Source organism: Ursus americanus, chromosome 12 (assembly GCF_024610735.1).
Source record: "Ursus americanus isolate L20-20 chromosome 12, mUrsAme1.1.p, whole genome shotgun sequence".
In the NCBI taxonomy this organism is placed as follows: domain Eukaryota; kingdom Metazoa; phylum Chordata; class Mammalia; order Carnivora; family Ursidae; genus Ursus; species Ursus americanus.
In genome coordinates this window covers 45,391,328-45,535,506 of record NC_142138.1, presented here as the reverse complement: position 1 = coordinate 45,535,506, position 144,179 = coordinate 45,391,328, and the positions used below count along the sequence as shown (strand labels likewise).

General features: G+C 39.0%; 1 protein-coding gene and 1 pseudogene across 3 annotated transcripts; one reads left to right on the top strand and one right to left on the bottom strand.

The window, feature by feature from the left end:
* The first annotated feature begins 67,196 nt into the window (after positions 1 to 67,196).
* On the top strand, positions 67,197 to 129,034 carry ARHGAP29 (Rho GTPase activating protein 29). 3 transcript variants are annotated; one of them, XM_045801747.2, is made up of 23 exons: positions 67,197 to 67,338; positions 72,889 to 73,125; positions 85,062 to 85,196; positions 94,467 to 94,563; positions 94,945 to 95,017; positions 97,368 to 97,416; positions 97,924 to 98,061; positions 98,941 to 99,005; positions 99,431 to 99,541; positions 99,648 to 99,728; positions 99,939 to 100,127; positions 100,885 to 101,022; positions 112,605 to 112,762; positions 113,306 to 113,445; positions 113,722 to 113,826; positions 116,082 to 116,180; positions 117,933 to 118,072; positions 118,342 to 118,530; positions 118,804 to 118,941; positions 123,147 to 123,379; positions 124,972 to 125,302; positions 125,442 to 125,550; positions 127,912 to 129,034. In XM_045801747.2, exons 2-23 carry the CDS (start codon positions 72,921 to 72,923, stop codon positions 128,784 to 128,786), a joined length of 3,798 nt encoding a protein of 1,265 aa, XP_045657703.2. In that variant the 5' UTR covers positions 67,197 to 67,338; positions 72,889 to 72,920; the 3' UTR covers positions 128,787 to 129,034. The 3 variants fall into 3 exon arrangements, with proteins under 3 accessions (XP_045657703.2, XP_045657702.2, XP_045657704.2); XM_045801746.2 differs by having other exon boundaries at positions 67,207 to 67,338; positions 72,897 to 73,125; XM_045801748.2 differs by lacking the exons at positions 67,197 to 67,338; positions 72,889 to 73,125 and adding an exon at positions 86,792 to 86,916 and having other exon boundaries at positions 85,065 to 85,196.
* Positions 129,035 to 141,294: 12,260 nt separating this feature from the next.
* Positions 141,295 to 141,572, bottom strand: LOC148109187 (UPF0729 protein C18orf32 homolog pseudogene; annotated as a pseudogene).
* Positions 141,573 to 144,179: the final 2,607 nt, after the last annotated feature.

The window sequence follows — 144,179 nt, the reverse complement described above, 5'->3', positions numbered from 1 at the left end:
CAGAGTGGATACAGTTGGATGTTGTATACAAAGTCTCAGAAAACATTTTTTTTGAGTGGAATTTGACCATACTTTGTGTGGAGGTTATGTGAACAAAGCCATGAGATGACAATGTGGATGACCAGCTTAGAGTCTTCCCATATAAAGAGTGTGTATAGGTGATTATTGGGAAGTAAGTTTTTAGAGTAAAACTGGAGGAGATTATGGAGAACCTTGAATGTCCAAGTAAGGAGATAGACTTTAGAGAAATGGGCAGCATTTTAATGGGTAGTTTTATTTGTTATCTGTTTGAAAGATTTTATTTTTATTTATATGCCAGAGAGAGAGAGAGAGAGCACAAGCACATGCAGGGGGAGGGGCAGAGAGAGAAGCAGGCTCCCCACTGGGCAAGGAGCCCAATATGGGACTCAATCCCAGGATCCTGGGATCATGCCTTGAGCCAAAGGCAGACACGTAACTGACTGAGCCACCCAGGTGCCCCTAATGGGTAGTTTTAAAGCAGAAAAGTAACATGAAGGAGTATTACTTTTAAAAGATTAAAGAAAGTCATTAAACCACAAAGAAAGAGAACAAGAGAAGAAAAAAGGAACAGAGAGGAACTACAAAAACAGCCAGTAAGTAATTAACAAAATGGCAATAAGTACATAACCTCTCAATAGTTATTTTAAATGTAAATGGACTAAATTCTCCAACTGAAAGACATAGAGTAGCTGAAGGGATTTAAAAAAAAAAAAAAGAAGACCCATCTATATGCTGTCCCATCTATATGCTGACTCATTTTAGATGTAAGGACATAGACTGAAAGTGAAGGGATAGAAAAAGATATTCCACACAAACGGAAACCAAAAGAAAGCTGGGGTAGTTGTATTCATATCAGGCAAATTAGATTTTAAAATAAAAACTGTAGTAAGTGACAAAGATAAGCATTATATAATGATAAAGTGGTCAATCCTGTAAAAGGATGTAACACTTGTAAATACTTCTGCAGCCAATAAAAGAGCACCAAAATATATAAAGCAAATATTAACAGACATAAGAAGAGAAATAGCAATACAGTAATAGAAGATTTTAATGCCCAACTTACATCAATGGATAGATTATCCAGATAGAAAATCAATAAGGCAACATCAGCCTTAAACAATACATTAGACAAGATGGACTTAACAGATATATACAGAATATTCTATCCAAAAACAACAGAACACACATTCTTTTCAAGTGTGGAATATTTTTCCAAAATAGATCATATATTAGGTCACAAAGCAAGTCTTACTAAATTTAGTAACATTGAGATCATATCAATAATCTTTTCTGACCACAATAGTATTTCTTTAAAAGATTTATTTATTTATATAAGAGTGAGAGAGAGAGAGAGCACCAGCAGGGGGAAGGACAGAGAGAAAGAATCTCAAGCAGACTCCCCACTGAGTGGGGAGCCCAACGCGGGGCTCAATCCCATGATCATGAGATCATGACCTGAGTGAAATCAAGAGTCAGACGTTTAACTGACTGAGCCACCCAAGTGCCCCAAGACCACAATGGTATTAAACTAGAAATTAATTACATGAAGAAAACTGGAAAATTCACAAATATGTGAATAACATGTTTTATTATATAATATGTGAATAAATAACATGTTACTGAACGACCAATGTGTCAAAGAATAAATTACAAGGGAAGTAAGAAATTACCTCGAGACAAATGAAAATGGGAATGTATCATACCAAAATTTATGGGATGCAGCAAAAGCTCTAAGAGAGAAGCTTATAGCCATAAATGCCTCTGTCATGAAATAAGAAAAAATCTTAAGTAAACAACCTAACTTTATCTCTCAGGGAATTAGCAAAAGAAGAACAAATGAGACCCAAAGTTAGTAGAAGGAAAGAAATAACGATTAGAGCAGAAATAAATGAAAGAAAGACTGAAAAGACAATAGAAAAAATCAATAAGACCAAGAGTTTGTTCTTTGAAAAGATAAACAAAATTGACAAAACTTTAGCTAGACTCACCAAGAAAAAAAAGAGGACTCAAATACATAAAATCAGAAATGAAAGAGGAGATGTTACTGCTGATACCACAGAAATGCAAAGAATCAGAAGAAACTACTATGAACGATTGCATGGCAACAAATTGGACAACTTTGAAGAAATGGATAAATTCCTAGAAACATACCACCTACCAAGATTGAATCATGATGAACCAGAAAATCTCAACGAACTGATTATTAGTAAGGAGATTGAATCAGTAATCAAAAACCACCCAACAAACAGAAGTCCAGGACCAGATAGTTTCAATGGCAAATTCTACTGAACATTCAAAAAAGAATTAATTCCAATTCTTCTCAAACGTTTCCAAAAAATAGAAGAGAAGGGAAATCTTCTAAACTCATTTTATGAGGCCAGCATTATCCTGATACCAAAACCAGACAAGGATGCCATAAGAAAAGAAAATTACAGACCAATATCCCTAATGAACATAGATGTAAAAATCCTCAACAATGTATTAGGAAATAGAATTAAAAAATACATAATAGTGGCCCCTGGGTATCTCAGTCAAATGTCTGACTCTTGCTTTCAGCTCAGGTCGTGATCTCAGGGTCCTGGGATCGAACCGGCATCGAGCCCTGTGTTGGGGTCTGTTCTCTATCTCTGAAATAAATAAATAAAACCTTAAAAAAAAAAACCTGTTAGAACTAATAAATAAATTTAGTAAAGTTACAGGATACAAAATCAATACACAAAAATCTGTTACATTTCTATACAGTAATAATTAACTATCAGAAAGATAAAGAGAACAATCCCATTTATGATTGCATCAAAAAGAATAAAATACCTAGGTATAAATTTAACCGAGAAGGTGAAAGATGTATATATTAAAAACTATAAAACATAAATGAAAGAAATCTAAGAAGACACAAATAAGTGGAAAGATAATCTGTGATCATGGACTGGAAGAATCAACATTGTTAAAATTTCCATACTACCCAAAGCAATCTACAGAGTCAATGCAAATCCCTATTGAAATTCCAATGACATTTTTCCAAAAAAAATCGAACAAGTAATTGTAAGATTTGTATGGAACCCTAAAAACATCCAAATAGCAGAGCAATCTTAATAAAAAAAGAACAAAGCTGGAGGCATCACGCTCCCTGATGTCAAACTATATCGCAAAGCTGTACTAATTAAAACAGTATGGTGTTGTCATAAAAACAGACACAAACCAATAGAACAGAATAGAGGGCCCAGAAAATCAATCCATGTGTATATGGTTAATTAATTTATGACAGAGGAGCCAAGAATAGACAACGAGGAAAGGACAGTAAGATATGGGGAAGAAGAATTTAAGTTTGATTACCGACTTCTGGTTTTTTTATTGCTTTATTCAATTCACATGTGAACAAAGGAAAGTGATAATTCAAGTACATTATAGCAGTGATCATGGAGATGCAAATGTTCTAAAGCACCACAAAAATCATGGGCACTTGTACACTCGTGTTTTGCTTTGTTTTGTTTTAATTTATTTGAGAGAGAGAGAGCATGAGCAGCAGGAGAGGGAGAAGCAGACTCCCCGCTGAGCAGGGAGCCCAATGCGGGGCTTGATCCCAGGACGTGGGATCACGGCCTGAGCCAAAGGCAGACACCCAACCGACTGAGCCACCCAGGCGCCCCATCATGTTTACAGCAGCATTATTCGTGATAGCGAAAACATGGAAGCAAGCCAAATGTCCACTGATGGATGAATGCATAAGCCAAGTGTGGTATATATGTACAATGGAATATTATTCAGCCTTAAACTACAACGTGGATGAACCTTGAGGACATAATGGTAAGTGAAAATAGCCAGACACAAATGGAGAAATACTGTATAATTCTACTTATATGAGGTAATCTGTAAGTGGATACGTACAGATCTAAGATACAGTCTTAGAGTATTTGACCACTCAGAAGTCAAAATCATAAAGATAGAACACAGAATGGCAGTTGCCAGGGGCTCTGGGGAGGCGGAGATGGAGAGTTAGAGTTTAATGGGTACGGAGTTTCAGTTTCACAAGTTAAAAATAGTTCTGGGAACGGATGGTGGTGATGGTTGCACAGCAATATGGATGTATTTCATGCCACTGAACAGTATGCTTTAAACCGCTTCACATAGGGGCTCCTGGATGGTTCAGTCAGTTAGGCGTACCGCTCTCGATCTCGGGTAGTGAGATTGAGACCCGCATCAGGCTCCGCACTGGGTGGGGAGCCTGCTTGAGATTCTCCCTCTTTCTCCCTCTGCCCCTCCACAGCCCCTCCTTAAAAAATGCTTAAGATAGTAAATTTTATATTATATTATTTTATCACAAATTTTTAAAATAGGAAAAATAAAAATAATGACCGCAAACAGCTCATCTGGTCCATTGGTAGAGTGTTTCCATTAAAGGGTCTGCGAAGTGCTTTGCAGTCATTTATTAGCTTTGGGATGTTTTGTCAAATCCAACTACATTCTTTAGATAAGGAGTTTGGTTTGCTTTGATATTTAATGACCTTCCCTTCACCTAAGGCCTAGAATTTCCAGATGTGCAACACCCGCCCCAACACCTAGCAGGAGCTCACAGCCTGGCACACAGTGAGTACTCCATAAACAGTTTTCAAATAAATAAATACATACATAACAGCAAAGGCTAACATCTATTTTTAACATTTATCCAGAAGCAGGTTTGCCTTGAAGCTGAGGAAGCTTCAGCTTTAAGATCTCACTTTAAGAAGCCCTTCCCAGACCCTGGGAGAGGTCTCAGCAACACGTTCACATAATCATATATTCATAAAAAAAACTTGTGAAAGTAAGATTTGTATTCCTTTTATTAAAGAGGGCCCCCAAAGTCGTATAATCTTCAGGTCCCTCGAAACCTGGATGGGCTGCTGTACTTACTGCCTTTGTAACAACGTGCTAATTCCTTTCTATGGTTACCTGGTAGCCCTCATGACAGCCTGTGTTCTCTCCATTTCTCAGGTGAGGAAGCTGGAGAACTTGGCCGCAGTTACTCCACAAGGCAGTGATCCGCAAGGATTTGTGCCTTGGCATTTGGAGTTAACGCTACAACTCCATGGATCACCCCGGGAGGCCAAACCTGACTCCAGTCTATGTTAAATTAGGTGTGTACTTGATAAATACTATAATTTCACTTGGTGTAACTATAATGAAGACGATGATGGCTAGTCTTTTAAAATAACCTGTGATTTGGGGAGAACATTTATCACACAGGCTTTTCTTGCCCCCCACCTCCATTTAATAATCTTGTTTAGTAGATGGAGGGAAATTTAGGGAAGAGGGGGAATGAAAAGAGCGAGGCCGAAGAGGGGAACGAAAAGGAACAGAGATGTAATCGTGCATTAACAAAAATTCTCCACACTGGCTCCCCAGGTCTATCCCTTTTCTTGTGGGGGATGTGCAAGGGTGTTTTGTCTCTTAGGATGTTCCATTTCGGTTTTATCTAGCATTTGTATCTACTCTGTCCCTCTGACTTCTACTCTGGAGGCCCTATTTCTAGTCTGAAATCTCCATAAGTCAGAGGGCAGAAAGGAATCCTTCCTGTAAACATCCTCGGGGCCACTCCCGGAAAGGGTAACCAGCAACCACTGCTTCCTGTCTTTATTCTGATTCTTGGAGCAAATAATACAATTTTTTATTTCTCTAAGATTTCTTGAGACCAATGGGAAAACAGAACTGAAATATCACAGGATTAAAAATATCCTCCTATTGAGGATACCACTCTGTTCAGATTCAGAGTCTCTGGCTTAGAAACTTCATGGGTACTCCCGGCTTCCATTAAGATGCTGGGCCTAACACTGCGCCTGGCACTTGGGAAGTGTGCCGACTGACTCCCACCCCTCAGAGAGGTGTAGCCATCAACCCAAATGCAGCACCCACACACCAGATTTCCATCGTCAAACTTAAATTCTTCTTCATGGTTCACCCCATATCTTACTGCCAAGGACAAGGACAGTGTGTCAGTGGAGATCTGGGTCCTAGTGTCAGCAGTGCAGTGAGTGTTAGCCACTTACGTGATATTGGGCAAATCCTTTCATCTTGCTGGGCCTCAGTGTCCTCACCTGTCTCCTGAGAGATTTGGACTAGGGTTTCCTTTCTAGGGTGATCCAGTCGCCTGCGTCTCAGGATATCCCCCCACCCTGAGGCAAACTGGGACAGGACAGCTGGTCACCCTGCCATCAGCAAGTACGTAAATCTGACACCAGATTTTTTAAAAAATATGTTAGATTAAATGGAATAAGGCTGTTTACTTCTACCCCACTCCCCAGGAAATATCAAAAGGGAATTTAGCAGCTGACTCAGGCTGGGACAAAATTCCAAATGTGTAATTTTTAACAGGCCTTTTGGGAAAAGGTTGATTTCAGATCCTGTTAAGAAGTCATCCCTTACAAATGTTCTGGTTAGGGAGGTTGGTATGTTAACGATTAGACAAGAACTGTTAAAATCTCAGCTGAACAGCCTAAACTATTTCCTACTTTTAATAAATAGCTTGGCTTCTCATGGAACCACCATAAAACAGTAGGATTTTCCTCCCTAAAGTGCGCACTTCTAGGTTATGGGGGGAAAGCAAAACAAAAACCAGAAACAACAAACAAAAATAAGCTAAGGTCGTCTCCTTGTCTGATCTGCAGCTAAAAGGAAAGCTCCGTCTGGAATATGTTTACCCCTCCCCTCTCTTATGTAGGAATGTGCTGATGTGCCTGCCTGAAACCCCAAATGAGCCCCCTTTACTGGGGAGGATGATTCAGCCAGATTCCAGCTATCATCAGCAAACAGGCAGGGCTGGTGTGAGTGAAGCCAATGGAAATTCTAGGATTGTTAACTTCTAGGAGTGAAATGGAGTCCTGGTTGATTTGGGCAAAAGAGGCATTTCAGCTCAATCTGTCAGTTGCCTATTTTTAGATTGAGGATTCCATTCTGCATCCATGGGCGGTTACGGTACATTATTGATTTGACCGGGTCTTGACAAAGAACCTAAAAGGCAATCTTGGGCCTACACATACAACCTTCTCCCCGTGAGTACACAGAAATGAAAAGAGGGGTGCATGACTGCCTCAGCAGGTAGAGCACTCAACTTTTGATCTTGGGGTTGTAAGTACGAGCCTCATGTTGAGTATAGAGATTACTTAAAAAACAAAATCTTAAAAAAAAAAAAAAGAAAAAGAAAAAGAAGTGCAAAGACAGTTCCCTGTATCAATTATTCTTCCCTATAGACAATGGTTTAGTGATCTCTTTTTATGTCATGTCTGTCTGATAGAATCTGTCATGATAGAATCTATGTCCATAGATCAAGTTATATTTTACAAAACCTATCCACGTATATCTCATTCAAACTTCATACATTAAGGGAATGTATATAAGGTAAGGCATTATTATCCACATTTTATAAATGCAGAAGTGGAAGCTCAGAGAAGTTAGGAGTCTTGCCCGCAGACACAAAACTGGTAAGTGGCAGAGTTGGGCTCAGTCCTAGGTCTTCCTTATCAAAATCAGGACTCTCATTAAAGTACAAATCAAAGTGCATTTTGCTTCTTAAAATATTCCTTCCAGCATTTTTGCTAATCTTTCTCATACTATTGATATCATCTAAAGATAATGATTAACAGGAGTTTAGAGAGAGTGTTAAAAGAAAAGAAGGTCAGAAACAGGGGTTACCGCCCACATTTAAAGGAGCTGCAGGAAGAAGAGAAGACAGCAAAGGGGACAGAGAAGGGGTGGAGGACCCAACCAGCTCAAGACTGCCTCCTAAGCCGGGGAGGAAAAAGGAAACTTCATCTGTAAGGATGATAATTGACCACAACTCCTGCTCGGTCTGGTGTTCAGGGAGCAAGGGCTTTGCAGGGAGCAAGGGGAAGAGATCCAGGGCCCAGGTAAGGGCTGGCCTTGGAGAGGCACATGACACTTGCAAGGAGTCTTGCAACAGGAGAGTAGCAGACATTTGACAGACTTAGCAATACCTCTGCAGAAGCTCTCTTATCATGCTTTTATTTTCTCAGCAGGTGAGTAGCTTTGAGGACAGAGGAGAATCCGTGAAATCCTCTCTTTGGGTGAAGGGGAGAGTAAGTCGCCTGAGAAAACCGGCTAGGATCTCCAGGTAGTACTGTGCGTTTGGAGGTCACTTAAGATTTGATGTCATTGTTGGGTCATAGAGATTAAACCACCAAACCCCAGGCCTCCCATTGTCCCCGCCCCTCAAGCATGCTCTGCTTTAAAACATATAGCATCTATTATTTTATTTAATCTACAAACATTTGTGTCACAATTATCTGAGTCCAAGGTGCTTAAGTGCAGTGAGGACATGTTCTCTCCAGCGTCAGGCTTGGAGGTGGGTAGGGAGGAGAGAGAGTGGGGAGGAAAGGTTGACGCCACTGGGGCCTTCAGCACCCATCCCCCATGAACAGAGGGAAATCAATGTTCTTTGCAGGCAGCAAGCTCCCTTCAGGGTGGAGGGAAGAAGCAACTGGAGAACATGGCTTTGATTTGAGAACTAAATGAACTTTGATACACTGAACCTCAGAATCAGACACAACAACTTGGCCTACTCACTCAGGCCCAAGCTTCAGTGGACCATCCCAGACATCCCCAGAGAGCTGCAGCAGAAACTTACACATGGAGGAGAAAGGGCAGAAAACAAGGGACCTGCTGTAGGCATCTCCCGGCCAAGAAGAGAAAGGCAAGGAAGGTGTTCCCATCTGGTGCAGGTCCAGTTTGTCCTTCCAAAGTCACCAGTCAGGTATATCATTTTATCTGGAGGAGGTGGAGAGGGCAAGTGGGAGAGAGAGCCCGGGAGCATGGCAATCACTTATGTCCCCCCCCATGGAAGGAAACAATAGGTATGGGGAAGGAAGTTCTCCTCCTGATAGTCATGAATTGAAAGGAGGGTCTCAGACCATGAGAGCCTCCCCAGTCCCTTGAACTCCGCTTCAGCTCTGAAGCAAACACAAGATAGGTAAAAGGGAGTGAGGAATTTGAGGGTATAAACAGGAAACTGATTTACCATGTTGGCCTACGTAATCTGAGCTAGCCAACAAGGAAGTGAGGTCGTGAGAAGGAGGTAGACCAATCAACTGGAGGCCTAAGTGAGGTAGAAGAATGGTTGGCTCTGAAGTTTCAGAGGGAATATGCTGGAAAGGTGACACGGCCTTTCACATATTTGAAAATCACCACTTGGTCCTCTTGAGTCTTTTTGCTGGAATTCAACATACCCAGTTTCTTCATGGGACCTCATATGAGAATGTTGCAAGTATATTTTTATATAAGTATATACTTATATACTGAGTGGCTCAGTCAGTTAAGCGTCTGCCTTTGGCTCAGGTCATGATCTCAGGGTCCTCGGATGGAGCCCCATGTCAGGCTCACTGCTCAGCAGGGAGTCTACTTCTTCCTCTCCCACTGCCCCTGCCCCCATTCATGCGTTCGCTCTCTATCAGATAAATAAATAAAATCTTTTTAAAAATTAAAAATTAAAAAAAATTAAAAAGCCTGGCCGCTTTCTACTGAGCATGTTCCACATTGTTCCTTTGAAAGGGTGGCACCTGGAAACGACAGCAGAGACTGTCCCACAGAGGTAGGCAGGGATCTCTTCGCCCTTGTCATAGACGCCCTCCCTCAACTGGTCCTGGGAGCCATGATCTCATTACTCTCTCAGAGGTTCCCTCCCACAGCTAATTCACCTCAAGCTCTCTGGCTACCACGACCCCTGTGTCTTTTTTGTTCAAGTACTGCTGCCAGACAAGGGCTCTGCCACCCCGTACCCGAGCAGTTGGGTTTGTTGGACCTTGTGAGTATATTTGCCCATATTAAATAGCAAAGTTTAGATGAATGATTTCTTTGTGGGTCAACTCTTAAACTAAAATTCTTAATGACATTTTTATCCATTTCTTGATCATTTAGTATGAGTCCCAGAAGTTTTTGGTGGTGAGGGGAAGGGTATAATTTATTTATACCTATTTATTCAGCAATCATATACATTTATGGAGAACTTTCTATAAGGTCGGTATTAGAATACAGCAGGGGTAGAGAAACAAGAGATGGCCCTGCTTTCAGAGAGTATGCAGTGTAGAATCTGAGAAAGGATTTTTTGGTTTGTATTTTTGCATAAGGAAGAACTAACTAGAAATCTGAACTTACTTACTGGAGTTTCTTCTTCACTCCTCTAGTTGTAACAGAAGGCTTGACTCTTACCCTCTGAAAGCCAGTCTCAGTACTTCTCCTTTGGTACTTGTCTCCTCTCACCTACTTTCTCTCTCTCCTGCACTGCGTCTTTCTTTCCTAGATGATTCCCTTAAGCTCATGCACCTGCTTACCTTGCCCTTTCCTTTGATCCTCACTCCCCTCTCCAGCTACTGCCCTGTTCCTTTGTGTTCCTTCACAACAAAACTTCTTGGAGAAAAGAAAAAATCCTCCATGTGCAGTGTATCTGAGGCTGGAAAAAGCATGGATGTGTTTGGAACAGCTGTGAGTGTTGTGGCAGAGAGCTGATAGGCTAGGAAGAGCACTTTCCAGAAGGGTAGGCACAGAGATCAAAGCCCTCTGCAAATATTCTGTTAGAAGGCAGCTGTGTCATAGCGAAGCCAGCACTGATTTCCCCTCTGAGAACGTTTGCTGAGTCCTGATTCTACCATTCTTTAGCTAACGTGACCCTGGTCGAGTTACTCCACTTCTTTGAGCCTCAGTGTTCCTCATCTATCAAGTGGAAGTAGAGAGATCTCCCCCATAAGTTTTTTGTGGCAATGAGATAGAATTCCTGTAAGTGTGAAACAAATATTAGTTAATATTACCGTGCAGAAATATTCTTTCACTCCGTTTAAAAGGAAGGGGTTCACCCCCAGGCCGAGTCTGAGCTCCTCTGAAATCAGTCTGAGCCAAAGCCTTGAATGCATGAGCCCCATGTTGTGCACCTGGCAATGTGATTCTGGGGAGCAGGACTGGAAAGTAGGAAGGAGGGAGGGAAGGGTGTTCAAGGGGGTAATACTAAGTTGGTCAAGGTTATAGGGGCAGCAGGTGACTGGGGCTCAATCCCACGTGACCTTCTGAGGAGCCTTAGGACAAGCATTTCAGAATTGCCCTCTCAGGGAACTTAAAGGGGGAGAATTTTAGATTCCCATCTCTGTTCATCAAGGGTGGCCTGCTGGGCATTTACGGGGGTATTCACACATGAGCGCCAAGTGGGAGGCCATGTCACCTACCTTTGAAATTTACTCAGATTGGGTTCCTGGAAAAGTGGCTGGAGTAAGAGGTAGGGTAGGAGGACCTGAAATGGTGCACAAGCTATGGCCCCATCTGACAGAAATGGGAACGAAGAAGATGGTGACATGCCTTGGCTGTGATATTTATAGCACGTATCATAAACCACCTCTGTAGAAAAAGAGGGTAGATCTTAGACATTAGTTATCTATTCTGGGTTTTTTTCCAGACACTATGTGTTTCTGTAGAAATAAGAAATACAATGCCCAAATGCCCCACCCGGCTTTTTGTGCCAAACTATAGTTAGAGAAATCAGGACCTAACTGAAAGAGACACAGACCAAGACCTTGGGTGGACTGCTTAATTTCTCTGGTGAAGCAGGGGCAGGGCTATGGGGCAAATTGCAGCTACAACACACTATCTTTCCTCCCTGTATCCTAGAGGTTTTTTGCGAGTGGCAGGGGGAAGGGAAATTCATGTAAAAAAATTTTGTAAACTAGTTAAAATTATTATCATTTGGGTATTATTAATGACTAAATTCTATTTTGATGACTAAAGTCTATTTTTCTAAGATACTCTGTCACAATCAAAACAATTCAAGTTCAATCAAATCAAAGCAATAGACCTACCTACCTATCTACTTTGTGCCAGGCCCTGTGTAAATCCAATAAGGGTGCAAAGATACATAAAGAGGAATGACATTGAGAGTTATGTTCACTCTTGAGTACTACTATTTGGGGAGAAAAAGTAGCAGCATTGATGCTTCACCAGGGGAGCCATTCAGAAACACACGTCTTATAGGTGTTGAAATTGTGTACACGCTGTCTAGCCGTCAAAACCCTTGAAATAATTAGCTTATTGTGCCTTTCTCCAATTTCCCAAATCTGGCATCTGTTTAATAGGGGGTAAAGGCTGGCATTGTCCTTGCCTAGGGCAGGTCTTTACAATTACACTCCTAGGGGCGCCTGGGTGGCTCACTCAGTTAAGCGGCCGACCCTGATTTCCACTCAGGTCATGATCTCAAGGGTCCTGGGATCGAGCCCTAAGTCGGGCCCCGCTCAGTGGGGAGTCTGCTTCTCCCTCTCCTCTTCTCCTTGCCCCCCCCACCTAATGTGTCCCCCCAAAAATAAAAAAATAAATCTTTAAAAAAATTAAGAAATAAAGAATAAAATTGCACTCCTAAATTCAGGAGTACTTTTCAAAGTGATTTGAAGATGATTAAATACACATGTACGAGATTCCGCGGCAGCAAGAATGAATGGATCTGATCATCTTGGTCACTTATTATGCACTCAGCAGTTACTTACTAAGCACCAGCTATATGCCAGGCCCGGTGTTAAGTGCTGCGTGGGTATAGAGTAGGGAACAACACAGATGGCTACTGTCCTCATGAGAATGGTTCAGATCGTCTAAAGAGGGAGCGGGGAAGGAGGAGAGACCAGCCTCAAAGGATGCTAACATTTAGGAGTCGGGCAGCCCACCAACGAGGATCCACCAAGGGAGACTGAAAAGAAATAAGCAGAGAGGCCGAAGGAAACCCAGGAGAGAGTGTATCCTCATAGAAGGCAAGAGAAGAGAGTGTAGGAGGAAGGAAGGAGTAGCCCCCCCTAGTGTAGAATATTGCTGAGACATCAAATGGGGCGTGGGGTTGTGAACTGTGCGACCCCTCCCCACAGAGGTTATTGTTGACCATAACAAGAGCTGGAGTTAAAGGCTGGGGCAGAAACAGAGAGAGTGTGGTAAGTGGTTGGGACGTGTGTAAGGGGGCTCTCTCATTGTAGACCACTCTTTCACAAACCTGAGTAAAGGAGCCAGCAGTGGATGGATGTGTGAAGCTCAGGGAGAATGCCTGAGATAGAAGATACTAGAGAATGTTTGGAAGCTGATGAAAAGACTTCATGAGAGCAAAATTACTTCAGTCGTTTTTTAAAAAATGCAACTCCCAGAAAGAAAAATATTTTACGCTGTGATTCAGCATGGGCTCTACAAACGTAACATCGAGAAGAAAGTTTCAGAAAGCAATAGTTTAATGCAACGTCTGCCTTCGCTATGTGCAATGGTTCTGATAATTTCTATTTTCTTCTTTCCAATGTTTTTTAAAGATTTATTTACTTATTTGAGAGAGAGAGAGCACGAGCAGGGGAGGCACAGAGGGAGACGGAGAGAGAATCCTCAAGCAGACTCCCTGCTGAGCACGGAACCTGATTCCAGGACCCTAAGATCACGACCTGAGCTGAAATCAAGAGCCAGACTTTTAACCGACTGAGCCACCCAGACACCCTTTTAATTTTTAATTCAATTATGGAAGTATACTAGAACATATGTTTAGGGGTGCCTGGGTGGCTCGGTTGCTTAAGCGTCTGCCTTTGGCTCAGGTCATGACCTTGGGGTCCTGGGATCGAGCCCCATGCCGGCTCCCCGCTCAGTGGGGAGCCTGATTCTACCTCTGCCTGCCACTCTCCCTGCTTGTGTTCTCTCTTTCTATCAAATAAATAAAGTCTTAAAAAGACAGAATATATGTCAATGTAATAAATTCAAACAAGGCAGAGGTCGTTCTAGTAAAAACTAAAATATCTGCCATCTTTCCAAATTGAATCTCCCAACTTACAGGAGTACTGGGAATTAACAATTTGATGTGTATCCTTTGAAAATGTTTTCTATGCATTTACATATGTATGTACACACACACACACACAATGGTTTGTTTTCGATATTTTTGTAAATGTGAGCATACCTACTCTATTGCCCTAAAATTTGATTTTTTTCCTCTCTCTCTCTGTTGGAAGGTATTTTTATGTCAACACATTATAAGCCACCTCAGTTTTTTTAAAGGTTTGTAGCTTTCATATTGCATGAATGTACTGTGGTTTATTTAAAGTATTTCTCTACTGTAGGACAGTGAGATCATCTCTAGTTTTTTATTGTTTCAAAGAATGCTACAATGAACATCTTTGTCCATATGCGAATATTTTTAAGGAAGAGAATCTTGAAATGGATAGGAACATTTTGGTAGGTATTACCAGACTGACTTCCTTAAAGCTAGGTCAGTGGGTACACTGGATGACAGTTTGTCAAAATTTTTTGTTGTTTGTTTCTTGGTTTTAAGTCTTGCTTTGTGAGGCCTTTCGCAATAGGAAAATTATCAATACTCTCCCATATGTCTGCTTAGTACTTTAATAATTTTGCTTTGTATTTAACATAGAGCTTTTAAAATCTATCCATTTTTTTTGAATTGGTGATAAGTGGAGATAAAACTTTTATCATTCCCAAATGGAGAGCCAATTTTTCCAACCACATTTGTTAACTATTCCATCCTTTCCCTGTGTTTTGAAATGCTGCCTTTATCTTATATTCTGATATGTGGTCTCTGGCCTGTGCCATTGGTGCCTCATCAATTCCAGCGAGCCCACGTTATTCAATTATGGAAGATTTATCGTTTGTTTGGTAACTGGGAGGTCCATATTGCCCCTGTCAATTTTGTTTTTCTCATTTTCTTGCTTATCCTTCTGTATTTACTTTTTGGACAACCTTTATAACCACCTCATGTTCCATGACAAAAGCCTTTCGTGGCTTTGGTTATGATTTGCTTGTGTTTTCTGTAATGAAATCTTATCCAAGGCCATCCATTTATACTAAAGCAAGGAGGAGTAGGTCAGATGTTTGAGGAGAGTGAAGTGTGAAATAATTGTTATGGATGGCAGAAGAGCTAGCTTTCTGGATTGTCATGCAGGTGAAGAAGCAGCCAAGAACTTATAACAGCACCTGTGTGCAGTATGGCTGATGCTTCCCATCAGGGCTCGGAAGCTTGGGAGTAGGCCGGAGGATGATGTAGCTGGGCTCCTGCTGGGAATGGGTGTGGCTAAAATCAGCCTAATGGAGGGAGTGACAAAAGAAATTAAGATTGATTGATTGATTGATTGAAAAGATTTATTTATTTACTTGAGAGAGAGAACACAAGCAGGGAAGAGGGGCAGAGGGAGAGGGAGAAGCAGACCTCCCCCCACCTCCCACTGAGCAGGGAGCCTGATGATGGTCTCCATCCCAGCACCCTGGGATCATGACCTGAGCTGAAGGCAGAGGCTTAACCAACTGAGCCACCCAGGTGCCCCGAAATTAAGATATTTTTATTTCTTTGTCTTGCTTTAAGTAAAGATAGAATAGAAATATGTGTTTTCCATTCACCAAATAGAGATGCAACTTTCTTGTTTTGTTGTTGTCTTAAACATCTTTTTAAAAAAAATTCCCAGTACAGTTAACATACAGTTAACATACAGTTATATTAGTTTCAGGTGCACAATGTAGTGATTCAACACGTCCATACAACACCGGGTGCTCATCACACCAAGTGCCCTCCTTGATCCCCCTCACCCATTTTACCCATCCCCCCACCAATCTCCTTTCTGATACCAACAGACTGTTCTCCATAGTTAAACCAAGAGCCTATTTCTTGGTTTGTCTCTCTTGCTCTCCTTTTTTCCCCTTTGGTCATTTGTTTTGTTTCTTTAAACATCTTAATAAAATAAAAATGTTAACTTGTGGGCAAGAAGTTTAAATTATACTGCTCTCTGTATTGTATAAATAATTTATCTTATATATTTTATCATGTTATACTTGAGATACTTTTCTTGTGTTGACAGGAGAGCACTTTTGGTGTAAACCCCTATTTTTTGAGTGTGTATATATTTCCCTAACATTTTTTTCAGTACTAAGCATTCTCAAATGTGCTCCCAGGGGGATCTAGAAATGTTGGTGCTTATCCATTTGGCTGTTTAGGGATTTGTTAGAGTGTGGGAAAATTCTGAGGCATTTTCAGGTTATGACATCTGAATATTTCTTTGCAGGTTCAAAGAACAGTTTATTTTTAAAACTGTAAAGATATTATAGTCTTGGTCCTCATTGAGGGGAGAAATGACTGCGATTTTGAAGAAATATCATTCAAAAGAAAATCCTGAGTTATTAAATTGAAGATCCAAGATCTAGATGGTATGTGAAAGTCCCCTAATGTTTCAGATTGTGGTTTATTACATTTTCCTTTACTTAGACAAGCAAAATTAAAGAACTAAAGAAGGCAGTCATGGTGGATATCATGATGGTTATGACTGACGATGGATATTCATAAAATCAATCTTTTCCCATTTTCCCTCCCTGCAAACCTAGGTGATTCTCAGCTCCACGTTGGGGCTACAACTCAGAGTCTCTCCTCTGGGGCTTCCTAGACCTGCGGGATGCCCCCCATTCCCATCCCAATTGCATCGCATGTGGGGAAAGACCTAAAGTAGCTGTAACAATCCCAGCGACACCCAGGGTTCAAATACTGTGAACTGGAAATGATACCCTGTGGGATGGTTTGGAGATGGCCTCACCCAAAGGCATCCTGCTGCTGTTTTCATAGTTGCCATCAGACTTCAGAACCTTCTCCGTATCTGCACTCACGCAATTTGAAAGTAGTCGTTATTCCTGTGTAGACTCACTGCACCAAAATGTGGTCAAATCAGCTGACCCCCATTTTCAAGAGTTGCCAGCAGCCTCAAGTTCAACTGCTCTGCTTGTGTATTTTGTATGATCACCCACAACTGACTCCCTGAACTTTGAGGTGAGAGAGGGAAAATAAACACGAAACATCAGTGTATTCTCGGCACATACCACCAATTAGAAAATTCACATTCCAGATTCTGACTCCTCTTGACACTTTTTCTCCCACTACTTCCAACCAATCATAAATCCAGTCAATTTTTCTTAAAAATATGTCTTTTACAACGGTCTCCTCTTATTCCTTGGCACTGCCAAGTTCTTTTTTTTTTTTTTTCTGGAATTGCCAAGTTCTTGGTTCAAGTCTTTATCATCTCTCACTCAGTATGTTATAAAAGCCTGTTAACTGGTATCGCTCATCTTTTGAAAATATATTCAATAGTAATAGTACACTGGTTATCTGCCCAAATGGTTGATTTGAATTCCTTCAAGTTCTGGTTCTTACCTATGCTGCCTGCCTCATCTGTCAGCCTCCCAGTGGTGCTCTGTGCTCCTACCACAGAATTATCTGTACTTCCCATGCTGGTCCCTTTGCCCAGGGACGATGTTCAAAATAGTTGAAGAATGGGAAGCGGTCAATCAGAGCAAAGCTCATAACCACTCAAAACTGCTGCACTAGGGCTTTCTGCTGAATATCAGCTCTGGTGCTGTTTCTAGCACCTTGACCTTGATTCTCTTCCCGGGGAGCTTCTGCAGATCGTTTCCATAGTTCACAGAGGACTAGCATTTGAGCAGGGGTTGGAGGTCGGGACAGTGTCATTCAGAAAGGTTTCTGGGCTTGAAGATACTACGGTAACACACCCAGTACCTATAGAGAGACTGCAGTATTTGCACAGTACACACTATCTGCAGAACCTGAAATGACCTTTTATATTTTTTAAGATGTGCTCACAACAAAACAACACCGCTTTGTCTCTGGTTGCTTTATAAATGGTTTTGCTTACTTCTGTTTCTCAGAATATAATCAGCAAGAGACATCTACCTCTCACACAGGCCTACCGGCAGATCAGCTTTTTGACCAGGCTCAATATTTTTATTTCCAAGCTGAGTAGGAACCATTATGTCCTGAATTGGCCTGAAAGTACAGGAAAAAGTTCCAGTACGTTCTCGACCAAGAAAGGGGATAATACATGCTTTTCCGGGGCGCCTGGGTGGCACAGCGGTTAAGCGTCTGCCTTCGGCTCAGGGCGTGATCCTGGCGTTATGGGATTGAGCCCCACATCAGGCTCCTCCGCTATGAGCCTGCTTCTTCCTCTCCCACCCCCCCTGCTTGTGTTCCCTCTCTCGCTGGCTGTCTCTCTCTCTGTCAAATAAATAAATAAAATCTTTAAAAAAAATAGAGATAATAATACCTCATTCTAAGGGTTATTATGAGAATTAATATTTCACATTTATGCTTGTTGTCTCATTTAGTCCTTACATCACTATTTTATTCTGGTAAAATATACATAACAGAAAATTGACCATTTTAGCTCTTTTTAAGATTCAGTGGTGTTAAGAACATTCACACTGTTGGGCAATCACCACCACCATCCATCCCCAGAACTGTTTTCATTTTCCCAAGGTGAAAGTCCATACCCATTCAAAAGTAACTCCCTGTTCCCAGCCCTCAGCCCTTTGCTTTCCCCTTTCTGTCTCTGTGTGTTCAACTACTCTACGTACTTCATATAAGTGGACTCACATAGCATTTGTCCTTTTGTGCAGACTTATTTCTCTCAGCATAACGTCTTCAAAGTTCATCCATGTTGTAGCATGCGTCAGAATTCCCTTCACTTTCAAGGCCGGATAATATTCTATTGAATGTCTATGTCACTGTTTCATCATGAGAAAATTGGACTTAAGAGAGGTGACTCTGCCCTAAATGACATAGCTAATAAGAGGAAGGGGTAGGACTGAAGCCATCTGGCTCCATAGTGCATCCCCATCTCCTCTGTACGTTCTGCTTTGTGCAGGTTACGGACCTCCCCCGCTCCTGGCACAGGGCGGCTATTGCAGGAAGACGTTCTATTGTTCTTGATTAGTTAGCACCCGTTCCTCAACTCATCCTGGTAACAAAAGCTGTCTTTTCCTTGAGGAACTCTTTCTGTGATTCTACCACTGACCCCTGCCCCCCATACAAGAGCCATAAGAGGAAGCATGCTACCCAAGCCAGGACAATCAGAGTCTTGCCCCTTCCACCTGAAGGGACGGATTCAGGAGTGGTCTCATGGGTGCAGTAAGCTCCTCTCTGGTACTATGAGGAGGTCGTGAGCCAGGGGTCATAGCTGCCCACTTTAAGCTAAGCAGGGAGTTGGCGAGAAAGGTGGAGTTCTGAGCAGTCATCTGACCCCTAGATTTAGACACATTTCAAGTCAACTGCCCCCATCAACTTCCTGGTGCATGTTCCAATACATTCCTGATTTTAAACTAATTAGAGTTGAATTTCTATAACTTGCGGAAGAAAGAAACCTGACTAGTTCACTGGATCAAGTGGCCCTCAGTGGAATGGGAAGGATTGAACTAACAAGAAGTATTATGAAGCTGCATGATAGGAGGAAAAGTGAAAAGTCTAGAGTCCTTCTGAAGTTTGGATATCTGGTGACCAAAAAACCCCTCTGTTACTGAAAAGGCAGAAGAAGCTGCAATGTTGGGGGGCGCCTGGGAGGCTCAGTCATTAAGCGTCTGCCTTCGGCTCAGGGCGTGATCCCGGCATTCTGGGATCGAGCCCCGCATCAGGCTCCTCTGCTGGGAGCCTGCTTCTTCCTCTCCCACTCCCCCTGCTTGTGTTCCCTCTTTCACTGGCTGTCTCTATCTCTGTCAAATAAATGAATAAAATCTTTAAAAAAAAAAGAAGAAGAAGAAGTTGCAGTGTTGGCTATGAAAGAGAAAGTTACCAGTACTCCCTGGAACCCCAAGTGCTAGTAGCTTCCAAAGGTAAATACACAACATTACTCATATCTGTTAACTGCTTTGTCCTCTTCCAGAATCTCAAACTCATAAAGCGTCCAAGGCCTGACTGGGATAGAGCTTTTAGACTCTGACCTTTATCCTCCATCTCCACGCAGGAATCTAGTATGAATTCTCCTTCCAAATACAATCCATTCCCTAATTGGATCCTTCATTCGCGTAGCACATCCTTGCTGAGCTCTATGTCAGTTGCTGTGCTAGGTGCTGAGGACAGAGCGATGGGGAAAGACACCTGGTTCCGTCTTTAAGGAGTGTGTAATCGAGTGGGGCAAACGGACACAGTATGGACTATCACACAAATAAACATAATTAGAAATTGTCTTATGCGTTATGAAGAAAACAGAATTTCATAAGAAGTTTATCAGGGGCCCCTGATTTAGATAGAGAAGGGTGAGGGCATTAAGGGATGGCTTCTCTGGGGGGTAACACTGAAGCTAAAGCCAGGCCAGGGTGAGAGGTCAACACTGAAAAGGAAAGGTGGAAACCAGAGGACTTAGTCTCAGCCTCCCCCAAGAAACGAGTGATTCAGGCATTAGGAATGTGAGGCAGGGAGGTTTGGAAATGGTTGCTTTGAAGTGGGGCTCCTACCCAGGGCCCTTGGAGCAGAGACCGGAGAATACATTAGGTATCGTACGACCCACTGCTCGTTGCCCAGTCACCACTGCTCAATGGCTGCTCATTCATTCATTCCTTTATTTACTCATTTATGAGATATTTATGGAGCACCTGCAGGTGGGGAGCATTGTGCTAAACGCTGAGGATTCAGGAGAAGGAAGATCTCTAGCCTCGTGCCCAGCAGGAGGGCAGAAGCACGGGTGGGCCCTGCCTCAGAGGGCTCTAAGAGACACTCAGATTGTTCCCTTAGGAACCCATTAGACACAGGCATATGTGTATGTTTGCTAAGCCTTCTTTCTCCAGGCGCTCAGCCTTCCCAGACTCGTACACTTTTGTTTTCTCAGAAATTTAAATCTAGTCCTTCCAGCAGAAGCAAAGCTTTACCCACATGAAGCTAAGAAACAGATCACATGGGCCAACATGGCAGACTGACACGGAGCCCAGCGTAGCTGCCCAGTCCCGCCAGATAAACATAAGGAAAGGTCATCCAAACACAGGAAGACAGCCGTCCCCTTGCCTTTTCCTTTACCCCCTCCCCTTCCTCCCTCTGGCTCCCTTATCCCCAGAGGGTGGACCCAGCCTTTCCCAAAGTTTATTCTGAGAGCTCCAGGCTCCCACAGTGGAACGTGCTGCGGACATGGGAATACAACAGCTTGGCCAACAGGGAAAACCAAAAATATAAACGGAGAGATTTAAGAGATTCCTCTCCCCTCCCAACGTTGTAGCCGAAATATCTGCTTTTACTGTTATTACTAATATTACTGCTCTTACCGTCTTTGAATCAAGTCAGCCCATCCTGGAAGGAGACCTTCTGAAGTTTATTGCATTTGTCAGTAAACACTTTGCACAGAAAAAAAGGAAGCTTTCTTAGGACCTCCGTGCCACTGACTTGATCCACTAAACAGATGCAGTAAAATGTTGGGAAATGAAGTCCAGAAAGTCTTACATCTCCAACACTGGCAGTGAGTTTAACAAAAATACAAGTAACACTAAAATTCCAGGGTAAAAAACAAAAAAACAAAAAAAAAACACCATCATTTCTTTAAATCCACTATTGGAATTTTGTAAATAGCTAAAAGCCCTGAGCCCATAAATAGGAAGTCATTTTATCTTTTACTGACGTATTCCGATCAAAACAGTGGTGAGAGCATAGGCTTTGGTTTTAATTCTCCACTTAGGAGAAAACAAGCTAATATTACGGGATTGTGTACTTCAATGATTATAAATCAGCATTTGTGATGAAATGTTCAGTACTCATTTCAAAACAGACACAGTGTTTGAAAGCAAAGCATAATGGTGACCTTTCTCATTAGCTGTTGCTCAAACAAAGATATGTTCCAGCAATATCCGATGCTTCCTTCCGCCAGGGCCTCCACCCAGTGCAATTTAAAACACTTGTGTTACATCCAAACCAGAACCGAGGATGTGGTGGAGTGGAGTTTCGGCAGCGCTGTGTTTATTATTACTTTCTAAGGTTTTTTAATGTTTTGTTTTCACAAACGTATTGTCACGAGTTGGGTTTGCAAGATTAAATATGTGAAATCCCACAAATGAATTCATCATATGCATATTTACTCTTCTAGGCCTCCATCTATTTTTGTGGCAAATAGTGTCCTAGGTTCTTGACCCCGAGGACACTTACTTCGTTGCTCTTTAGTAAATGTTTTTATTAATACATTGTAAGCCAAAAAACAAAAACGATCTTCAAGAGCTATGCTGAACTTGTTTTATGTACACAACCGAATGAATGCAAATAAACACAAAGCTGAGGAGAGAAGGTGAGAAAGAAACAGAGAGAGAATGAGAGACTGCTTTAGTACGCGGCTTCCTCATTTTCATCATAACTGGTTTTCCTAAATCAGGTAATATAAGTGGAAAATGACGAAAGGTGATTTTTCTATGGAACGATGAATAAGGAAGTCTTTTTTTCTTTTTTTCCTGGTCAAAGATCCAGTGCTCAATCTTTGTAGAAATGACCATAAGCTCTTAGTCCAACTATAAATGACTTACCATTTATATTTTCTACAATGGACATAATTTTATAATAGAAAGAAAATACATGTTATTTTAAAAGTAATTCTACTTCTTTATGCTTAGGCAGTATAAAGCTTTCTAAAGTATATGTATAGGAGTTAAAAAGAGCTACTAATAAATCCTACTAACGAACACCAATAAATCCTCATGAAAGGCCAGGTGGGTGTGTGACTCTGACTCAGTTTAACCAGCTAGGGACTATCGGTGGACTGAGAGTGGAATCTGTCATTCTTTAACAATTTTGCAAAGAATGGGGGAGTTCCTATATCCCCAAAGAAAATCTGGGCTCTACTAGGAGAAGGCAAAGGGGAATGGACAATGAAGAAGTAACCAGTGACTATCCAGTTCAGTAGTCCATGGACGTTTCCATGAAGATTAAATAGCATTGTGGGTGTAAGTTTGTATAGTGCCCAGTGCACATAAGTGCTCAAGGGATGGGCTGAGACCCAAGCAAGGTAAATCTCAGTCCTTCCAGAAAATCTGGTGTATAAACACCGGAAGAGTAGCTCTTCCTAAAGGATCATGAAATGCCAGGAAGTGAGCTTGCAGCTGCCAGGAGCCACCTTTCCATATGTAGCCTATGGAGAAAGTCTGCCTATTGCAAGAGAGAATAAGGAATAACAACCTTTAAGAAACCTTAGAAATGAAAAAAGAGAGCCCTAATAGTGTCCTCCAATCCCATGAATCAGGTATGTTTGGAACCCCCTCTGCCCTTGTACCTCTCGGTTATATGAGCCAATAAATCTCTTTTCATTTTTTTATAATAATATTTTTTTTATTATATTATGTTAGTCACCATACAGTACATCCCTGGTTTTTGATGTAAAGTTCCATGATTCAATAATTGCATATAACACCCAGTGCACCATGTAATACGTGCCCTCCTTACTACCCATCACCAGCCTATCCCATTCCCCCACCCCCCACCCTCTGAAGCCCTCGGTTTAAGCTACTTTGAGTTTAGTTTCTGCTACTTATAACCAAAGAGGTGCAGACCAATGCAAACTTCAAAATCATGAGTTCAAGCATCACACTCTTTTCTATAACTTGTCATCTTTCCTGAGAGTTTGTTCAACGATGCCTTCTCAGGGCACCCAGTTTTCTACCAACTCCTCCGTTCTTTCCATGTGCATTAGTCCCCTCCTGCCTTCATTTTCCTCCCTTTGTAACTTTGATTTATGGTTCATCATTTTGAAAACTCCCTGGCCTCCATTTGGCAAAAATTCAGTCCATGGAGCCTCTCTCTTTTCTCCATGCCTGAACATGAGCAATTAAATAGCAGTAGAGAAAAAAATTACACAAAGGAAAGGTTGGTTTCACCCCAAGCTCATGACTAGACCTCATATGGATTCTCAGGATGGTCAGCGATCCTCGGCAATTCTCTGGTTGGCTTTCTCTTATGTTCCCTAATGGTAACATCATCTCTTCCCCACTCCATCTCAAGTGGCGACCTTTGCTTCACAGACAAAATGGAACCCATCCTCTATTAATTCTCTTCACATAATAAAAGAGTTATTGTTCCTATTTTAAGCCCTATTCATCTACCTGAGACTCGGATATCATCCCCTCCTATCTTGTAAAAAATCCACACTATGAATTTGCCTTTCCCTAGCCTGTATCTCTAACCTCACCGGGCTAGATAGCTCTGTTTGCCTCTCCAGAGCCACTCTTCATCCTTTGCTACCCTGCCTTTGCTGGGGGAGGTGATGTCTGTATGAACTATATCAGCAGGTGATTTTGCCTTTTGTTCTCTTGGGGGGTGGGGGGTGGCCAGTGGGAAGCCCCAGCAGGAGAGCTGAGAGAGGGAGGAGCCTGAGATAGGAGCACCTATTTCTCTGACATCTTCACCTCAAAGTCATTTTGGGTTGGCTGTTTCTTTTGAGCAAAGTTATTGTCCTCTCAAGGCAGCCTTCTCCTTCTGGGTTCTGGTAATTTCTCCCTTCCCTCACCCCTTTAAATCTTAGGTCATTGTTCCGCTGTTTCTTGCCCCAGGGTACTTTACTTTCCCTTGTAAGTTCCCTATATCGTAACTACACCATTATAAATAGTCCCTTCCTCAAATGATCCCAAAGTAATTTGTCTGTTTCCTACTGACACACTCTCCTTCTCTAATGCATTCTCATCAACAAATAAACATGCTCAAGCAGCCTAGCCTCACAGATCTTTAATCTTTGCCTGCTATCTACTTTTTCTATCCTACACTCTTGATCACATCCCAGATCTTGTCATCAACGGGGATTGTCCCATCTCTGAAATCTTAAACTCTAGTATCTGAGCATAATCTTCTAACCTTATCAATATATTTCATAATTGCATCAAAAGCACTAAAGCCCTTGACTCCTACACCCCACCACCAATTTCTCAGTCTCCTCTTGTCCTCATTCCCTTCTCCAGGCAGTTTAAAAATGATACATTTTTCTTTCAATCTCTTTCTTGCCTAATACTCTCAATTGCATGTCTCCTCTTTCTTCTACATACCAACCTGGAGAAATCCCAGTCCTGGGTCAGTCCAACTATCCATCTGTCTACTTCTCCCTAGCACCGATGGAAAGGAACATGCATTTGTGCGTATGGGTGTCACTATTCTTTTACAATCTCCAACCTCACTTCCGACCTTTCTAGGTATCCCTAGTCAACATCTTCTCTCTTTCTCCTCAACAATATAATTTTAAAACTGCTTAAATTGAAAGGAGGGTCAACACTGCCATTTTACCTTTCTCACTTTTTAAAAAAAGATTTATTTATTTATTTATTTGAGAGCATGCGTGCACAAGGGCAGGCAGGGGGAGAAAATCTCAAGCAGACTGCCTGCTGGGCAGGAAGTCCAACACGGAGCTCAAACCCATGACCCATGAGATGACGACCAGAGCTAAAACCAGGAGTCAGAGGCTCAACTGATCAAGCCACCCAGCCGCCCCTTCTTTCTCACTTTAACTCACTCCAATCTCTTTCAGTCTCACACTGTCCACTGCAGTTGCTTTTCCATGGTCAGAACTACATTCCTAATTTCTCAGGATGATTGAATTTTCAGGCTTTGCCTTATTTGGCCTCTTGAAGACATTGACAATGTTGTCAAATTTCCTTCTTGAAACCCTCTATTGCCTTGCCTTTCAGTTCATTATTATCTCCTGTCGCCAGAGGTTCCACCCTTTGCCCTCTTCTCATTCTCTTCTTATTGAATGCTCTTCACATCTCACCAGATGTTCTTATTCACTGCCAATTGTCACCAGCATAAACAACCTATAAGCACAGGGTCCCTAAGTCTAGAGGTCAAATACTGCTAAGTTCCAAATCAGTATATCTAATTGCTGAGACTTTTAACTGTATGTTTGACCATTACCCTGAATTCAGTATGTTACAAATGAAAATTCACATGACAGTCTGCCTGAGTCTTCCACCTTTACTGAATGGCACTGTTTTCCATTTCTGCAGTCACTGGGACCCAACTTTCTGTCAGCATCTTTGACTCATAACGCACCAATTCTTATTCATTTATTGGGTCACCAAGCTCTTTTTGGTTCTAATTCTTTCTCAATAGTTCTGAAATCCATGCCCGCTCTGTATTCCTTCTGACCTCATTATTTCTTGCTTAGAATGTTATAATAACCCTCTAAACAATCTATAATTCTAATCTACCCATCTTTCATACCACAAAAAGCGTGATCATTCCAAAACGAAGGTCTTACCATGTTACTTTCCTTCTCAGAATCTGTCAGTGACTCTCCATTGTCTTGAGGGTAAAATCCAGACATACTAGCATGATATGATAATCTCGAATAGTGTAAATGCCATTGGCTGCAAGAAACAAAAACCAGCTTCTGGCTAACTCAATTTTAAAAAAAAAGTGTAGCTTATTGGAAAAATATTGGAGAAGTTTATGGAATTGGAGGAATTGAACAACCAAATGCCAGAAGAACCTGAATGAGGACAGCTCTGAGGATGTCAGTAGCAGAAGCTAAAAAACCTTAAATGGCGGGGGGGGGGGGGACCCTGGTTGGCTCAGTCGGTAAAGCACACAACTCTTGATCTCAGGGTTGAGAGTTCAAGCCCCACATTGGGTGTAGAGTTTACTTAAAAAAAGAAACAAACCTTAACCAGGGCCACCACTTACAGTTGTGCTGACTGTACACTATTCATGGTGGCCCTTCTTTCTATAGGGTTATCATTAATGAGACTCAATTTAAAGATTCTCAGGCTCTGTGTCCCTTGCTTCTAGGTTCAAAATCCCTAGGAATAATATTCTGAGTGGCCACCTAGCATGCATAAATCATTTGATTTCTAGACTCATGGCCGGAGCACATGGCACTGGTGTGACTATCAGGGATTCCCTCCTATGTATAGGAGGTTCTCTAAGAACTGGGAATCACTGTGAGTATACTGGTCCCTAGTTGATTTTATCCAGAACCCCTTTCCCTTGAGTGCTTATAACAGTACCTGCAAGAGGAACTCATTGAAAAGGAGAAGCCTAGGGATGGACACCTGAGAGGCTCAGTCGGTTAAGTGTCTACCTTTTGCTCAGGTCATGATCCCGGGGTCCTGGGATCAAGCCCTGCCTCAGGCTCATTGCTCAGCAGGGAATCTGCTTCTCCCTCTTCCTCTGCCCCTCCCCCTGCTTGTTCTCTCTCTCTCAAATAAATAAAAATATTATTTAAAAAAAAAGGAGAAGCCTAGGGGTGCCTGGTGGCTCAGTTGATTAAGTGTCTGACTTCGGCTTAGGTCAGGATCTCGAGGTCCTGGGATGGAGCCCTGGGTCAAGCCCTATGCTCAGCAGGGAGTCTGCTTCTCCCTCTCCCTCTACCCCTCCCTCTCCTCATGCTCTCTCTCTGTAATAAATAAAACCTTTTTAAAAATCAAATAAAAATAAAAGGAGCTTACGTGCACAGAATCCAAATTCTACTGTTCCCAGTGATCGTGTGATTGTAATTCCCTACATGCTTTCAGCCTATTTCCTGCCACCAGAGTGACGAATGCTTTGATACGTTCCTGAAGTTCTGTGATGCGCTGCCATGAAGTCCTGTAACTCGTCTCACTGATGGTGTTGAACTCAGAGTTAGCTTTAAGTGCTGGGCTGTTTTCAGAAAGGGCAGCCTCTAGCGCCCCTCCCACCTGGGGCTTGCCCCCGCAAGATAGGACAGCACAAGGCATCCAATTCCTTCCCTATCATGCTGTCCTGCTCGGCAAACCTAAGGATTTAGTGTAATTTTAGAAAATTGTAGACACTTGTTTTAGAAAGTGAGTTTAAATGTATGTGTGTGTGTCTCTTTGTGAATATTTTGTAAGCCCAGAGATGTGGTTAATTGTATGCGTACGTGTGATCTTAGGGACATGTGTATACCAATATACTATATGACACAAATTTGCTAGTGTTTCTTACATCTCAAAGAGCAATATTATGCCATTTTGGTATCTAATAATCGTAACAGAGCACAGTTGTTACCTGTAGAGATATAATTTTTTTAAGTAAACTCTATGTCCAATGTGGGGCTTGAAACTCACGACCCAGAGATCAAGAGTCACATTCTCTACCCCTGAGCCAGCCAGGCGCCCCATGTGGAGCCCATAATTAATCTTTGAATTGGTTATCCTTCTATGTCACTGGAAGTCATTATACAAAGTTGGGAAGTGACACCTAGAAAGTCAGGACTGGTGGAGGATGTGGCACTGGAGAAGGGGGTGCAAACACCAGTCTTCTCTGCTTCTCCCCCCACCATTCCTTCTGTAAAATGATTTGACAAATCCATCCCCTCCTCCCAGTTATGGAAGAGGAATGCAATAGTTAGGGGATCCGACTGCAGTGTGCAGAAAGGAATCAGGATAAGCTATAGACATTCTTTCTTTCATTCCTGAAACAACTTCCCTTCCTAATGGTGCCCCTAAGTTGTTTCTGTTTTTTTAATTTTCCTAAGTCAGGGCAAAAACTACTTTTTCTTTTCTCTTTTTTTTTTAAATTGGGTAACACATAAATAACATAATATTTGTCATTTTAACCATTTGTAAATATACAATCCAGTAGCATGAGATTTCTCTACTTAATGGTGAATTCCATGAGTTCACCATGCTGATTATAGTTAGCTTATGTGGCTTCTGGGGGGAGATTAGCAAGAGCGTACATGTAAAAACCCTAGAAGCCTCCAACCTTTCCATCTTCCTCTACAGCTTTCTTAATAGTTTGCTCACTTTTCAATTCAAGGGACTTTTATTGCGGGAGGCTTACCTGTAAAAGGCTATGTTGGGTTGCATGGGCGATACAGCGCTGCAGACCATCTCCTGTCCCCCGAGGGCTCCTCACCTGCTGGAGAAGAAAGCCAGACCAAAAAACTAATCATCAAACCAAGTACAACGTAAACACAAAACAAAACAAAACAGCAAAGCGCTAAAAGGTAGAAGGAGAACGAAGAATCAAGACTGACTGGGGGAGATTAGGAGACAAAATTTCCTTTGGAGGAGAAGGGTGGTTCTGGCAGAACACAAGAAAGAACAGTGCTTGACATATAGTAAGTGCTCGATAATTATTGAATAGATGAATGGAAATGCAAATGTGAATGAATAAATGAATGAGAGCCAAGTCTGAGCAAAGGCTGGGAGCTGTGAGAGTGTGAGGAACCTGTGACGAGTGGTGTGTAAGAGCCGCATGTGGTCAGGGTGCACAGTGAGGAGTAGTATCAAGAGGAGAGGAGACGGATGCCTGGCTGGCTCCGTGGGGAGAGCAACTCTTGATCTCAGGGTTGTAAGTGTGAGCCCCATGTTGGGTATAAAGATTATTTTAAAAATAAAATCTTAAAAGAAAAAGATGATAGGAGACAAAGCTAGGATATTAGAGAAACCTTGGCCCAAAAGAGCAATTTTCACCAAATACCTGTCAGAATAAATGGAAAGACCCTAAGGAAAAGACTATAGCTACAGTGAAAGTCCAAGTCAACCCCACTCTTAAGGGAAGGCCGTCAGGACACTGGGGTGGGAAGGGGGGTGGAGGTGGGGTCTAAGAGTTAAGACAAAATTCAGACCAGAGAGGAGATTCTATGAAGATACTTATTCAGTGAGTCAGAAAACAATGAAGCAACAGCACGTGTTTGACAAACATGAATGAAAGGCCTACTCCAGCCGTCCCTGCAGCCACTGGCTACGACGGTCACTGCCATCGTGGCCTCTGTCCTACTCTGAAAGATGGAAAGGTAACTTCGTGATCTTGATCGGCTCTGAAAGTGTTGTAACAGCGGTTATGCGCTAAGTGAAATGGCACAGAGGAAAAGGAGAGGTTGGGGCCATGCCTCTGGGGTCAGGGAGAAACCTCGCAGACAGGTGACGTTGGCACCTAGTCTTTGAAGCATAATGTAGAAACGCATCAGTGGAGCAGAGGCCGGGCAATCCAGGCCGAGAGGCTAGCAGACACAGAGGGGCATGAAATCGCAGCGGGTGAAGTATTGCTCCATGCCGTAAGCAGCTGCTCACTAGTCTACGCAGAGGTACCCAGCCTGCTAGAGATTAACCATCTGGAGGACCCTCACAGCTGCTCTTTGAGAACCGCGGTGTTAATGGACCAAAGGAAACCATGAGAAACAGCGAACATGGCCAAATGGCCAAAGACACTGGAAAGTAGGACACAGCCGTCCAGCACTCCTAGGAAAGCTAGCCGGATTAGTCACCAGTGCGGAGTCAGCCTGCTGCATTACAAATGCACGAGTAATTAAACTACGTTGCTTCCTGACAAATGCGAATTGATCAATATTATCACCGTCTTATCTCCTGCACATCAGAAGTTAGTATTTTTCCTTATGTTCCCATTTGTGCCTTTAGCCCATAAGCCTGAATCCAGTCCTCATCGCTCCACTTCCTCTAGGGCCTATGACAAGGGAGGGCGGCGGTTCACCTAGGCGAGCAGCCTAATGCTGTGAAGGCTTGAAGCATTTGTTCCCATTTATTGACTGTCGGGCTGGTCCAAAACCCATCTTTCCAGGCTGGCATGCCTACTTAGTAATTAAAGTGAGGTTTTTATATGGCTTAAAATATTTTAATGTGACTGTTCCCTGAGGGTCCACAGCAAAGTTTGGTTTAATAAATTTAATAACTAATTAAGACACCCTCAATACCAACCTCCATTAGGTTAATTTTTTAATGAGTTTCAGAATGTCTCTCAAGACATTTCTTCCCTAGATGTGGTGAGAAACACACATGCACGCATGCACCCTAAGGATGGATTTTAGGCTTTCATATGCCAGGTAAAAGCTGTGTTAACTTTGGGAAAAATCACTGAACCTCTTTGGGCTGCCCTTTCCTTATCTATAAAGAAAAAGGTTTGGACAAGATTTTCAAATTCCCTTCCAGTTCTTACCTTTTATTAAGTCCACAGTGGAATGGCTGTTCTCAGTACTTCCCCTTTAAGGGAAGCAGAGAATCCTAAACTGTACAAAATACATCGTGCGCGCGCGCGCGTGCGTGTGTGTGTGTGTGTGTATGAATCTCAAACAACCTCATGGCTTTGTGCAAGTAGCAGAATTAGGAATGGAGAAATTCCTTAAGAGATTTTATTAACTGGCCAGTGAACATAAAATTTGGAGACAATTTAGAGTTACCAGCATGTGTTTATTTTCCCCAAATGACTTAAACCCTCTGCTCCCAAGCGCTTGAGTTGTTTTCCCTTCCGGTGCTACATCTTGAGATGGAGAACAATAGCTCTAACCAACCCTCCAATAGGGATTTTAGGGAAAAGCAAATCACCAGCCTGCTCTTTTGTCTTCCTTCTCCTCTCTGGCAGATCACACTGTGGGATATTTACCTTGATGGGGAAGGAGGAGAGAATTCCAAAGAAAGGGAAAGAGGAAAATTAAGATATTACCTATTTCATTGCTGCAGTGGGATGGTCCTTCCCAGGTAGACTCGGGGAGTACAGTCTTACACATACGTACACACGCACGTGCACAGAATAAAATGTGGAGTCTGATCTAGCAGCACCTACAAAAATAAATGGCACTTTAAAAAAATAACTTTTTTATAATTTGTTTAAAATCCTAGTCAAAATGAGCATTTGCTTTCACCTTGAGCAGTAATTTAGGGGAACATGATCGGATGAAAAACAAGGTCTGAACTGTCTCATTCAGCATAGCCAAATGTTGATTACCCAAATCCATGACAAATCTGCCTTTCAGTTTCTTTGTGACATGACTCCCTCCCCCTGCATATTTAACTCATCTTTAAGAACGAGAAGTTGGCTTGCTCTCCGATTTCTTCAGAGCTGGATCTTTCCCGAATAGCAACATTATTTTATTTAAAGTCCATTGAATTCCCAGAATTCTAGAAACATCCATATTCAAATGTTAGAATAAAAACACATTCCAAAGTAAGATGAAAAAGTGCACTCCGCTCTAACGCATGGAAAATTAAGAGTTGGCTGTTTGGGAAAGTTCGTGCTGCGTCAAAACCAGTTGAAAGCGTTGCCTGTCTTCATTTTTAGTATTCATAAAGGCCTCAGTAACAATTTTGGGGTCATAGCTATGGGAGTTAAACCCACTGGCTGGTTGGTGCCAAGACTCATAACATTCACTGAAGTTAGCTGGCCATTTATAATGCTCAGGAAAGGGGTGACGAATACTACAAAAAAGAAAATGAGAAACGTGCAGAATATTTTTTCCAATATATCAATAATAGGAACTACAGCAACAATAGAAAATTGGGACTCAGGAATTTCTAATACCTATATTATACCTTTAAAAAATCTCTAAAAATCAATTCTATGTATGAACAGTTGTAGCTTCATGTGATCATTTGATGCCTTTATCAGATTGTCCCTATGAGATCATCTTACTCATATTTCTATAGCCTAATAAGACACTCCTTGCCCCATACTCTCTGAAGAGACAAATGAAATAATACCCAGAATGGCATCCAGAACTTTTTTTAGGTTGAAAATCCTCCTGCTGGGCTCATGGCTCTGCTTCTACCCAAATGCCCTAATGTGGAATAAAAGATGAAAATCCGGGTCTTTGGAGTACCCGAGAACTGAAAGCCCAATAGTTAGACTAAATTTTTTTTTTTTAAGTTCAAACCAGGGCTTGAACTCATGATCCTGAGCTGAGATCAAGAGTCGGACGCTTAACCAACCGACTGAGTGCTCAGGGGCCCCTGGACTAATTTTTAAAGCAGAATCAGGAAATTGGAAACCTTCTGCCACTCCAGCATTTCTTTTCTTTCTCATTGCCTTCTAAAACTCTCTCTCTCTCTCGTACGTTCCTATTCCTTCACTCTTTTGCTTTTCCAGCTTATAAGTTTTGCCAGCTGGCACTCAGTGACCCTGCTGGACATTAGTTTAAACCAACTCGGGGGCTAAGAAGACTGCTAACCCGTCTGTCCAGAACCCGGGGCAGGAAGAGTCTTGCTTGTGCTTTGCCAGGCTTGATTTATACACAGGTGTTGCTCTTTGGCTATGTAAAGCATCCCTGAAGTAAGCATGCTGGCATGATCCATCCAAGATTCTCATTTTTATCGCGTTGCCTAACAAGGAGGAACTCCTGACCGTTCTTCAGCATATTAGGGCAACAAAGTTGACTCCCACACAGCAGCCTATCAAACAAATCATTGGCCCTACATGGGAGTGATGGGAAGGTAGTAACCGTGGTAAACATCCCTCAAACCAGTTAGATTTTTCCTTCCCTCTTGGTAGGATGTTTGTAAATGTAGTCATGGCAATAAACACAGAATAGCTGCCTGGAAAGGTTAAAAGCAACTTCAGAAATCCTCCTGACCAGCAGTTTCTAAACATAGTTCATGCACGTCAAAATCACTTGTGGCGCTTGTTAAAAAGTTGGATTCTCAGACACTTAACCAAGACCCTCTAATCACTATCTTAAGGATCAGGGCCCTAGAAAGCGATTTCGAGAGAGTATCTCCCGGGCAGCCAGGTTTCAGAACTACTGCTCAGCCGATCCCCAGCTCCCCACTTGTTCTACTTGCTGTGCTCGGCGGGGCGGACACGCACAGAGTGAGCACAGCGCTTCTTAGGGTAAGGAGGCAAAGCACAGCGCTTCTTAGGGTAAGGAGGCAAAGCAAAGTCGGAGAAACTAAGATCCCTAAAAATGAACTGGTAATTTTTTTTTTTTGAACAGACTGCCAGGTGACATTGTCAAGCCCGGGCCAGAGCAATTTACACTGTAAAGAGCCTGAGTTTCACACTAATGGAGAAGGCACAGCAAGCTCAAGCCCTGCTCCAGTTGTTGTTATTCAAATACCCTTTGTGGGGGCGCCTGGCTGGCTCAGTCGGCAGGGCATGGGACTCTTGATCTCGGGGTGTTGAGTTTGAGCCCTACCTCGGGTGCAGAGACGACCTGGAAATAAAATCTTTAAAAAAACAAAAACACAAATAACCTTTGCTTGTGCTTTGCTCCTAGAGAGTGAGCTAAGTGGTAGGGGCACAGTGTTAACACTGGGTCATTGGCCCATTCTGCCAGAAGCCCCCGATTCCTCAGGTCGGATAGTTGCCCTTCCTCTGTGTCCCCTTGCTACCCAAACACTGCCCTTATCATATAGCACTTATACAGTATGTTCACACGATAACCATCTACATGACTGTAACTCCACTGTAAACTCCATCTAAGGTATCCGTTATCACTCTATTGTCGGTACCCCAGCATTAAGTACTCACCCAGTGTTTGCTGAATGAATGAGTTCGTATTTTAGATGGTTCCAACTTGGAGAGAATTTTCTCTGCGGGATTTCAAATGCATTTATGTTGAAAAGCAACCCACGTGCTTCACAATTTAAAACACTGTCCCACCTGAGAACAGCAAACAAACAACATTCACAGAGGTTAGGCCCACCTGCCAAGTCCAGGTGGCCTGATTTTGTAAATAAAAGTCTTGTTGGAACACAGTTACGCCCGTTCATTTACCTTATCATTTATAGCTGCTTTCAGGCTGTAACCACAGGATTGAGTAGTTGCCGCAGAGAGACGGAGACTGTACGGTCCACAAAACCCCCAAATATTTATGATCTGGCCTCTTGCAGAAGGGTTTGCCAACTCCTGCCCTAGGGTTGTGAGGACCTGTGTTACATTGGACACATTGCTCAGCTTTTCTGAATTTCGGTTTTCTCATCTGGATAATGGGGATAGTAATGGTGTTCTATCTTATAGGGTTTTGCTTGGAATAAATGGGATAATCCTTGTAAAGCTGAATATACTAGGTGTTCAGCAAATATTAGCTGTTATTTTTATTACTTTAAAAACTCACCTATGTTCCCTCTTGTCTTTTTTCAGCTATTCCTCATCTGCTGTAACATTTTTTAATAAAAGCAAAACCAGAGCGTTCTTTAGCTTCAGAAGCATTGTCATTTGAAAGAACTTTGGGTACAACCACTCTTTGATGATAAACTGCCCAGCTCCTTAGAACAAAGACTCTAAATCTTTATTTCTATTTAAAAAACATCCAAGACAAGATCTTTGGGTATTTAATAAACATGCTTTGCTATGAGATGCTTGCTTTTGCACAGGCTTCACTGTAAGAGACAGAAGAGGAGCTTGACGTCACACACATCTATCCCCCAGCTTGGTATCTGTCTTGCATATTATTCCATTGCCTCTATTATCAGACACCCATAGCACTTCTTTTAAATGTCTTGAAAAAATGCAGAGGTGGGGGTGGAGCACGAAGTACATCCAGTGGTTTTTGTAGTGAAAAGGTCTGAGTGATAAATAGGAAACCAAGCCAAGAATCTCTAAAGGCATCTTCTACTTAACTTGGAGCCCTCATTTCTGGAAAGCCGGCTGACCACTCCTGCTAGAGTCCTTTCATCAGACAGATGTCCTGCTGAGTGGATTGCCGCTCATGCAAAGGAGGACAGCTCTCTGACTCATCTAACATCTTATTTATTAATTTCATTTTCTGATTGTGGAGCTCAAGTGGAATTTCAGTTTTTCCTTTAGCATTCAAGATTTCCGAAGTCTTGGCATGGACCAAGACTCTGCCCTAGAGGAATTTGCAGCAGCAGGCAACTCCTACTTTGACTTCTTTCGGTGCTCTTCTACCCATCTGTGGGGTTACCTGCTCGGGCCCTGTGGCTAACTGCCCAGAGCAACAGGAATTTACAGTTTTTGTTAATGTACAAATCTATCCTCTGTAAGTGGGACTGTAGCATGGATTTGTATAGCTGGGAGACTCACGCGTTGGGTTAGAATTGATTTAAATTTAAGAAATTTCTTTTGGAACTTTACCCTGAACTCCAACGGCTCTTGTGTCCGTCCAGGTCCTCCAAGAAGTAGTCACCAAGAAGGAATTCGGCATGTCCGAGGTTTACTGGGGGCAGAGCCCACTTAGGATATAGGGGGCTAGAGAGTGGGAGCAGGCAGAAGAGCCTTCCAATTGTGATGTAGGTGTAATGCATGTGAAGAGAGAAGGGGAAGGAGAAGTGCACGGTAGCGCTACTGTGAGCTGAGACAGTCTCCCAGAGAAGTCTCATGTTTGGCAGAAATGTCCTAGCTCTAGAGCCCGCCATCTCAGGCATCGGCTGGGACCAGTCTGGCATGACTGTGGCCTCAGGGTGAACGTTGGGATGTATCCAAAGGTACAACATCTGGTTCTCTTAAAGGAAGAACTGAACAACGCATGTCTGTGGTCACCAATGTCCACCCCTAGTGCCTCCCAAGGCATCCACTTCAGACAAGTTCGAAGAGCTGCTCATGCATGGTTCCCATAGTCCCCTCTTCCTGAGGAGAAACTTAGAAAAAGGAGGTTAGTGGGACAAGCTATTGTCCCACCTCCGCACTTAGGTTTTGAGTCAAAACTGGTACTCGCCCTCTCCCTCCTCTACTATTCATTCTAAATCTCCCTCGTCCTCTACCTTCACTTCCACAGGTGTTGGTGGCTCTCCTGGGTGGTTGAACCCAAACCCTCATTCCTGAGGGGTCTTCATATCCCTCCTCACTGGGGTTGCTGTGTGTGTCCTCTCACAGTTACAGTTGGGTACCAGATGACCAGGAGGTACCCAAGTTCTTGAGTTCATTCCCGCCCCCGTTGTGTAAAAGCGGCCTCATCGCTCTTACGCATCAGGTTAATTGTTCCTGATTTTACCCTTTGTCAGCTGGTCTTTGGACACAAAGGTTTTGAAGTATCCAGGTGGCAGTTGTGCCTTGTAATTTAATGGGACTCATTGCTCTGTTTCAGGCATGTGGGCATTTCCTTTGAGGACCAGGACTTCTAACTGTGCACTTCTCGGAATTACCAGGATAAGTCATTGGAAATAATGGCAAGACTACTTCTGCTTCCATTCTTAATATTATTCTTGGAGGGGATACAGTCTCATAAAGGGATCTGTAAAAGATACTGTGTCCTGAGCTCTGCAACCTGTAGGTATTGCCACCAAATTGGCACCTCAGCTGTACCTTCACTAGGCCATTCCAATGCTTTAATAGCCATTGCCTGGGAATCAGTATTGTGAAAGGCACTTTTTATGATGGCTCCCAATGATCCCCACCTCGCGGTGGCCATGCCCTTATGTAATTCCCTCCCCCTGGAGTGCGGCTGGACCTAGTGACTTCCTTGCCACAAATTGAACACAGCAAAAGCAATGGGATATCACTTTAGAGATTTGTTACAAAAAGACTAGCTTCCGTCATGCCCACCCTCTCTTAGTCTCTTACTTGCTCGCTCTCATGAAAGCCGGCTGCCATGTTGTACGTTATCCTATCGAGGCCGATGTGGCAAGGAACAGGAACTCAAATATAAAATAAAATAGGCAGCAAGGAGCCGAGGCCCTCAGTGTAGCATCCCGCCAGAAACCGAATCCTGAGAACAACTGCGTGCGTGAGCTTGATTGCCGCTCCTCCCTCCGTGGAGCCTGCAGATGCCTCCACTTTGGCTGACGTCCTAGTTGCAGCCTTGGGAGAAACCCTGAGCCAGAGGGTCCAGCCAAACCACACCCAGATTTCTAACCCACAGACGCTGAGAGATATGTGTTGTTCTAAGCTGCTAAGGTAATTTGTAATGTAGTGATAGATAAGAAATACACTTTCCTATCTTGAGACATTTCTCCTTCTTCACAAAGAAGAAGGCATGCTGCTTGCAGCTCTGTCCATCAGAAAGATTTTCTTCCTTCCCTTTCTTTCACGTCCACCCTGAGAGTGGCTATCATGCAGCTGCTGTCCATTTGGGGCTTGCTCCCATCTATGCAAAGTCAACCCATCCAGAACTCAGACTCAGGCTTTGTCCTTCTGCTTAAGCCGGTCGTAGGGAACTCCATATAGCATAGGTGGGTACAAATTGAGGGAGAAATGCTTTTGATCCTGTTGTGGGTGACATGGGGGCCTGGACTACCTGCTCATGAAGCTGACTTGTGCCTCCTGGTGTTGCTTGGGCTCAGTCCTGGATGGACGAGTTCCATCTTTTAATGGACCACTGCCGGAACTGTTTGACTTTATTCACTTGATGGCACCAAAATAACCCAATCTATCACAGGCAGGTCTAGGTACTTGGTATTTCCTGGTCAATAATTCAGGTCTATAGGGCTCAGTAACATATCAAGATCTTTGTGTAGCTACAGATGACACAACCATGCTCCAAAACTCTGGAAGCCTACCTTGTGATTCTCCCACAGAGACTGACCATAAACTCCACTTCTCCACCAACTGACCACTTGACCTTCATAGATCTGCTGGAGCTTATGGCCCAAGCAGCTCAGGTGCTTATATTGGACCGGGTATAAAGCCCTTTTCTCTTCTGGGCCCCACTCAAAGCTGGAGTCTTCCAGATCACCAGTATATGGACTAGCACAATATTTAGGTGTAGAATGTGTTGCTTCCAGAACCCCAAAGTGTTATTGATCACAGTGCTTCCTTCCTTGTAGCAGAGGATGGACGATGCAGTAATACGTGTCTTACTTTGGAGGCCTATCCCAGCACCCCACCCCCTCTGTAACCCCTGGACCCTGGAAACCGTATCGAAGTGGCAGATCTCTGAATCTTCATACAGCTTCTTTCCTAACTGCGGGAGCATGCACACGTCCTACCCAGGTCTCCAGTATGTTAACTACCCCTGTTTCTTTTGCCTGATCAGCATGATGTTATCAATGTAATAATGTTCTGAGAGAAGTCCAGCTCTCTTTTTCAGACTATATTGTGATAAGTGGGATAATTAGCATAACCCTGGAGCAAAACTGTAATATTGTTTTTTATCCCCTTGGCTTTCTCCATCTCCAACTTTCAAGTCTGTTAATCTCAATTATACACTTAAGAACAAGGGAAATGACCCCCATTTGGATCCATGGGCCCAGTGGACCCACTGCAACTGGGCTTTACCCAGGACTCTAATTATAAGCTCCCACACCTACCTATTATCTACTCATTTTTTTTATGTCTCCTCAACCAGAATATAAGCTCTTTGAGAGCCACAAGTCTGTGGGTTTTAGTCTCTGCTGTGCGTCCTGCTCCTCCATCGTGCTGGCACACGGTACGCGCTCAGTATTTCACAAGCTGATTGTACTATTATTTTAATTTGCATTGTTTTCATTATGAATAAGGTTGTTTTCCTTGTTCTGTAAACCCTTTCCCTCACTGTCATCATTACCATTAAATATATGATAATAATAGTAATAATAATAATAATACTAATAATAATGAATTTTGTTCCCTCTGTTCCTGGCCACGAGCAATTGCCACTTCAGAGCAGTCAAGAGGGCTGATCCAATCTCAAAAATCTGGTTATCAAGGGTGAACCTGGCTTTGCTTTGCATTACTTAGAGACCAGGCTATATCCTAACCCCTGTGTTCCTTTAACATCCTATTGGTCAGAGGCGAAGAGGCACTTAACTTCGCACTATAATTTTCTTTTCACTTGTCTAGTACTGTCCTAGATTGGATTCCTTACAGGGAGGAACTTTGTCCTTCCATCGTATAGAACCAGGACCTAGCCCAATACCTGACAAAGAATGGGAAATAAGCAAGGTGACCGAGTGAATGTTCATGAACATGAATCAAGTCAGCCTGTCAGGGCTAAACAGCAAATAACAACTTTATTTTAGATAAAAACAGATTCTTTCTGAGCTTCCCTCTAAAATTATGCTCCATATTCACGATCAACGTGGAGAATGATCCAGTTGTCTGACTGGATCAGGGCCAAACCTGGACTCAACTCTGGGAGTTTTGAAAAAGAACCTTTTCTGGACTTTCACTCCAGGGCATTCACCCCAGGGATATGTGATGAAACATCTATGTCTTTAAAAATAAACATTCGTTGCCTCAAAATAGAAAAAAAGAAAGAAGGATTACACTCTGTTGACAGGCTTAAAAGTTATTCACTATGCAAATATCTAATCTTCTTACATATGTGGATGTATGTGCATTCATACACACATTATATATGCGCAAGTGTGTACACATATATACACATGCGGGTCTATATAAATAGTTATTACTGAAGTCTAGCTTAGCAGGAAAACAGGAGAAGACAAACAACGGCTCAGAGATTTGTCTATGTTTTTACTACGGAAGATAATCATTTGGTAGTTCTAAATTGACCTGCTTAAGGACACATATGCCAGTGTATTCATTTAACAAACATTAATATTTACCATATTCACTGAATATCTATGTCCTAGGTGCTATTGTAGGCACTTGAGAAATATTACTGAGAAAGAGAGAGAGGAAGGGAGGGGGAGAGAGAGGGAAAGAGGAAGAGAGGGAGAGGGAAGAGAGAGTAACTTCTGCCCATGTGGAAACACATTAAACATAATAAAATTACATAGTATGTTAGATGGTGATAAGTGCTATGGAAAAAAAAATTGAGCAACATAAAATGATTCAGGAGTGCCAGTCGAGGGGATGGAGGTGGTGGCAGGAGCATGGGAAGGTGGAAGCTTGCAAAATTAAATGGGATGACCAGAGTAAACCCCATTAATGAGATGAGATTTGAACAAAAACTTAAAGGAGAGGGAATTAGTAAAGTGGGTATCTTTGAAATTAACATATCAAATATTGTCGCTAGGTCTTGCCATAAAATACAGATATTTTAATTAAACTAAGAGTTTCAATGGTTATAATTCAAATGAAATCTGAATTAAGACAGATATAATTCATTAAAAATCAAAGTACGAGGGGCGCCTGGGTAGTGCAGTCGTTAAAGCGTCTGCCTTCGGCTCAGGGCGTGATCCTGGCGATCCGGGATCGAGTCCCACATCGGGCTCCTCCGCTGGGAGCCTGCTTCTTCCTCTCTCACTCGCCTGCTGTGTTCCCTCTCTCGCTGGCTGTCTCTCTGTCACATAAATAAATAAAATCTTTAAAAAAAAAAATCAAAGTACGAAACAGAATTATAATTAATGAAATTTGCTCATCATTCTTTTCTGTTTGTCAAAAGAAGCCTATGTTTACCTAAAGCTTGTACAAGGTAAGAATAACTAAGAGAGCTAGAGAAAGAGGGAAAAGTCAACAGAACAAATATTAACGCTGCCAGGATGCCAAAGAAACATAGTTATATCATCTAGTAGCTTGAGTATCAAGGTTTCATGTTATATAGTGAAGACAGAGATAGTTTAAAGGACTACAATAATCATAATAAGGTCAGGATATGATCTCAGATTGTTTGATGTCACAATCCACCATCTCACTCTTGATGGTGGCCTCCACTACATTTCACTATTACATTTGTGTCTGTCATGGGAGGTAAAAGTGAATTAAATCTTCACAAGAACAGAAGAGAAATGTAAACAGGATTTGACGATCACATTGCACTGTTACCTGGTCCCAGAACTTAAGAAATGGTGACTTAAGGACATTATGGTCATAACCACGTTCAAATCTTGTGACACTATTGCCTTTGGAAACCAAGGCTATAGAAATGCATCTTAAGTGAGAAGATACCAACAAGCACTTTCCAGGATTTGGGATTATTCGCACACCTGTTGAGGATCTAAGATAATCCCATGATGCCCCATTCCATACTTTAGCAGGCCATATTATTTTGAGGCTCCATTGTAGAAAGCCAGAAAGCCAAAAAGCCGAAAAGAAAATGCCAAACAGGCAACTGGTCTATTTCTGAGCTACAGAAGTAATTTCAACTCAAGAGACAGTGTTGCATAAGCCAAAGTGAACCAGATGCTGAGGATGGCATGATAGGATAATGGAAAGATTCCTGGACTGAAGACAGAAGATCTGAGTTCCTGTCCTGCCTCTACCATTAACTCATGTGACCTTGGGCAAGTCATTTCACCTCTATGAGCCTTGGTTTCCTCATGCATATGAGGCCCCATGCTGTAAAGATTAAAGAATGCTAATGGGTATATTTCCTTTAGGAGCTAATGATAGGTTGTCACAAATAATTTATTTGTATATCTGTCTTTGGAACCAGAAAGTTTGATTCAGAAAGCTGAGAATGGGAAACTCCAATGCTGGAGAGGTAATGAATACTGAGAGGTAAGCTATCATAAATTTAGTAAGGATTGGCTAACAGGAACTCCACGGACCCCGAAGAGTCTTCTTTAGAACCAGAGATAAGGGAATAAGTTGGTTGTACCACACCACAGTGCGGATGAAGAGGAGCAGAGGCCGTAGTGCTAAGGGACCAGGTCCTGAAGCGGGGAGGAGAGAGTAGAAGGGCAAAGATATGATTAGCTCTCCAATCTACACAGTAAGCACAACATTCAGGAGAACTTAGCGCCTGTCTAAGGGAGAGAGACTCGGAATCCCATTCAAAGCTCTTGTAATTCCTCAGCATAGTTTGGAGGTGAGAGAATACTGACTGTTGAGAGCTGTTTCTGGAGTGGCACGGGCTTCGAGAGTACCTAGTCTTTGTTTAAGCAGGAGGAAGCCCGGGAATAAGCATTACAGAAGGAGAGCAATGACAGCGACCAGTGTCCATTTAGTGCCTGGTGTTTGAGCTTTGGCTGACCCACCGCTCTGGCCATGTCAGGTAGCCTGCCGTCCCCTGCTTCCCTGCTAGCCTTACCGTAGAGGGGCCAGCCCTTCCTCCCATCCCATTTGCCTGAACTCGGAGTAGGTTTCAGTTTCTTTTAATCAAAAGCAGCTTGACCAGAGGGAATACCCCCACGTGCCTTGCCTGCTGGCTCATAAAATAGACCCGGAATAAGAAGAGTGCTTCTTCCCGACCTCCCTCCATCTGCATTCCTGGTGCTGTGCCAAGTCCGTAGCAGCTGCCAGGGTGAAAAGGCACCAGACACTTCTCCTGGATTTTTGGACTTTGGCTTCACAAACCAAGAGACATCTCTTCACTTTTGGTGAAATAGCCCCGGTGCTGTAGCACTCACTAGGGCAACCAGCCGCCCCCACCTTGAAGCAGGTGGATTTAGAGAGTCAGCAGCAGGTCTAAGGAAAAAGTTACCAGGGCTTCCAGGAGCAGGCAGCAACAGCAAGGAGAGGAGATCCCACTTGTGTGAGTAAAGCCCGGTGGTAGCTCCCAATGAATTGACGATCTGGAATTGGCTAAGAACATCCCATAGAGAGATGGTCAGGGCATTCTAGACAACAACTGATGGTTTCTTTCTTAGAGTTTCTTCAGATCCAAGTGACTGTCCCTATTCTCCACATTCCTTCTTCCCAAAGTATGTCCCTGGGAAGGATTTGCTGGAAAGGGATGGTCTGAGCCTGAGCTGCCCGCACTCAAGTATTATGCCTTATCTTCTCAAAAGAAAACCGAGATTGGAGGGGTTAAAATATCCTGTTTTTATAGCTTCTGGAGCAGGGTCAAGCCCAGGAGGAGGCAGGGCCCTCAGGAATGTCAGGACATCCCTGCTAGGACAGCTTACGGACACAGCTCAGAGGAAAGCCAGGCCAGGCCAGTAATGCCAAAGTAGAAGGAAAGAGCCAAGTAGGGAATAGGGATATCACACGGTGGGCCAGAGGCCGGAGGGAAAGTAAACCAAGGTGCCGATGCCAGAGATGGAGCTACATACATGGGAGGTAGGAGGGATCAAATGGATATTGAGCAGGGAGGGGATAAGACTGGGGAGTGGAACAGAATTTATTAAGATGAAACTGGCAAACTGCCACAGCCCTTCAGTGCTCATTTAGTACACTCCCTTAATATCCTGAAGCAAGGCCTTGAGCTGTCAGCTTCTCACTGGACTCGTAGCACACGGGCCAGGGTGTGCTGGGAACAGAGAAGAAACTCTGAGCCAAAGCAAGAGAGACTTGCCAGAGTCAAGGGCAAAGCAAGGGCAGAGGTGGCTTCCCAGAGGAGAGGATTAGGCAATAAGGGACCAAGATCAAGCAAAGGTATAGGAAATACTGGCCCATTTCGTGGATGTCAAGGTCAAAGGGATAACTAACACAGGGGAATGGCTAAAGGGAATGGTCTCAGTGACCTCTGGCAGAGACCAGGAATGGGGTGGGATGGAAGATTGTTGCAATGTGGGATTGTGAAATATAAAGCTAAATCTTTCAAGGAAATCTATCCAACAGGAGGTAGGGAAGAGCAAGAGATAGCTCAGCCCCAGGAAATGGGGCAAGCAAAGTGATGCAGGGAAAGCAGGTACCAGCTTGATTGTGGGGTACGAGGTGGGCCTCCCCTGAGTGAACTCAAATGCCCAAAAAAGGGGAGCCTGGGTGGCTCAGTTGGTTAATCATCTGCCTTGGGCTCAGGTCATGATCCCAGGGTCCTGGGATCAAGCCCCAAGTCAGGCTCCCTGCTCAGCAGGGAGTCCGTTTTCTCCCTCTCCTTCTGCCCCTCCCCCAGCTTGTGTGAGCTCTCTCTCTCTCTCTTTTTCTCTCAAATAAATAATAAAATCTTAAAAAAAGAAAAAGCACAAAAGAAGCAAGTGGAAGAGAGCTATGGAGGGGCACCCAGGGGCATCCAGGGAGAATCATTGCCCAAAGATATCGAAGCACCTAGGTCTTATTTCAGCCTGAGAACCAAAGACCATTTCCAGACTCGCACTGACTAGCAGGGCAAGCGCTATTGATGTTCTTGCTAACCAAAGCCTTCCCAGTCCTGGGATGGAAAAAGCAGGCTAACATCTGGGTGCTAATTATGAACAGTAGAGATGAGATGAGGACCAGTATGGAACCCAATGAAGAAGGACTCAGGGAGGAGCCCTCAAGAACTCCAAGGCTCCATGGGACTTATGCTACCTCATGGGGGCAAGAAACCAAAAGCTGCTGAGATGCCCTTCTGATATGCCACTGCCAAGACTGTGAAGAGGTATATTCTTTCCAGGGACCAGTTTGGCCGTATGTGAAAAGATCCATAAAAATATGCCCAGCCTTTGACCAAAACTTCCACTTCTAGGGATCTAATCTAAGAAAATAAGGATTGACACAAACTCAGCTCTATGTACAAGGAAGCTCTCCGTCTTGTTATTCATTCCTAAAGAAAACTAGGAGCAGTACAAACATTCAGTGGCAGGTTAATGTAAAGGACTTCTGGAAAATGAACTATTATGTGACCGCACTAGATCATGCCTTTGAAGAATCCTAAATGGCGTGCGGAAATGCTTATGTTGTAAAATGCTAAGTGGTAAAGCAAAAGCAAAGCAAAACAAAACAAATAAGCAGAAGTAGAAAGTGGTGTATAGAGGAAAATTTCAATATTGCGAAAAAATTTAAATATATCTACAAATGCACAAAGACTAAAATGAGGAATACTAAGGCATTAGTAATCATTATCTTGGGTAGGGATATTATAGATTGTGTTAAAACTCTCACCAGTTTTCTAAAATGAACCTGTGTTATTATAAACAGAAAACAGAACGTACCATGTAACACCTAAGGGAAATTAGGGCATGGAGTGAAATTCATTATGTTAAGGAGTTCTGCCTCCTTGGGGTTTCTTTTTTTTTTAAAGATTTTATTTATTTAGGGGCGCCTGGGTGTCTCAGTCGTCGAGCATCTGCCTTCGGCTCAGGGCATGATCCCAGGGTCCTGGGATCAAGCTCTGTATCGGGCTCCCGCTCCGCTGGAAGCCTGCTTCTTCCTCTCCCACTCCCCCTGCTTGTGTTCCCTCTCTCACTGGCTGTCTCTCTCTCTGTCAAATAAATAAATAAAATCTTAAAAAAAAAAAACCCAGATTTTATTTATTTATTTATTTGAGAGAGTGAGAAAGAGAGAGAGTACATGAGCAGGGGCAGAGGGAGAGTAAGAGAGAAGCAGACTCCCCACTGAGCAGGGAACCCAATGCAGGACTCGAACCCAGGACCCCGGGATCATGACCTGAGCCGAAGGCAAACACTTAACTGACTGAGTCACCCAGGCGCCCCTCGGCCTCCTTGTTTGACACTTCATAATCATACCTCAAAATCATGCACAAACACATGGTCTGCAAGACTTCAAACGTCGTTAGAGCACTGCTGTTTCTGATTGTAGTTAAGCTGGACACACAAGACCCCGAATATTTTACTTCTAAGTTACTGAAATCTTTAATTCTGTTGAGATGTACCTACACTTGACCCATTTGCATAACACAGTAAAGACGAGGGAGACCCAACCTTGTTGAAACAAATGCAAATGTTTATTAGTTCATTGCTGAACGGAACCAGTATTATAACCCATGTGTCTTGATTTATAAGGCATGTCAGAACTTCTACAGCAAGTGAATTGGGAACGGGAAAACAGCAGAATTGGGGTAAGAAGGACTAGCCAAGCTATGGTAATGAGCAGGCCAAGGGTCAGTGTCCAGCGGGGGACTGGACTCTCAGGATCACTGTGAGGGAATCCAAGAATTCTAATCTGATGGAACTGGGCAGCGGCACATGGTAGTTTCATAGCCTGGTTTTTTAATGCTTCAAGAATAGAAATGTATTTACCTTAGTTAATGGCAGGAGTCGGAGGGATAAGATGTTATAGGGATGAAAGGTGTAAGGAAGTCAGGAGCCCTCTTAATGGCTGTACAGCTATGCCTCACAGAGTGCAGAACAGCATTTAAAAACTAGAAGCTGCTTTAGAATACAATGCAACTTGGGCTGTCTGATGAGACCATGGGCATCCATCCACCTGACAGTAATGCTCTGTCCTTTTCACACTTAGCCTGTGTTTTCACTGTTCCTGCCTTTTACTGCCAACTTCATGTGTTCTTCTTTTTGTTTCGTGGCTTCTGCTCACTAATGGCATCTGTCACCTTCATGGTTTCTACTCTCTGTGTTTTATCTGTGTCTTCCCAACTTCTGTCCCTGCTACCAACAGCGCGAGATCTCCAGACACTTAAACTCTTCAACATAGAGGGTCTTCTTTGTGCTCTTGCTTACCTTTTTCCTTATTGGGTAGAGCTCTCCTGCCCGATTACTTCAATTTTGACATGAGTTCAGATCCTGATTTTGCCACCTGCTAGCTGGATGACCTTGTTCAAACTAGTTAGTCTTTTAAGTCTTAGTTTACTCATCAGGACAATGGATATGGTAATATCTTCCCTGCAGAACTATTGTGAAGAGTAAATGAAATCATCTGTGAAATGCATTTAGTACATGAGAAGTGCTAGCTATAATTATTACTAAAGACTACAACAACTGGCCCAAGTTGCTCATATCAGGCCTTTTAGCTCATGAAGCCCACACTGATTTCTACTGGAACTTCCTAGAGCAAGAAAGCCCTCCCATGTAAGGAAGCACCCAAAGACCTTTTCTCATCAGCCACATAAGAGACACATTCTCCAAAGGGCAAACCAAAGAGCACTCTCATATCATTCAGATGTTTTAACTGAGAAGTCACAGACTGGCAGATCCCATGCCAGATTCTGCCCATCATGAGTTTTCCTTGACGCTGAAAACATTTTAAAAGTTTGGAATTTGTTGCCCACATTAAAAATCCAAAGATGTTCTTTAAAAGCCCAAATTTCTGAGTTGAAAAATCAGAAGACCAGGCAATATTACACCTAAATTTTCCTATGACTTGAGTGTCCTTATACCACATTTTACAAACTGGAGCACTTTTGAGAGTGAGAGGTGGTTATGTTAATAATTATGCCTGAACAACAGTCATTAAGTGAAACTGCTTGAGGCAAATAGGGATATGTGGTTGGTCACCCTACCCATTACCCCAGTGTTCTGGAGCTAAGTAAGAATGAATGCCTGTCTTCTGGCTTTCTCAGTTAGCCCCTACCTCTAGGGTTTTGAATTTTCAACCTCTATTTTAATACCTTTGTATATCATGCCTAGTAATTGGCCCTTTGTCACCACAGTCAAACATCTCTGACTGGGCTTCTATCATCTTCCTTCCTAAGAAGGAAGGAAAATGGGGGTGAATCATCAATCAGTGCATATGCTGGACTTCATTCATGAGATATTAGGGATTCTTACAGAATTTCCAACAGCATAGTAACAGCTATGTAATGTCATTAATAATTTGTCATCATCCAGTATCTTATTAATTAGTCCTTCTCTGTGTCTATAGGGCATATATCATTGGGTTATGTCTTGTATGTCACGATAATCTATAGACATTGTAAGATTCTTGAAGCATGAAAGGATTGGTTTAAGAGGAACATAAATTAATTCTTTGAAAATTCTGAACTTTAAAGGAGTCCCCATCCAATGAATGGATTATGTTCCAAAAGTTGCTTGTAAGTTTAGCATAAAGAATCAAAAGACATATTCCTATAAAACAACGCTGTCATGTCTCCACCCCATACACATGTATACCCCAAATAAAATGAATTATATATATTATAAAATAAATATACCATAGTATATCTAAAGATTAGTACTGGGTACTAATCTATCCCTGGGTGTTAGTAGTTTGAATTTTGTATGTGAGAGGAAGTATCTTCTAAGTATTCTTCTTTTTGGGGGGGGGTAAGTACTCACTCTAGAAATTCTGAACCAAGGCCAATGGTGGGAGATGTAATTTACTGAGGTGGTTTCTCTTCTTGTGCTCATTTGTATATGCAAAATGCTTATTCATGTAGTATTTGTAAAATAAGCACAATACATATAATAAATGTCAAAGTTATCTATTACCTAGAATATTTGATATACAGAAATATACATAATACAGAAATATAGAGAAAACGTCATTCCTTGATCAAAGCAGATTATTTGAAACTTACAGTGTGGGTTAGGACTATTTAGAGCTGGTGGGTGAGTTGGAAAGAGTCCTGCTTGGGGAGACAGGTGACCTTGCTTTGAGTTCAATCTCTGCTATTAACTGATTGTGCAACTTTGGGTAAAATAGCTTACCCTCATTGAGATACAGCTTTCTTATCAGAAATCTGATTAAGAGTGATAACAATAATTCATATTTCACAGACTTGTTTTGAAGATAAATTGAGATAACATATGTGATAGAGCTTTGTACACTGTGAAATGCTGTGAAAGAATAATAGAAAAGTAAATGAACACTTATTAAGCTCTTATTATGAACCAAGAACTGGGATGGAATTGCTACTGTTAACTAACTACCAATACTAATTGCAGTGGCAGCAGTGGTATCGTTACAATTGCCACTCTAAATCTTCCTCTGTTAGAAACAAATGAAGAGACCAGAGCATCCCTTCCACTCTGAGCAGAAACCAATCAGTCTCCTCCTACTGAAAATACTCACAGAACAGCAGGCTTGTAAACATCCTGCCTTCTGATTTTAATGACAATATTACAATGGAGATGATGCCACATCCTGGCCTACACCCCAGAGTAGGAGTGATATTGACTCATTGCGACTTGTGAATATTATGAAGCAGAAATACCTTCTTCAAGAGTTAGATAATGGCAACATTCAGCCAGATTCGGACTTCATATTTCTATGGGGCAGAAGGAAATGGTCTTGGGTCGAACTAGAACCCATGAATGGTATTCCTATTTGATTCCTAGAACTTCAATGGTGTTATCTTGTGTGTTGGTTTGCTGCAGATGCCATAACAAAGTGCCACAGACTGGGTGACTTAACAGAAATTTATTTTTTCACAATTCTGGAAGCTAAAATTCCAAGATCGAGGTCTTGGTATGGCTGGTTTCTTCTGAGGCTTTTTTTTTTTTTTTTTGAAGATTTTATTTATTTATTTGACAGAGAGAGAGACAGCCAGCGAGAGAGGGAACACAAGCAGGGGGAGTGGGAGAGGAAGAGACAGGCTTCCTGCTCTGCTGGGAGGGCCCAGAACCCTGGGATCACACCCCGAGCCAAAGGGAGATGCTTAAAGACTGAGCCACCCAGGCGCCCCTCTTCTGAGGCTTCTTTCAGCTTATAGATAGTGGTCTTCTCACTGTGTCTTCACGTGGTCTTCCTGGGTGTCTTTACATGGTCTGTGTTTTTCTATGTCCTAATCTTCTCTTTTTTTTTTTTTTTTAAGACTTATTTATTTGAGAGAGAGAGGGAGTGAGCATGTGAGCGCGGGGTGAGGGGCAGAGTGAGAGGGAGAGAGAGAATCCTGAGGCAAACTCCTCTCTGAGTGTGGAGCCTCATGCAGGGCTTGATCCCAGGACCCTGAGATCATGACCTGAGCCGAAATCAAGAGTTGGCCACTTAACCAACTGAGCCACCCAGGCACCCTCTAATCTTCTCTTCTTATAGAAACATCAGTCATATTGTATTAGGGCCTACGCTAATGGCCTCATTTTACCTTAGTACCTTTTTAAAGACCCTGTCTCCGAATACAGTCACATTCTGGGGTATGAGGGGTTAGAACTTCAACATATGAATTTCAAGGGAACACAATTCAGCCCATAACACCTTGTAAGATAAATCGATGATCTACTTTGTTCTCAAGAAATTTTCCCTGTGCGTTGTCCTTGATCTTTTCCTTCTCCCCACAGTCTTGTCCCACCCCCACTACCAGAACCACCTAGCCCCTTCAGTTTCATAGCACTTCAAACACTAATTCATGAATATAACATTGCTATTGACATTGGCAGCTCCATTTCACTAACCTGGTGTTCAAGAAAAGCTTGTGTAGATTAAAATACCAGTTCTCCATGAAACATCTTCAAAGAGTCCTTCTAGAAGCCACTGTTCCTTGACCCACATTCTATGCTTCTACTTATTTTAGTATCTAGTAACTCCAAGGTCTATATCAAGACCTCTGTCTACCAGTCTACTCATTTCCTTAGATTCTGGTTTCTTGGTAAGCTTGTTTTATCTTTTAGTCATTTTTCCAGAATGGAACTCTTCCCCCCTCCCCACCCCCACCCCCACTCCCCTTGATTCTTAGTCATTACCCAGAGGGAAGTCATTAGAAGTTGGCTTGATCTTGGTCATTCCAACGAAGCATGTTTGTCTTCATCTATTCACACAAGAGATGCATGTTTCACCTTGCAGCACGACTCAGGCTCACTTCTAAGCAAGGCAACTTACAGTCTTGATGCCTTGTTTGCCACTCCATTTGTTCTCCACCCTGAATATACTAAGCTGATGGTTTCAGTGATGTTACATAACAAGGATTTCATCAGCTTTCTGGCTAGTAACATAGATGGTTATGTGTGTGACCTCATACACTCGAGGACCGTGTAGCTCCCAGACAAAATGTAATCACATTGAGGAACATCCTAAACTGAATATGTCATCAAACATAATAACAATGTCAAATCTATCATCGGCAAAGGAAATCAGTCCATCAGTGATAATCAATTAATATTTTCCAAGGTTTTTGAAGCAGAAGCATTTATAGACATTTCCAGACACCAATAAGAGTTAATAGGATTATTAATTCATAGCACTAGTTTTTTCCCTATATTTTCTTCCTTCGAATTTAAGCCCCAGCTATTGAGATAGTTTCAGAATAAAATAGTTTAATTTTTAAAGAAGATTTTATTTATATATTTGTCAGAGAGAGAGCACAAGCAGGGGGAGTGGCAGGCAGAGGGAGAAGCAGGCTCCCCGCTGAGCAAGGAGACCAAGGCAGGACTCAATCCCAGGACCCCTGGATCATGACCTGAGCCAACAGACACTTAGCTGACCAAGCCACCCAGGCACCCAGAATAAAATAGTTTAAATCCAGGTACCTAAATGATGGGATAATAGCCGTTCTCCCGATGCTGTAGAATGCAACCTCCTCTCGAATAAACTTAAAAGGAGACTTTGCTGAAACAGGTTTCTAAAACTAAATATTTTTCAACTTTTACAAGCAGCCACTTCCCAATCCTCTGGCAAGCGTGCCACAGGCAGCCACCCCTATATAAATATGCAGTTAGAAAGATAAACACTCATTAAAGTCCCTAGTGGTAGCATTGTTTCTCAGGGTTCAGCAATATTTGTTCAGTAAGTAGATAAAGAAGGAGATTAGCAATGTTTCCATTGGGCTTTACTCCTTCCTAAAGCCAGCCAGCCTTCTCCCCAGGAGAAAGGCAGTAATCTATGAGTGTATGTTCCAGAATGTCTCAAGACAACTTTCGACTTCAAGAGCAAATCAAACTCCTCTTTGGGTACATGCTAAGCCATTTTTTTTTTTTTAGGGGCCATTAATTTTAGTAACTTATTAGGTCAGACCTCCAAAATAATAGGAGTAAATCTATAGAACAAATTTCCTATTTAAGCATGCTAATATAGCTTAAATATTTACACACGAAACTAAAAATGTTTTGGGTAGATGCTCTAACCTCATTTCATGGACTTACAGACTAAGAGCTTTATCTATCAGCGTAGAAAGAGCTCTGGTCTTGGTTCCAGCCGAATTAGGCCGACTAACCGTATGATCTTTGGGAAAGCTAGGCTGGGCTTTCCTTATAAAATAAAGGAGAATGGAGTAGATGTGCTCTAATATCCCTCTGACTCCGAAAATTTATGATATGCTCTTGGGAAAAACAGAATCCATCTTCCTATCTCATAATGTTTTGGTGAGATCAAATGACAGGATGTACTCCCAAGCATCATGTTGACCATGGAATAGAACTCACAGGTGAGGGGTAGCTGTATTTGCTTTCTTAAGTCAGCATTTGGCAGAATAAATGAAAGAAAAACAATAGCAGAAAATGTTTGCCCCTCCACTTTAAAGAAGGAAGGAAATAATTTTAGATTCCAGAGTTATTTATGGCTCTTTCAGATAGAGATTGGGTAAAGTAATTAAATTTGTCATGTGTTAATATGTTGGTTCTAAGCAGCTAATATAAAATCTTCGTCAAAGCAATATGGTTCTCTTATCTGATTAAAATTTTAAAAATGTTAACAAACTAATCTTTTCAAAAGAGAAATCTCGTATCTAGGCATATGTTATTTTCTTTAAACTTTTTCATTTGTTGATTAATTTCAAGTACTTTTCCAGGGTCTGGGTATACAATGGTGAACAAAACAGGCAGAGTCCTTTCCACCAGGGAGCTTAAGTTCCAATACTAGTGAAAATAAAAATACATACAAATAAGCTAACAACTCTACCAAATCAGTAGAGGGATAAGTGCCATGGTAACATTTAAAACAGAGTAAGAAAGATGGGGGAGTATCAAAGGGGAAATGCTGTTTTCTGTCGACTGGCCAGGGAATACGTCAATGATACGGAACAACAGGAGACTGGGAGGGAACAAAGAGGAAGTCATGTAGATACAGTCCAGGTAGAGGGAATAGCAAAAGCAGAAGCTCTATGCAAGAGGGACTTTGGGGTCTCTGGGAAACAGCAAGAAGGCCAGAGTGGTAGAGTAAGAATGAGAGGAACGATTCCCCATTATTTTTCCCAAGGAAAGAGCGATCAAACTTACCTTCATCTTAACATCAAGTTTAGGTCCTGCAGAAACTCTTTTTTTTTTTAAAGCCTTTATTTATTTTTTTATTTATTTGAGAAAAAGAGAGAGTGCACGCACAAGCAGGGGGCATGCAGAGGGAGAGAATCTCCAGCAGACTTTCCGTTGAGCACATAGCCTAACATGGGGCTTGAGGTGGGGCTCGATCCCAGGACCCCAAGATCATGACCTGTGCTGAAATCAAGAGTTGGACACTTAACCGACTGAGCCACCCAGGCACCCCATTCTAGCAGAAACTCTTTATTGAACTTCTTTTGTTTTGTGCCTCAGTTTTTCATTTGTAAACTGGGGATGATAATAGTACCTCATAGGCTTGTGAGAACTAAATGACTTACTAAATAAAAGGATAATTAAGATAGTATCAACCACAGAGTAGACCATGGGGAGTTAGTTTTTATTACTATTATCATCATCTCTTTATTCACAACATCAGTACAAAATTTTAAGCCAATAGTTTTATTTTGTGTCAACCATTAATTATTGGGCGAGTTTCCTTACACATGTTCTTAGGACATTAGGTAAGGTCATGGTATGTGATGACTCAAGCACAGAGGTTCATGTCATCAAATGTCTTACAGAGAGCTTAAAAATGGAAAAGAACTGAGGTTTGAAGCTTAATATGTTCATTTAGACATAACATGAATATGATATATGCATATACTCACTTGAGTTTTTCTTTATTTTTTTCAGTCAATCTTAGTTTCCTCTCCTGATGGCAACACAGAATTCTTGGATGTTTGCAATCTCTTTCACATTCATTTCCAGCATGTGGTCTGAATTGATTCCTTGTTTCTCAATTACAACCATCATGGAATCAAGATTAATAACCTGCTTGGTGAGTTTTGTACACTTTGGAATCTGGAGCCTTTGTACTCGTTGTGGGCTGTCGGGCTCTCTGTGGTTCTTTCTAAATGCTCCTGAAGTGAAGGTCAAGAACAATAGCAAAGACAGGGAACCTGCCTGCCTTTGGGCCATCCCTACCTGTTTCCATTATTTCTTCTCTTCTCCCAGGATTTAATCATATTTAGGGAGGGTCTGGAAGTGGATTTAAAGTTCACTATGCTTAGAACAATGCCTGGCTTATTAAGGGTACTCAGTAAGTATTTGTGGAATAATTAAACATATGGTAGGTCTGGTGGACCATGTTGCACTCTCCTAAACAGACTGTCACCGAAGCATGACTGAGAGGTAGAGCACCCGTCTACTGTACCATCCTGTGGGGCTGGACTCCCATCTCCACCTGCCACATGGACCATCTGCTTACATTATCAGGCCCTTCAACTCAAGGCACAGGGTACCCGGGCAGGCTTTACTTTTAGTGGCCATTGTACTTGGTTTCACTAGTTTCAAGAGGTTGAGCAGGACTTATGGGAAAGAAAGAAAGAAAGAAAGAAAGAAAGAAAGAAAGAAAGAAAGAAAGAAAGAGGAAAAGGAAAGGAAAGGAAAGGAAAGGAAAGAAAAGAAAAGAAAAGAAAAGAAAAGAAAAGAAAAGAAAAGAAGGAGAGAGAAAGGCATCCTGGAAAGATTTTTATTCCTGGGCTCACTGGTCATTCCCTCAGCATTCCCCCAGAAAATACTTAGTAAGGACCCCTTCTGTACTGAACACAGGCCAAAGTAACACAATACTGTAGACCCGTTATACTCTAATTAGTATAAATAAATACAACCAAATAAAATACTCCATAAGAATCACAAGTGGTTCAAAAGTAGGATTCTATATACCACATAATGTCAAATGGGATGATTGATTTTCAGCGAGGAGAACAGGAAAGCTTCAGAGAAGAGGTGGTATTCTCTTTATCATGGAAAAAATGAAGAACATTTCAATAGGCAGAGTGGTTATGTGTTATTAATAAAAACTATAATTATAAAATAGCAATATTACACCATCTGTCAGAAAGTTTCATTATTAATCTAGCATCCAAATATGTCTCTGAATTTTTATTTGTCTGTGATTCCTTGAGCTCCAAAACTGTGATTCTGAGCCACTTTAACCAAGAAACACATATAGGTAAGAGCAAGTCAGTTTATAAGGCCATGTGCTGGGACACTATTATAGGATTTGGTGGAGGTATTGCCCTTTCTTCCTTCTTTTCTTTACTACACACATGAGAGATCTGTCCCAGATGACAGATGTTTGATGTTCATTCTTTCTCAGTTAATAATTGCATTTATTTTATTGCAAAAATGAATTACCATCTTTCTCTCAGAATGCTTCCAAGTATCATATTTCTCTTGACTAATGATGAGAAGTGGAGACTGTGACAAGTGTTTAATATATTTGAGAAAGATTTAAGGGGAGGATGAGATCGAAGGATTTTTTTTTCAAATTCCCTTCCTATAATTTTGCCCATTTATTCAGCAAGTATTCATGAAGTGCCTGGTTTGTCTCAGACTAGACGATAGAAAGAGTATTCCTGGTAGAGTTGTTAAGAGTTACTAATTTATAAACTCTTCCACAGAAACGCCCTATTTTTCCCCATATATGATGTGTGATCCAACATCTAGATAAAGGCTTTAATTTTTGTTGTTCGTTTCCCCAACAGCGTTGATGAGTCCCATTACTCAAGGAGCATTTAATGGTAAGAAGCAAGAAACGTAGTCAGGAGGACATGCATTCAAGTAGTATTTACTGAGCCAGGTACTATATATAAAATTTAATGTTATGAGTAGTTTAGTTTTCTGAAAATGACAATCAGTCGAAGATAGAAGAAAGTGGGTCAATTTTAAAGTTGAGCACAACACGTATTTCTGTTCTGAAAGGGAGAAGGAACGTGTGGGAAGAAGGAAGACAAAGCAAGTTGAAGATCAGATTGTCCACTGGGAGAAATTCAGTGCCCACCAAAGAAATGTCCACTTAAACAAGGACTGAGGATCTTCTACCTGCTGGACGATAGAATAGGTGACTTGTACCTAAGGTTCGCTCCGCCTGTTGTTCCGCAAGCCACACAGGGTGGCTAACACGTCCTGCAATGTTGGGGACAGACTGCCCGCTGGGGTGCCGCTGACAATCCGCGCTCGGCGTGCTTGAGCGGCGGCCGCCCCCACCTGAGGCTGGGCGCCGGAGCCCCGCCCCCCTCGGGCGCGCGGGCCAATGGGCTGGGCCCCAGGGGGCGGGCCGCGGCCGGGCGGGAGGCGCGAGGCCCGGGGGCGGAGCGAGCGGGACGGCGCGGTGGTGGCCTTAGCTGCTGGGGCGGCGGCGGCGGCGGCTTGGCCCGGCGTCCGCGGGCCGTGGGGGATGGGGGCGGCGAGCTCCAGCCCTCGGCTGAGGCGGAGGCGGCCGTGAGTGTTGGGCGGGCGTCCGCGTCCCGGACGCGGGATGGAGCGCCGCGGTGAGTGTGGGGCGGTGTTGCCCGCTCCGGCCGCGGCGGCTGGGGCTCGGGGCTGGGGTTGTCCGCGGTGCTGGGGGCCAGGTGCGGTCCAGGGTGTGGGTTGCCCATGCGGCGGCCCCGAGCCGAGGCGGCTGCGGGTTGCGCGGGGGTCGGGCTCGTGTCCTCTGTGCTCCTGGTCCTGCGGGAGGGGTTCGACGGGGCGAACGGCGCCCCGGGCCCGGCAGGAGCGGAGGAACCGGGAAGGGCGCGAGCAATCGCTGCGCGGACACTTCGGACCCCGGATGGGTGTCCTGTATTAGGCGACGCCGCGCGGCCGCGGGGGAGAGGCTCTTGGGGCCGTCTTTCATCCCATTCCAGGTCCTACCCCCGAGCGTCCTGCAACCCCTCTCCCTTTTCTGGCCACACGCCCTCATCGCCTTCGTGCGCAATTCAGGGGTTCCTTTTTACCCCCTACCCTGTTGGTTTCCTTCACTGGGACTTCGCATTCGTCTTCCTCGCTTGGGATCTTTTTGAAAGTTTGGTGGCGTTTTCGGAAACTTCAGTCTGACAAATGGAAAGGATGAGATAAAATAACAGACATCTCGTGTTCCATATCTACCTTTTCTTATCACACTTCACGTCACCTAGGCCCAGGCTGTTTATTATTTGGAGAGGTGGGGGAAGAACTGAAGGTAGAAAAACACTCTCCCTTTCTATCTGAGTGCCCCCACTCCTGCGTCTCTGTCACTCTGTCCACGCCACTCCCCTCTCCCTACTCGTCTCCCCCCCACCCCAACTGTCCCTTCACCACCACCCCCTCTGTCCACCTTTTCCCAAGCCTTGGCTCTAGGACAAGACCTGTGCTTTGCAAAATGGAATTGACAGGCGGGGGTTTGCAGCTACTAGGAGAAGAATGTAGCCCTGTGAGTTTGTTTCCCTGGATGTCCCAGGACCCTATGATGGAAACTTGGCCCTGGGGGCGGCCTCCCTTTGGCCAGGAGAGTAGCCAGGGGCTCTGCTTGTTTTTGAGCCCATCTGAAATGTCCAGGGTCTATCTCGCCTTTTCACCACCACCACTCTTTACAGACAAGGGTGAGGTGTTTTTTGTTTATTTGTTTTTGGTTTTGGTTTTACCACTACCCCTCTGTACATTGGGGTTTTTGAATTTTTTGACGTCCTCAGTCTTCTAATGTTGGATATTTGGGGAGCGTTAAGTGTTTGGTGAAAGTTCCAACACCGTGATGGAGCCAAAGTTGCCAATGAGCTTTTTGTTCCTTCTCTTTTTCTTTCCTCTATTCTTGGGAATTAGCTTTGCATCTTCATTCCATTTGGGAAAGGGGTTTTCTCTTCAGGAGAAAGAATTCATGAGTAAAGAAGTCAGAACTAATTATGAGAATCTTGGAAATTTAGATTCCTTTCTTCAGAGATTTCTTTAGGCACTTTGCTAGAAATGCATAATTAAAAATGCTTCCTGATTGAAGAAACAGTGCAAGTGAGAGCCCTGACGCTTAAAATTCATTAACTTTATGGTACAGATAGCTCTGGTCTCCTGATTCTGAGAAGGGTTTGAGAGTAAACCTGAAGGAAAGTAAGGTAGGCCTGGGTAGAAAATGTTTCAGTCCCCAAATTGGTAGGAAATAGAACTTCGGCTGAGATGAAGAAAGCACTGTTCAGCAAATCTGTGGTGGCTGGTCCTTCCCACTCTGGCCACCTGCCTAAAATAGAACATCCACCTAAATTATCGGTGCCTTCACCTCCCAGCTGTAGAAGCCCTTGACCTAGGAATGTGGGCTTCCACAACCAGTGCTGTTGGTCCCAGGAGTCAGCACTATGTTGAACAAAGCTCACACCCAGAAGGCCCCCTGGAAGGATTTGCATTCCTGTGCCATTGGTGATTCATTCAGCAGTCACACAGATACTTTAGTTTCATCCCACTGTATGTTAGACAGGATCCTGTGGAATCTTTCATAGGTAATTCCAAATTGATAGGGCCCAAGGCATAATATATTGGGTTACACAAGAAAGTATATTGAATGTCCTATAGGGAAGTAGAGGGGTGATTTATTTTCAGCGAAGGAATGAAAAGGCTTCTTGGAAGAAATGATGCTTTGTATGAGATTGAAATTAAGAGAATAATTTCAGTAAGCACGGAAGGCAGAAAGGCCCTTCTGGACAGAATTGCTGGTTATCTGTAATACATACCAGGATGTTACTGATAAGCTTCCGTGATTCTGCTTTGAAGGCTCTTTTGTTTGTTTTTAGTTTCCTACCTCAGCTCCAGATGATGATGAGCCACAATACGTAAGGACACACTGATGCGTAAAGAAACAAGGGGTTTAAAAGGAAAGTCAGGAATACGTTTTGGTACATGGGGATTTTTGTGAAGTGTTTACCCTTCCTTCTTTATCTTTATTATTACTCTGATAAGCAAAAGAGCCATTTGCTTATACTGCCTCTTTAAATAAGAATTTTTCTTTTTCTTAGAAAATGTTTCAATATTTGTCATTGAGATAGTTTTCAAATACCATAGTCTTCCTTTCCAAGGAAGAAAATGGAAAGTAGTTTGAAAAGTATTAAGGAAGGGAGTCAGTTGAGTTTGAAGGACTATTCAAATGTAACATTGTGTGATTTTATAATTTATTTATCTAATATTCTTTGAGCACTAGCATGCTATCAGATTTTTATTCAGTTTGAGTGAGTTTTGACAAACTTGTACACCCATGTAATCACCTCTGTAATCAAGATCTTAAGACATTGCCTTTACTCCAAAAAGTTCCCTCATGCTCATTTGGAACTTCCCCACCATCACACCACAACCAGTCCCCAGGCAACCAGTCATGCTTTTTGTTACTAAAAATTAGGTTCATCATCTTTTAGAATTCATGTAAATGGAATTATACAGTATATATTTTTTTGTGACTGGCTTCTTTCATTTAACATAATGCTTTTGAGATTCATCCATGGTTCTTGCTATATCATGGATACCTATTGTTAAATAGTATTCCATTGTAAGGCTATATCGAAATTTGTTTATGCATTCATCTGTTGATGGACATTTGTTTTTTTTCCAGTTTTTGACTATCATGGAAAAAAGTTGCTGTGTACATTTATGTACAAGTTTTTGGATGAACGTATGCATTTCTGCTGGGTTATATAGTATATGTGTTTAATTGCATAAGAAACTGCTAGCCTGTTTTCCAAAGTGGTACCTCATGTAGCAGCAATGTCTGCGAGTTTTAGTTGCTCTACATCCTACCGAAAATATGGTATTTAAGTCTAGCTAAAATTAAGAATTCTAGTAGAGATTTAGTGGTATCTCATTGTGGTTTAAATTTGCATTTCTCTGAGACTAATGATGCTGAACACTATTTCATGGGCTTATTGCACATTTGTGTATCTTCTTTTGCAAAGTTTCTGTTCAAATATTTTACTCATTAATTTATTGGGTTGTTTGTTTCTTATTGAGTTGTAACTGTTCTTGATATAATTTGGATACAATTCCTTTGTCAGATATTTTCTCCCAATTTGTGTCTTATCTTTCACTTCTTAAGTTGTTTTTCAAAGAGCAGAAGTTCTAAATATTGATGATGTCCAGTTTTCCAATGTTTTCTTTTGTGGTTCTTGCTTTTTGTGTCTGTTTGGGAAGCTGTTCCCTAGATTTTTCTCCCATGTTTTCTTTAAAAGAGGGATTCTTGAACGTTTTCTTGAAGGACTAGATTATAAATATTTTAGGCTTATAGACTATACACCTCAACTATTCAACTCTACTGTTGCAGCTAAAAGCAATTATTGACAATACATAAACAATCAGTAATGACTGTGTTCCCCCAAAACTTTTATTTATAAAAACAGGCAGCTGCCCCTTCTGAATCCTGGATTTAAAAGGCTGATAGAGGGGCGCCTGGGTGGCTCAGTTGTTAAGCATCTGCCTTCGGCCCAGGGCCTGATCCCAGGGTCCTGGGATTGAGCCCCACATCAGGCTCCCTGCTCTGCTGGGAACCTGCTTCTTCCTCACCCACTCCCCCTGCTTGTGTTCCCCCTCTCATTGGCTGTCTCTCTCTCTGTCAAATAAATAAATAAAATCTTTAAAAAAAATAAAAAATAATAAAAGGCTGATAGATTTAGGTTATATGTTTAGGTCTATGATACATGTTGAGTTTAATTTAAGGCATGCTGTGAAGTAAGGGTCCAGGATCATTTGTTTCTCATATGGATATCAAGTTATTTCAGCATCATTTATTGAAGACTATCTTTTCTCCCATTGAATTACTTTAACACCTCTTGAAAATCAATTGGCTGTATATATATGGTTCTGTTTCTGGACTCTATTTTATTATGTTGATGTGTGTCTCTATATCAATGTCATGCTATTTTGACTACTGTAGCTCTGTAGTTAAGTCTTGAAATCAGGCAGTGTAAGTCCTCAAACTTTGTTCTTTTTCAGTATTGTTTTGGCTGTTCCAGTTCTTTTCCATAATCATGTACATTTTAGACCCAGCCTGTCAATTTCTACAAAAAAGCCAGAAGGAATGTTGTTTAGGATTGCTTCAAACTATAGATCAATTTGAGAGAAATAGAAGTTTTAACAGTATTGGGTCTTCTAATCCATGAACATGGTATACTTGTTGATTTATTAACTTCTTTAATTTCTTGCATTAGTGTTTTGTAGTTTTAAATTTAGAATCTTGGGTGTGTTTTATTAAATTTATTCCAAAAAAATCTTGGTTTTTTTTGATACTACTGTAAATGGTATTAGTTTCTAAAATTTTATTGTCCAATTGTTTGTTGTTAGTATATAGAAATAAAATTGAAGTATATTGACTTTATATTCTGTGAACTTATAATATTCATTTATTAGTTGTAGTAGCTTATTATAGGTTCCTTAGGATTTTCTAGGTACACAAACATGTCAACTTGGAATAACGTGTTTTACTTTTTCCTTTTCAATCTGAATGTGTTTTATTTCTTTGTCTTGTTCTATTGTACTGGCAGAGACCTTCAGTAGCAATATGAATCCTTATCTTAAGAGGAAAACGTGGACCTTCATCATGATGTTAGCTGTAGATTTTTTGTAGATGTCTTTTGTTGAAAATTATTTTCTGGGATGACTGCTTTAATCATGAATAGATGTGGAGTTTTGTCAGATGGTTTTTCTCTATTGAATATTAAAATAAGCTTGCCTTCCTGGGAGAAACCCTTCTTGGTCATAATGTATTATCCTTTTTTATATATTTGATTTGACTTACTAATACTGTGTTAAGAAATTTGGCCTGAAGTTTTCTTGTAATGTCTTTGTCTGATTTTGTTATCAGGGTATGTTGATCTCATAGAATGAGTTGGGAAGTGTTCCTGCCTCCTCTATTTTCTGAGAGTTTTTGTAGGATTATTTTATCTGTTTTAATAGATTTCATCATTAAGTCCATCTGGGTCTGCAGTTTTCTTTGTAGACATTTTAAATTACAAATTCAGTTTCTTTAATAAATGTAAGGCTGTTCAGATTTTCTATTTCTTGTGTTAGGTTTGGTCATTTGTGTCTTTCTAGGAATTTTCCCATTTCATCTGAGTTGTTGAATTGGCAAAATTTTTGTAACATTCACATTACCCTTTTAATATCTGTAAGGTCTGTACTGATATTTCTTCTTTCATTCATGATTTTCATAATTTTCATTTTCTTCCTTTACTTTTTAATGAGTCTAGCCAGATATTTATCTATTTACTTGCTCTTTTCAAAAAAACAGCTTTCAGTTACATTGATTTTTCTCTGTTGTATGTTTTCTCTATTGATATCTACTCTTACCATTATTTCCTTTCTCTTACTATGTGTTTAAATTTGCTTTTCATTTTCTAGCTTCTTAAAGTGGAACCTTAGATTGTTGATTTTAGAACTTTATTTTTAAAAGCATCTAAAACTGCATATTTATTTAACCACTGCTTTTACTATGTAACTTACACAATTTGAAATGCCGTTTTCCTTTTCATTCCGTTCAAAATATTATTTAAAAGTATATTTTATAATTATTTGGGGATTTTCCAATTATTTTACTTTTATTAATCCAAATTTAATTTTGTTTGGGTCAGAGAACATACCCTGTATGATTTCAGTCCCCTTAAATTTATTGGAACTTCTTGTATGGTTCCCATAAATGGTCTGACTTAGTGAATATTTTATGTGCATTTGAATAGAATGTGTACCCTGCTGCTGTTGGGTGGACAGCATCAGGTCAAGTTGGTTGACAGTATTGTTCAACTTTTCAATATCCTTACAGATTTTCAATCAGTTAATGAAAGAGGATTGTTGAAATCTTAACTATCATTGGGATTTGTCTATTTTCCCACCCACTTCTGTCAGTTTTTGCCACATATATTCTGGAGCTCTTTTTAGGTGCAAACATTTGTAGGATTATGTCTTTATGACTAATTGATTCATTTATCATTATGTATCCCTGGTAAAACTCTTTGTCTGATATAATAGAGTTAGTTCTGCTTTCTTTTGATTTGCATTAAGTATCTTTTTCTGTATGCTTTCCATCTATCTCCGTCTTAATATTTCAAGTCTGTTTCTTATAGGCAGTATGTGGTTGAGTTTTATTTTTCTATTCAATTTGATAATTTCTGCCTTTTTATAGGGTTATTTATATTTAGTGTAATTATTGCTACGATTGGACTTAGGTCTCTCATCTTACTGTTTGTTTTTAATTTGTCTCATCTGTTTGGTTTCTTTCCTCTGTGTTTTTATTCTTGTCCTGCCTTCTTTTGGATTAATTCCTTAAACTTCCCTTTATGTTCTCTATTGACTGCGTAAATGTATCTATAAGGATTTTAATATACATTTTTAGCTTCCTCTTATCATTTTTCTCCTTCTTCTTCTTCTTCTTCTGATATACTTTCAAATAATATTATGCTACTTTATGTATAATGTAAGAACCTTATTGTATAGTTTCATTTCTCTCCTTACTTTATGCTATTGTCATACATTTTACTTCTGTATATGTTGTGAATGTCACAACACATCATTATTACTTTTGTTTTAAATATGAATTTTTTTAACTTACAGAATTTAAAGCTTCTTTTAAAGCTTCTTTGGGGTGAATCTAGAATACCATATTTGTTAGGTCTGAGTTAGATATACTATTAACACATGCCCTTTTGGGACCTTTTCTTCAGTGTTCATCAGGTCTCTCAACTCTGGCTGATGAAAACTCAGAGGTCTTCCGGCCCTGTGGGATCCCTGGGAATTGTTCAGTTACAGCTCCCCAGAAATTCTTAGCCTATCCTTGATGGGGTTTCACCCACACATGTGTGGCTTTGTATTCAGCAAGAGAATTAAGGAATTGCCTGTGCAAATTTCTGGAGCTCATCCTTTGCCTACCTCCTTCCTTTTTGGTACTCTGTCCTACAGATTCCAGCTGCCCCAATCTGCTCTACTTGTCTTTCTACTTCCTGTGCCATGGTCTAGAATGTGCCTCCAGGCAGAAAGTTGGGGCAGTCAAAGGCCTGTCTCATTTGTTTGTGATCCCATACCTCAAGGATCATAGTTCTATGCTGTCTGTAGTCCAGTTCTGAAAAAAATATAGTGGAAGGGTAAATCTGGTTTCATTTATTCCTGCACTTGATGTATCTAAAAATTCAAGCCTTTTTTAATCTAGAGATTTCTTTCCATCTTTTTCCTTGCCATTTATTTAAGAAATTGTGTTATTTGCTCTAGAAAATGACCCACAGTCTAGATTTTGCTGGGTGCATCCTGTGATATAATTTAGCATATTCCTCTATTTTATATATTGCTTATAAAGTAGTATTTAGTCCTCGAGCAGAGTTTCTCAACCTTGACATTATTTTTTAAACTTGACACTATTTGGGCCTGATAACTCTGTTAGGAGTGGGATATAAAGGTTTGGGTGGGGGGTGCTCTCCTGTGCAAGTAGGATGTTTTAGCAGCATCCCTATCCTCTACCCACTAGATGTCAGTACAACCCCCTCCCCAGTTGCGACAACCAAAAATATCTCCAGACATTGTAAAATGTTTTTAGACCCATGTTCTGTTATGAAAAGTAGGCTACCTAAACTACAGAAACAACTTCAGGAATATGAAGACACCTACCTAGAAAAAATAACAATACTGGCTAGTTAACACTGCAGAGAACACATGAAAAAGATTTTAACAATAAGCAATTGGAGGTTTTATAGAATAGCTGACTCAAGAGCAACATTATAGAGGATGTGAGTTTCTGTTTCAGAAGGAAAAAATAATAGAGAATAACATAAATTGGTAAAAACACAAGTTTATTTTCAATTATATGTTGCTTTCATAAATTTTTTTTGCAACTCATTGAACATTTTAAGACGTTGGACTTCTACAATAGATATACAGATGGGTTTACTTTTTTTTTTTGGTAGTACTTTACAATTTAATTATAAACCAAGAATTTTGAACTTCCAGAAAGATATTATTTGTGTGATATAAAATTACTTAAAACAAAATGCAAGTTGGGAGAATTAATAAAATAACCCTTTTAATTTTAAGGTCAACTACAATTTTTGCAAATCTTTCCAAATGTTATTATCCTCCCTACTAAGGAACAAGGGTGGAGAAGATGACAGGTAATTAATGTATTTTTTAAAAGATGTAAAAGGATTAGGATTGAGAGACTTCTCAAAATTTCCCTCCGATAACCTTACTTATAATTTAACTGTCTAACATTCATTGAAGACCCACTCTCTGTCAGGTTCTATGCACAATAGTTATGTTTTGAGATGGTGTAGAGGTAGATCTGGTGGGAAAGGTCTTGAGATTAACCCAGAGCAGATCTGAGGGGCAGACTTTCCTCCCGTCAGCTGCCTGAGGGTTGCCCTGCCCCTACCCTTATTGGCCTTCAGAATTTTTTCCTCTTTCCCCATTGGCGTCCTTCAGTTTAGTCATCAGTGGTTTCCATGGTGAGTGTCCATGGTGTATCATTCTCCTCGTGGAGTTTGAAGATGTTAGGTATCTTCATCATTTCTAGTGCTTTTGAACTTGGTATGGTTATGTTTAAGGTTTAATGGATATGTTTTTTAAAATTAAGTCTGCAAAAATAATAGTAGAGCGCAGTAATCAGGGAGCCTGGGGTTCCTATATTTATCTTTTTCACGTAACAACATACGGGCCTGATTGGCTTCACTTCCTTAGAACTGTGAGAGGTGTCCCTCTTCCCTTTCTCTGTCGGTGGGTAGTCTCTCAATCTCTTTCTCTCAATCACCTCTTTTTATCTCTCTTCTCTTCTTTATTGTCTCATCTTATTTTCTTTCTTTGCCTGCACTTGTCTCCGCATCTTTCTGTCGTCTTTTCCTCTCTGCCTTTCTCTCCTTTCCACAATTGCTTCTCACCTCACATCTTTGTCTCTCTTTCTCCACTTTTTCTCTCGCTCCCTGCTGTGTGCTTCTTACTGTTTTTGTCACACCACCACCTCCTCCCCACATACCCTTTCTTCCCAACAGGACCTTTTACAAGATATTGTCAGTGACATTGCTAGCTCCACTTCAACAAGGAACACAATCGTCCTGTTCTTATTAAGGGTAATGGTAAGTAAGATAGCACAAAGTAATTAATATCATTTAAAATAGATGTAAGGGCATGTTTGAGGTTGCATGAGTACCTCACATTTCTTCCCCAAAGTCTTATGATTTAGTCAGGGTTACACTGTTCCAGTCCCCTTTTGGCCTGGGGACCCCTGACCTCTCCTCTTACTAGTTTGTTTCCATGCAAGGCACCATCAATTTCAGTGATGAGAGTCCATGGTGATTTTTCTTTTTAAGTATGCTTAGGACGACAGTTTGGTTTTGACATTTTTGAGTATCTGTGACATGTCCTTAGTACTGTTGTGTTTGGGGTTGAGCTTGAAAAATCTAGTGTGCAGCTAAAGTAATCAAGGAGCTGAGCCTTTTCTTATTTATCTTTTCCAAGTAGCATCTGAAGGACCACATTTCCTTTATTTCACTAACATTGTTTTTCCTGTAAGGGTTCAAAGATGTTCCTTTCCTCTTTGTCAATGAGTATTTTCTCCTTTTCTCACTACTTGTTTGCTCTAGCAGGCTCATTATTTTTTTCTGTCCGTAAGTAGGTAATCTCTCCCTTCTCTCTTTTATTTCTGAATCCTATTTTCTCTGTCATCACCGTCTTCTTTGATTTTGTCTCCTCCTATCTCTGCACCCCATTTTCTTTCTACTTTTCCTCTTCACACTCTTCTGTGTCTTTTTCTGCTTTCTCCCATGGTGATGATTTTTCTTCACCGCTACCCACAGACTCCTGCCCCATGTGCCCTCTGTTTCTCCATCAGCTTTTTCTAAATGTTCCAACACTGACACAAAGGACATTGCTTGTCTCAGTGTGTAGTATGATATGGAAGCTTAGGTGCTTTGGGCCCTTGATGCTTTCCTTAATTATTCCATCCTTCTCAGACATTTTTCTCATTCTGAGTGAATTTTGAGAGAGCAGTTTAAGAAAGTAATATAGGTCTAAGTGGGAAATATTACCCTCTACAGAGGGGAGTTGAGCCAGGCTTGTGTTACACTTTACCCCTGTGAGGTCCTGTTTTTGTTTTCTTAAAGGCGTTGATGAAGGAGGAACAGGTGATCAAAAGAAGTACCTTATGAGAATTGTAGATTGCTCATCTGAGAAGCCCCTGTTAGCCAGATCTAGTCATCAGGTGACTTGTGCCTAAGGTTCGCTCCGCCTGTCGTGCCGCAAGCCGCACAGGGTGGCTAACACGTCCTGCAGTGTTGGGGACAGACTGCCCACTGGGGTGCCGCTGACAATCCGCGCTCCGCGTGCTTGAGCCGGCGGCCGCCCCCACCTGCGGCTGGGCGCCGGAGCCCCGCCCCCCTCGGGCGCGCGGGCCAATGGGCTGGGCCCCAGGGGGCGGGCCGCGGCCGGGCGGGAGGCGCGAGGCTCGGGGGTGGAGCGAGCGGGGCGGCGCGGTGGTGGCCGTAGCTGCTGGGGCGGCGGCGGCGGCGGCGGCGGCGGCTTGGCCCGGCGTCCGCGGGCCGTGGGGGATGGGGGCGGCGAGCTCCAGCCCTCGGCTGAGGCGGAGGCGGCCGTGAGTGTTGGGCGGGCGTCCGCGTCCCGGACGCGGGATGGAGCGCCGCGGTGAGTGTGGGGCGGTGTTGCCCGCTCCGGCCGCGGCGGCTGGGGCTCGGGGCCGGGGTCGTCCGCGGTGCTGGGGGCCAGTTGCGGTCCAGGGTGTGGGTGGCCTATGCGGCGGCTCCGAGCCCAGGGCGCTGCGGGTTGCGCTGGGGGTCGGGCTCGTGTCTTCTGTGCTCCTGGTCCTGCGGGAGGGGTTCGACGGGGAGAACGGCGCCCCGGGCGGCCGCGAGCGGTGGCCCAGAGCAGATGACGATTAAAATTAAAGCAAACGGGTACTCGTCCCACAGTCCACGTACTGTTCTAAGACTGCTCCACATTTTAACTTCTTTAATCCTCGCGACAGGTCCGTGATTATTTAACTTATTTTTTACACGGGGAAAATGAAGTAACACAGGTTAGTAATTGTCAGTGAGGGTTTCAACCCAGGCAGTTTTGCTCCAAAATGTATGCTCCTGACCGCTACGGAGTCTGGTCTTAGCTCTGACCCGCGCCCCACTCCCACCTGTCCTGACAGCAGTCCTCACTTCAACCGGGTTCCATTCCCGAGACGTTTTAGAATTTCCGTGGTGCATTGTTCTCTTCGTCTCTGTCTTTTGGGCTGAGGAGGGGCTCTTTCGTTCCGAGGCCTCAGTGTCAATGGTTTTTCCCAAATCCGTTGTGGATGTGTTTGGGGCTTGACTGTTGTTTTACTTCTTCTTAACGGGTGAGCTCAAGAGCCCTAGTACTGAGCCTCGTGTCTCCATGTTAATCTTTTTCTACTCTTATTCTCAAGAAGGAATTGGCCTCACACCCTTTGGGGCGACAGGACTGTTAGCTGCTAAAGGCGGGAGCTGAGCGCCCCTTCCCCTTTCTCCAGCTTGTCTCCGTAACGGTTTCTCTCCTCTGTCGCTATCCATGTCCTCTGCCCTTTTTGGTTGCTCCGTTTCCCCACTCGGTATTTAAATACGGGGATGGGGAGCGTGCTCTTTGGCATTGGGTAGTTTTGGCTGGTCAAGAGAGAGCCCTGCCTGCCAGGAATGCTAGACATTCTGGAGGCGTGGGAGGTTGGGCAGCTTCCTCTTTTTTAAACGTGCTAGGTTCTAACTGCACAGGAATGAAGTGTATGTGCACTGCATGCCTTCCTTTAGAAATTACAGTTATTTGCATATTATTGATAAAACGTTTTGACTTGTCCCTATCTGTTTTTGTGGGGAGAGCTTTACAAAAATACAATAAAAGATCTCCAGGATGAATTTTTCTGATTTTTTTAAAAAAGCATCTGTAAGTAGATTCTTACCAAATTAGAAATTGTGCTGAAATAGCAGATTTCTGAAATATCTGGCAATTTTTCCTGAGGTAGGAATCGTAAGATGGGAACTATTAAGTAGATATTTGGGGCAGTTTTACACTTCAATTAGTCTACTGCCTAAAATGAAAGTTCTTATATAATGATGTGTTTTTGGGAGGATGTACATGGAGCATGGGACATTTGATTAACACAGGCTACTCAAGTCTTGGGAAGGTCACATTACAAAGTACTGGGGAGTTAGCGTTCACATTTCTAATGCACGTATTACTTAGAATTTACAACATATAGAGAAAGTAGGTTTGTGTAGTAATATTGTTTGCTGCAAAGTTCTTTGCTAAGTGCATAAAACGTGTTTTTAATGTTGATGGTTTGTAGTTGGAAAAGAAGCATGAGATTTAGGAGAGTTTCACAAATATTTTGCTCAATAGTCTGTTTGCACGGTTCAAACTTCACTTGGAAACCATTTAGTAGGTTTCCACGAAGTCAGTTAGGTTTCTGGAATTGTTTCCAGTGCTATATTTCTTGCTCACAATCTACAGATGAATTGTGGTGAAGCCATATCTTGTTCATTACTTAAGTATATTTTTTAAAAAATCTCCCACAGTAAAGCATTGCTAGTAATAATGACTAACAGTTATTGAGTCTTCATGATGAACCAGGAACAGTGTTAAGTGCTTTCCATATTATTACCTCATTTAATTAAATTGCCGGTTGCACTGTGTTAGTAACTACATTTTGTTACCACCAAACTAGAGGATATTCATTTTGGGATATGTGAAGGTAGTGTGGATGATCTTGCAAAGTGTATGTCCTCCAAATTTTCCACTATCATAGTTCAGTTTTATGAAAACTTGGATTAACTGTTATTTAATATTTTTTTTCATCTGTCATATTTCCTTTTTTCAGTTTCCAATATGAAAAACAGTAAAATATATATAACAATGTTAGTACATTACTCATCATAATGCTGACTAGAGGTGGAGTATAACCCTTTTTAGTTCCTCCCTCCCCCTCCCCATTTTGTTTGCTTATAGATTTTCTTAGTCTTGAGTAAAAATAGTTTAAGCATTTTTGAAATAACTTCTTACAACTTTGGGTTATTAATTTGACACCATGAAGATGGTGAAACAGGTGAATTGCTTAGATAGGTGAATTGTTTTATTCGAAACTTATGTCTTTGATAACCATCTTTTTGCCAATGACAATGACCAGTTATCTAATTTACTAAACTAAAAGCTGTCAAAATTAATCAGAATGACTTTAATAAGTAAGCTGCAAAAATGTTAAGTTAGTAATAGCCTTTTCAATGAGTGATTTGTAAAAGCACTGCCCAAACAAAGTACTAGGGTGTTCTGTTTCTATTGTTGGTGGGGAGACTCAGGTATAATAATTGTACTAAAAAATGGGCTCATTTTAGAAATTATCTACACATTTAAGGATTAATGTTAAATAGGTTTGGAACTAGCTTAAATGTAGAAATTACATTCTCAAATAATTTGAGATTAACAAGAACATTAAATAAAGCAGCATTGAAAGCTATTAGAGAAGTAGAGAAATCTTATTTAATAGTCAGAAGTAGAGAAACAAGAATGGAAATCCAACTTTTATTCCAGTTTTATGTAGTCTTTCCTTTATCAGCTTTATATTCTTGTTTTTTTCTTTTTTGAAAGATTCTGTTTTTTAGACAGATTTTTTGAAAAACCATATATGTTTTCCATTTAAAACACAGCAACAATCCAAAGTTAACCTTTTTTGTTTCTGTAAAAGTTAGTTGCAACTTTACAACTTTATAAGCCCAGTGTTCATGCTGCAAATTTATTTATTCTGCAAATAGTTTTGAGTAGTTCTTCCCTCCTGTGCCAAGCACTGTGCTTTGAGCAAGGAACACGTGGTTAGCAAAGTGACATGGTCTTGATTTCCTTGGGATTATAATCTAGATAGGAAAACATGAATCATCTATTTGAACTTTAAAAAGTGCAGTGATGAAAAGTGTAAGATGCTATAATGCATCTAACAGGAGATTCTGCTCTAGTTTGGTGGTGGTTGTTACAGCGGTAGGGGTGGTCCAGGAAGACTTCTTTGAGGAAGTGATCCTTGAATTGAGGTCAGAATGAGTGAACAAAGGGGAAGAAGTAGTCCAGGCAAGTGGAACTGTATACAGACATGACCCTGAGTCAAGTAGTCAGTGTTTTTCTAGTTGTAGGGCCATGACCCATTATGAGTATGAAACCAATTTGATGGGCTGCAACCAGCATTTTAAAAAATGAAATGGAATAGGATAGAAGACATCTGAGTACATCACCTGGTTCCTTAGCCAGAATCTGTTTTATGTTTTATGCATTCCAACACACACACCACACACAAACATAACATACTTAATGTGTGTACTGGCTCATAATGTGAAATCATTTCCTACTGTGGGTCATGGTAAACAAATACTGTTGGAAAATGAGAAGAGTGTGTGTGTGGCAGGAGTGTTGAGAGTAGGAATTATGACTCCAGATGACATTGCAGAGGTAGGTAGTAGCCACATCTCATGTTGTGCCTTGTAGTTCTCAATAGATTCTTACTTGTCCTTTGGAAGAGTTTTGAGCAGAGATGACATGTTGGGATTCATGTTTTGAAAAGTGTGCTTACTACATTTGGAACAGGATAAGAATGGATGTGGAGAGATCATTAGGAAATTAGTAACAATAGCTCAGACAAGAAATGATGGTAATTCACCTAGTATGATAGTACAGATACAAGTAGATAGATTAAAGATACTGTAGATTAGGAAGGAAAAAATCTATAGAGTTGGGTGAGGTATAGGAAAGAGTAAATGATATAATAATATATCTTACACATGACCTGGAAGTGAATACTACATAAAACTTCCTACTGTAAATTTCACAGAAGTTCTTAGTAATTCTGCCATTTTGAAAGTATTGAAATACTGAAGAGAAAGTATTTGAGAAGTGTTTTAATGATTATGCTTCAGCTAACTTAATTCCTCCACTAATTTCCTTTTTGATTCAAGAAATACAAACAAAATATAGGACTTCCAATTCTGGAAACGTAAAATGTGAGGATGAAGCAGAAAAAAACTGAGATTTTCTGAGTTTCAACTATGTGCCAGGATTAAGTGTTTTACATATGAGGTCTTTTAATTTTCTGTCCCCTTTTAATTCTCACACAGCCTATCAGCAAAATTATATAGGTCACACATTTAGAAAGTGTTGAGACAGAAGTCAAGTCTAAATCCTTCTCATTTCAAAAGACTGTGTTTTTACTATACCATGTTGAAATTACCAAAAATATTGATATTCATACACTTATTTGTTCAGTTAATCAGGATGTATCAGATTACTGGACACCCTTAGAGCTTGTGTTCAACCGAAAATTATTCTTGCTAAAACTTGATAACCTAGAATGTGTATGCGTGTGTGTGTGTGTGTATGCATTATTATTGAGAACTAACTGTAACTGAACTACTTTTATGTGTCAGACACTTTTTTTTTTTTTAAGATTTTATTTATTCATTCGACAGAGATAGAGACAGCCAGCGAGAGAGGGAACACAAGCATGGGGAGTGGGAGAGGAAGAAGCAGGCTCATAGCAGAGGAGCCCGATGTGGGGCTCGATCCCATAACGCCGGGATCACGCCCTGAGCCGAAGGCAGACGCTTAACCGCTGTGCCACCCAGGTGCCCCTGAGTCAGACACTTCTATACTATTGTCTCTTTTAATGCTTACAATAATCTCATGAGGTATAGGAATAGTCAGAATGTTATTCCTATTTTATAAATGAGCATACCAAAATGAGGAGATGATTAACAGCTTGTCAGGACAGACATAGTAAACGATAGAGTGGATTTTGGAAACAGGTCTTCCCTTTTGTTAGAGCTCATATTGCATCTTTATTTTTGAAGCTGACGTCATGGAGGTAGAGTATGTTCTACCAAGTGACTTTTCAGAACAACTTTTACAAGGCAGATCTGGGTTTTAAGTACCAGTTCATCATTTTTTAGCTGAGTGCTTAGACAAATGATTTAACCTCCAAAGCTCAGGTTGCTTATTTGTGAAATGAAGAGATAGTAGTTTGCATAACATAGAGTTGTCAAGATGACTGGCACGTAATAAATAAATTAGTAGTACAGTGTTTTTCATTGTCGTTAATTGAGTACTGAGGTGGGCTATGGGCTGTTAATGTAAACCTAGTCTGTTTCCCCTGGTTGATGTGGTATTTGTGTTTCTCTCTTTTGTTTTTTCTCCCTTCCGCTTAAGGATTTCAGTTTTTCTGATTGTTCTATGGAAGGATGATTGCTCACAAACAGAAAAAGACAAAGAAAAAACGTGTTTTGTCATCAGGCCAACTCTCTACCGATGTTACAACTCCTGAAATGGGGCTCAAGTCAATAAGTTCCAATTCCATTTTTGATCCGGATTACATCAAGGAGTTGGTGAATGATATCAGGAAGTTCTCGCATATGTTACTATATTTGAAAGAAGCTATTCTTTCAGGTTTGTCAACTGTTTTCTCTTAGCATTCTTACTGGATAGTTTGTAAAATTTTAAATGCCAGCCTAGCTACAGATAAAAGTGTACACAGTGATAAGAACAGGGTATTCTTCTTTAGTTATTTTATGAATTTTTCCCCCAAATGTTTGATGTTTGATGTTATGGTGTAAGCTATTTTATTATCAGATACAGTACAATACATAATAGAAACCTTGGTAAGTTGGAGGGAATAAGAATACAAAAAAAACTCAGTCTTTGGTTCTTAGCAGTTAGGCCCATTTGACATGGGAAAATTTTAGGTAGTTGGAATTTTAACCTTCTTGTTAATGGTAGCACAGTGCCTTGATTAGTCTTTAATAAGCAGACTAATGTTTATCATTTACATTTTCGATACTTCTGCCTTGATTCAGTTTCTATATTGTTCCTAAAACTTAATCTAGAATCACTGCATTTGAGCGAATTTCTTTTTTCTCAAAAATCGCACTTAATTCTGTTTTGCTGTTCTATAACCTATTCTTCATTTAAGGGATAATCACAGAATTTATTCTCTGTCTAGTTAGAAATGGATAATGAGCACAAGACTTGATTCTCCTAAAGTAAAGATCTACGTACATCTGCATTTCCCAATTGGATCTTAGTCCCTGCGTCTTTTAACTTTAATGCCTGTTTTATATTCAGATTTGATGGCAGTGATAATAAAGATACAACCCCTATTCTTTTGTGATAAATGGTAGTTCATTTCCATATTCATAATGGTAGGTCTCGATGTAGAAAATGAATATTCCTAGTTTTATTTGTATGAGACCTCCTTGGGCTTCGTAGATAGAAGAGTTCACTAAGTATTTTCTGTGTATATAAGATAAATATTCATTTTCTGATATATATTCTAGAAAAGAGACTAAAATCACATCTTCTGCTAAATGCTGCATTTAAGAGTTTATTTCTAACCTAATTTTCAATTTGAAATGCCCAAAATACCTGGGCTTGAATTATAGCCTCAAAATTTTAGTATTTGAATTTCCTTACATAAATCATGTTTTTGAGACTATTTGTAGTATTATTAAAAAAAGAAGTTGCCTATACACCTGTTCATTTTACTAGCTTGATTTTGGGATCTAATTATGGTTGATTAAATGGTAATAAAGTTTTCTTTTTATTGTGGAAACGTACTCTAAATACATTAAACGTTATAGTGGGAGTAAATTTCTTACCAAAATGACACCATCTGCCATTTATTTAAAGAAGCATAGTTTTAAATAAAGCTTTGTTCTTAACTGGGTTAGTTGTTTTAAATTTGTTTTTAAATTTACATATAGTGAAAGTCATTCTTTTTGGTGTAAGTTCATTAACTATGCTAATTTTGAAAGTAAGATTTAAAATGATGCCTTGGTTGACAAATCATTTACCTCAATTTAGGGTTAAATCCGATTTTCTTTAATGTATCAATTTAAGTGTTCGTTAATATAAATACGATTTTTAATTAGGATTTTTATTTGTTTTTATTTGTTTTCCTCTGGAGATTTATGTCATTCACAAATCCTGATCTTGCATGTTTATCCCTTATCTCACAGATTTAAAATGATGGTAATTTAAAACAGTGTGACAACTTTTATCTTCAGTTTTTTTATGTGAATTTCAATTTGTGAGTAGATAATTCAGAGACTAGAAGAGGATTGAAAGCTGATCCTAAGTGAGAAAAGAGAATTTCTAAGATGGCAAAAGAAGACTGCCCCTTGAGATAAAAGTACGCATATGGAAATACAATTTTCATGAACATTTAATATTAAAAATTTTTAAAGATATTATCCCTTTTTAAAAAAAGATTTAAGAGAGCATGAGCGAGGGTGCACGCACACCCAGGGTGAGGAGAAACAGAGGAAGAGGGAGACAGAGTTTCAAGCAGACCCCCGCTGAGCCCAGAGCACCATTCAGGGCTCAGTCTCAAGACCCTGAGATCATGACCTGAGCCAAAATTAAGAGTCAGACACTTAACCAACTGAGCCAACCAGGCACCTCAAAATATTGTCCTTTTAATAAGAAAATTTATTTGAAATTTAAATACTTGATTTTATTGCTAATAATAAAAAAGTTTGCCATTTATGGCTGGTAAATTAATTTTAAAAATGCAAAAACCATCCTTTGGATAACCAAAGCTCATTAGTAAGCCATGGCCAGAGAATTTTCATTATTTACCTTTGGATTGATTTTAATGTTTGGTTCTTCAGTCAGAGTTAAAAGGATATATGTATGCTATCTCAAAATAAATCTTGAATTTAACAAGAATTTATTTTCTGTCTTTGGATCATTGTTATTAAAATCTGGAAATATACTAATTTTGAGTTGATGGAACCTTATTTGTTTTTCTTAAACAAGGGAGTATATATAAACCTATAAATTAACTTCATTATAAATAATAATGCTATATAATAATATGCTTGTGCTTAATTTTGATCATGATTTTCAGCTTGTTAGAGTATCAGACTATTCCTTACTTAATGAAATTATTAGAAGAATCACACAAGATATAATATTCAGAAAAGCAGGCAAGAAGTTTAAAATTCTGTAATTACTTGAGATGGTATTGTTATATATGCTCCTATAGACCAGGCATAGGCCACGCTTTTGTCTTCTGAGTATTGAGAACTTTCCCTGCACTTCTGCTGTTCTTTACTACTACCCTACTCATAAATTGGCCAGACAGAAAAAAGCTGTTTCACTGTTTTTCTTTTGGAGTGTGGGAGCTTTGTCAGTACCTTGCCAATATTTTGTCTTTTGCTTCCTTAAGAAGAAGGATACCAGAATTTTGTCATTATTAATTACCCTTTAATTCATGTCAGTTGGCTGTTAAAAAGCTAAAAATTTAGCTTTTAAAAATATAGAATGTAGATACAGTTAAATCACCTTTTGGTATAATCTGAAGACCATTTTCTTTATATGCATTACCTTTCATGAGGCAATGATGTGCAAAATCACTTGACTATTGCTTCAGGTGTTCAGTCATATTTTTGAGGCGAGGCTTAGATTAATAGCTTTGTGATTGGTTTATAGCCACATTTTCCTTTCCTTCAACTTGTGAGAGAAATGATACATAATTTTATAGGTGCTTTGTAGTTTATAGAGTACTTTTACATACAAACAGCATTTGATTAGAGTTCCCCACAAAGACAGGTACTTTTAGCCTCATTTCACAGATGAGTTGTATCTATAACTTAGATTGTGTGATTTCATCAACCTCTTATTGCTGATATATAATAGTGGTTTCATTTGGAAAACAGAGGTCATAAATGCAGAATGGTGTGTTCTTTCCATGCTATCTCAACTGCTTCACATGGCAGGGACTTTAAAAAAACACTACTCAGTTCATTATTTCATCAGCCAATTCTGTTTTCGATGGGGAATATCTAGACCAGCACTATCCAGTATGGTAACCTCTAGACATGTGGCTATTTAAATTTAATTAAAATAAAAAATTCAGCTCTTCAGTTGTACCACATTTCAAGTGCTTATTAGCCACATGTGGCTGGTGGCTACCATTTTGGACAGTGAAGATATAAATATATACATCATTGCAGAAATTTCTTTTGGACAGTGCTGGCATAGACATTTGGCCTTTATCAATCGGAAGACTACTGAGATGAATTCTTGAGCTATAAATATTTTTTTTATTTCTATAGCATTAAAAGAAACCTAGAAAAAGTTGTTACTGGAGCAAATTTAAGAAAATGTTATTTAGAAATAGGAACTCTTGGGGTCTATTTGGAATCCCTTTGAGTTGCCTTTGGAGTGCATAGCTTTAATGCTATTCTTTGAGATGAACCAGAAGATCAGTTTAGAGCCAGGCTATACAAATTGATAAAATTGGTTGTAATGGATAGCAGAAAACAGCTCTGAAAAGAGAATCACATTATCTAGGTTCTAAACTTTGTTCTGCTACTGTCTAATTTTGGAATGTGGCTTAAGTTATTTAATGATTTAAGAATGAGGTGCTATAGCAGATGCTACCAGTTTCATAATTCTGTGATTCAGAATTTGATCGGAGTTAGAGATTGTGCATTCTTCTGAATATCAAGAGTTCAGAGCTGGAGAAGACAGCTAAGTATTTGTTTTTCAACTATATAATGCATTTTATTTTTTCAAATATTTATTTATTTATTTGAGAGGGAGAGGGAGCATGCATCTGTGAGCAGGTGGGGAGGGGCAGACTGGAGGGGGGGAGAGAGAGAGAAAGAGAATCTCAAGCAGACTCCCTGTGGAGTGTGGAGCCCCATCTGGGGCTCAACCTCATGACCCTGAGATTATGACCTGAGCAGAAATCAAGAATTGGACATTCAACCAACTGAGCCACCCAGGGGCCCCCTATATAACGCATTTTAGAGGACATCTGCCTCCCACCAGCTTATAGGATTTTTTTTAATGTGAGTTTTATGATAAATTTCTTAAATATGGTATTTGTGAAAATTTCCCAACTGAGAATGTGAAACTCATATTGCCATAGTTGTTGAGGAACTGATTAGAAAAAATAAGTGTCTACCAAAGAGCTCTGTAGTAACAGGTAAGGTAGGTATGCAGTTTGTTTTTGCTTTTTTTATTTACAAATAAAAATGGAGGGTTTAATGTGGGACATCAGAGGACTGTGAAAACTCATGCTTTGATAGCATAACTGATAAAGTTTGTTGATTCTCTGTCCACTGTTTATTTCCAGGAAAAGGTTACCCTGTAGTCTTGTATAAGTAGCACATGTGGAATTTGAAGTTTTAGATTTCTATCCAGTGTCATTAAGACACATTATGAATAATTACAGGGCCAGATTTTATATTTTATTTTAAAATGCTGAAGGCACTCTATTATATATATACTCTCTGCGTTTAAATACAACACTAACAGTTAACATATGTGCTCTGTAAATACCACTTCAGGTTTATGGTTGTCCCCGTGAAGAATAATGTGTTCTTAATTCCAAAGAACAGATTCATAAGTATTCTTCTAGTTTATACAATAATCTTAAACTCTGCAACATACCTCCTTATTTCAGGTAGAACACCATTCAAGGAGGCTCAACATTTGAGAATTTGAAAGGTACAAGGCTTTTTAATTGGGCCAGGAAGAATAGTGCAAATTGTTTAATTTTTCTGCTCCTCAGTGCTTGGAAGTATCCATTGCTGTTGTAAAATGCATTTGGAAGGAAATTGTTAGTTTGTCTAATACATTTTGAAACTGGAATTTAATAAAAGTTTACTGTTGTTGACAGTGGTGACTTGTTTTTGTTTTGTTCTTTAAATAGGCTAGAAAGGAAGATAAAACTTTATCATCAGTTGCAGATAAAGTTCTCTAATTTAAAAAAAAGCTTTCTGATTTAAGAGTGTATCACTTTATTTTGTAAAAACATAACTGAATCTTATATGTGATAACTTCTGATGAATTCTGTCGAGGTCCTAAATTTGCAGAACTATAGTCAGAAGAGGTATGTTAACTTTGTAAAGCAATTTTTTTTTAATAGAAGAAGTTAAATAAAAAGTTTAATGCCATTAAATAATATGTTCTATTGTGAGAGAGAAGTTCTGCATAAATTTTCAGTCTTAATTGAAATCCTGTCTTGTTGCTTAACTCAGTTTTCCCCAGGTGAGTACATAGGAGGATATGCAAATTTATTTCAGACAAATTCAATAGAATTAATTTTACCACTGATGAATATTAATTAACTTTCATGCTCTATATTGTACCAGAAATTTTGTGAAATATTATAAAGTTTAGGTTGCTAGTCTCAGATACATCTTCCTGCCATGTTCTTTTAGAAGTAAACCTCTCCAGAAGTGATTTTAAATGGATATCACTTAGGAGAAGTTTGGGTAAATATTGATAGGTTATGACTTTGAAATGAATCTTTGAGGAATGAAGTATGAAATACAGGTAGCCCCTTTATGACATATGTGCCAGCTCTTAGGAGACTGCTTTTTTTTTTTTTTTACACTTGCCTGGAATGGTTTACATAATTTATAATGGTGGCATATTTGATTAGAAGTTAAAGCTTGTTAAATCACAGACTGCAGAGTACCTGTCATTAAGCTGTACTTCTTTAATCATATTAACATATCATAGTGATTAAGAGCACAAATTCTAGAGCTAGAACAACTGAGGTGGAATCCTCATTCTGACACTTGCTGGTTGTATGTAACCTTGAGCAAGTTATTTATCCTCTTAGTCCCTTAGTTTCTGTATCTGTTGGAAGGAGAGAATAGTACCTACATCATTGGGATGTTGTGAAGATTAGAGTTCATGTATGTAAAGCTCTTAGAATAAGTGTTTTAAAATGTCAGCTATTATTATTTTTACAGTCCCCAAGTGGTTGGATAAAGAAAGCTGCTGTTCAGACTTTGCTTTTATCCTGTAAATTCAGAAGGCATTATGGCAAAAAAGGGAGTTTCCTAGTGATAAGTTCTGAAACTTATTTTATTTTCCTCCCTGTTTTCATTGCTTTCCCAGAGAGGTTAAGCTGAATTAACAAGACTAGTTTTAAAAATTATTGTCAGTTTTTTAAAATCAAGGAAAACACCATAGTTTTTTCATTTATTTACTTAAGCATTTCCATGAAGTGTTTGCAATATAAACACTGTGGTATTGTGTTAATGCATGAGAACCAAAAAGTGGAGCTGGCTAATCTGTTTTCACTTGATAAGCTGAATGAAGCAGAAAATAAATGGCACAAATGAGTGAAACAATAAATTAAAATTCAGATTACCATATTACATGGTAGCTAAACAAGCAAACATTGGGATACAAGAGTTTTACTCTTCCAGATAACTAGTATTAAGATTTTGGCTGAACATTATAGTAATTGCAGAAATTGTTTTTATATTAAATATGTCCTTAATTATAACTTTATTTCCAATTTACTAATATAGATTTTATATATAAGATGAAACTGAAACTTAACTTTAATGTCTCTTTTTCACTAGCCAAAATATTGTGAGACTTTGCTATAAGAGTACTTGTTGTTGAGTATAATTCTGTTTGAGACAAATCTATTGTCAAAGGTGTTTAATTTGGCTTACAGATTTACTAGAAATAGTACCTGTTTATATATATTAAGTCTATAAGACAGTTTTGTTTTTGTTCATTATTTGATATTAACAAATAAAGTAGCTAGAACAGGTGTTCTTACTAATTCTGTTCTACAAATGATGAATCTGAGATCAGAGAAACCAAGAGTTGTATATTTCAAGGTCATTTGAAGGAAGTGGAAGATCAAGCATTGGAACACAGGTTTCTTGATCTAAATCTGTTCTTTCTTTTCGTTTAGGCTCCATGCCCAGCATGGGGCCTGAACTCAGAACCCTGAGATTAAGAGTTGCATGCTCTACCTACTGAGCCAGCCAGGCGCCCCTAAATCTATTTTCTATCCCACCAGTCAGCCACTTACAGCTTTCTTCTGTATTGGGGAAGAACAGTTACTAACTCATTTGCTTTGCTCATTGCTGCAAACTGTTCGGTGGGATAGAGTGGGAAAAGTATTTAGTGTTGGCAAAAGAGCTGCTTAAACTCAAACCTTTTTAAAAAAGTTATATTTTCAGTATAAGAGTCTTTTGGCTTCATAAAATTAATTTGAGATAGATTTAGCCTATTATAATGGAAAAGGACATTTGGTAAAAATAGAACATTTTTTTTACCACTTATAAAATAGTTAAGGGCTTGCTAATTTATAAAGTTCCATTTAAAGTAGTATCAGAATATACTGATGTTCTAGTAGTTGACTCATCTACTCAGGAAAGTTTATGAATCTTTGTAATTAACATTTTTGAAATGTAGTTGTCATGTTCATTTCTGTTGATTTATAGGCTTCAGAAATGTGTTCAATCACAGGAAATTGGAATTATTTATAGGGTAATTTGATGTACTTCTGAAATTTACTACTAAATAATTCAGTTACTGTTTTTTAGTATTTTGACTTGAAACAACTTCAGTATCTGTTTATAAAGTCTTCCTTGTAGGAAAAAAAGAATTGCAAGTTGGTAAGACATTTATGTTAACAGTTAGTAGAATGTTTTGCAGTGATTTTTAAGAATCCCATAGCAGGGTTTCTCAAGACCTCTTACACTGTTAAAAATTATTGAGGATCCTGAAGGTTTTTGTTTATGTGGGCTGTATCTGTAACTATTTATTGTTTTAGAAATTAAAACTAAGAAAATTGAAAAGCATATAACAATTTTGAAATATATTTAATTCCACATATTTAATTTCCTTGACTCTGAAAAGACCAGAATTTATTATCTTGGTTTATTTAGGCACTTAAGCCAGTAGTATTTTGTAGTTCTTGCTTAATACCCAACACTAATTTTGAGTATTGACGGTTGTTGGCACTTAAAATCAAGTTCTTTTGACCTGAGACCTTAAAATAAGGCAAAGTACTCTTATAGTATTCCCCAAGTGTATTAATATCCGTAGATTTTATTGTGAAAATCAGTATAGGATAGAGATAACTGGCTTTCCTTTCTCTTTTTTAAGACTAAGTTAGGTTTTAAAAAGAGTACAGCACAACTTTTTATGATATTAGATATTCAACCTTGGTTTTGATAAGTTGTCAGAAGTATTATCATTAAGTAGCATTATATGTATATATATGTGTGTATATATATATACACACACGTATGTATATATAAAACAATAGGCTTTGCAGTGCAAAACTGGGAAAAATATAATTGTTATATTTACAACTATTCAAACTGTATTATTTTCCAGAAGTTTCTTTTATTTCAAAGCTACTAGGTTCCATTTCAGACCCAACCTTTGTTATTAACCTATTTTTTACTATTGCATTAACTGCTAAAAAGAGCTATAAACATTTGTGGTGGGCTTAGTATGTTTTGACCACTGTTCAAGTGCATTCTGTGTTTTAACTCATTTAATACAACAATCCTATGAACTGGCTACCATTATCTTCCTTTTACAGGTGACAAAATTGAGCCACACAAAGATTAAGTATCTTGGCCAAGGTTTATAAACCATGGAGCTGAAATTCAAATTCAGGCAATCTGGTTCTGGAGATAATGTTTTTAACCAACCACTGAGCTGTATTGTCTCAACCAAGTAAACCTACTGAGCGAAGTAACATCCACAATTATAAAACAGATGATATAGATAGTGACAATTTAAGATAATTCTTTAAACTGCATAGCACATATTCCCTAGGATTTGAAAAATTATAAGTGAATTTGTTAATTATAAAAGTAATATATATTTACAGGGAAAACTCCAAAACTACATAAAATTCCTAATATCTCTTGCCCATCTGTATTTTATTTTTCAAATAGACTTTATTCTTAGAACAGTTTTTGATTTACAGAAAAATTGAGAAGATAGTACAGAGAGTTTCCATATATTCTTATACCTGGTTTTTCTTATTTATTAACATCCTAATATTGGTATGGTGCATCTGTGATACATTATTATTGATTAAAGCCCATAGTTTTACTCATATTTCCATAAATTGTTCCTAATGTCCCTCTTCTCTTCTAGGACTCTATTGTATTACATTTAATTCTCATGTCTCCTCAGGCCCTCCTTGGTTATGATAGTTTCTCAGACTTAACCTCATTTTTGATGACCCTGACAGTTTTAAGGAATATTGGTTAGGTATTTTGTAGGATGCATCTTGATTAGAATTTATCTGGTGTTTTTCTCATGATTAGATTGGGATGTTGGGAGGAAGATAACAGATGTAAAGTGCCATTTTCATCACATGTCATAGCAAGAATAATTACTGGAAACATGTTAACGTCGACCACTGTTAACGTCGACCTTGATCACCTGTCTTAATAATAAAGTTTCTCTACTTTAAAGTTACTCGTCTTGTCCCCCTTTCTCTACTATACTCTGGAAGGAAGTCACTATATGCATGTTCCACCTCCTTGAGGACAAAATATCTGTATAAATTATTTGACATTCTTCTATCCAAGAGATTTGTCTCTTTTCCTCCACTTATTAATTTATTCAATCATTTATTTGTGTCAGTATGTACTCATGGATATTTACTTTATACGTGAGTTATAATCTGGTACTACTTTATTTGTTGCTTAGATTGTTCTAGCCTTGGCCATTAGGAGCTCTTTCAGTTGGCGCCTGTGTACCCTTGACATACCTTAGTCAGTGTGAGGGTTAGTTTTTTCTAAGCTCTTACTTTCTGACTCTACTAGATGTGCCTAATTATCTGCCTTAGTCCTAGAATCATCCATTTCTCTAAGGAGCCCTGATATCTTTTATTAGTGAATGGTAGTAGAAACCAAGCTCAGGGTGGTAAGTGTGTTTGTTCCTACTGGGTGTCATTTCCTTTAGGCACTTTCAGGGGACAGAGCAAAGAAATATATGTGTGTGTACGAACCTGTGTAAATACACACATCTATAAATATTTCTATATATAACTACCTGTGGCTGTGTTAAGCTAGACATGAATTCTTACTGAAGTGGCCAACTCTAAGCTACCACAATATGGATCATTACATTTATTTGTTAATTTCTACTGCAACAGTGAGATACCTGGCTCCCAACGTCCACCATCCATTTACACAGTTTTTCAATTCCAGTATATATGTATAGCAACATTAGAATTGTTTACCTGATGCAAATGCTTTATCAACTAGAGTATAGTACTTATGTGAGTACTATAGTACTTATTTCCTTTGCTTTTAGTCTTTATAGACTCACTCATTTCCAAGGCTACTTCAGCCAGCACCCATTCTATATTTCTGTTGTTAAAATTCATTGGATGAATGAGTCACATTTTCCCCTGAAAGCACTTATGTTCTCTCTGCTTCCACCACTCCTTGAATTATTCTTCTTTGCCTCTCTGGAATACCCTGATGTACCCAGCTCCCCACCTTGCCTACACCTTTTTTTCTCTTGATAATACGATTAAAGAATGGCATATTTGATGGATGATGGTAGAACTTTTCATTTTTGTGTTTTATTCTAAAGACAGTTTTTATTTCTAATGGTTATCTTTTCAACATTTGTGAAAAAGTCAATTGTAAAATTATAAGATGACACTCTATTTAAAAAATGGTTTTTGTTTTTTAAGCTATTTCAAGGGGAGGCAGTTTAACATTAAAAGCATGGCTTCTAGAATTATACTCCCTGAGTTCAAATTCTGGCCCCACAGTTTAGTAACTTGGTGAACTTAGGTGTGCCTCAATTTTCTCATCTGTACAATGGATATTTTAAAATTACCTAATAAGATTGATGTGAAAGTTAATGAGATAATATCTTTTAAGTGCTTTTAACAGTATCTACCACATAGGACGCATATAAAAATGTTAACTATTGTTAAACACTAGTGCTGTATGTAAGGTTACAGAAAGGAAAATTACATCAGAGTATTGCATTTAAAGTAATGGTCTTTTCAGACTTTCAAAGATTACTTCAGGGGTTTTAAAGTTAGGATGATTATACTTTCTTGTTTAGCTAGGATAGTGATCCAGGAATATGCTTCTTGGTGCTGGCAGGAGGAGAAGCACTCCCCTTTTCACTTGCTTAGAGTTTTTTAGTTTGGATAATAAATTATATGGCCACCTTATTCGCAGGATTTGTAAAACCGTGTCTGCCTGCATCTGACCAGAGTTGGTGTAAATGAGCGGAGCGGGCTGGGGATAGACAGGTAGGGCCTGGGAAGGAAGGCACAATCTGGAGAGCATATTTAGACTGGAAGACTGAAAAGGAAGGGCTAAATTGACCATAACTGTGAAATCCTTACTGACTTAAAATGATCATAGATTTATTGAAGGCTGTATAAATTGAATATACTAATTGCAATGGTGAAAATACAAGTGAGCATACAGTAGGCAAACATCGTGGGGCCGCAGCTTCTATTTGAAGTGTGCTTCAAAATGGTCTTTCATAGTTTGCATTCCTGAAACTTGGTCTGGGAAACAAATAATTTTTTTTTCTTTAAGACTGTTTTAAAGAAGTCATTCATATACGTCTGGACGAACTTCTCCGTGTTTTAAAATCTGTAATGAATAAACATCAGAACCTCAATTCTGTTGATCTTCAGAATGCTGCAGAAATGCTTACTGCAAAAGTAAAAGGTAAGAAAGATGTATTAAAAGTTGGTTGGTGTGGGCAAAAAGCATCTAAGTAATACATTTTGGTCCATAGTGACTATGGTGCCACCTCCCCACATATATATCAATAGGAATTAACGTATACTTCAATATGTAGACATTCTCACTAAGTCACACCTAAAACTCTCTTCCTTTCAAAAATTAAAACTTCATTTGGCAGGAAGCAGTTTAAAAATAATAACTGAAACTGACATTTAAAATTTTTGAGTGCATGCTCTTTTGAAGTAAGTTATTAGTGTACAAAATTCTTTGTTTTGTAAGGACAATTGTTGCTGGAAAATGGTCATTTGTAGTGACTCCGCTTAAAGGAGGGAGCCAAACAGAGAAAAAGACTTAATTGGGATCTTTTTTTTAATGTGAAAAAATGAAACTAAAATTAGATATGGATGTACACACACATATTCATGTATGTATATTACATGTGCTAAAGAATCAAGAATAGTGATTTATCCTCTAATGAAATGACTTGCCACCAAAAATATTTTATTAGAGTCTGTTATTCTGGACTGCTGTGTATAAGAAGGATTAAGGGTGAAGGGTATATTTGAGAAGAATGAGGCAGGGGTTTCCAGGAGATCATTAGAAATAAGGGCCTGGGTGTGGGTTGCCAGTCTGATCTTAGAAGCTGGAGTGTGCTAGAGGAGGAGTGTGGTTGTTACAGAAGAGGGGATGGATGTTGGTTTGATGAAACAGGACAGGTGGAATGTTGAGGATTAACGTGAAGTTGGGAGTTGAAGACAGGGACTAGAGAGCTGTTGGTGTGTAGGTGGTAATGGAAGAAGGCGGCAGAAACTCAGTATGCAGAGTAAGTGCAGGCTGAGTCTGAGACCCCAGGGACAGAAAACAGGAGTCTGAGAAACACCCAAGAAATAGATGGTCTAGAGAGAGTTGTCATGGAATTTAAAAGGTGTGAGATTCTAGGAAGGGATTGTCAGTGTTAAATGTCACTGAAGTAATCTGAATTCAAGCAAAGTAACTATAGAAAGTGACTCACCGTGGGTTGAATGAGGAAAGGAAAGGATTCTTTGGGGAGGGAAACGACCTGTTCTGAGTCTCAAAGGTCGGGTGGGCATTTCCTGGGTTAGGGTGGGTGGAGGTTGGGGACTGTGATACAGAGCACTTTTGTAAGAAATCTGGATGTGAAGAACTTGATGTATGTGGTAAACACACACTCCTGCCTAGAGAAGGCAAAGGGCAAGTGTCAAGGGATGAGGCAGGAGGAGAAAATAAAAACCTTGTCAATTAAATATGGTCCATATACCTGTGAACCATTTCCTCTGCTTTTTGATGTAGATTTATTGTGCTTGAGTGGTTCTTTTTCTTTCTTTCTTTCTTTTTCTGTATTTCAAGCATTGAAAAACATGTAGATGCCTTTAAATGGGAAAAATGAATAGTTTGTTGTGACTTTTAAAAATGTGCTTAGTAACCAAATTTGTTTTTAAATAGACTGTTTATACATGCCATTTAACTTAACTTAGATAGGGAAATTTGCGTCTATAGATAGTAAAATTTCCATGCTTGGAAATAGCGACCACAGTTCATTCAATTGTTGTCAGTAGCTATTGTGCGCAGTCAGGATGTCCTGGGGAAGGAGTGTGCCTGTGTGTAGTTGGTGTCCACATTCCAGAAACAGACTTGAAGAAAGTGGCCTCTCAGCTGCCTTGGAGAGCTTTTTTCCTTTGAGGTAAAGCTATCTTTTGAATATTATCTCCCACTGTGACTGTCTTTACCTTTGGGATTATTGTTATCATTTTACTTTTGTGTTGGGTGAAATTTAAAAGATTACTTTGTTGTTCCTAAACTTCCTCTGTTTTAGTAAGACTCCATGAAACTAGAAAATTTTAAAAGTTGTCTTTTCCTTGGTGTAAGTTTATGTTTTAAAATAAAACCTTTCCTCCTCACTCTTATTGAGGCCATCTAAGTGAAGGGAGTTTAAAAATGAAAAATATTCAGTGACCTGAAAAATCGAGGTCACATTAGAGCTTATTTAATTTTTTCTTTTAATGATAATTTTTTTGAAACCTGGAAAGGCGAGGGGAAGGTAGAAACCATTTTTGAATCTCTATTCTATGGCAGTCTAGATGTTTTGTATATGCTGTCTATTTTAATATTTTCAAAAAAACCTATTCAAGTGCGTTTTTATTTCTATTTCAAATGGGGGAAACTCAAAGAAAAAAAGCTATTGTACATTAGGATCAGAAAGCTGTCCGGAATGTGGAGATCATCTTGTCTTAAACCCCTGATTACATTTAAGAAACAAAGATGACATGACTTGGACATCTTAACTGTCGATGCATTTGGCAAATATACCAAGACATTAAAAAAAAAAAACCATATACAGAATGACTTTAGAATCAGGGAGGTGTAATCTTGTTTGTGCTACTGCAGGTGTGGATGTATAATAAATGCATTGGAATAAAATTGGAATCTTTGACTCCTCTTATTTTTTAAGTATGGAATTTACCTTTTGATAACTTTAAAAGAAAATTTCAAAGCTTTAAATTAAATTAAAAACTTTAAAAGACAAAGCTTTTCCTCATTCATTCTAGTAGTGATTTGTATTTCCTGTGTCTCCTCCTGTTTCCAAGCAGGAAGTTAAGTCTGACAAAATATTTGCAATATGGTAAGAGAGATACAGCTTATTTTTGAAGTAGATAAAAGACATCTTCAGCACTCAGTAATTTATTATGTATTTGAGTGTTTGTGTTTTCACTGTTTACATTTATTTTGGTCAATCTTATTTGTAATTTAAATTAATAGGACCATTTATTTAGGTTTTTCGTGATCTGTATTTTGCCCTATGTTTAAAAATTGACAAAGAAGAAAAACAAACTTTAATTATACATCTGAAATTGTGGAAGCTTTGTGTCTTCTTTCTGTTTTGAATACTTCATTTTTTAATAGGCAATACATTGAAACGGTGTACAATGCAAATGGCATAAAAGAGTATCCAGCAGTGAAGTGTCTTTCCTCCCTCAGACGCTTAGCTACCCTTTTCTTGACCTAGACAAGCAGCAACTATTTCTGGATTTTTGTGTATCTTTCTAGAATCATATTATGCATATATAAGCAATACAATATGTTCTTTTTTTTTTACTCTCCTTTTTACACAAATGGTAGCATTCTGCTCCTTGCTCGTTGTTCTGAGTTATGTTCTATACATAAAGGGTTCCCGAATTCTTTTGTTGTGATTTGTTCGGTTTTTTTCTAAAGCTGCATGGTAATCTGTTATGCTCATGTGCTATAATTTATTTTAACCAATTCACTAATGGATACTTGGATTGTTTCCATTTTTTTTTCTGTTACAAATAATGCTTCAATGAATAGCCATGTTCATTTGTATTTATTTTTTTAATATTGCTAAAGAACCTCTGTGGTGGTTCTGCCTTGCTGATAGCAGTGCTGAAAAGGCTGATTTACTGTGCCCTTGCCGACAGAGCTGGTTACCCAGCTTGTTACCCAGTCTGATAATAAAAATTGGCATCTCGGTGTAGATTGATTTGCATTTCCCTCATTTTGAGTGCCGTTGAGTATCTTTTCATCTTTTAGAGCCATTTGTACATCCTTTTATGTGAGTTGACCCTTTACCCCTTTTTTTTTTTGATGGTTGGTCTTTTTTTCTAGTACTGATTTGTAGAAACTCTGCGTAAGTGAAATTAGCCCTTAATCTTTGATCTATGTTGCACATTTTCTTGATCTTTTGATTTGCTTATGGTATTTTATTTTTGCATTTAAATTTATCAGTCTTCTTTATGGTTCTTGGGTTTCAGGTATTAGGAAGGACCTCCCCCCTCTGAGATTATAGTAGCATTCTCCAGTGTGTTTTCATTTAATGTTTTCATGGTGTCATTTATTAAATTTAAGTCCTTGATACATTCTCTAGAGTGTCTACATGTCTATCTTATTTATCAAATAATTCATCTTTTCCCCACTGATCTGGGATGCCATTTTTATCATAAGTACACTAAACTGTCATGTATATTTATATCTATTTTTGGACCTCATTTTATGTCCCATTGATTTGTTTAGTCATGAGCCAGTACCACACTATCTTTACTGTAGTTGTATATGTTTTAGTAGCTGGTGGGGATAACTCCTCTTTCTGGTACTGTTTTTGTTCTGGATTTTATTTTTCCATCAGGACTTTTGAATTGGCTTATCTGATTCCAAAAAATATCAATTGGTGTTTTGAGGATGATGAGTAAAATTTATAAATTTTATAAACTTATAAGTTAAGGAGAAGTTACATATTTAGCATTTCTGAGACTATAGTATGCATTTCATTTCTTCAAGTTGTCTTTTGTGTTTCTCAGAAGCAACTTAAAGTTTTCATTTTGTAAGCCTTACTGCTTTTTGATTTTTCTCCCTAAACATTTTTTTCCTCATGCAAATGATGAAAATTTGCCTACTTTTAATTGAGTGGTTTGCAAGTTGTGAGCCCTTATTTATGACATCAAGTTAGTAGATTGTGACCAGGATTTTTAAAATACAAAAGAGAATAGAAAAGAAAAATCAGAATGTAACACTCATTGTATAAGACTTAAGGATGTTTTGAAACTTCATAGGTGTTATGTAACTAATAACTATTATATGTGTATGGTATACTTGGTCTTGATAGAATGTGTATTTCTTACTGAAGGTTGTGGTCAAAAAAGTTTGAAAGTACTAATAGATGGTATGTATGAAAGCTATTCATGTGATTTCTTAAAGAGATACTAAATGTATCGTAGTGCTTATTGTTGTGACTTAATAGGGAGCCCACGGGAGACAGTTGTTTAAACCTTGAGCAAAATTTTGATGCCATTTTGAAGAATGGCTAATAGGGAGAAGAGAGTGGAGACACCGACACCAATTAGCAGGTTGTTAAATAATCCAGACTACAGGTAAAATGTGGCCTTTTGAACTAAATGGCAGTGGGAATGGAAAGGAAGAAGAAATGTTTTAGAGGTATTTTGAAGCAAAGATAATGAGCTAAGGAATGTATAGAAAAGAGTCGGCTTGCAGGGCAGAACAGAAGGGAGGATAGGGTTCAGGTAGGACATGTTGAGGTTGTAATGCTGGTGGGTAAGCCTGGGAAGTAGGAGAAAGAATATATCAAACAGACCATTGGAAGTGTGGATCTGGAGCTCAGAGGTGAGAACTAGACAGGTAGTTTAAGGATTCGTTTCCTTCAAAGGGAAGAAAATGGATATAGTTCTGTGGAGATAATGTATAGAGAAGAAAGCCAAAGAGGACTGCAGGTTGGGTGGGACGACTATATAAAGTAAAATTGTCAATAGATAGATACACAGAACATGAGAGCACTCATGTTACTAACTACCAAGCCCTGCACTCTACCTCTCCTCTGTGCTTTACAGTTGTTTCTCCGTCATGTCTTTCAATGCTGCACCATTTTACAGAGGGAGAAATTGTAGTGAGGTGATGTAGTCAGAATAACACAAGAAGTGGTGGAGCTTAGATTCCATCTCAGGTCCGAAATTCTGAAGCCCCACTTTTAGTTACTGTAACACATTTCTTCTAAGAGTGCAGAATACTTCAAGATGGAAGAAAGTGTTTAATATTTGTAGTAATAATTCTAGACATTATTGAGGATACTTACCGTATGCCAGACACTGTTAAACTCTGTCTGGATTATTCCATTAATCCCCACAGCAAATTTTTCAGGTCAATACTGTTATTCTGTCAACACCCATTTTGCAGATAAGGAAGCTGGGACATAGAGAGGTTTGTCCAAGGTTGCGTATGTATTAAGTGGTAGAGCTGTTGAGAGTTGTAGAGTGGACAAGTAGGATGAAAACTTAGAAGAAAAAAGGCATCCAAGTTTGACTAATCGGTTTTTGTTGGCAGTGTTGTTAGTGGTTTTGAGTGCAAATAATAACTAACATTTATTGAGCATTTTCTTTGTAACAGGCTCTGTTCTAAGTTCATTCAATTTTTATAACAGTTCTCAAAGTACATATTGTTGTCCCCACTTTATAAATGAGTAGACTGAGGCACAGAGCAGTTGTGTTAAATCCCTAGTAGGAGACAGAGTTTAAGATTTAACCCAGGCAAACTGGCTTCAGAACCCATCCTCTTAACCAGGCTGAGCAAACTGTTTCTGGTGGGGCAAATCCGGCCTGCTGCCTATTTTTGTAAATACATTTCTATTGGAGCACAGCCACTCTTACTCATTTATGTATCACCATATCTCATTCATTTATGTATGGCTCCTTTAGGAATAGTTGCAACATACCACATGTCCTGGAAAGTCTAAAATATTTGCTATCTAGCCCTTTACACAAAGTTTTTCAACCTCTTACAACCATTAGACTGGATGAAAAGCCAAATCCTGGTGAATTTAGTCATGACCTATTTATAGAGGTTTGGCAGTTAAAAAAAATAAAAAGTTAAATTGGATGGTAGCTTTAAGAGGAAATATGGTAAAATGAAAGTTTTTTCACAGAGGAAGGATTGAGTATGTTAGTAGCCTAAGAAAAAATGTCAGTTGAGTGGGAGATAAAGCTGTGGAGGGAGGCGGCATAGGGGTTTGGAGACTGCAAGAGAGGGGGGAAAGATTTATTGCTGGAAAGGGGCCAAAGACTTTTCTTTGACACACGGAGCAGAAGCAAAAAAGAGAAAAGGTATTAAAAATAGAGGGCTGTTTTGAATTGGAGGCAGGGGCAATAATAGTAATTTTCATTCAATGGCTGTAACCTCATTCAAGTAAGGATGAAGATAAAGGAAGATGGTTCCGATAATTGTCCTTTTGCGCACAATTCCTGCTTTTTAAATCTCCCAGTCATGCTTAGTGCTCCGAAAGAAATAGGTAAGAAAGAGAAATTGTTATAGAATTTGCAGTAGTGTTATAAGGTGTTTTTTTCTTGAAAGTCTAACAGGTTAAAGTTAGGAAATGTAAGTAGGCTTTACATTTTTGCTGGTTATATAAGTTATTGTAAATAGACATTATAAATTACTATTTAAAGTTTACTTTCCAATGAGATGTTTAAAAGTGTTGTTGAGGTATAATTGATATTCAATAAAATACATATATTTAAAGGATACAGTTTAATCAATTTTGACATAAAAACCCTTGTGAAACTGTCCCAATCCAGATAATGGGTGCCCCTTGGTACTCCTTCCTTTCTGCACCTTCCTGTAGTCCCCTTTCATCAATTTTGATATGTGGTGTTTTCATTTTCATTGTGTTCAAAACACTTTCTAATTTCCCTTTTTCTTCTTTGACCCATGGGTTATTTAGAAGTGTTACTTAGTTTCCTGGTATCTGGGGATTTTCCAGAGATCTTTCTGTTATTTCTAATTTAATTCCATCTAGTCACAGAACATACTTTGCCTGCTTTGAATCCTTTTAAACCCATTTTGACTTGTTTTATAGTATGGTCTATCTTGGCAAATATTCAGTGTGTACTTGAAAAGACATGCATTCTGCTGTTACTGGATGGAGTGTTCTACACCTGTCCGTCTGGTAGAGGAAGCTGATAGTATTGTTGAAGTCTTCCATATCCTTACTGATTTTCCATATACGTGTTCTGTCAATTATTGAGAGAGGGCTATTGAAGTCTCTGGCTATAATTATAAATTTGTCTATTTCTCATTGTGGTTCAATTAGGTTTTGCTTCGTGCATTTTGAAGTTGTTTATTAGGTGCATAAATGTATAGGATTGTTATGTCCTCTTGGTAAATTGACTCCTTCCTTATTACAAAATGACTCTTCTCCATCATAATTTCTTTTACTGGGAAATCTACTCTGTGTGATGTTAGGCACTAAGCTGGGGCTATTGTAGAGCCTACCATGTTCATTTCTTGTCTGTCAAGATTCTTGTCTTTTGTTGCCTTTTAGCCAATGTCTTGAAAATTTTTGTTTCATGTATTTTGTATGAGTTTCTTTTGGTTATTTCAGGCAGAAGTGTAAACGTTTTTCCATCTTGGCCAGAGCACAAGTCCAAAAATAGCTTTAAAATTATTTATGGTGGTCCTTAAAGTTTTTCTTTTGTTTGTATCAGCAATATTTAGAAGAATCTGATGAAAGGTGTGGTCCTTAGCCCCTCATATCTACAAAGGCTTATCCTTGTAAAATCTTGATTGTAATTTCATGAGGTTTAGAGGCTTGAGGCTTCCTTCATCCTGGCTTAGGAGTTCTTGCTTTCCAGCAAGCATTTTCAACCCTAGTTGTACACTGGAATCACATGGGAGAGCTTTTGAACAAATACTTATGCTCCACCAGGCTTGTGAAATCTGAATTTTTGGTGGTAGGACCCAGATTTTTGTTTTTGAAACTCCCTAGGTAATTCTGCTGTGCAGCTAATCTTCAAAACAGCTTGTTTTAAAGCAAAGGATGGCTTCCTCTTCACTTTGTCTCTCTACCTTCCCTTTATTGGCAAGGATCCTAGGGATGTTGGGATACAAGGAACCAATTGCTCCTTAAACTCACCCTGAGTCTTCAGAAGGGGTTACTTTTAAAAAAATTTCCAATTCCACCTTCAGATTTTGTCTTAGTAAATTGTATATGGGCTTTTCGCAAAGGTGCATAGAGAAGAAGTTAAAATAAGAAAAATTTTTCAGTTATATTTCACAATTTGCTTTAGCAAAATGCAAAATGTTAAAATATGCCTACGGCAAGCAAGAGACAGCAATATGTATCAACTAACATGGACCTCAGAGCCCAAGAGCCTGTAAGAAATAAGGCTATAAATAAGTAGGAATTTAAATTTTCTGAAGCATTGGGTGTTTATGTGATATGCTTTGTATATAGGACTTACGCTATGTCAAATGTATATATGACTTCAATTATTGGTAATTCATAGTGAAAAATATACTTCATTTGACTAAAGCGGGCCACGGTGCATTTAGCTATTTTTACAAATGCCATAAAGCAATAAGCAAGAGAGAATAGCACAGAGTGCTCTTAATGAGAGGTCTGATGTCACATGGACTCTGTGACTCTGAGACGGATTGATTTCACATTGCGTCACTTTTTAGATGTGTCAAATTATGTAATGCGTGGAGTAGTAAGTTTGGAATGCCAGCCACTTGTGTGCAAGCTGATTCTTTTTTATGATTTCTTTAATGAAGAACTTGAACATCATACTCATTTTGTGTCTTAGGCTTTTCAGTTTCCTAATCTTCTGATGCTTCTAGAAGTAATGGTAAATTTTTAAGAGATTAAATATCTTTGTATAAATCTAGTTTAAAATATTTTCTTCCTCATTTATTGTAACCAACCTTTCCCTGTAGCTGTGAACTTCACAGAAGTTAATGAAGAAAACAAAAACGATCTCTTCAGAGAAGTGTTTTCTTCCATTGAGACCTTGGCCTTTACCTTTGGGAATATGTAAGTAGAGGACTGTCATATAAAGAAATTTGGGCCTGGGTGTCTGAGAATATGTCACATAGTTCAGTAGATACATAGAAAGTAAAGTATTAACCAATACAAAATATCATCACAACACTCAAAAAATATGTTCATTATTTCATTATTGTTTTGTTACTGTTTTTGGCAGTGTCTATACAGCTGTTCAGAAGCAACATCCATTTGCAAGTGACTATGTTTATGTGAATAGATTCCTAGGAGTTTATTTCTAAGGTTCTTACTTAAAAAGAAATTATTCTAGATGACATGTTGCATGTGAAGCCTGTGACAGAGCAATGTAATGACTTGTCTTTTTATTTCTATTTCTTTCTTTTTTTTTTTTTTTTTAACTTCCCTGGATAGCCTGACAAACTTCCTTATGGGAGATGTAGGCAATGATTCATTATTGCGACTGCCTGTTTCTCGGGAAAGTAAGGTAGGCCAAGTTTGTGTGAAAGCAGAGACTTAAATATTAATATTTTTAACTTAATATTTCAATAATTTCTTGATCTTAATCTCAGCATTAGTCTTTGATAGTTTTTGAGTTGAGCAAGAAAAACAGATCAGTTCATTTTAAATATGATAACTTATAGTCAGTTTCTGGAACAAAAATTTAATTATACTTCCAAGTGGAGCTATCATTTTGAAAGAATGTATTTGATAGTTTAATGGTGTCCTATGTAATGGATCTGTATGTCATATGGTCCAAAATCTTAGTAAGTAATTTTTAACCATCTTTCTCTCCTGACATTGTCACAGTTCTTAAAGACTGGTGGAAACTTAGAAAAATAACACAAGAAGTAAAGAGGGTGTTAATCTTTTCATACATCCTATAGTTTGTTACCATGAAACACTTATTAATAGGCTATAGGTCTTAATTCTCCCTAAGAGCAGTATGTCAGAGGATTGCAGTTCCGATTTTTTTTTTTTTTAAGATTTTATTTAATTATTTGAGAGAGAGCAAGCGAACACAAGTGGGGGGGGGGGCGGGGGAGAGGCAGAGGGAGAAGCAGAAGCAGACTCCCCGCTGAGTAGGGAGCCTGACAAAGGGCTCAATCCCAGGACCCTGGGATCATGACCTGAGCCAAAGGCACTCGCTTAACCGACTGAGCCACCCAGGCACCCCCCAATTCCCAATTTAAAGAAAAATTACTCTGAAATAATAGAACATGAAGAATGTTTGTAGAATATTGCTTTAAAGATTTATAGTAATGATATTTTTATTTGACTAAAGTTTTTTCACTAAATGCAGGCTATTTTTAAAAACTGGAATAGGGACATACGTTAATAATTTCTTTTTAAGGATGTTCAAATCCAGAAGGAGTTCAACAAATATTTGGAAATGTGCCAAGTATTTGTGTTATATCAAAATAATATAAAAATTGCAGGTCTTTCTTAAAATGTTACAAAATACGAATGACTAATCGAAGCATTTGTTATATGTACTATAATATTGAGAAAACAGTTGACTATTTCTGGTCATCTATTGATGAATCAAGGATAGTGTATAAACCATATCAGAGTAATGAAGAATTTTAAGATCCTTAAATATTTTGCTATTGTTTATAATTTTTCTTCAATTTTATCTTTTCAAATATACTAATTCAGTAGATAAAATAACATTATATGTGTGTGACAAGGCTCCGAAGAATTAGAATTTTAGGTGTGAATCATATTTCCTGTCCCTGTTGGCTCTATTGTGTGCACATACTACACTAATTCTTAATAGGAAAATACTTTTTCCTTTTTTTCTTTTGCACCTTATTTTCCTTTTTGCAGTATTTAATTAACCCTAGAGATTGAGCTTTAAAAGTCCATGATGATATAATGCTACTAATAAAATTACTTTGGTGAAGAGTTTTGAAAAATACTTTAAATAATAATTGCCATTTATTTAATAGTGTTTATTATGTACCATGCCCTGTGCTAAACCTAGATCATCTTAAGCCTTAAAGTAGCCCTATGAAACTAGTGTTCTTATCCCAGTTAAGCCTACATATATGGTAGTCCAGGGTCATACAGCTACTAAGTGGTAGAGCTGGACTTCATACCCAGGTGTCTTTGATCCCTTTTGCATTGAATCCCTGCCTAGTCTGTATTGCCCAACCAAATAGATCACATTTGTTTAAGATCTCACAATTGTGGTAGATACGTTCTCCTGCACTGTCCAGTAAGGTAGCCACGTGCCACATGTAGCTCTTTAAATTTAAATTACTTAAAATAAATAAAATTGAAAATATACTTCTTATTTACATTAGCCACTTTTCATATGCTCAGATAGCCACATGTAACTAACATCTACCTTACTAGACAGTGCAGATACAGAACATTTCCATCATCATAGAAAGTTCTGCACTAAGTTGTCCACTAGACTTTCAGAGAAATGCTTGTCATATGATAAAATGGTAAAAGATGGCTGGAAGAAACAGGTTTTTGTCTTCAGTTTAAGTGGTAATCTATTTAGATTGTTTCTGTAACTTCCTGACTAATATTTTTGAAATCTGCAGAATTTAAAGTTTTGAATGGATTTATTAATGTTAACTAATGCTGTTAGTAAACAATGAGGTTATTTATTCTTGGATCTTGAGAACTGCAATTATAAAAAGGTATGTAATTCTTAGAAGATGTAACATTCAAACGGATTTCTTAGGCCCTTTGAGTTCTAAATACTTGAAATTCCTTAACAGGAATTATGTCACAGTAACAAATTAGAGTGAAAAATTTCTGAAGCAAAGATCTGTTATCTTCTGCTCTAATCTTAAATTTGTTTTCTTCCGTGTTGTAAGTCTTTTGAAAATGTTTCCGTGGAATCAGTGGACTCACCCAACGAAAAAGGTAATGCTTGAGGTACTTAGAATCTTAGTCAAATGTTTTGCAGCTCCTTCCTTCCTTTCTTTCTTTTCTTTCTTCTCTCTCTCTCTCTCTCTCTCTTTTTTTTTTTTTTTACCACTCCCCAACCCGCTACAGTTACTTTCAATACATGTTTTGGATTACTTAATCTCTTCTTGCTCAGTAACCTCAAGTACTCATTTTTAACACAAAATGATGTGTAAAATTTTGCACAAAAATTTAAGAAAAAAACCCTGCTAGAATAGATAGATAATGTAGAGACCGATCAAGATTATATAGGGTTTATAACTTGATGAACAATAGAAATATATATTAAGATAAAAAACATAATTTGAAACCATTTTAAGTTTAAACTGCAACCTTTAATTCTAAATTTGTCACTTGTAGTTTTTTTAAACAGTTTTCATTGAAGAACATCTTAGGATTTGAATGCTTCTTTGTTTAGAGTTTATGTGCTGATATTTAATATATACTTGATATTTTTATTTTCAGGAAATTTTTCTCCTGTAGAACTAGACAGCGTGCTATTGAAGAACACTGATTCTGTAGAATTGGCTTTGTCTTATGCTAAAACATGGTCAAAATATACCAAGAACATAGTTTCATGGGTTGAAAAGAAGCTTAACTTGGGTGAGTTGCCCTTTGGGGCATCTGATTAACTCTGGAGTGTAAGAACTAAATTGTTTGCAATTCATTTTCTACAGACGATGACTAATATGATTCCAAATTAGTAGCTTCTTCATTGTAGTGAATAAAATCATTGTCCATTTTCTCTTGAAATAGGAAAGACTCTTCTTACAATAAATGTACTTATTAAACATTACTGTGGGCCAACCACTCGATCTGGGGACACAAAGACAAATAGTATACTGTCTTTGCCTTTAAGGAAGCCATACCCCAATGGGCAAAAAGAGATGCAATCATCAGATAATATGGTTAAAAGAAATCAAAGCAACAATAGGTATATGAGCACTGGCCATGAAAACATCTTAATAGCTAGTATTTTCCCAGTGCTTTACAGATGACAAAATACTTTCACATCTTGTACCTCACTTAATCCTTACCAAAACCCTGGGAAGAAGTCAAGAAAAGAATTGTTCCCATTTTACAGCTCAGGCGAACAAGACAGGTGATTTGCCTAAGGTCAGATAGCAGATTTGCGTAGGATTATATAGCACTAACTGGAAGAATATAGGATTTACCCAAATCCTGTGCTCTTTCTACCAAATTGTTTGCTTTAAATAGGGAACGCCCATCAGAATCACCTGAATAGCCTTATAAAGGGGCAATACACAGGCCTAGGTCCCATCTCCCAGAGAAGTGAGGCCAAGCATGTGTATTTTGAAAGTTTCCTAGTCGGTTTTGATGTGCACTCTGGATAAGAATCACAGTATCCTATGACGCAGACTAGTATGGGTGCTCACTCTTTAATGTGGGAATCACGAATAATTTTAGAGTATGGGGGGCAGTAGTTAATTTACCTTCTGATGTTTTCTTTGACCTTTTCAGAATTGGAGTCCACTAGGAACATTGTCAAGTTGGCAGAGGCAACTAGAAGTAACATTGGAATGCAGGTAAGTGTTCAGTGACCTCCTAGGGTATGGGACCAAGAGGTTACCTGGTTGAGCTCATGATAGTGCCTTGCGAAGTCAGAAACTTGTATACTAAATAAAGGAAAGAAGTGAAATAATAAACTTTTGACTGGGCAAAATAAAAGCCTTTTAAATTTATGTGGAGACCCATTATGAAAAAAAAAAAACTAGGAAAATCACAATTTTATACAAATGTTGATTGTTTTGTTAGCCAGTAGTCTTGCTACCTAGTTTTATAATTAGCATTCTTCAGTGTCTTTCTCATATAGTCATCTTTATGACTAGTCATTTGTCTGCAGAAAAATGTCCAAACTTAAAATTTCTCCCTCTGAAGAAGAATTGGTTGGGGGTCTAGAACTCTAGTGCTATTTCTGTTGGAAAATTTACTTTTCAATTGTAAATTCTAGGAGTTTATGCCACTGCAGTCTCTATTTACCAATGCTCTTCTTAATGATATAAAGAATAGTCACCTTTTACAACAAACAATTGCAGCTCTCCAAGCCAACAAATTTGTGCAGGTAAAAATTTATACATATGATACACTTTTTTTTTTTTTTAACAACAGCATACCTTTAGAAAACAGCTTTTTTTTTTTTCTTTCTTGTTTTAAAATACCCTTGACAGCCTCTACTTGGGAGGAAAAATGAAATGGAAAAACAAAGGAAAGAAATAAAAGAACTTTGGAAACAGGAACAAAATAAAATGGTGAGTATCCTGGTGGAGTTTCATCTACCTGCTTGTGAGCATCTGACATCATGGGCACTACGTACGCATCTGCCCCGGGAGATGCTTGCCTTACTCTGTAGTTTTTCTAAGGTGCTGTTTGAACTATCTTGTTGAATATGCTAATGAAACTTATACATTAGGCTTTGTTTCTCACTCTGTATTTAATGGTCTTTTGGTTTCCCTGTATAGCTGGAAACAGAGACTGCTCTTAAAAAGGCAAAGTTGTTGTGCATGCAGCGTCAAGATGAGTATGAAAAGGCAAAATCCTCCATGTTCCGCGCAGAAGAGGAGCACCTGTGCTCAAGTGGCGGATTAGTAAAAAACCTCAACAAGCAGCTAGAGAAAAAGCGAAGGTTGGAAGAGGAGGCTCTTCAGAAAGTAATCATCTTTGTTATTTGCAAGCTGAATTAGCAATAATCTGCTAAGGCATCAGTTCTCAAATGTTAGCATGCATCAGGATTGCCTGGAGGGCTTGTTAAAACAGGCCGCTGGGCCGGACTTCCAGAGTGTCTGGTTCAGTAGCTCTAGGGTTGGCCCCAGACAGCTTGCACTTCTAGGCTCCCAGGCGGCTACTGCTGCTGTCGGTGATGGGGAGCCACACTCTGAGAACCAGTATGCTAAGAGATGTTTGCTTATCTTTTAAATCTTTGGGTTTGTTTCTGAGAAGGTATCTTAGAGAAGGCAGTAGTTTAATATTTTTTACTTTATTGTTCAGGAAGTTCACCTTTTAGGCCGCTGTGTGTGTATGTGTGCTAATTCTAGTACCTGATAGCAAAGCTAGGCTGGAGCTTTATATTACTTACGAAATATAATTTGATGAATTCTGTAAGATTACATAGAAAATGGTAAATATAAATAGAAAAGACTGTTAAATAGAAGTAGACATTTATTTTGTAGATGGTATAATAATTGTAAGTCCTACTTGACTCTCCATTAAAGTCTAGTGCCCTTGAGTCACTGACCAGAACAGATTGTCTGTTATCTTTAGAAATATTCTATTTAAAACAGACATTCCATAATTTTTATGCAAAAAGTCTTTTCAATTCTTTCCATTGAGTTTTATTATAATAAGTATTTGTTTTAAAATATAAATTCTAGTGATCAGTGTTATTTTTTTTCTGTGATATTCTTAAAGGTAGAAGAAGCAAATGAACTTTACAAAGTTTGTGTGACAAATGTTGAAGAGAGACGAAATGATCTAGAAAATACCAAAAGAGAAATTTTAACACAACTCCAGAAACTTGTTTTTCAGTGTGATCTCACCCTTAAAGCTGTAAGTATTTTGTTCAGTATTTTGAAGGCCAGGGGCAAAAAAGGGTCTAAATATCAGAAGAAGGAAGAGGGATGCTTGATGAGTCATGATTCTTAAGGAATTTAATTTCTAAGATTAATGAAACATTTAGAGTTTAGAAATGGACTTTTAGCTTTTAATAGTGGTAAATGGTTTCAGTTACATTTTTTTTCTGGTCCCCATCCCATGGATCAGTGTTTTGTCCAATTAAAAGTCCAAGAGTTTGAAATTGCCTCTAAGCCACTGTCTTTCTTGGCTTGGTTGACAAAATGGATTTGACTATTGAAACTTCTGTTAGCACTATGAGGTATTTCTTCAAAATTTGAGTAAACTAAATATTAAAATTGAACACAATGATTTATGTGGGGAAAAAAAAGCATCCTGTCCTCAAGTGTTTTCACTTGCCTCTTTAAAATGATTTTTATAAAAAGTTTATATATAAAATACCTTTTTTTTTATGTACATTTCACAAGTTTTAACACACGTATAAATTTGTGTAATCGCCACTATCGCAATCAGGATTCAGAAGAATTCCATCACTCCAAAAAATTTTACTCATGCTGCCCCTTTGTGGTCAAACTCTCTACCCACCCCTAACCCTTGGCAAGTATTGATATATTCTCCATCTTTATAGCTTGATCTTTTCCAGAGTGTCATATAAATGGAATCCTATAGTGTGTGACTTGGAGACTGGCTTCTTTTACTCGGCATAATGTCTTTGAGATTCATCAGTGTTATGCCTGTACCAGTACTTCATTTCTTTTTATTACTGAATAGTATTCCATTATATGAATTTACCATAGTGTTTATCCATTCATCAGTTGGACATCTATGTTGTTTCCATTTTGGGGTGATTGTGAATATAGAGCTGCTATGAATATTTGTCTACAGGTTTTTGTGTCAACATAAGTTTTCATATTTCTAGGGTAAGCACGTAGGAGTAAGATTACTGGATGTTATGGTAAATGTCTGTTTAACTTAATAAGAAACTGCCTAATTGTTTTCCAGAATGGCCATAACATTTTCATTCTAACCAGTAATATATGAGAGTTCCAATTGTTCTGCATCCTTGACAATACTTGTCGGTTGTTGTTTTTATATTTTAACTGTTCTAATGTGTGTGTAGTGGTAGTTGTTTTAATTTATGTTTCTGGAGTGACTAATGATATTGAGCATCTTTTCAAGGACTTATTTGCAGTCTCTATTTTGCCAATTTTTTAAAATTGAGTTGTTTGTTTTCTTATTGAGCTTGCATATTTTGTCTTCCAGTCTGAAACTTCTCTTCTTTTAGCAGTTTGTTTCAGGGAACAAAAGGTTTTAATTTTGATGGAATCTAACTTATCAATTTCTTCTTTTATGTGTCATACTTTTCGCATTATATCTGAGAGTTTCAGGGTCACAAAGACTTCTCTCCTATGTTTTCCACTAAAAATTTTATAGTTTAGCGTGGATACGCGATCTGTTTTGACTTAATTTTCATGTAAGGTGTGAAGTATAGGTAGAGGTTCATTTTTTGTATGTAGATGTTATGTTAAAATTATGCCTGTGGGATTTGAATTTACGGAGGTGACTGAATGCTGACATGGAGAGGTCAATGATACCGAAAGATGAATTGTTTACTTACATTTCCCCAGAGGAGGGGACGTGCTGTGCCACGTAGGGCTACCGAAGTATCAGGTTTGGTGAAGCAGAGACTGGAGGGAGGGGAAAGCTGAGTACAGAGGCTTTACTGGGGTTTCCAAGGGGAAGACCAGTTAGGAGTTTGGATAATTCCTGGGATGGTGTCTAGTTGCCTGGTACCTGGCTCTGGGATAATTCAGAGCAGGAGAAAGTAACAGCTTGGTGTGTGAGTTAGATAATGAGGTTGTTCGGGTTGCATATGAAAGCGATGCCCTCCCACCACTCCCCACCCCTGTGCTAAGAATTGGTTAGCCTGGGAGGAGCAGACTTTCCCCAGCCGGCAAGCTTCTCAAAATGTCAAAACATTATAAAATATGGAAAATAAAAAACATTATTAATACAGGTGTCCACTTGTTCCAGTACCATTTGTTGAAAATATTGTGCCATCTCCATTGATTTGTCTTCGCATCTTTGTCAAAAATCAGTTGACCATATTTTTATAGGTCAATTTCTAGATTCTCTATTTTGTTCCATGGATATATGTGCCTGTCATTTGGCCCAAACTCTACTATTCTGTTGATTACTTTTGTTTTATAACAAGTCTTAAAATCAAGTAGTGTGAATCTTCAACTTTATTTTTCTTCAGAATTGTTTTGAGTATTTAAGATCCTTTGCCCATAAAAACATTGGAATCAGCTTGCCATATCTACAAACAAATCCTGCTAAAATTCTAATTGGAATTGTGTTAAATCTTAGATCCGATGGGAAGAATTGACTACGTATGTAGCATCTTAACTATATATAGAGAGAGTTGTTTGATCCATGAAGACAGTATGTCTCCCCATTTATTTAGATACATGACATTTTTTTTTTTTAAAGATTTTATTTATTCGACAGAGATAGAGACAGCCAGTGAGAGAGGGAACACAAGCAGGGGGAGTGGGAGAGGAAGAAGCAGGCTCATAGCGGAGGAGCCTGATGTGGGGCTCTATCCCAGAACGCCAGGATCACACCCTGAGCCGAAGGCAGGCGCTTAACCGCTGTGCCACCCAGGCGCCCCGATACATGACATTTTTTTAGTCAGCATTTTGTAGTTGTCAATGTAAAAGTCTTTCACATGTTTTGTTAGATTTAAACCTATGTATGTATGTATGTATTTGGGTAGCTACAGTGAATGTGACATAGATAAATAGCACATATAATTTATGTGTATGTATCTATGCACACACACTTCTTTAATTTCAAATTTCAGTTGTTCATTGTTAGTATTTAGAAATACAGGTGATTTTTGTATGTTGATCTTGTATCTTGCAAATTTGCTAAAACTAAATAGTTCTAGAACTTTTTTGTAGAATCATTGGGGTTTTCTGCATAGAAAATCATGTTATCTACAAATAGGGACAGTTTTATTTCTTCCTTTCCGATCTTTATTCCTTTTATTTCTTTTTCTTTCTGCACTGGCTAGAGCTTCCAGTTCATTATTGAATAGGCTTGGGTGAGAGAAGATATCTTTGTCATATGCTGGACTTCAAGGGCAAAGCACTTTAGTCTTTCACCATTACATATGATGATAACTATAGGTTTTTTGATGATGCCCTTTATCAGGTAAGGAATTTCCCCTTTTCTAGTTTGCTGGAAGTTTCATGATGAAGATGTTGTTTTGTTTTGTTTTTCACTGCTGAGACATATATATTGAATATATGTGTACGTATATCCTTTATTCCTTTATATGTACCTTTACACACTACATATTGTATCATATACATCAAAATATGATAGAGAAACAGCTTTAGAACAAATAATATAAGTACAGTTTATGGGACTTACGATGCAATTTTTGCTAATTAAATTATTATAAACATTTATAATTGTGTCTTTGCTTTTTTTAAAAAAAGAAGTTAGATTTTATCAAATGATTTTTTCCACATCATTTGATTGATGTAATAAAACAGTTTTTCTTATGTAGTCTACTAATATGATGGATTACATTGATGTTCGTTTGAGTTCTGATCTAGTCTTGCATTCCTGGATAACCTGCTTTTGGTTGTGATGCATTGTTCCTTTTCTATATTGCTGGATTCAGTTTGCTAATGTTTTGTTGAGTATTTTTTCCTTTTTCTTCTCTGTTAATGAAAGACATTGGTATGTTATTTGTTTGTTTGTTTTTTCTTATACTGTCTTTAGTTTAATATCAGGGTAATTCTGGCCTTATAAAATGAGTGGGGAAGTGTTCCTTCCTGTCAGTATTCTGGAAGATTGTGTAGAATTGGTTACTTCTTTAGTTGTTTGATGGCATTCCCTGGTGAAAGTATCTGGGCTTGGAGTTTTCATTTTTGGAAGATTTTTCACTATGTGTTCAATTTCTTTTGAGAATAAACCTACTCGAATTAATTATTTCTTTTTGGGTGAATTTTGGTAGTTTGTGCCTTTCATGGAATCAGTCCCTTTCATCCCAGTTGTCTAATTTATGTGCACAGAGTTGTTTACAGTTTTTCTTTATCCTTTCAGTGACTCAGTAGGCTGTAATGATATCCCCTCTTTGATTCCTAATATTGGTAATTTGTACCTTCTCTCTTTCTCTCTCTGGTTAGTCTGGCTAGATAGAGGTTTATCAATTTTACTGACCTTTTTAAAGAACTAGCTTTTAATTTTAATTGGTTTCTCTATTGTTATTTTTAATATTTATTTCTGCTTGGTTTGGGTTTATTTTGCTTTTCTTTTTAGATTCTTGGTGGTGGAAGCTTAGATTGTTCATCTAAGAGGTTGAAACCTCCCTGCTGTTTTAATATACATATTTACTTATTTATATTTCTCTCTAAGCACTGCTTACCTACATCCCACAAATTTTGAACTTTGTATTTCTATTTTTGTAAAATATAAAATATTTCCTAATTTTCCTTGAGACTTCATCTTTGGCCTGTGGATAGTGTGGAAGCTGATTGTTAATTTCCAAGTATTTGAGAATTTTCTAGGTAAATTCCTGATACTGATTTCTAGTTTAATTCTGTTATGATGAGAGAAATATTTTGTATAATTTCAATTTTCTTAGATTTGCTATGGTTTGCTTTATGATTCAGCATATGGTCTATCATGGTGAATGTTCCATGCATATACTTTTAAAAATGTGTATTCTGCTCTTCTTGGCTGGGGTATTTTGTAAATGTCAACTGGTTATTGTTGGTTTACGGTGCTATTTATTTCTTCTATATCCTTGATGATTTACTTTTTACTTCTATCAATTACAGAAAAATTTAGGGTTTTTTTAGTTTTTATTTAAATTCGAGTTAGTTAACATACGGTGTAATATCAGTTTCAGGTGTACCGGGTAAATTCAGTCTCGATTTTTTAAAAAAACTGTCAATCTATCTTTTAAGTGAAATACTTAGTTTATATTTAATGCAAATGTATGTTCAGACTTAGGCCTACTTTTCTCTCTGTTTGTACCTTATGTTTTCCTTCATCTGTTTGCCTTTTGCTGCCTTATATTGGATAAATTGATAATTTTTTAGAATTACCTATAATTTATATTACGGATTTAATTTAATCTATCTTTATTTATGTATTAGAGTTACATTTTAATTTATCTAAAATGCTTATTTGCATTTTATTATCTACATTTTAATTTACTGGGCTTTTGACTATATCTCTTTTTACAGTTTTTTTTTTTTTTTTTTTTTAAGTTTAGTTGTTGCTTTTTTTAATGGTTGCACTAGGGCTATATTTATAAAAACTTTTCACTGGCTTAATTAGAACTAATATTTTACCCCTTCAAGTGGAACGTAGAAACCACATAGTCCCACCATATAAGTCCCTTTTACTTGCTTTGGGTTGTAGTTGATGTGCATATATTATATCTACATACTTTGAAAACCTCACCAGTCTTATAATTTTTGCTTTCAAAAGTCACATATTTTAGATAAGAGAAGTCATCTTTTTTAATTACCCAGATATTTACCATTTCTGTTTCTACTCTTCCATTTCTAAGGTTCTTTCCCTTTGATATCATTTCTCTCTTTTCTAAAGAACTTCCTTCAGCATTTCTGTTATAGCAGGTCTTCTGGTGGTGAATTCTGTATTTCATCTGGGAATGTCTTTATTTCATCTTTATTCCTGAAAGATATTTTCATTTGACAAAGAATTTAGTTCTTTTCTTTCAACACTTTAAAAATGTCCTTCCACTGCCTTCTTGTGTTTCTAATGAGAAATCCTTAGTCATTTGAATTATTGTTTCCTCAATGTGGATTGTGTTGGGAGTTTTTTGTTTTGTTTTCCGCTTGCAAGATTTTTTTCTTTATTTTTGGTTTTCAGCATTTTGATTACAGTTTATTTGGGTGTGAATTTTATTGAATTTATTCCGTTTTAGGTTCCCTGAGCTTCTTGAATCGGCAGGTTTAACTCGTTATATTTGGGAAGTTTTCAGCTATTGTTTCTTCAAAATTTTTTTGTAGCTTTCTGTCTTCTTCCTCTAAGATTCCAGTGACTCAAATTTTAGACCTATGTTTTTATCCTATGGGTTTGCGGGGGGGGGGGGGGGGGGGGAGTCTTTTTTTTTTTTTTTCCAAATCTTTTCTCTTGATTGTTTTTCTATCAATCTATCTTCAAGTACACTGACTCTTTCCTTTGTTATCTCTATTTTCCTCTACAGTCAAAACAGTAAATTTTTTTGTTTAGGATATTTTATTTTCCTGTTTCTTTTTTATATCTTCCATTTCTGTGCTGCGGCTTCAGTCTTCCCATATTTTAAGATTATTTGCTCTTACATATTTAAACCGTCCTAGTAGCTGCTTTAAAGTCTTTATCTGATAATCCAAATAGGTGAGTCATCTCAGGGTTAGTGTCTGTGTATTATCTTTTATCTTGCGTGTTGATGAGATTTCCTGGTCCTTCATGTAACAAGTAATTTTGGATGATATTCTGGACGTTTCAGTATTACCTTATGTGACTCAGGGTCATCTTTCTAACCTATACTGAATGTTGGATTTTTTTTTTTTCATTGTTAGCAGGCATTTGATCTAGTTAGGTTCACTCTACAGCTCCTAAGGAATCCCTTCCAAGTCTTCCAGCTGTGAAACTTAGTCAACCTACTCTGCTGCTAGTGAGGGCCAAGTAGGGAAAGGATAAAGACAAAAAACAATAGGGATTTCAGACCCCTCACTCTACAGATCCAGTTTATCTGGTCCTAGAGAAGAATTCCCCTCAAAGTTGTAGATGTCCGTTCATCTGCTACTGCCGTCAGTGCCACAGCACCACATCTTAGTGCTCGGGACTTGTTTTGAGTCTGGGGGACAAGAGAAAACAGACAGACAAAAGAAACTAGAGGGTCCCCCCATCCCTTTCAGTCACATGTCTTTGACTAAGAATTCAGTATTGGCTGGGAAACAGTAGCAAAAGAAATAACAGGAAGCATACCCCTGGATTGCTCATACCTTGATTTGTTGTTTCTCTCCACAATCAGCCTGCTACCATTTACTTTTCAGAATTCTCAGAAAGTTGAGAATTCAGTAGGAACCTGGGGGGTTGGGGGAGTGAGCCTATTCCATTTGAGTCAGAAACTCTCCATAAAATGTTCCTGAGTATTTAAAATTGTACCAAATTCCAATTAATGTGTAATTAATTTAGAGAGCCAATTTTAGCAAAATGATTTAGAAGAATTATAAAAATCCCAGGATTAGAAATTACATTATGAGTTACTTAGGCCACCCTTTGCGCTTGACAAGTCCTTTTCACCTCAGACAGTAGCTCATGATAGCTAAGATTGAGTATGTGCCTGCCAGTGTATTAAGTTCTTTGCCTACATTAACTCATTTAATTCTCACACAATCCCATGCCTTTAGCTCCATCTTGCTGGTAAAGAAACTAAAGTTTAGAAAACCTTTTTTCTCAAAATGTGGTCCGTGGGCCCATCACATGTTCTCATTACATTGGGAGCCTGTGAGAAATGCAGAATCTTCAACTCAGACTTTTAGAATCAGAATCTGCGTTTTGAACAGGAATCTCCCACATGATTCATTTGCACTTTAACTTTTTTTGAAGCATTTGCTTAGAGAAGTTACAAATAACTTGATCAAGGTCACCCAGCATGTAAATTGTAAAGCTAGGATAGAACTTGGTTGAATGACTTCAGAATCTGTACTCTTAAATACTGTGCTGTCTTGCTGAATGATTAATAGCCTGGGTGTCGCAACCCCAAAATTAATATAATTTTTATATAGAGCTGAAAGAAAATCTGTTTTCTTGTGGACCTTTCAAGTTATACCTTACTGCTATAATCCCTCTTCTACAAAATAACATTTTAAATATTTAAAGATAATTGTTATCTTCCTTTCCTGAATGTTTTTTCCAGACTACACACTCCCAAATCTGATTTTTTTGTCATATAACATGGTTTTAAGCTCTCTTACAAGGTATAATCTTGTCTTCGTACCTCTTAAAAAATGATGCTGTTTGGTGATCCAGCAATTATGATTTCCCTTAATTTGATGTGGTATAAATAAGAGGTTACTTAATTTTGTATATAACATATATATACTTATTAATGCCCACTATGTAGATAAAAGAAATGTAAGACAGATATCTGCTTCCAAGGAGTTTAGCATATATTTAGGAAGAGAGAATGAACATATCTGAAAAATTGGAGAGCGATACCTGTCAGCATACGAAGTAGGCTTTAAGGTTAAAGTCTCTCGAACTTGGACAAATCCCCAAACTTACGAAAACCTCTACAGCATGTAATGTATAGAGACAGCTAATAGAGGTGTTCTGTGTATATCTTTGTGAATAAAATTTCATATTAGCTAGAGTTCTTTTGAACAAATTTAATTAATTTTAGTTGTTCTGTCTAGGATTTATTCACATGCAGATCCAAGCAGATACCAAATCCAACATTCATTTCCTGAATATAGATATTATTTTCTGGTTAAGAGCAATGACTTTCTCAGATTTATGTTTTCTTTCTTTCTTTTTTTTTTTTAGGATTTTATTTATTTATTTATTTATTTATTTGAGAGAGAGAGAGCGAGCACAAGCAGGGGGAGCAGCAGGCAGAGGAGAGTGAGAAGCAGACTCCCCGCTGAGCAGGGAACACAATGTGGGACTTAATCCCAGGACCCTCAGGTTATAACCTGAGCCTAAGGCAGACAGACGCTTAACTGACTGAGCCGCCCAGGCGCCCTCCTTTATGTTTTCTTCTCCTCCATCAAAAGCAGAACTTGGGGGTTTTGGTGACTTATTTTTCAACATCATCTCAAATTGTTTTTAAAAATTGTTTATTTTCACTCCAGTACATATTACATATGTGATTGCAGAGAAAACAAAATTATTATTTGAGATACAAAGATTCTAGACACTCAGGTTCTCTCACTATCTTAAGGAAGATACACAAATCACATTTATATCCCAGCAAAATTGTAAGTTATATCATGGACATCTAGGATTACTTCTGGATATCTAAAATTGTCTTGAATTATGAAGTATCAAAGGGTAGGGAACAAAGATCATAAGTACATTACTGAGAGGAAGAAGAAATGACCAGGCCAGTGACTAAAGACCTAACCAGATCAATGAGCTTTGAAGAATGGGAAGACTTAGAACAAGAGTTTTGTTTTGTTTTAAAGTACATTCAAGAAAAATTTATCTTTAAAATAATACAGGATAGAGAATTATACTGAACCAAATTTATTTTAGATTATTGCTAATTTATATGAAAGAAATTTGCCCATTATTTGAAATTAAAATTCTGTTTGAACAGCTGTCATAAATATTTGCACTAATCCATGTGCCAGTGGAGAAACTAAAAATTTACTGTAGGTGATGAAAGCTGAGCATAAGGTTGGAAGTCCTGTGTGCTCGAGTGAGCAGTCCCAGAGAACAAAGAGAATTACAGTATGACCTTGGCTAATAACACTTTCTGTCACTATACATTTGGTCATTTCCCCTTTACAAGGCACTTAGGTCACTGTGCTAAATAGAGGACCTAGAAGAAAAGTCTAAGTTCCTGACTCAGGGACTTAGGGGCAGATTGGGGCACAAAAAACGTAGAAGCAGGATGATTTTTGAGGTATCTGTGAGCCACCCCAGTCAAGATGCCCAGCAAGTCCTGTAGGATCTACGCCATGGGCGTTCATTCAGTAGTGTTTTGTTAGGTAAGTGAGAAGGCTGAGTAACTTAGGGAAAACAAATTTTAAGATTGGGCTACCTGTATATATTACTGCTTAAGTCTTTATTATTAATGAATACCCAGAAACATTCAGCAGATGAATTGATTATGCCAATTCATAATTCATTTGGCTTTTTCAATTATTGGTGTTTTTAACTAGATTCATAAAGCTTACTAAAAAGTATAAAAATGTACAGTTACCTTTAGAATCAAGAGAGTAAGTTCAGTTTACCATTAACTGGTGAATTTTCTCATCATAGCCAGTTGCAGGACTTAAACTTTACCATCCACAGTTTGAATTTCCTTTGTTCCTTGAGAGAGTCAAAGTACAAGTAAGCTATTCTTTTATGTGCACTTTTCAAATACTATTTATGCTGAGTCTTAGTTATCCCTTGGGAATGCCTGTCTACCTTGGCAAGGACTTAGAGGCTAATCAGAAGTTCAGCATATGATCTGGTATATCAAGAGAGATGAAGAGGAAATATGGCAGTCGTTGAAATAATATTAAGCCAATTGAAATTTGGCATTTATTCACATTGCTCACCTGGAAGCCAGAATGGCATTTTATAAAATAAATCAGATTATGTGATAGCTCTTAACACCCTTTAAAACCTTCTACTGGCTACCCATTATACATAAATTCGGACTCCTTACTGTGGTTTAGATGACTGTTTCTCTTTCTGGCATCATCTCAAACCGAAGCTTCACCTCTTTGGATGTGCTTCAGCCATACTGACCTTTCAAGTGTTTCTTGAGCATGGCAAGCTCTTTTGCACTCATCTTTGCTCTGGGGTCTCTGTGCTACCTCTTCCTTTTGTCTGGATTGGACTTTTCCTGAAACTTTGCATTGGCTCTTTCTTGCATCAGGTCTCAGTTCAGATGTGACCTCCTCAGAGAGGCTTCACTGACCTACTGTATCAAAATGCCCCTCTGCAAATGCATACCAGGTTATATTCCATAACTTGACCGTCTTATGTAGTATCTATAGAAGTTTTCAATACCAGAAATTATCTTATCTACAAAATTTATTCTCCCTCCCTCTCACACCACTTTCAGGAGACCATAAAACTCTGTGAGGACTGGGCTGTCATCTGTTTATTTGCCATAGCATACTCAAAGCCTAGGTTTTGGGGAACACTAAACTAGTTCATTTGTGTGTAGTTCTCAGAATGGATTTGGCATGTTTGCAGGCATTTGTTAGGGGCTTTTGTTACTGTTACTACAAGTAGTAGGAATAATAGTATACGTAGGCATTTGTAGAAACTCAGTGGGATAATATATTTTGGATTGATTCAAGACAACACCTAATTATTAAAGCTGAATACTATAGGTTGCATTATAGTTATAAAGCATTTTTATTTTTTAGAATTGAAAAAATAAAAGTCAAAATAATTGTGCTTTGATTGAAATTTTTTCCTTATACTTTTCACTTAAGAGTTTAGACCGTTGTAGTCAGACCATCAGATTATGGAGCTGGGGATCCTCAAAAACACATCTGTCCTAAAATTACGAACCAGCGGGGACACGGGGATATATTTTTAAACTTTCCGGTTTAAAGCCAGTTTTGCTGGCAACGATTACTCCTAGATACTGGATTACAACTGTTGTTTTTTTTTTTTCTTCCTGATCTAGACCTTGCACAAAGTCAGGCAACATAGTATTGTCGCATTGATATTCAGTGTTCTATGCTTCACTGTATGGCCTTTTTTCTTTTGAAATCAGTGTATATTTATATAGCGTTCTGTATAGCAGAAGTTATTTTGCCTTTTGTCTCTGTCTGTGACCATAGGTGACAGTTAACCTCTTCCAGATGCAACACCTACAGGCAGCCTCCCTTGCAAACAATTTACAGTCTCTCTGTGATAGTGCCAAACTCTATGACCCAGGCCAAGAGTACAGTGAGTTTGTCAAGGCCACAAATTCAGCCGAAGAAGAAAAAGTTGATGGGTAAGAATTAATGTGTAGATGAAATTATTTCAAAAGATAAAACCTTTATTGCTAGGTTCCTATCGGGTAGTAGGTGGTGTCTTTTCCAACATTGGCAGAATTGACTTTAAAACTTTCTGAATTTTTTTTTTATATTCAGATGTAACTCACTTTAAGAGTAAAACTTTTCATTTTGACACAGAGCTCAGTTCTTTGAGATTTAGAAATCCTTTGAGAATGGCAATCATGGTCATGTCTATTTTGAATGTCCACAGATTTAACAACCTACATTTTCCACAGAGGTTATACTAGAAAAGTTTAATCATGACATGAATTATTGACCATACTTTTGCTATTCTTTTCCATGTTTCAGCTGTAATAAGTTCAAATGATTAATAAATTTTGTTCCCATCTCCTCTAAGAAGTGGAACCATATAATAAGGTTTATTCTTAATATTTCATTACTCTGTTCATTAAAGTAACAGACTTTTCTGAAAATAGAATAAAATAGGCTGGGTATTAGTTATTCTTCTAAATGATGAGTTTTATTTGGGTTTTTCTTAGGAATGTTAATAAACAATTAACAGATAGTCCCCACACTTCTGGATACAGACCTACCGACTCATTAGAGGACGTAGTGCGCCTTCCTGACAGTTCTAGTAAGATTGAAGAGGACAGATGCTCCCATAGTGCTGACGTCACAGGTAGATTTTTGCATTAAAGAGAACCCTGATGTATGAAGGATCAAGTTGTTTAAATGTGAATATGAAATGAATTGCAACTCTGGAATTTAAAAATCAGGCCTTGAATGATAACTTCGGGAGGCCTTATTCACAGTTGTAAGCACTGTGCCTATCTTAAAGTCGCCTGTTGATCGCTGTTAAAGAAATTTGACTTGTCTCATTTTATGTAATGTCAGTATTTCGCCTCATGAAATCCGTCTGTAGCCAAGTTTGACTTTAAATATTCTTTTCTTAAAGGTCCTTCTTTTATAAGGTCATGGACATTTGGGATGTTTAGTGACTCTGAGAGCACTGGAGGAAGCAGTGAATCTAGATCTCTGGATTCTGAATCTATAAGTCCAGGTACATAAGCATTTAAGTCTAGCAGAGAAAATTCAATGAAATATTCCTTTTGGGGGATATATTTTAACTACCTTATTTTTTTAATGAACTGTCTCCTAGAGAGGAGTATGTACATGTACACATGCAGCTTAAAGAAAAATAAGACAAACCCTCATATATTCACCACCCAGCCTATAAGAAATAAAACATTATCAGTATTAGACGGGCCCTGTGGGCACCTCCTTGAAAACCTTGCCCTGCTGCCCATCATCAGACCATCATCCTGAACTTTGTCAGTCATTCTCTAGCTATTTTAAATGTGTTACTACCTCTATCTACTTGAGCTTTGCCCTCTTTGGAATGTTATACACATGGAATTATACCATTTTTTGTGTGACTTCTTTCATCTTTTTTTTGGATCCATATTGATGTGAATAGCTGTCTTTATATGTCTTTATTTTCTGTATTCTGTATAGTATTCCATTCTGTGAACATAACTATACCTTTTAGATTGTTTTGTAGTTAATTGCTGTGATGAACAATAGAGTTAACACCAATTTTGTGCCTGTGATTACTTACTCAGGTTTTATAAATGTACCTTAAAAGGTACTTTGATAGAGAGAGTCCCGTGCTCCTTCTAGAGGCAGGATAGGTGTGTTGAACTCCCCCTTAGTGGCTTCAGAGAAGATAACTTGCCATAGGTAATATGGCTAGCAGGAAAAGAAGGTAGCATTTGAACCCATGAGATTCTTACTTCAACATTCTTTCTCCTCCACTTTTCTGCCAAAGACTGCTCCAGTCCTGTTCTTCCCAGCCCTTCTCCTAGGATCCTTGGCACTGTGGGATATATATGTTATAAGATTTAACCTACCTTAAGAGTCCAAGGCATTTTTTTAATAGTATTCTATATATTACAGAAATTTTATTCATGTAAATAAGTCTCTTGAAATTTAAAGTTAGAAATCACTTCCATGCAGCATTGGAGTTTGTACACTTACTTTGTGTCTTCCTTTAAAACTAGCTCTGTGCAAGCAACACCCTGAAAACGTGAGCCTAAATACTTAACTGAGTATCTGTAATTAACTTTGTGAAAACAAGATGGTTGTCGCTACCTCCAGAAATTAAGACCCATTCTCGAGCAAGCCCTAAATTATTTGGAATCCCATAAGACTTCATGTGATAAAGACAAAAAATTGAAAACTTGTCACATGATAAATGGTGAAGACCTGGGCGGGGGGGGCCTGACCTGGGAACAAGGGAACAGGGGGACATGACAGCCGTCCTTACATCCTGGAGTGGGAAGGGACTAAAGTGACAGTGCTCGTCTGCTCCTTTAGGGAGAAAGGGGAACCAAAGGCTGGGACTCATAGCACTCAGGTTGCTGTGCAAAAATATAAGGGTGCCATTTTGCAGTTAGAATAGTTCTAAATGGAACGTGTGACCCCACGATTTCTCAGTCACTGAGAACACATGCAAAGCCAAAACTAGGTGACTGCCTGCCTCTTAAGCATATTTTGGTGAGGAATCTTTCTGGGGGAAAGATGTTGGTTGAAATCACCTGTAAAACCTTTTCTGACTTTCGGGCCTAAGCTCATGAAGGTCTTGAGGTAAGTGAACTTTTCCCCTTGGACAGATGTAGCCCTGTTTGCACGATCAGCAGGGAGCAGAGGAACCTCATGCTAGTCCGGCCGCTCTGCGACCCACGCAGCATCCTTTGCTGACCTAGCTTGTGTCCTGTGCTCTGAGCTCCCTGCCGGGGCGGGGGTGGGGGATCTTTATCCCTGCTTCCCGCTCTCCCACCCTCCTCGGAGCCTGAATGTGATGTTACTGTTGTGTTGCTGTGTTCATAGATTTTTGTATATTATTTTTATATACGTTTCTTTGTAATTCAATTCAACAAGCATTTAATGACAATTTACCATTGTGCCAGTCACTTTGTTAGATAGTAGATGTTAAGACATGAGTAGAAGATACTCCCTGTCCTTGTGGAGCATATATCTTTAACTCTCAGAAGTTGGCAGTAAGGTCTCATTGGAATGTGCGATACCTCAATTTTAAATGTATTTGGAAAAGTCAGGTTTGGTTGAATTCTCTTTTGTTCCTAGTAATAAATATCAGAATTCCCTATATCTAAAGTCTGAGAACAGAAGCAGCTTTTTGTATTGTAGCCCACAAAATAGTATGACTTGTGTTATTTTTTTAAAAATATTGTCATTACCCATTTCTTAAATTCTCCAATGAATGGTCAGGTGATTGTATTCACAATTTTCTTTTAGGAGACTTTCATCGAAAACTTCCACGAACTCCATCCAGTGGAACCATGTCTTCTGCAGATGATCTAGATGAAAGAGAGCCACCTTCCCCTTCAGAAGCTGGTACCGCCCTCACCTGAATCAAGTTCCCTCCAAACCCTTTGAGTCAGCAATACTGCATATAGGAAAATAGAATAATTTAAATAATTACTTTGCTGTGTATTAAACAAAAGACATTATATTGACTTAAATATATCCCCCAAAATTATGTACAAGTATGGGTTGATAATGCACTAGTGAAATGTTACAAATAAGAAAAAAGTAAGTAGCAGAACTACTAGATCTAAAATGTATTAGCATGGTGCAAAAATAGGCTAGGTGTTTTGATCTATTATAAACCTAATACAGTGACTCAACTCTTAAAAGGGTTGCAATTCATGAGAAACTCTGAAAAAGTGTCTTTAAAAGAAATAGTGCGGAGAAAGGGGATCCCTCTTACACTGTTGGTGGGAATGCAAGTTGGTACAGCCACTTTGGAAAACAGTGTGGAGGTCCCTTAAAAAGTTAAAAATAGAGCTACCCTATGATCCAGCAATTGCACTACTGGGTATTTACCCCAAAGATACAGACGTAGTGAAGAGAAGGGTCATATGCACCCCAATGTTCATAGCAGCATTGTCCACAATAGCTAAATTGTAGAAGGAGCCGAGATGCCCTTCAACAGATGACTAGATTAAGAAGATGTGGTCCATATATACAATGGAATATTACTCAGCCATCAGAAAGAACAATTACCCAACATTTGCAGCAACATGGACGGGACTGGAGGAGATTATGCTAAGTGAAATAAGTCAAGCAGAGAGACAATTATCATATGGTTTACTCATTTATGGAACATAAGAAATAGCAGGAAGATTGGTAGGAAAAGGAAGGGAAGAATGAAGAGGGGATAAACAGAAGAGGGAATGAACCACGAGAGACTATGGACTCTGGGAAACAAACTGAGGGCTTCAGAGGGGAAGGGGGTGGGGGACTGGGATAGGCCAGTGATGGGTGTTAAGGAGGGCACATATTGCATTGTGCACTGGGTGTTATACGCAAATAATGAATCATGGAACACTACATCAAAAACTAAGGATATACTGTATGGTGACTAACCTAATATAATAAAAAATTATTATAAAAAATAAAAGAGTGTAAGGAGTTAGGCAGGAAAAGTAAATAAATATGTTCTTGAGGACAAGGGAAGTTATGGATGTTGACAGATATAAAAGAAATCAGTTACCTTAATGACTTGAATTAGACTCATATAAATTAGTTGTACATTTGAGAACTCCTTATACCTGTTTAGGCGTCATTTACTAGAATAATATGGAACATCTGACCTCTGGTAGGATATTGGTGTAGAAATAGCTAGTATCATCTTTAATTTTATAATGAATTCAGAATAAGAGTAGCTTTATCTTTAATGCGAATAATAGTGACACTACTGGTCTCATACAGCTAGTTTTCTTTGAAGCTTTTGTAAGGGACATTTTCTAAGAATGTAATGCCACTTCTGTAACAGCCTTCCAGGTGCTATACAGAGTATATTAATAACAGTGTAGATTTGCCAATGTTGAAAACATTACCCCATGCTGTTTTAGAAGTATCTTAGTGGGTTTTTGGTGATTTTTACTTATAGCTCAAATGTTTGATAGATGTGTACTTTGTAAGAGATCTATAAATTGGATTCTTATTTTGATGTTACTCAAAATAGTAGCTTCCTATAACGTGAATGTTTACAAAGTCTATAGATTTTTCAAAATTTAGCATCATGGGTTATAATTTTTATGTCATCTTAAAATTCTTATACTAATTTATTTTTGTTGCAAGGACCCAATTCCCTTGGAACATTTAAGAAAACATTGATGTCAAAGGCAGCTCTCACTCACAAGTTTCGAAAATTGAGATCCCCCACAAAATGTAGGGATTGTGAAGGCATTGTAGTATTCCAAGGTGTTGAATGTGAAGAGGTAAGATCTTTCTGGAATTACATTAGCTCTTTCTTTTGCATTATACTTTTCTGTTACTAATTTTATAGATGAGGCTCTCTTGCAAATATGTTTTTAATAAATTGAACCACAGTGTAATTTTATATTTCATTTAGCTCTGAAGTGTATTTCAGACACCACAAGTAATACCTTTTAAAATCATTTTTGTTGTGTTACTCTACCTATAGTTTGCTCAGTTGTTCATAGTTTTAAGGTGAGGGAACCATTTTTTAACTGTTATTTTCTTGCAGTGTCTCCTTGTTTGTCACCGGAAGTGTTTGGAAAATTTAGTCATCATTTGTGGTCATCAGAAACTTCCGGGGAAAATACACTTATTTGGAGCAGAATTCACACAAGTTGCGAAAAAGGAACCAGATGGCATCCCTTTTATACTCAAAATATGTGCCTCAGAGATTGAAAATAGAGCCTTGTGTCTTCAGGTACATTGTAATCTTAAAATTAAGTTTAAAAATATAAACGCCTGTGCGATTTGTTCTAATGATGAGCCTTTAAAGGAAAACAGTGCTCTCAATTTTTAATAAGTAACTGAATTTATTCAGATTTATTTAGACAATGTTACCTCATTTGGCCCTAGTTTTTTCCTAAATTATTAATAAAAATTGAAGTAGACACATCAGATATATATAGATACCTGCATTTAGCCATTCGTACTAAAGGAGAATTTCGCCAAATTTTTCCGTTTTCTTCTCAAGGGAATTTATCGCGTATGTGGAAACAAAATAAAAACTGAAAAATTGTGTCAAGCCTTGGAAAATGGAATGCACTTGGTAGACATTTCAGAATTTAGTTCACATGACATCTGTGACGTCTTGAAATTATACCTTCGACAGGTAAAGTTTTTACCCTTGAAACATACCATTAAATAGAAAAGAATGAAAATAGGATTCATATTTTGGTGATAACATTTGCTACACAGATACGTGCATTGATGTAGACTGTATCAATGTGTCTATAATAATTGTTACAGATCAAAGAGTCTATAAAATACATGTACAGTTTAAAGACCAATAATAATAAAAACATTTCATTTCCCACTACCTAGCTTTAGGAAGTAGAACATTACCTTATTGAAGGCTCATGTGTGCCCTTGTCCAGTTGTAGCCCTCAGCTCCACCCCAGTGGTCTTTTCTAACCATGTCAATACCTCCGTCTCTTTTCTTAATAGTTTTAATACCTGTTGTATGTTTCTAAACAATGTATCATTAAGTTTTAGGTAACTGAGAGGAGAGCATAAATCTAGCTGTGTAAGATAGAGGCCATTATTCACACTGTTAAAGGATTCAGTAGTTTCAACAGTGTCTGAGTCCTAGTCCAGCTTTATCTTCACTGATATTCTCAAATAGCTATTGTGGGAGGTCAGCGGGCAAGATCATGAATGCATCCTGGGAACATGTAGTTAAACAAATTTGGGGCATCACGCAGGGCTTTTGTACAAGCTAAGTACTGGAGATTCGGCAGGAATATGATCAGGGGTGGGCTGCTCTGTATTCTCTTTCCGTACTCACTATTGTATCTGGGACTTACAAGAGTAGAACCAAAAAACCAAAAAACACTTCTGTGGGGTGAAGCAGTGATTGGCCTTAGTGGATTCAGGCTCATGGAGGGATTGCGGGAACAATCAGTACATTGCCATGATGAGCCAAATACAGAAAAGATCTGGGTCAAGCCCAGCTGCATTCTGTCCTTGGGTAAAAGTGAGGAGACAGTCACAGAGAGCAGAGCAGTGATGGTCCTCAATGTGTCCATCTCTGGAGTTCTGTTCTGCTTCTGGGCCCTTTTTAATACTGCGAATAGCTGTCCTCCTGGAATCTCCCTTCTCGGCCCCCTCCTGTCTTTTGAGGGAGCACCTGTCTTCTGCTTCATGTCTCCCTGTGTTTGTGGTTTATGCTCCTGTTTTGGTCATGCCATCATTGAGCAAGGTGGAGTAAGAGTAGATTTATTTATTTGTAAATGTCTTTATTCTACTTTCTTTCCTTTTTTTTTTTAAAGATTTAATTTATTTATTTGACAGAGACAGTGAGAGAGGAAACACAAGCAAGGGAAGTGGGAGAGGGAGAAACAGGTTTCCCGCCCAGCAGGGAGCCCGATACGGGGCTCGATCCCAGGGTCCTGGGATCATGACCTGAGCCAAAGGCAGATGCTTAATGACTGAGCCACCCAGGCACCTCTATTCTACTTTCTTGAATGGGATGGAGGAGTGGATAGTGTGAAAGGTTATAGTATTCTAGACTGGAAATTATTTTTCTTCAGAATTTCGAAGGCATTTTTTGAAAGCATTTTTCATTCTCTTTGAAGTGTGAAATCTTTATCATTTCTAATTCTTTGTATGAGGCCTGTTGTTTGCTCTCTGAAAGCTTGTAGAATCTCCTTTTTCTCCCCATTGTTTATAATTTCCTAGTGTCTGCCTTGATGTGGGTGTATTCTCATCTGTTATTTCAGGTCCTCCACAAGCTCTGTCCTCTCCGGCCTTTTGTTCTTAGGACTTTTATTTTGTTGCTCTTAAAATTTTCCCTGTATTTTCTTTCTGGAAATGTGCATGCTGGACAGCTTGTACTGGTTCTCTAGTTCCTTCATCTTTTCTCTATTATTCATTTCTTTTTTTGTTTTTGTTTTCTTTTAACAACTTTTTAAGAGATTTCCTCAGTTGGTTCTGTTGGGTTTTGTTTTGTTTTTTTAAGTAGGCTCCAGGCCCAGCATGGGACCCAACGTGGGGCTCAAACTCACAACCCCCAGATCAAGACCTGAGCGGAAACCAATAGGCGGATGCTTACCTGACTGAGCCATCCAGGCACCCCGAGATTTCCTCAGTTTTATCTTCTGTACCTGCTATAATCTATTGCATGTCTGAGATCATATTTTCATTTCTAAGATCTTGGTTCTCTGTTCCTTTTACAGCATCCTTTTTAATGAATGTAATATCTGAGATTTTCATAGCTTTTTTTCTAAAAAGCATTCTTTTCTCTGCTTGGCCTCTAGTGCTTTTCAATAGGAATATAATGTCAGCCCTATATATAATATTAAATTTTCTAGGAGCCACATAAAAAGAAACAGGTGAAGTTAATTTTAATATTTAACATACTGAAATATCATCTGAACATCTAATCAATATTTTTAAATTTGTAGTGAAATATTTTTGGTTTTTGTTTTGTTTGACAGGAGGGGTTAGTGAGTCTTTGAAATGTGGTGTGTACTTTATATTTAGAGCGTATGTCAATTTGGAATAGCCACATTTCCAGTGCTCAGTAGCCGTATGTGTTCAGTTGGTTTTGTTTCTACTTATTTTGACTTCAGTCTTTCATGGTTATCTGCTTAAAATGAAAGAACTGGGAATTAAAGTCTCTTTGGGAACTTTTGAATACATGCAGGCTTTAAAGATGTTGAGCTTTAGTGTGATCTAGGAGGGCTGCTTGGGACACACCTGTTGTCTGTATCTCTAGGGCTCTGCTCTTAGGCTTGGCTGTTACACCACACCTGTGCATGTGGTACCAGAACTCTGTGAGCCACATTGGGTAAGAAGGCTCCAGGATCTCTGCCGTAGCATGCATGCAGTCGCTAAATCCCTATTTTTAGATAGTTGCCCACCTGTTGTTTGTGCTTGACATTGCCCATCCAGAGGCCCTCTCCTTTAAACTGCTCAGAGAAGAAATCCCCACACTCCTGGGGAAGAGGTTGTTCAGAAGCATGGAGTAGAGGCAAGGATCTGGAGATCTAATGCTTCTTAAATAGCCCATCCTCCTCCAGGATCAGAGTACCTAGTGCTGACAGTGTCTGGGTCTCCTATAAATTGTATTGGTTCTCATTTCGGAATTTTAGCTTTCTCGGGACTGCTAAGCCATTATTTATCTGCTCTTCGGTGGTGAAATGTTGCTTTTATCTCCATTCCTGTTCTCCTAATCTTGTGGGCTTAACGGTGTTTCAGTGGGGTTGCTGGAGGGAAAGAAACTAGGTACAAGTGTTGATCTGCCATGTTAGCCCAGGAAACTTGATTTCTTTACAGGATTTTCACATTTTATAGAATTTTCAGCCGAGAAGTGGAGACAGAGTACCTCTGAATGACTGTTAATCTCACAATGAATCATTCTATCTCTTCTAGCCAGTCAGGGAGAGGAAATAAATGGGGTCTAATACTATTCCATCTCAAGAATACTATGGAACCAACATTTTAGTGTGGGGAGCCATGCTCAATTCTTACAGTATTAGAGAGTAGCCTTCATTTTACTCCTATATGGGAAATCTGAAGCCTCAAGGTTAACTGAGCTCCTTCACATTCCAGAATAGTAGAGGTAGAAATTAATCTCAAGGCTTCCCCTCTCTGGGACCAGCAGGGGAAACTGGAGAAGTGGATGCCTACCTCACCATAGATAGTGTAGGACACCAGCTAGCCAGAGATAGGCTATTTCCATCACTGAGCAGTGGAAATATTGAAATCGCTTATGCCAGTAGAGAGATGAAGGTGGCATGCCCCTTGGTGGTTTGAGAGAGGAACTTTTTCTTTAACCTACTTATGGCAATTCAAGTTGTATTTAAAAATTAGATAAATAAAACGTTGACAGTGTCTTTCTTGTAAACCATATAGTCTTATGCTAATTTTCAATTTGTCCAAAGTAAAACAAAAGGACCCAATAGTGTTTTGTTCTATGTCTACCTCATACCATTAAAATTCAGAATATAAGCTTTTTCTAATTAATATGACTGGGCTTGTGTTAGTAAAACAGTTGAAGATCACGCTAACCTTGGGGCGGTCATGAATGTAATGTGTATAGGATATGTAGCAGAGTTTTAAAATCCCATCATGCAGCTTTTGGTTTTAGAAAGTTTTACTGATTATCAGTTAACTCATTTTTAATATAGATACAATTTTTGGCAATGTCAGATATTTATAGATAACATCAGTAACAAACATGTATATTTCTAAATGTGGATTGACCTTAAGTCTTATTAATCGGGACATACTAAATCCATCAATAGCTACTCAGGAAATCATTAACAGGAAAAAAAATAGAATGATATTCCTAATGTGATTTTATTTCTTTAGCTCCCAGAACCGTTCGTTTTATTCCGATTGTACAAGGAATTTATAGACCTTGCAAAAGAGATCCAGCATGTAAATGAAGAACAGGAGTCAAAAAAGGATAACTCTGAGGACAAAAAATGGCCGAGTACATGCATAGAAATAAACCGAATTCTTATAAAAAGCAAAGACCTTCTACGACAACTGCCAGTATCAAATTTTAACAGTCTTCATTACCTCATAGTTCATCTGAAGCGGTAAGAAGAATTTTGTATAAGGCGAGCATTCATTAGTGGGTGGATAATTGATCAGTTTTTTGTTTTGCTTTTTGGGGTTTTTTAAATTGTGAAATACACATAAATTTACCATCTTAACCACTTTTATTATTTTTTAAAGATTTATTTAAGGAGTACATGAGGGGGGAGGTGCAGAGAGAGGGGACAGAGAATTCCAAGCAGACTCCGTGCTGAGCGTGGAGTCTGATGTGGGGTTCAGTCCCACAACTCTGAGATCACGAAAACCAAGATCTGAGCCAAAACCAAGAGGTGGGGGGCGCCTGGGTGGCTCAGTCGTTAAGCGTCTGCCTTCGGCTCAGGGCGTGATCCCGGGGCTGGCTGTGTCTCTCTGTCAAATAAATAAATACAGTCTTTAAAAAAAAAAAAAAAACCAAGAGTTGGATGCTTAACCAACTGCGCCACTCATGTACCCCCATCTTAACCACTTTTAAGTGTACAGTTCAGTAGTATTAAGTACATTCATATTGCTGTGATATTTTAAAGTGAATGTTTCATTTCTCATATGTGTTAGGGAAAGGGAGACATTGAATATATATTCTTGCAGCTCACATCTTCTGTTCAGATGCCTCCTATGTGCTGTGCTCTGGCTGGGGAAATAAGGATGCAAATGCAAGGTTTCTGTCACCTGTTGTGCTTGTCAGCTTGAGGGCAGACCTGCAGACAAGTGTGGTGCAGCACCGCTCCTGTTCTAACGGAGCCAGCACAATGTGCAGACGATGAGAGGGGATGGGGGGGGTTGTGAGTCAGAAAAGTTAACCGTGAGCCAGACTTGAGCTGTGTGGTGTTTTGGTGACAAAGAATGTGCAAAAGAGCATTCCAGGTAGAGAGTAACAGACACAGGGACACGAGATAATTTTGCTTTTGGGAAGCATAGTTAATTTGGTTAGGCGGGGACATAGCAAGCAGTAGCTTGAAGTGAGCTAGGCAGAGGCCTGATAAAGTCATACATACCTGCCAGGTGAGTTGACAGTCTTCCTTCTGTACCCACTAAAGAATTTTGAGCCAAGAATTTAACATGTTTAGATTTGTTTGTTAGATCTTTCTGGCAGCAGTATGGAGAATGGGTTGGAAGGGGGTCCTTTACTACATTTCAGAACTTCTTGGAGTCATAGAAATAAAAGGTGTGGAGAACTTGAAATAAAGCCAGAGCATTGGGAGTGGCAATCGAGCAGAAAGATCTTTAGGAGGCAGAATCAGCTTGGCTTGAAGACCAGCTGTGGCAATGAGAGAGAAATCGACGATGATGTTTCCAGCATAAGGACCTGGTAGGATGCAGTATATACTAAGATAGGAGCAGCTCTTTGTTTTGTTTTGTTTTGTTTTTTTTGTTTTTGCTTTTCTGGTAAAACTTCAGTAGTTCCTTCTTACTTAAATTTTATCCCAATACTGTGAAACCCAATTCAGTGTGTGGTCAGTATCCAGTCAAATAAGTATATCCTTTTTCTAGGCTTCTGCAGCCCGTTTTTCCTCCATCCTTCCCAACCCATAATAAACTACCAGCAAGGAAATCTAATAGGCAAATCTCACACAGCTTTATGTGTTCTACTTCACAGAGTCGTAGATCACGCAGAAGAAAACAAAATGAACTCCAAAAACTTGGGGGTGATATTTGGACCAAGTCTCATTAGGCCAAGGCCCACAACTGCTCCTGTCACCATCTCCTCTCTTGCTGAATACTCAAACCAAGCACGGTTGGTAGAGTTCCTCATCACTTACTCACAGAAGATCTTCGATGGATCCCTGCAGCCGCAAGAGGTAGTCGTGTATAGTACAGGTGGTGTTGCTTCTCATGCTGATCAAGGCTGCCTTCCAAAGCCCCTCTTATCACCAGAAGAAAGAGACCCAGAACATTCTACGAAGTCACTGTTTTTCTCTTCAAAGGAAGTGAGTTTTGACCTTTATGGAATTGTGTTGGAATTTTGTAATGTTCATTAGTTATTAATAAGGTTAAAGTTAAAAATCTTTGAGTTGTATTGAGGTGTGTTTTACTTCTTCAGATTAAAAAATTCTCCTCTATCAACAGGATATGCATACTGTGGATAGCGAAACCAAAATTTTTGGGCCAGCTTCATCATTTGAGGAATCAGAACGAAAGCAAAATGCATTAGAAAAACGTGATACATGTCTCATTGGTGAGTGGCCATGTAAAATGTGTGTTTGTAGACGTCAGACTGTGCTGATAAAGCTTGTCTAACAGCTAGAGTGAGTGAAGTTGAGAGAAATCAGAGAAAGAAGCTTCATTAGGAAATGCATCTTTACTGGTCATTAAACAGTTGCTGTTTACTGTACCTTACATTTAAGTGAATGTCATTCTTTACAGTAATCTTTCTTATAAAAAGACATCTTGGAGTTCATAGGTATTTTTGTTCTCTTTCCAAAAAAAATTCTTATTTGTTTTTGCCATCAATTGAAGTCAAGGCAGAAATGTGTTGAGCAGTATGAATTATCATACAGTCTGTTACTATGAATCATTGTATCAACCTAACTGCTCACAAGTCAACTAGACTCCTAAAATTTTTTCAAATGCTTTTACCTGTCACCTTTCACACATGGAGCACAAGTATGTATATTTTATTCCCTGCATGATAATTTTAGTTGTAGTGATTAGTAGCTGTTGTGCTGGTGAAAAGGCTTCCATTTGTTACTATAATGCTATATATCATTAGAACTAAATTCCAATGTTTAAGAATGCAGAGACATATGTTAAATTTGATGCATGATGCTGTGTCGGTGATCACAGCCTGACAGGATCTAAAAAGTGAGGGAACTACCATTCATTTAAGCATCTACCTGCTCTCTGCTAAGCACTGTGCTTCTTGTTTGATTCCATTTATCTGAGTTGATCTTCATAACAGTTCTGTGCTGTAAAGTCGGTAGTATCTGCCCCATTCGACTCATAGCCGAATTCTCTGACAGCAGTGAAATCATGTCAGAGGTCATGCCGCTGGTAAATTGTTCAGTCAGTATTTGAACTTATATTTGTGCTTATTTTACTACCTCATGATCAAGGGCTCCCAATAAGGAAGAGTAATTATAATAAATGTCATTTTTTGAGGGCCTGTTACAGACCAGATCATTCTGAGCACTGTTCATGATGAGATCATGTCGGCCACACATCATCACAGATACAATCATGATCTTTTCTGACAGATGCAGGCACTTAGGGCCGGTGACATTGCCCGCGCCAAAGAGGTAGAGCTGAGCTCAACCTGGCAGCTGGGCTCGGAGTCTGTACTCTGACCCACTGCGCTCTAAGTTTGTCCTTCAGAACTTTAAGAATGTACTTCGACTCATTCATGATCCCCGGGTCCTGGGATCAACTCCCACATCATGCTCCCTGCTCCACAGGGAGTCTGCTTCGCCCTCTGCCCTTCCTCCCACTCATTCTCTCAATCTCTATCTCTCTCTCAAATAATGAATAAATAAAACCTTTTTAAAAAATGCTAAAAAAAAAATGTGCTTTGGTTGGTGACTGTGGCCCGACCACCAGCAGTCAGTTCCTTTAGAGTGGTCCACAGAGGCTGGGAAGGACCTGGGAAGGCAAACCGAGGGCGCAGTGCCCTGGAAGCCCAGGGGAGACAGGTCGGCAGTGTCAGGTAAGGAAGGTCAGATGACATGAAGACTGACAGCTGATTCTGATGGCCTCCTGTCTGCACACCTCTGCCCCAGAGATGTGGGAGAAGGACCTGGCCACAGGGAGAAGGGCAGCTGAAGTTCAAAGCCAGAATGGTGCCAAGGCACAGACTTGTTTGATGTTTTCCAGCAGGAAAGGACAGCATGAGCAGAGGGCTGGAATTTTCCAGGAATTGGAATTGTTTTAGGGGAGAAGCTACAAGAAGGGACCAGGTTGGAAGGAGTTGAGGGTTCTAGTTTAAGAAAGCATGGACCATGGATCCAGACTTGATAGGAAAGAGAAGAAAGCAAGCCTGGAAGGGAACAACCAATGGGGAGAATGGTGTTTATTACTTAAAACTGAACTCTTCAACCTGACTTGGACAGGATGAATGTTATAGCATATTTATGAGTTGATCAGATAAGAAGGCATCTGAGGCATTTAATGGGATATATTCTCACTGTGGTTGAATGTAACTGAAAATAGCAGATTGAGTTGGCAAAAATCTTTGGATTCGAGGCATACCTGCATTTGGTTGGTATGTAAATTGGTGTAGCTTTTCTGAGGTTAATTTACTGAATTACCTACTGAAATTGAGACACTCCTTTCCCCTCACAAATAATTGTTTACATGGAGCACATTTAAAAAAAAAGTTACTTCAACAAATTTTTTTTTACTAACCTGCAGTAGATTTTGTAGCTTATTATATTGACTTAAATAAATATGAAATTCTAACATTTTTATTTCAAGTGCACCTTTAATATTTTATGAATGTTTAACTTGTCTCCATAGATAACTGAGAATAACTTGGAAAAATATATGATTCTTGTTAACCACATGCCATGAAGTTTGATTTTTAATAAATCTTTTCCTTTTTTAGACAACAAAGTGGGTTTGCTTCTAGATCAAGACCTTGAATCAGCATCACAAAAGATGGAAGATATCTGTAAAACTTCCAAGCCACTTACTCTGAAATCAGATAGGGAAACAAACAGTATTGAAAGGCATGCTCCAAGGACCAAGGTTAGACCTGCAAGTTTGCCTGTAGATAGACTACTTCTTCTTGCAAGCCCTCCCAATGAGAGAAATGTCAGAAATATGGGAAATGTAAATTCAGACAAGTTTTGCAAGAATCCTACCTTTGAAGGAGTTAGTAGGAAAGATACTCCTACTATTGTCTGTTCCAAATTGGATGGCTTTGACCAGCAAACTCTACACAAAACTCGGGAGAAACAGTATGAACAGAATGGCCTCAGTGCAAAGACTGCAGTGACTGTGCCTAACGCACTCCAAGAAGGAGGAGGAACCACGAGCCTCAGGATCGGTGGGGACCAGCCGGGCAGTGCCCCCCAGCCCAGTAAGCCATACACAGAACCAGTCAGGTCGGAGAGACGGTCCTCTGACTCCTGCCCTCCCGCTCCTGTCAGAGCACCCAGAACGCTGCAGCCCCAGCACTGGACAACGTTTTACAAACCACGGGCTCCGACTGGCTGCCTGCGAGGGGATGAGGAGAAGCCTGCCCCACCCTCCCCGGCACTGCCTCCCGGCACAGCCCCCACTCCCCAGGGACATGTGCTAAAAGCAGTTCCCACCTCAGACAAGGCGCCCGCTGCCTCCACGCAGCCCACCGGCAAGCCGAGAGAGAGCTCTGAGGAGCGGGACGTGCCTGATGTGCCTCCCACATGTCAGAGACCGAGGCTAAAACGAATGCAACAGTTTGAAGACCTTGAAGATGAAATCCCGCAGTTTGTGTAGGGTTGTCAGAATTTGGCTTTGCTTTGTTGTTGTTTTGTTTTGTGGTATTGTGTTTGTTTCGTGAAAGAAACTTCTGACAGGGCCCCTTTTGTATGGTATTGCCACATCATGGGTTTTGCTTTTTGTCGTTGTATCATGTTACACTGTGTTGGTCATATTGAATGGTAGACTGTTTTGATAGGGCCCCATCTGTGCCTCACTGGAATTCTCTGTATTTTTAAAGTTGTGAATAAATAGGTGGACTCATGTTTTTTAAAGTTTAGTCAATTTTTCCCATAAAATGGCCCGTTTAAATACATCCCTAATATATGATATAGTTCTCAACTAATAGATGCAATTGGGGAAAATCCGCTTTATTTTTTGAAGTGAAACTATGTTGTTTATTTATAAAAGGACTATTTCCGAATGCAAGTGCCTGAAAGATCTTTGTCTGGTATGACTGTCTTGTTCACACAATTTTATAGTGTGTCTTTGACCACTTACATGGTATGTATGTAACCTTTTATTTTTCAATTGGCAATTCACCTTTTAATATTTACATAATGGCCGAAAGGCTTGCAAATCTCTTTTTAATTTCATTTTGATTAATGGCCAGATTTTCCATGTGGTAGTCAGTTGAGCTGTACAAAGAAGGTGCACTTAAACTTGTTTCTAAATTACATAGTTCAGTTACGTCTTCTTTGGCTTTAGATGGTTTTAACACATTTCATATTTTTTCACCTCTTGGCTTTGTTCTACATAAACTTTTGCTTTTCAACATTTTTGAACATTTTAGTATTTTATATAATGGTCCAAAAATGTTTTAAAACTCAATGCATTTCCTCTTCATGTTGTCTGGGTTTTGTTTTTAACCACTCCTTTAGTATGAAATGTTTTCAGTTTTAAGTAATTTTATGTACTTTTTCTACCTGAATTTTTAACCATTGACAATGTATGTTCCATCCAAATCATGCAGAGATTTATTTAAGTTGATTCTAAGAGTATAGTTTGATAGGCCTCATTGTTTGGAATTTGAGAAAAGGTGTAGATGATCAGATGGATAGATTTCATTTATAAAATTCTCAGTTTTTAGAACCAGTGCAGTTCTGTAAATTTTCTGGGTTTCATCATTTTGCCTAAAATAGGATATAAAAGGGACAAAAAAATTAAAATAACCTCTTTTTCAATGTGTGAATTCTCTTTGTAGCAAATGCTTTTATATGAACATGTTATCCTTGATAAAAAATACATATATATATAAATATATATGTGTGTGTATATATATATATATGTATAGTTAAATTATTTCAAGTTCTCGTGGCTTCTCTGAAATTGTTGCCTCTTAGGGGTGAGATTTTGAGATTTTGTAACCATTGGCTTAGTGGTCAACGCTTGGCCTCATACATCCCTTGACTATAACATGGAATGCATTTTGTGGGAAGTTGCTGTATAGCTTTATATGACATTGTGGACTAGGGAGAAATGAGTAACTCCTTTGTGCTAGAGTCTTGTTTTTAGTCCTTATTGTACAAAATATAAAAGAATTGTATTGCTACGAAAACCTAAAAAGAAAATAAGAGCCAACATTTATTGAGCCCTCTCTTTGTGCCATGAACTCTGCTAAATTCCTACGTAAGTGATTTCAAGTTCACAGCAGACTATAATACGTAGGTAAGTATTTTACTATTCCTGTGTTACAGACAGGGAAACCAAGGCTTAGTTATGATGTGCTTTGGTTCCACAGGTGTAACAGTTGGAGTCAAGTCTCAAACACAGGGCTGTCAGATTCTTGATGGTTAGTACTCTTAATGACTGTTATTACTAAGTAATATCAGGTAATATTTAACAGTAGAAAATGCACCTTTAAATTTTTATTTGTGGCAAAATATGTATTACAAAATTTACCATTTTAACCATTTTTAAGTATACAGTAGCATTAAGTACATTCACATTGTTCTGCAGCCATGACCACTATCCCATCTCTAGAACTTTCTCATCATTCCATACTGAAACTTTGAAAATGTACTTTAAAACGTCGGTGTTCTTTTGATGTATTAAGACAACCGAGTCAAAGAATCTATCATATAATCAACTGGCCTCACTGTTTAACCTCACAAGTGGGAATTCCGCTTGGTCCTTTCTGTCTCTAGGGCTCTCTGGCATCTCATCCAGCTTAACGCATCAGTCTATAGGTGCCTTCTTGTTTCCTGGGACATGGAGCACATTCCTCCTGAGCAAATGCTGCTGTTTCTAGAGTACCCAGCGTGTACACTGTGCCCTGTTCTACTTAGTAACTTGGTGACAGTCCTTCACAGGAAGTTGTTTTATGACGCATGGAAAGAATGTGGGTCAAGGGAAAGGCAGTAGTGGGGAGCCCTTTTAGAGCTACCAGACCACCAGAAAGGTTGTGGAAAGCATCTTGTTCAAGTTTGCAAGAAGTCATTTGTGAAGGGTTGATCATGACTTTCTTTGATAGGCTTGTTTTACATGCTGAGAACTTAATTAGCATCTATGAATATTTAAAATTACTTGTAGTGCACTTCAGCAATGTATTTCTTTTGATATAGAGATGAAGAAGAGATGTTCCCTGTGAAGGACTTGTTCGGAGATTTCAGAAGCCAGCGAAGTCATACCTCCCTTCCTTGGGTGATTTAATTTAAAGATGGTACTACAGCCACACTATTCCCAGCTAACCTTGTATTACTTACGGTGTTTGTACAACTATAAAAATCTCTTGAAGTGGCAACCCTGCATGTTTTTATGGCAAGTTATTGTCATTGTAATTCTCTGGGGTTTTCCTTCCTAGAGGCAGGAAGTTTTTTTGATGTGCTGATGTGATTATATACGTAGGCAGTTCAGTAATATCTGGAGCTTAGCAAAGTTGCTACATTCACGATGTGCAAAAGTCAGCTGTCTTCCTCTATATCATCAGCTAATAAGAACTAAACGTTTTTAGAAAGATCTCAATATAAATTTAAAATAACTGAGAATAAATCTAACAAAATATGTACAGGATCTTCATGGAGACAATTTTAGACAAAAGAAACATTTAAGGAGATCTTGGAAAAAATGGAATGCTCTATGATGTGCATGGATGGGAAGCCTCAATGTTGTAAAGATGTTCCTTTACCTTCCATTTATTTAACGATTCAGTGTAGTCTTATCCAATATTGAACCAATTCTGAACCGTTGGAAAGTAAGTTGCAGACATGATTCCCCATTACCCTAAAATACTTTGATGATGTTTCCTTAAAACAAGAAGCACTCCTACATAGCCACAGTAGGACAATCAAAATCAGGAGATTAACATCGATGCAGAGCATCTAATCCGCAGCAGTATTCACATTTACTGATTACCCCAGTACTGTTCTCTGTGCCAGCGCCCCTCCCTGTGCAAGGTCAGACGGTGCATTTAGTTGTCCTGTCTCTTGTCTCTCCTGATCTGGATCAGTTTTCAGTCTTTTCTTTCATGACCTTGATGTTTTGAAGAGTATAGGCCGGGCACTTTGTAGCATGTCCCTCAGTTAGGGTTTAATGATTAGGGTTCCTCATGATTAGATTCAAGATACACATTTTGTCAGAAATGCTGTTGTATTCTTCTCACTATATCGTACCTGGAGGTACACAATGTCAAATTGTCCCATTCTTGGCGATGTTAATTTTGATCACTTGGTTAGGATAGTATCTATATCAGCTTTCTCTATTTTAAAATTCGTAAAAAGAATTCGGTGAGGACAGTCTTTGAGACTATGTAAATGTCCTGTTTCTCATCAAATTGTCACCAGTTTGAATCTGTTAACACCTGTTACCTGAATCAATTATCACTATTCTGGTTGCCAGATGGTGAGTTCATCATTGCTAATGCTTTGATTGATACTCTGTGAGGAAGACCAGTCCCTTCTCCATTCATTGTCTATTCATTTGTATCAGCGTGAACTCATGGATCCTACTTTATTCAGCAAGTTCCAGTATAGGACTGTCGTGCATTTTGATACTGATACTGAGCTTTTCCCATATTTGGTCTATGGGGGGGTCTATTCAAGTTTGCTTCTGTGTCCTTTTGATTTTTTCAAGCTCTAATTTTTTTAGCACATTAAGGTATCACAAGCTTATCTTGTACTTTTCCCAAGGAACCTTGGTTTCTTTAAACGGAAAATAGTATATGGAAACCAAAACCTGAGAAGTGCTCATTGCTACTAGAAAGTCATTGGTTGACTTGAACAAGTTGTTGAATGAAGCCTTATTGGTGGACAGATCAAAGAAATACATGTCTGGGGGCGCCTGAGTGGCTCAGAAGGTTAGGTGTCTGCTCCCTGCTCGGTGGGGAGTCTGCTTCTCCCTCTGCCCCTCCCCCTTGCTTGTGCTCTCTTGCTCTCTCAAAATTTTTAGAAAAAAAATACATGTGTGTACACACACAGAGACATACAGCTATATATAGGAAACCTTGAGTTCACACTGGTGCCTTCAATTCTAATTCAGTGCTTAAGGGTTTAATCCAGTATTTCCCCTTACATAGTTGTAACTCCTGTCTCTCGTAGTAAGAGATCTGGCTCCCATAATCCTAAATATATTATTTGCTTACCCTTTACGTTCCAACCCCCTGACAATGCCAGTGGCTGCACTGGCCCACCTAGCTCCAAATATGTCAAATAAGTCAGCCACCACCACACTGTCCTGACCGTACAACTCCCTCATATGCCTGTTGAAACCCTAGCCTCAACCACAACAAGGACCAGGCCAGCTGAACCTTGACCCTAGTGATGTCAGTCCTCACCCCACCATTTGATCCTAGGCCCTGGTCATCTGACTGAATCCCCCACCGCAACCAGAGAGGAGGGAAGGGACAAATTCATGAACTTTTGATAATGAGCAACTATTAAATATTTGTTCATTAAATTCATTAGGAAAAGTTTGCAAATGAATGGCTAAACATACTTATCAGAAATGTTTAAACATGGATATATTTATGAAATTTATAGGAAGTTTCAAATTATTTTAATATCCCTTTTTTGTCTCAGCCCTAATACTTGCGAGTAATTTTTAGATATTAATACTTCCTGTAATAACTAAGCCATATTACATATTATGTTGTTTTTTGTCTTTACAACCAGTTTAATTACCCTATAAACATAAAATTAGCATACTTTTCAGAAAGCGGAGGGAAAGAGACTATTTGTCCATGCTTCTGAGTTGCAAATGTGAATAGACCAGTGAGCTTTTTCATTGTCTAGAGAGTGCTGGTGGGTAAGTGAATGTGGCCCTGGAGTAAAACTCAGGACATAGATCAAGTGTGGGAAGATTTTACTCACAATTGCTGGCACACAGCCTGGAGTATTATAGCTTCTGTCCGCTAAATTAATTATCTGTATCTCATTTCGTTTTACACCAGAAATTTCTTTCTGAGATCTACTTCCAATGAATTAAAACTTTTCTGCATCCAGCTATCTTCTTCAAAGTTGTGAGAGTTCATGTAGTCGGTCGCCAGTGAAATCAGACTGTGCTGTGATTCAGCACAGGAGAAAGTAGTGAACCTATGAATTCTCCATCTGCAAGTGCAGATACGATATTTAACTCTGATTCACTGGGAGTTTTAAATGATTTTTGTTTTAAATTGGATCATATGTGCAGAAATATGTAAATATATGTATATCGTTTAAAGAACTATAAAATGAACTCCCATTAACCCCCAAACCCCTCCATAGAATGTTAGGGGGCCACCAGAGCATGCCTCCCTGATCACACCTCTCCCCCTTCTCCAACACACATACCAACCCTGTTGTAATCTCTGTCTTGAATTCTTTTTTAAGATTTTTTAAAAAAAGATTTTATTAGAACACGAGCAGGGGGAGGGGCAGAGGGAGAGGGAAAAGCAGGCTCCCCACTGAGCAGGGAGCCCAGGGTGGGGCTTGATCCCAGGACCCTGAGATCATGACCTGAGCCAAAGTCAGACACTTAACCGACTGAGCCACCCAAGAGCCCCTCTGTCTTGAATTCTATGTTTATCATTTCTTGTCTCTTAAAAAAATTTGCTGTCTATGTATTATTTAATTTTGACTGTCTCTTAACCTTTTACAAGTGCCATCCTTAATTCTTTTGTGGCTTGCTTGTTACATTCATCATCTTCTTGAGATTAATCCATGTAAATGTTTATAGCTGCAAACATATTTTTCCTTTTTTTTAACTACTATAAAGTATTCCTATGATAAATTTACCAAGGCAAGTATTCTTAACTGCCTTTTTCAGATGAGCAGATAGGCTTCAAAGAGATTAAATAACTTATTATATGTTATAGAGTTAATAAGGGGTTTAAGATTTGAACCCAGATGTTTTTATTATGAACCCTGTCATTTCTAAATTATTTTCTCTTCATTTTTTAAACCAGGGTCAGTCATAAATATATTTTCAGGCTATAGTTTTTCTTACTGGTTGCTAGGAAACTGAAGTTTTGGGTTATATTCCAATTCCAAGGTCATTTTTAGTGTACATGTGCGCTAAAGTTTATTCATTTCATTAAAACCATTGCATCTAAATTGCTGAAGTTTTTCTGGGTTGCAGTGAGTTTTGTAGTTTAGACTTTATTCATAATGAGAGGATAACAGAGCAGATGATGGAATAAACAAATAATTCTACCCCTCCACCCTCAATTCCTGAAGAACAGTTTGAAAAGCCGTGCTGTAATGGAGAGCTATTTGAGGAATTTAAGCATATAGAGAATATGGTTTGCATGAGATCTCCCAGCTTGGTAATCAGGAAAAGGGTCAGCATTCCAGGTGAGAAATAGGCCCTAAATTAAGCCACTGACCTAATTCCAATTTATTTTTAGGAACATAATTGACAGGGATTAGTGACCCATGGTGCATGTGGAGTTGGTGAAGGTTGAGGGTGGAGTTGGCAGAGTCGAGAATGTGATGCTGAACCTGGAAGCGGGGCACATAAGAGTTCTCTTCATATATTATGAGTGAAAACAAAGGATTGAAGTTAAATATCTTACTTGCTCCTTGAGGCAGAATGAGGTCCCATGACTGAGAGTGAAACAGAGGCAGATTTTGTTCAGTACTCTCTAAGGAAGCCATTTATGAGTAAACCTTTGTAAATGGAATGCATGATCTTGTGATTTGGTGAATTCCTCAAAACTGGAAAAGTGTTTAAGGCAAAACTACCCTCCTACAAGGATTAGTATTAGGGAGGAAGTTGGGCTAGATGATCTGTAAAGACTTCAAGCTCTGATCATAATTCTATGGCCTTGAATTTAAAGTGAAGAAGATGTTTCTAGGTGCTGCAAATCCTAAAATCACTGCAGTAAGCAATTTTAGTATTTTCATTATGCCACCGTTATCAGTGTAGGCAAGGAAGCATTTGTACCTCATCAGAGACATCATTAAAGACCTCTTTAGAGTGCTGAGGGGAAAAAGTCAACCCAAAGTTCTATGTAGAGTAAAAATATCCTCTGAAATGTAGGTGTTTTTACCAACAGAAAAGAATTCGTTATTAGGAGGGCTGCATTAATTGAAATTCTGTAGAGAGGTTTTTTGGCAGAAGGGAAGAGATCCCAAATAGAAATGCAGAAATGTAGCAAAGAATGAAAACCTTTACAAAAAAGTAAATATAAATGAATATTGACTGTTACAAAACAATGCTAGTAACGTGAAGTTTAAAACGAATGTAGAGGGGCACCTGGGTGGCTCCGTCGGTTAAGCAGCTGCCTTTGGCTCAGGTCAGGATCCAGGGGTCCCTGCTTTGCTGAGCAGGGAGTCTGCTTTTCCTCACCCTTTGCCTCGCCCCCCCCAATTCCTTTGCTCACATGAACACTCTTTCTCTCTTTCAAATAAATAAAATCTTTTTAAAAAATAAAATCTATGTAGAGTTAGAAGACATGATAAGAATATTGGAAAAGGTGAAAAACATGGAAGTATAAAGTACTAGTATTATCAAGGAAGTGGTAAATACGGTAATTAGTATTAAACTTAACCCAGATATGTGTTGTAATATCAAAAAGAGTACATTAAAAGGAGAAGAAAATGAAATATTTGAGTAATGCAAAAGAAGACAAGACAGAAGAAAAAAAGATAAATGAAAGAGTGGGTCAAACAGAAAACAAGTAGTAAGATGGTAGATATCAAATCATCTAAATCATGAATTATATTAAATGAAAATGGATTGGATACTTCAAGTAATATGCTAATGTCAGACTGGGAAGAAAATAAAACCCATGTACGTCCGAATTGCAAGAGGCAGATCTTAAGTACAAGTGCACCGAAAGTACAAGGATGGCAAAAGCTAAAACATGCAATGTGATATGATGAAAAGACTGGCCCAGCTAGACTAATGCCGGATGAAACAGACTGAAGTCAAGAAGCATTACTGGGGATGAAGAGGGATATTCTGAAATGGTAAGTCAGTTTACAAGGGAGATTTCATAATCACAATAACATTGTTTCAAATGTATAAGGCAAAAACAGACAACGAAAAAGAGAAACTGACAATCCACAATCCTAAGGGCTACTTTAACGCACTTCTGAACAAACGGACAAAAAAGTAGTAAAAATACAGATCTGGAGGACACAGTAAACAAAATGGACCTAATTGATATGTAGAGGATACTGTCAACGACAGAATTCATATTTCACTTAAGCCCGTATTTAAAATTTACTAAAACTGACAAAAAGCAGACCATAAAGAAAGCCTCAAAACATTTCAAAGGATCGAAATAATTCAAAATATGCTCTGACTTCAGGGAAATTATGCTAGAAATCAGTAACAAAAGATCACTAGAAAATCCTCAAATGCAAATTAAACAGAACACACTTCTAAATAACCCATGGATCGAAGAAGAAATAACAGGCATTAGAAAATATTGCAAGCTGAATGAAAATGAAGATGTGCTATATCAAACATTGCGGGCAGCAGCTGCTAAGGCGATGCTTAGAAATTTATAGCCTCAACTATATTTACTATGAAAGTTGAAAGGTTAAAATCGTTTACACTTCATCTCTAGAAGCAAGAAGAATAAAGCAAAGAATGAGAAGGAAACAAAGATTAGAAATCAGGGAAATAGAAAATGAAGCTAAAGAAAAACAATAAAACTAAAAGCTGGTTCTCTGAAAAGTTTAAGAAAACTGACATACCCCTGGAAAGACATCAGTAAGAAAAGAGAAAAAAGTAACACCAGAAATGAAAAATATAGTAACATTGGAGACTCTACAGTGAAAAGATGTGATGATATAATGAACACAATATCAACTTGAAAATCTGAATACGGACAAATTCTTCAAAAAATTAGGCTGACAAAATAAATGGAAAATCTGGAGAGTTTCTTCTTTTAGTGGAAATTGAATCAATCAAGAAAAGCCCTTACACAAAGAAAATATAGAACCTTACCAATGAGTTTTCTCAAACAGTTAAGAAAGATATTACCTCAATTTTATACATATGCTTCCAGTAAATTAAAAAAGGGAATACTTCCAAACTAAGTCCAACAGAACCATGATAGCAAAAGCCTGACAAGGACATCACAATATATAGGAAAGTGGCTTTCAATATATACAAAAGATAATATATCACTACCAAGCGAGGTTAATTCTCCATGTATGCAAATGTGGTTTAACATTTGAGAAATCAATCAGTGTAATTTGCCACGTTAATTTTTATAAAAGGATAAAAATGTAATTATCTCAACAGATGCAAATTGGAAAAAGGATTTGATGAAATTTAACAGCCATTTATGATAAGAACTTAGTAAACTGTGAATAGAACTTCTGTAAACTGATAAGAGATATAGTCCACAGCAGACATATCTAGTGGTAAAATACTGGAAGTTTTGCCCTTGAGAACAGGAATGACGCAAGGATCCCTACAATCACTACTTCTATTCAACATTATACTGAGATTCTTGCCGTATATAATAAGGCAAGAAAAGAGAATGAAAGGCAGTAAAGACTGAAAAGAAAGAAAAGTCATTTGTTGGCAGATGATACAATTATGTACATAGAAAATCCAAATGAATTTACCAACTATTAGTATTAGTAGGTAAATGTAACAAACTGCTTAGAACTTCACTCAAAAGTCACTAATATTTATAAATCAAAAGCAAATAGAAAAGGGAATTTATGAAATGACATCATTTAAAATAACATTCAGAACATCAAAGAACTAGGAAATCTAAGGAGAGATGTATAGAGATGTTTATTTCTATACTGAAATACACAAAATCTTTTTATATAAATTAAAGACCTAAATGAATAGAAGGATATTCCATTTTTGCAGATTGGAAGATTCGAAATATGAAAATAGTAGTTCTCTCCAAACTGATCTAGACATTCAACCCGGTCTTACTGATTCTCGTTATTTTTTACAAATGCACTTTAAGGTACATTGATATAGTTGTTCCATAGGCAGAGCAGACGTTTTGAGCTTTTCCTTAAGTTCAGCCAGCAAAAGAAGGTAGCACTTGGACCCGTGAGATGCTGTTTTTGACGCTTTTCTTTCTCCTTCACTCTTCCACCAGACGTCTCCAGTCCTGTTCTCCTGGCTGCGTTCTTCCTCCTAGGATCCCAGCCCTGCAGAAGGTATATTCTATGATTTAATTGACCTCAAAGTCCACACCTGTGTGTGTGTGTGTGTGTGTGTGTGTGTGTGTGTGTGTGTGTCTATGTGTGCACACTATATATTGCAGAAGTTTTATTCATTTAAATAAAGCCTTGGGGCGCCTGAGTGACTCGGTTGTCTGACTCTTGATTTCAGCTCAGGTCATGATCTCAGGGTTGTGAGGTCAAGCCCCATGTGGGGCTCCACCCTGGGCGTGCAACCTGCTTGGGATTCTCCCTCTCCCTTTGCCCGTCCCCCACTCCCTGCTCTCTTTCAATGAATGAATGAATGAATGAATGAATGAATGAATGAATGAATGAATGAATGAATCCCTTGAATTTAAACTTAGGAAAATCTTAACATCCAGCACCGGCCTTACAGGCTGATTGTCCGCAACTACTTTATCCTACTGTAAACCTAGTGCTATTCGAGGGACACTCTGGAAATGTGGGCCTAAACATTTAACTGAATATTTATAATTAGCTTTGTAAAAAACAAAGTGCTTCTAGCTATCATGGGAAATTAGGACCCATTCTAGAGCAAGCCCTAAAGTATTTAGGATCCTGTAAAGACTTCATGTGATAAAGACAAAAATCTCCTAGCATGAGGGAGTTGAGTGGGTTGTGTTAGTTGCAAATTCTTTTGGTTACCCATTGAATAAGTCTTTTCTTTCCTCACTACTTCCCTTTGTTTGACCTAAATTTAATTTCAAAGGGAATTTTTTAAAGCCTGTAATCTTATTTGGGCTAAGCTATTATCTGAAAAGGCTACTCATAAAATAATGTACTCAGAGCTGTTCAGGGTTTCCCCAATGTTAGCCAACTCTGTTGAAATCACATAATATTTGAAGTATGATATGTAATAATGAAATGCATAGTTTTAAAATATTTTAGACATAATACCTGTTGGCAGTGGGGATGGAGCACTTGGAATGCACTGACCTGGGGGGGCCTGGCCTGGGAACAAGGGAACAGGGGGACATGACAGCCGTCCTTACATCCTGGAGTGGGAAGGGACTAAAGTGACAGTGCTTGTCTGCTCCTTTAGGGAGAAAGGGGAACCAAAGGCTGGGACTCATAGCACTCAGGTTGCTGCGCAAAAATATAAGGGTGCCATTTTGCAGTTAGAATAGTTCTAAATGGAACGTGTGACCCCATGATTTCTCAGTCACTGAGAACACATGCAAAGCCAAAACTAGGTGACCGCCTACCTCTTAAGCATATTTTGGTGAGAAATCTTTCTGGGGGAAAGATGTTGGTTGAAATCACCTGTAAAACCTTTTCTGACTTTCGGGCCTAAGCTCATGAAGGCCTTGAGGTAAGTGAACTCTTCCCCTTGGACAGATGTAGCCCTGTTTGCACGATCAGCGGGGAGCAGAGGAACCTCATGCTAGTCCGGCCGCTCTGCGACCCACGCAGCATCCTTTGCTGACCTAGCTTGTGTCCTGTGCTCTGAGCTCCCTGCCGGGGGGGTCTTTATCCCTGCTTCCCGCTCTCCCACCCTCCTCGGAGCCTGAATGTGATGTTACTGTTGTGTTGCTGTGTTCATAGATATACAAAAATCTATTTCATTTTTAAAATTTTATAATATACATTAGATATTTCTGTAAAAGGTATTCCCTTTTTCAAAACAGTGGCCCCTATCCCCCTGTCTTTTCTATTTTCCTCAGAGCAAGAAGCAGTAACCACTCCTCTCCTAAGTAAGCTGCTCTGTTGTATTGGTCGGTAATTATATCTTCATGTTTCAAGGCTTATCATCTCCCCAAACCCCCTTTCCTTTCCCTGCGGTCTCACCGCACTGTTCCGCAGTCACACTGTGCTCTGCTCAAATGCAGAGGCTCGTTTCAAAAGCTAGAGGCCCGAGGATTTTTGGGTTCTGAGTTACTAGCAGAACTTTTTCTCTGGTCTCAGAGAAAAAGGTCAGAGACAATTACAAGCAAGGTGCTTCATATTATCAGGTCCATTTTTAAAACAATGAGATCCTTTGAAACAATCACTTCGGTCTTTTTACCAGAAGTTTCCATTGGTCCTTTTGTTGGTAATCCATTTATATCTGTACCCGCACAGTCTACTTTGCCTTTGTCTTCATCATGGGATTCTCGAAGAGCTTTTCTAGGCCACATGGGACTGACAAGGGGGAAATCGGAAGGCATAAGTGTCGCTCCAGGAATATTTTGTAGATCCAGGGCAGAACTGGAACAACAACGCAAGAAATATACACCATCCTCCTGGGCTTGAGTTCCTGAGCCTCGGCAGGTGGAAACGTCCACACTTCTGGAGGGAGCATGATTTTTGTATATTTTAGACAGCTTTAGGTTACATTGTATACATTTCTTTGTAACTCGATTCAACAATTTACCCTGTGCCATCCACTATACCAGATAACACAGACAAAACAGAAATTAAAAAATACTTCCTGTCCTTGTGGAGCTTATAACCTAATACTATCAGAAGCTGCCTGGCCCTCAGGGAGTTCTATTTTTACATTTGGAAAAGTCAGATTTGATTAAATACCATTTTTTCCCAGGAATGAGAGAGGAATTTTCCTGTATACAAAGTTTGAGAATAGAAGCAAATGTTTATATTGAAACTAAAATAGTATGACTTGTATTTTTCCAAAAAGTGGATAATTTAAAAAATAGCCAGTTTGTTGTAGGTATACAAAAGGAATCATAATTACTTAACTACAGCCCGAAGGTTTGTACAAATATGGGTTGATAATGAATTAATCAAATGTTACAAGTATCAGAAGGGCCAGTAACACTGATTTATCTAATACGTACTGGCAGGGCCCTAAAGAAACAGGCTGGAAATTCTGTCATGAATCAACACCAACTAACATATGTGTTGTGTAAAGTGAAAATTCTTTAGAACTTCTGGTTCCACAAAGTATATTGGTCTAACTGCTCAAAAAGGGTCAAACTATACTTCTGAAATTTATAGGGTTTTTTTTTCCTAAATGCTTTTGGCTGTGATCTGTCTGGCTCATTACGCATACACACATATACATGTATACTTTTTATTTCTTTAAAATGTGCCATTTCATTCACTGGAGATAGGATGGAAATGTCTCCACTGTGAACTGCAGTTTTATACACTAGTGGAGTTAAATCCCAATATATATTTAAAGTAGAACCCTGTTTGTTAAGTTCGATCAGCTTACTATCTACTGATAGTATCAGTAATCACAGGATCTAAAAAGGACAATAAAAAACCCAGCAAATTTCTACTTGTTCTGTTCTGGGCATTGCACTAGAACTTAATTCGTTGATTTTAGTTCATTGAACAACTGTAATATGAAAAAGCGGGAATTCGCTTCATTAAACACACAGTCCAGGAGGAAAAGCTCCGTGTCACACGATGCCGCATATCGTGCCCTGGCAAATTGTTCAGTCAGAATTTGAACCCCGTCTGTTTCCTACATCTGTGCTTATTTCACTATCCTATTATTTAGGGCTCCCAATTATGTATAGTAATACTTTTTTTTTTTCTTAGAAAACAGACATTTATTTCTCACGTTGTCATCTGGAAATCCAAGATCAAGGTGTCTGCAGATTCCACATCTGGCGAGAACCTTCTTTCTGGTTTCCAATCAGACATTTTATTTTCACATGGTGGAAGGAGAAATGTCATTTTTCAAGTGCTATTACAGACCAGATCATTCTGAGCACTGTTCATGATGAGATCATGTCGGCCACACATCATCACAGATACAATCATAATCTTTTCTGACACATGCAGACACTTAGGGCCGGTGACATTGCCCGCGCCAAAGAGGTAGAGCTGAGCTCAACCTGGCAGCTGGGCTCGGAGTCTGTACTCTGACCCACTGCGCTCTAAGTTTGTCCTTCAGAACTTTAAGAATGTACTTCGACTCATTCATGATCCCCGGGTCCTGGGATCGAGTCCCACGTCATGCTCCCTGCTCCACAGGGAGTCTGCTTCACCCTCTGCCCTTCCTCCCACTCATTCTCTCAATCTCTCTCTCTCAAATAATGAATAAATAAAACCTTTTAAAAAATGCTAAAAAAAAATGTGCTTTGGTTGGTGACTGTGGCCCGACCACCAGCAGTCAGTTCCTTTAGAGTGGTCCACAGAGGCTGGGAAGGCAAACCGAGGGCACAGTGCCCTGGAAGCCCAGGGGAGACAGGTCGGCAGTGTCAGGTAAGGAAGGTCAGATGACATGAAGACTGACAGCTGATTCTGATGGCCTCCTGTCTGCACACCTCTGCCCCAGAGATGTGGGAGAAGGACCTGGCCACAGGGAGAAGGGCAGCTGAAGTTCAAAGCCAGAATGGTGCCAAGGCACAGACTTGTTTGATGTTTTCCAGCAGGAAAGGGCAGCATGAGCAGAGAGCTGGAATTTTCCAGGAACGGGAATTGTTTTAGGGGAGAAGCTACAAGAAGGGACCAGGTTGGAAGGAGCTGAAGGTTCTAGTTTGAGAAAGCATGGACCTTGGGTCCAGACTTGATAGGAAAGAGAAGAAAGCAAGCCTGGAAGGGAACAACCAATGGGGAGAATGGTGTTTGTTACTTGAAACTGAACTCTTCAACCTGACTTGGACAGGATGAATGTTATAGCATATTTATGAGTTGATCAGATAAGAAGGCATCTGAGGCAGTTAATGGGATATATTCTCACTGTGGTTGAATGTAACTGAAAATAGCAGATTGCGTGAGTTGGCAAAAGCCTTTGGGTTCAGGGCACACTGCATTTGGTTGGTGTGTGAATTAGTGCAGCTTTTCTGAGGTTGATTTATCAATATCTGCCTATTGAAATCATGACAACTCTTTGATCCAACAATTTCACTCCTCTGAATTTGTATTCTGG

What these genes read in the sequence shown, in the direction of transcription:
- ARHGAP29 (XM_045801747.2), top strand. Translation starts at nt 72,921, where the DNA reads ATGATTGCTCACAAACAGAAAAAGACAAAGAAAAAACGTGTTTTGTCA. An exon ending in AAGCCAACAAATTTGTGCAG is followed by an intron (nt 99,542 to 99,647) that starts GTAAAAATTTAT and finishes TACCCTTGACAG; the next exon opens with CCTCTACTTGGGAGGAAAAA. An exon ending in AAGAGGAGGCTCTTCAGAAA is followed by an intron (nt 100,128 to 100,884) that starts GTAATCATCTTT and finishes ATATTCTTAAAG; the next exon opens with GTAGAAGAAGCAAATGAACT.